The following is a 140252-nucleotide window of genomic DNA, read 5'->3' as shown; positions in this document are numbered from 1 at the left end:
ACCACATAGTTACATATTTACTACTTAAATAACACTACAGTCTTTTTCTTCTTCTTTGACACATCAAATTCAAAAAGAGCATTTAGTATATGAAAATAACCCAAATATTTTCTGAAAACCTGTCAAACTAAGAGGAATCCCGTACTGCGTATATTTGCTGATAGAAGTAATAACTTCTCACATAACCAAACAACGAGTAATGATACTGTTTCATCCTAATTATTCAAATCTTAATCTACTACTTAGCCTGTTGAAAAATATCAGAATTCAGTCGTTTTGAATTATTCTTTGAATTTAGCATACCGACCTGAACGTTGCGGGAAAATTCAACAAAAACAAGTGAAGCATAAGGCTCTTCTTGCAAAGAAAACAGCCTCAGCCGAAATGTTAGCATTCGTCGTATGATAACAACCTACACATGGCTTAGAAAAGCCGGGTTATACATGAGCCAGTTAGGCTCCCCTAGAACCAATAACCCCATGTAACCAGCCAAGAGGTGTACCTTGATTTCTAGAAAGTATGCTTAACCTATTTCGCTGTAAATCCTTCCTCAACCGTACCCTGGGCACTCCCACTTGCGTGTGTGTGGGAGACAAAATCGTATGATCAATTGCAAACCATCACAGCAAATGTTCGCCGGATCGCAATGTCTGAAAAATAACTTTCACCGTCACAGAATGCTGCATGAGAAATGACTGAATCCATTTCGGGCTTGTTTCATCCTCCAACTTTGTTTCGAATCCTCCGAAAAGCTCTCCCGAACCGTGTCTCAAACTTGTCCTCCAGCTCATTGGGGATTTAATGTTAAATTGGACTTTGTCCCCGGGTTTGTTTGACGCGTCTCGAAGGAGTAGCAGCAGCAGCAGCAGCAGCCCGGTGTCGGCCGGTTCAACGTTTTGTTTGCCCACAGTTTGTGCGCACCGCCGGCAAATGGCAGCCAGGCGACACTTGGCGTGGAGATACGACGCAAGGAGTGGTAGAGAAAAAACAATTCAAAGGAAGCTCTAAAAATAAAACGAAACCCCTCGATCTCATCCTTGTTACTGCCTCCACTGCTCCGGAATGTACGGCGCTGTTCGGTCGTGGTACACGGCCCGGTCATTCTGGTCCGGTTGCGGGAATGTAAATAAACTTGAAAAGAACACTTTTTAGAGGATTTACCGATGGGATGGGATGGGCGTGCTATTCGAGCGCGGGTGTGCAGCCCAACAGCCTGCGCTCGGTACAAAAACGAATTCCACTTACATTAAAGCTTTGCTTCAAGTGCGATAAGGTATTTTCTCCCACACGGCGCCTTTGCCGGCCGGGGGTGCATTCTCGTGAAATTAAGAAATAGTTCTTTGTAAAGCGCTGCTTCAACCGATTACCTTGGAAAACATGCAACGGCGTGATTAAATTTTTCAAGATGGTATAATTCTTCAAATTTTTCTGATTTGGTGCACAGTTCTTTTTGTTTTTTTTTTACACTATGAAATGATTCCAATTGGTTTTGAAAAACAATAGTCCTAGCGAGAGAAGTATATGCTGTTTAAAGTTTTTAATTGATTTATACATAACTTAATTTTGTACACTTTTTTAAGGCGTCGTTTTATGATCATCGTTCCAAGGCATTAACATTTATTTGGCTATAATGTGTCGGTTTATCGTTAATGATACATGTTCAAGAGAATTCATAATTGAGCCCTTTCCGTTTTAAGTTCGTAGGCTGAAATTTCAGCCTGTCAGCTGTTTGTATTGTAAAACAGTTTTAGAGCAGCTATCTAAGTCGGTATAATATACAGGTCGACTTATTCGAAGGTGTATGAATTTAGAAGGCTGATTTTTATCGCTTCTGTTTCTGAACAAAGATTTTAAGAGTGTTTTGTGTATTTGTCAAGCCTCCAGAAAGCTTGTTTGAACAAAAGTTTTCACCCATCCTACCAAAAAGTGATATTCAAATTTGGTTATGCTATGCGACCACCTGGACTACATACACTTTGATTCTGGATTCCATCACCAGATCTCTTTAATGCACCTTGGGATGATTGTAAACATCACCTTGTTTTGCTATTTTTCGAGCAGTTACTCGAAACTAATTGTAGCTTTGAGGCTAGAATAATCTGAACTGAAAATTGCAGGCTAGTTTTTTGTGTGGTTTTGTCTGCATAATTTCAGCCTACAACTGTCAAACTCTATACAAAAAACTGACTAGAATCGTGAAGGGCCCCAATATCAGCACCTGCAACCTTCATACTGTTACCCATTTTTACAAGAAAAATATGAACATTGTTTCAAGTTAGTAGTTGCTTTCGCAGAAATGTTACAAAACGTGAAACCTAAGCCATTTTCTTACTTAAAACCAAAAAGAAAAGCATAGGAATATCAATACCACAGTGCCAAATTTAACGTCAGTCCGTAATACAGTGGTAGATTCGTAAGACCTAGCAATACGCCCGTCATGAGTTTAAGCCTGCTATGAACCAAGCTCACGATACACACAACTGACTAGCCTGCTATGGGCAATCCAATAAGTCATAGATATCCTAGTTCATTAGTGGTTTTTGGCAGACCGAGATCAACCACACTTGTTGTGCTAAATTTTAAGAATTGAGGCTGTTAATTCCAGAAAAGGGAATCCTCAAACATTTTAATTTCACAGCCATTTTGATGATGAGCCACGGCAAGAGAGTGGCGATTTTTTTTTCTTCCTTCTTTTCGACTAGTCAAATGTAGTAAAGCGTAATAAAGTTACCGACATTTTTACTAAGCAATCCCGAGGAGTGTTTGATAAAATCAATGCATATTCATTTCGAAGGATTTTAAAGCGTTTACCTAAATCCTTCCCACCAACAGTGGGCGCTTGAACGTGCTTTCAGAATACAAATCCTTCCATATTACGGCATGTCTCGCGCTACCACCATCACAATCTTTACCCCAACCTCCAAGTAATCTCCTAATCTTCCAATAACCACCAGCTACTTTCATTTCACTTTACAGCCCCCAGGCACGCCCCCAACGATACGCGTCGACTAAAACTAGCTCTCATCATCTTTTTTTATCTTCCTTTCCATTGCAGCCTCCGCTCCATTGCAGAGATACCGTGGTACCTGCGCCCTTCCAACCGGGCTGCAGCATGCGTACCTGAGGCAGTTTTGCAAACGGTTCCCGCCACTGTCCGATGCAAACCGAACCTGTTCTGAGACAGCATCACCCGCGGCAGAAGTTCCGAATGTGTTGGTAGTTTGGTGGCGAGCTTTGCAAACCAACCAGTTTGCACCGGTAATCTTCCGCACATGACATAACTTGTACATGCTTCCCCGCAATCCAGCAAAAACAGCAAACCGGACAAGACGCACACAATGAAGCGACGGAGTGAAGTTTAACTGGAAACTTAAAACAGAGAGAGAGAGAGAAAAAGAAACGCCCTCGTGGTTTGGGTAGAAAATCACCGTGACGACCCCTCATTTGCACGCACCCAAAGTGCCCTCGGGGAAGGCAGGCGGGCAGGGTTAAGCATCGTCCAACGGACCGGCCGGCTCGCGGGCACTCGGGAACAAACACACCGAACACCTCACCTCTACTGCACGACCCCCTAAATGTGCGGACAAACGTGACGTATGGCTATGTACTACTATGCTAGCAAGCTATCAGCAGTCGCATGCGGTACCCGCTGCCGGCAGGGATTAGCACGCCGCCAGCGGACCAATCGCACCAACCGGCAGGGCGGCAAGAAGGACGACGATGAAGACTCCGACGATAATAGCAAAGATAAAAAGGTAATTGCGATCTCGCGCACACGATACCGCCTGTACACCTGCAACGCTTCGGGAGGGGGGGGATAAAGGGGCGCGAAAGATGAGCGTCCTCTGCATACACCGGCATAACGCAGCACGGACACGTTGGGTGATCGTGTCGATGTGTCGAGGAGGTCATGTGAATATGTAACAAATCTAACACACACACACACACACACACACACACACACACCGCCCGATGAGCACGCTCCGTACCGGTGGAAATTCGAAAGGTGTATGGAAAAACCTGAAGATAGTACACCCGCGAAGAGCCGTTTGAAGTATGCAAAAAGGGCTCTTGTGCCTTCTTCGTTGGGGGACATGCACTGAAACATATTACCCCCGGAACTCGCTACGCTATGGCAGCGCGGAGGCTTACTGGTGCCAGTGTCCCTTGGGCGAGTGCTCACCTTTCACTCTCTCACACACACACATGCACACAAACACACACTCACACAACCGTGTCAAGCGGGATGAAAGGTTTATCTTTTCGCAAGCAAACGTCGGCCCAGCACAACGCTAGCGCCCCGCGTGTCTCGTTTGCATTCAGCGCGGATGCCTGTACGTATAATAACGGCACGATAAGAAACGAGTCGCACCGCGCCGGTTGATTTTTGCTGCAGCATCCCGTGTGGCGTAAGCGGATACACCTGGCGAGTGGGGGGGGGAGGTCTAGGCCCGGTGAAAATGTCACCACGCTAACGGGGGGCCCACTAATCAGTACGGCTCAGTGGCGTTTTGTTAACTTTGAAGGCTCGTGAAGAAGTGTTGCCCCGTTGCCAGTGTGGGTGTGTTTTTGTGCAGCAGCAGCAGCAGCAACAGCAGCAGGCGGACGGATGCACGCAATGTGTGTAGTTTTTGATTGGAAAAGGGTTTGGTAGAGCCTACGGGAAGTAGTTTTCACTGTTCCCGTTGAAGGGCACGACATGTGTGGGCTGAGTGAAAGATAAAAGACCAAAATCAAATTAAATACGAGCGAGCGAGAGAGAGAGAGAGAGAGAGAGAGAGAGAGAGAGAGAGAGAGAGAGAGAGAGAGAGAGAGAGAGGAGAACAGCTAGCACAACTAGAACGCGTGTAGAGATGGAAGGCAGGATATATAAATCACAATGTGCTTAATTTCAAACGTACGATAAAAACCTTTTCTTCATTTTAAATTGGAAAGCTGGGCTCGATTATTTAAATTTTCAGAACGCATGGTTTCCACCTTTTGGTGCCTACAAATAGCACTGCATCGTGATGGTTTGGAAATCTATCGACAATGGCGGCCAGGCTAGAGTAAGTGAGAGTTTGGTACCCACTGTTAGCCATCCAATTTTGATACAGTGTGCTGAAACTGAATAGACAATTTATATACAACAGTAACAGCACTATTTGTTGAAATATCGGGCAAATATTAGCATGCAAACATATTCAACAAATCTTTTTTTATTAACATCTTTTTGAATACACATGCATTAATGCTAACATGAACAAAGAGCAATTTAAAAAAGTTATCATATTAGGCGTGCATCTTCGCCTTTTTTCCATTGGCTTGGTACTCAGTAGTGACTTAGCAAAAATTGGTTTAGCAAAAACATCGCTAGAGTCGTAAACCTAACCGCTATTTACGTAGTCACTAGCCCATCAATACCAATTTTATATATGATTACAATATTTAAACATATCGTTCAACCACAACCAAACCAAATTATATAGCTTTTTATGGAATTTTTTGGTACTTCGGTACCGATTTTTATGACAATCAATAGGCAGTAATGCCCTCTCGATCTATTTTTAACAGTGTTTTACAATGGATGAACTAACATACATTTAACATAAAAATATGCTCTATGGGATTGAAACTGTGGGGGAGAAATATTCCCTTTAATGCATTTTTTTTTTCAATTGTAAGATCGATTGGCCGGTCTCATGGTACAACTTAACAGCATGCCCGTCATGGGTTCAAGTCCCGAATGGGCCGTACCCTACATACGTAGGAGAGACCATCCTGCTATGGATTATCAATTAGCCACTAAAATCCAAGCCCATTAGACAGCAAAGGCAGACCTTGAACGACAATGATTATTGTGCCAAGGAAAAAGAAGCATCCATTAGTGAAACATAATAATTCGAGACCGTGTCATAGGCCCAGCATACTACTCTTAGACGTCAAGAATTCCATTTCTCATTCTGGATATTCTAAGCATGTGGAGGGATACTGTAGATAATGGATTGAGTCAAAGAAAAATCTAATTAAACTCTGTTATATCGCTACTCTATTCTCTAGTTCTCTAATCTAATTAATTTTATTTCAATCCTGATATTCCTGGACGACATCAAAGTCCAGTATACAAGAAAAGATCGTTTAAAAATGTAACAGTCCCCTCTACTCAAAACCTATAACATTTTCAAACTGAATTAACCTACTTACGAAAATAATTGCTTTGAACAATTAGCCTGCTTACATTTACAAAACGCAGCTCTACTTCTGTCTTGTTTATACCATAAGAGAGAAATTATACTAATTTCCCTTTTATGCAAATTGCATGCATGCAAATTTATGCAAATGCAATCCCTTTAATGCAAATCTAAATGAAAATTTTGGAGATAAAATAGTTTTATTTTCAACGTATACTTTTGGTCCAACATTTCAATTTCGGGTTTAAAAATGCGAACAATAATTAATTGATCATACCTTGATGCTTTTCGTAGTTGCTTTATGCCCAAAGAAGCTTTTGTATGGACTATGTGCCCAACGTTGTAAAATAAAAGCAGGACTATACTAGATATTGAAAAAAAACAACTAGTACCACTCAATGTATAACCATGCATTATTTAACATTATTTGCATTAAATAAAAGGAAAACGACCTTTCAAATATTGCTATGTCACGCATATGGATAATAACCCTCATAAACATGTATAACGGCACAGTCTTTCGCATATTTAGCAGCGTGTGTCAAATTATACGACCTTTTCCCTTACTTCCATCATTATCTCACGCAAACATTCCAAAAAATATGTCACTTTCTTCACCCGAGCCACGCAATGGCAACATTGTGATCGGGCCACATCTCAAACTCGCGATGCTTTTACATTCCGTAGGAGAAAACACACAAACACGTATTGCCATTCGCCTCATCGAAACACATCGCACTGCCGAGACTGGTAGCATATGTAATTAAATTCCCACATCAGCAGCACCCTCGGTATACATGACGCCATCCGTGCGCATCGTCCGCTACCCAACCGTCGCAGGCTGAAGGTTTCGAAATTAGTCGTGATTGGGTTGCACAATCGTACGCGGCAACACTGCCGCAACACTCTGCCGAAGAGCGGCTCGCTCTTGTGGGTTCACAGAGAGCAACAAAAAAAAATAGAAGCACCGAATGCAAACAGCCATAGCCTTAGAATTCCTGGCACCGAGTGCTGCCGTGAATACGTAAATAACTTTTCAATGATGAATCATGAATGTTCAGCCTTATTTTTGTGACGGGATATTTTTCCCCCCCGGCCGGTACCTCGTTATTCGTTACTGGTTTTACTAGCACTAGCAGGTTCCTTCTGGCTGGCCGATCCGATATCACAACCTCTGCATGCCAATGTAAGCAAACACAGGCCCGATCTTGTAACGAACTTTTTTCCTCCTAGTGCCGGTTCCTTTTTCTCCCTTCAAGATTCGATTTATTGCCAAACCAAATTACACGCTACCCTTGCAACACGCTCTATCGGGCAGGCTAATGCGGCCGTTTGTTAGCAAAAACTGTAAAAAGCTAACAGCAAACAAATGCAAAACTATCCTGAAATGTGACCAGCCTCACCCCCCTGCATCATTTACATATCTTTATGTCACTCAAGTCAACATTTCATATTTTGTCCCCTATTCGTCCAGTACGTTGCATACATTAACTCTGGTGACGCACTATCTCCGGCTGTTAAATATTGTGTGCCCCCACTTTAATCCCACTCCAAACCGTTGGCATTGCTACCGTAGCACCGCAGCAAATGTTTCGGCAGCCAACAACGGCCCAAGTGCAATCGAGCAGTGCACCGTACAGTAGCAAATGGGCCCGAGGCACGGACTAATTTATTCAAATGATACTACCGATGCTGTATGGGTTTTTGGCTTAAAATTTTCCAATGAATATTGTATAGGATGATTCCGTTATTAGCATGGATTATGCATAGGTGTGGTTTGTGCAACGTTGGTAGGTTAGCGATTTGTGCGTTTTTGATGAAGCGTATGAATAAGACATCGCCGCACATGAGGGCCATTGAGGTTGTGCGGCTGGATTACAGTGTAGATACGGCTGGCAACATTCAAACGATAGGTAAAAAGGATTCTGTTCGTATGACATAATTAATAACCGGATGGGGGTTGCAAGTTTTTCCCAATTCATTCCGGTGTATGGCATAAATTGAGCTTAGAAAAGGGATTACATTTTATGTGAGCGAGTGTGTTTACCCTTTTTCTTGGAAAAGCTTCAAAGAGTTGGCCAAACGTCATCCCAAATGAGGAAATATTCAACAGAAAATCAATGCTAGAATGTTTCATGAAAAAAATAATCAACATATTAGTTTTGACTGAGTAGTGACTTTTGAAAATGTACTAAATGAAATACTCAGAAAAAGTTACATTTTATTTCAGCATGCAGTTTTTTGTGTTTTTTTATTTGTTTCTATGGACATTCATTCGGGAAATGCCTACTGCCAACTGGGAAATGCCTACTGGACCCTAATGAATTTGGAAAAGGACTTATTGGTAGAATTGGTAGATTCAATGTAGCTTAAATTGATATCGGATGCCTCAAACAAATTGCCGATTTTGTCAAAATCCTCGTTCCAGCCTGAGCTAAAAACACAAAAAATGTACCATTGCAAATTGCTTTGTTAATAACTAAAACCACCAGTATACAAAAAATGTATTTTAATTACCAACGCATACATCTAGAACGGACGGTATCGACTACCCAACTGCTAGGTCGTATATCTTGGTTTGTGTCGAAATAAATGCAATATAGTAAAATGTTTGTTCGTATATTTAAGATATATTTTAAACAATTCAGAGCAGCTGTAAGAATCCCACAAAAAGACGAGAAAAAAGGACACAATTTGAAGTAAAACAACAATGTTGATGATGCTAACACTTAAACATACAAGAAACATTTAGGTTGGAAATTTAATTCATGGCTACAATTTGACTTCATCTCCATCCAATTAGCATTAGGATCTTCAATTGGCCTGTCCAAAAAATATATTTCCATAGGAAAAAGTCAAGAATTTGTCAAAAAAATATGAAAACTCCTGAAAAATCCCGTAATAAAATAATTAACTTATTTACTGCAACTTCTTATACTTTACCAAATCCTTTGACGCAATAGCACTGCAGTCGCTACGCGTCAGCGCTGTGCACGCGAAATTAACGTTCTTTTCAGTCTTAAACCAAACTTCACGAGGGAAATTAAAATCTACATTTAACAATTGATTAAAGTAAATAATAATAAACATAAAACTCAAACTCCTTTTCATGCCTCAAGCCTTTTAAACACTCCACCTAAAGCCATCTGTAACAACTGTCAATCGTGCGCCCGAATCTAGCAATCTATATTTCAAAGCATTTATAAACTTCGTATAAAATCTTCGCTCCTCCTTCCCAGAAACCCCAATTAGCCGCATTTGAACCATGCTTTGTTTTCGTGTACACTACCTCTTTGCATACCCTTTCATTTCGCTTCTCTTCTCCATCCTCCAGGCGCTGTCGAGCTTCTTCTGCGAAAGCACCAACGATACTATTGTGATATCGGTGAAGTCGTCCGAGCAACCGGAAGTGTGCTGCGAAAGTACACCAACGCTTGCGGTAAGTTTAGCTGAAAACCCTCTCCCTCCCACACCCACCGATCCTATCCACTCAGTCGCAAAACATTTAAAGCTGTCAAAAAGGGAAAAATATCACACCCAACCAAATGTGCGCACCCATACACACCAACGATTAATGCTTTCGAGCAGGGTATTACCCCCAAAGGGACGTGAAATGCTTTTGAGCAGAATCCGAATTTTAATCATGATCAGGATTCGCTGGAAATACAACAATCAACAGTCACCTGGGGCGTTTTTTTTTCTTACTTTTTTGTGTGTTATTTATGCTGTTGTTGATGCTTGGAGCTCTGAATCCATCCATTCAGAAGCCATAAATAAGCTTTCGAATGAACATCGGTTGCGTTGCTCCGACCGACCGGAAATGTACGAGAGCCGTTGAACAACTCTGCTCTGAACTCGAGATCGAAGTGATGCGTAGCGATTAAATGTGAGACCGAGGCTGCCAAAGGGCGTACTTTTCAGGTGTAGGTATAAAGTGAAGTGGTTTCTGCCGGCAGTGCCTCACCGCAAGCGTTCTAATATTCCAGGAATTGGATCCGACGAGCCTGCCAGATGAGAGCTGTTTGATATTCGACGATGTTTTTAGAGCGTGTCTACGTTAATGACTTGCATATATTTTGTTTGGAAAATTTGTTTGAATTTGTAAGGAAAACAATGTAACGCTTGCAGTTAAAACCCTTTACAGTGCAAGGATTACGATATTAAGCGCTTGCTAAGCTGTTGAAGAACTATAAGAGGGAGAGAGAGAGAGAGAGAGCAGCTCTTAAAACTTTAAATCGCTACGCTTCGTACCTGCTTCTTAAGCGTAAAACCATTGTTCTCCCAGAACAACCACAATATACCAGATTCGCAGTAATTTTAAGCTTTAATCCACGCACAGCCCAGCCACGAACCCTAAATTACTCAAAAGCATTCCCAACATCTTTGAGATCAATCAAAGTAACGCCTCTTCCACGTAACGGTACGCCAAACGCCATTCCACCACCTACCCCCACACCACGAGCAACTCCACCGGACACGCCCAGCTCGGGCGGCCTGCTTCTCTTCTGTCCAGCTCATGCCGAATTGATTAAATATTCTACTAATTCTCAACTTTCGCGCTACTGAATCTTTAACTTTCCGCTTCGGCCTTTAATACCTTGCCCAAACAGAAATCCACTCATCCTTCATTCCCCCTGCTGGGGGAAACCCGACTTTGGGTTGTGGTCCTACCCCTGAACGATGCCACCCCACCCCAGTTCCAATTTGGGCCATATTTTCCATCCGAATTTCGGAAGAAACTAAGCCATATCAAAAGCAAATCCGAGTATGAAACTTTTCCCATTAAGGCTCATTCGGCATAATACTGTTCCGTCAGCCGCAGGTCGGTAGACGCACGGCCCCAAATGCACCTTACCTTACACCGGGGGGAGAGGCTTTCCCGGGGCTTACCCGTGTCCAACGGGACCAAACTACGATAAAATATCAGCATTATCACTCATCTGAAGTTAATGCCACCGAGAAAGGAAGGGAAAAAACACGCCCGCACACACACACACACACACAAAGCGCCCCTAACACACACCACGAAGCCCGGCGGCGTCTACGGTGGTGACCGTCAGCGCCGTTCAGTTCACACTTTCCCAGCAGGAAATGGAAAGCCCACAGACGGTGGGAGCGAAAATAGGATTTTCCCAATTAATATCTGCTATTTCGGTATTCTATTTTGCTACGCACGGAAGGAAACCAATATCGATGTTCCGATATTGTAAGCATTCCCGGTGCTTCCCATTGTGTGTACGTCCGGTGGGTATGCGCGGCTGTGTGTGGCTGAATCCGGCTTTCGACTTCTCTTCGACGGAAATCCAATTTCACCAAGTTGTCAGCAGTTTCTTTTCGCCCTCCCAGACAGGGTCTTTCTCACTTTCTGCTGTATGGATACACAGTCCGTTCAATACAGTTGCTGGTTGCCGGCTCACCACCACACACCATATTGGAACCGAACGGTTAAGCCTGCCCGGGGGTCAAACTCAACTTCCCGTAGGTTTCGGGCGAAGAAAAAAAAAGCGTGTGCCGCTGGAATGTTGCCCCGAAGGCAGATTCTTAAGATTTATTTGACAGAGAAGAAAACACGGTTTGCTTTCTGTGGTTTGTTTTTTCGCTTCAGCAAGGTCGGTCCCTCGCCGGTCTTTTGCTCCCGACCGTCCCGTGCGATCATGAATAAGGTATGTACAACGTTTGCTTACATGCCCCTGTAAGCACGGTACATTCCCGCATGTCTTTAGCTTTTTGACGGCCGACAACCTCATGACACATTCATTACATACACCTCTCTTTAACACACACACGCAGACACATAAACAGCACGTACCGGAAGATGAGGTAGACTTTTTGTTTTCTAGTTAAATCTCTCTTGCTCGTAACTTTCCGAGCTGGCCCATCCCTCCCAGTGAAACAATGGAAAGTAAGCGAAGGTGTGCGCTGCACGGCGGGGAGCTTACGAATGCGATTACATTGCGGTTTCGGAATGAAGCAGCATTACATTCATATTTCATACCGATATCCATCCCGTGCCAGACACTCAAGCCCAACCCACCAAATGGGAAGCAATTGGAATCGTGGGGAAGAAAACGCTACAAGCCCCAGGACAGCTCCGGCTGCCGAACGTAAGGACGTCGATGACAGACGGGCCCCGTTCTTTGCAAGTCATAGATTTTCGATCTCTAAATACATATTTATTATGGTGTCGGAAGGAGGATATGGGGAGCGAGAATACAACACAGAATGATCCATCCTGGGGAGGCAGAATGGGGAAGCAGTGATCCATCCAGTGAGCAGTACCAGCTACCAAACAGCAACACACTCCACTACGCTCTTGAACTTCAAATCAAATCCATGATTGATGACACGTGAGTGAACCGTTCTGCTACAACAGCTCTCAAAGAGCTGAGGAGTCTTTTTTTGCCGCACGGCATTCCCGTCAGCCATTAGCTTCGCGCGTTCACAGCATGTCCCATCTCGGCGGGACCGATGATGACTCTGTCATTTACTAGACATTTCAAACACAATCGCACCGAAATGGGGCATAGTGGTAAAGAGAGTGGTCATAAACGGTGATGAATTGATGGGCGAAGAGAATGGCCATAAGCGACGCTATATAATTGTTGCAAGCAATGTTTTAGTCACAGTTGAAATTATAGCAAAGAAATTATCGTACAATTTTTATATTCAAAATTTACTATTTTGTATGATGACACATTTGTATGATGTGTTGTACATGATTTCAGCTGCCAAGTATCACACTCCATGTAAAAAAGCTGTCTGATATCGTAAAAGCCCCCATTAGCAGTAGCCTTTCACGGTCCTAAGTCTACGTAAGCCATGAGAGCTCAGGCTACACGGTGCTGGAAGCCGAGGCGGGCATGTCGTTCTAAGTTCTTGGAATTCTTCTTAGGAAAAGTTCTTAGGAATTTTAATAATTAGGAGATTGATTTAAATACATGTTAGTAAGTATACCATTAACGCAAAGTCTGGTCCTTCCAAAATATGAGGCACAACTGAATATAAACAACAAATTCAGATTTCATAACATTTTGCGCGTGTGATCATCCTGTAACTTTTTTCTTTTGTGATCCTGTTATATCTTGTGATTTATTTTTTAACACTTACAAATGGACAAATTTATGCCAAAAATATTTGTATGATCATTTAAAAATATAAATTAATATAGATATTTTAATATATAAAATGCTCTCTGCAAAGTATTTTTGCTTTGTTTTTATCGAAGCGAAATCGAAAAAAGATTTTTAAATACTCCATGCACATCTACCATGCATACAAATATATTACATTTAATAAATACGCCTAGCCAGCCGTAACACTCCATTCTTGCTGATTAAATATCAAGACCACCCACTGCTACACGAGTTTTCCCCATGGTTCACGCAGCTCATTCGCGCTACCCCCCCCCCCCTCTCCCCTCTGGAATGTTTACCGGATGGACACCATTTCCGAACACCTACCCCCAGCAAAGCGCATTACTCAGTTCGCTCTCGTTCGCAGTGTCCGAAGGTCCGGAGCGTAAAGAGTATCGATACAGTTACAGTACGAGCCCAGTCCGTACGTTTGCCGACATTCTTGCGCCGGCAACGAGCTTATAGCTGTCAGGAAATCAATTTCATCGACGTAATTCCCAGCATCCCCGTGATCCCAGCAGGAGCAGCTAGCGAAGCCATTGTTGTTGGCAGCGATATTTTCTTCCCTTTCTCCAATCGCCCCGGCGGTGGCGTCAATAGACGATCTGATTAAAATTGAAATGGATTCCACGTCGAGACCGGTTTACGTTTTTTTTTCACTTTTCTGGTTCGAAAAGGGACAGAACCGATTGTCTCTGAGCGTTTCATCGCTGATGGATTTTATTTCCATCTCCATTAGCGGGTCCCTTCGGTGCTGTGAACCCGCCGAGACACCCGGCATTTGGGTAGATGTAATTAAATTTTCCACTCTCCGAACCCGACGGCACACATCCGGTCGGTGAATGTTTCACGCACAAATGCGCCACAAACATTGAATCTTGATTCCATTTCGAGCACTTCAATTAGAAAGCAACCGAACGAAGGAGCTGGCTCGAACGCAACACAGCAACCCCAAGAATACACACGCCAGACACACGAGCCAACTGACGGACGACTGGATGTTTCCCATCGTTTCTCATCGCTCTGCTTTGGGTAACGGTTATGATTCATCTAAAAACCCATCAAAAATGGCCAGCCAAACCGCTCGACCGCTCGAGCGTTCCGGCGAACGATGTGGGCGCCTTGATGGTTATTTGTTCGCAGTTAATGTAGTAGAAACGGGCAAAGGAAGCTCACCGTTTGCGCAAGGGTTGTTCCTTTCTGCTGGCTTACGCTCTCGTTCGCCAACCTTCGCCTTGGTGACCCAAAAAATGTGCACACAGTTTGCTGCGCTTACTCTAGCGTAAACTGGACACGAGCGGCGCAAAACTTTCGCCAAACGCGCTCAACCATCAGCCATCGACCTGCGTGCGGAGCAGTGGACGAGTTTTAATATCTGTTTAATTCGAACCACATCGTCATGCGGGAAATAAATAACGTAGTTTTATGCTTCAAAACTGAGCAAGTCCTAGGGTAATCTACCGGAGGATGGATATTTACGTATCCCGCATGGTTTTTGGTGAGGAAATGTTTCGCAGCAAGGATTAATTTATTGCTCTATGCGTTGTTCAAATTCATGAGATGTTGGTAATAATTAAAATTATTACACGGGATAAAAGGTTCGGTGACGATACGGCCGTCCTTCTATGGTACAACTAAGGGACGAGACGGTTACCTATTAAATGGTATGGATTTGGTGATACACGCTGCAGTGGTTTATAATTTATTTGACATTTTGAAGAGCAATGCGTGCGTGATAGGAATGTAATTTGTATTCGTTGATCTACAGAAAGGTAGAACTTTTTTTTACCTTGCAGTGCATTTGAAGTTTTGTGAAGCAATTCAATAATGTCTTAGATGAATGGATGTCATAATGATAAATGGTGTCCACCATCTTGTACTGCTCAAAAACTCGAAAGTTTGGGCTTTGGCAATGTACTAGTTCAAAGTTTCATGTGATACTTAACAGAGCGAACCTACATAATTTAAATTGACAATGATCTGATGTTTTCTCTAGCTATCAATCACGTGGTTGACGATACGAAAATATTATTCCATGCCGATGATATAAAGCTGTTCAAAAATATAGAAAATTGTGCTCGTGCTCAGTCAAAATTTAATTGTGTTTATGAATGATGGTGTTCTTAACGATATGACACTGTCCATAGACACATGTAAAGTTATAAATTTTTCTCGTAAACTACGTCCTATTACACATGACTACAACATACATAATAAAAAAAATAGAAAGATAACAAGTTGTTCGAGTTCTCGGTATTCTCTTCGGCGAGAAACTCACATCTGATGACCACTATCTGAACAGTGTAAATAAAACGCTAGAAATGCAAATAAAATGCTAAAATGCTTTTCTGATTAGACAAGCAAGCTAATTCAGCGAACCTGTGTGTATAAAGAACATATTCATCGCTTCAGTGAGACCGATGCTCGAACTCAATTGCGTCATATGGCGTCCCAATTTTCGAGGCAGGATAGATAACATTGAATCACTGCAAAGACGTTTCATTCGATTAGTCCTTCGACATCTTCGTTGGCTCGGTGAGATGCCAAGTTATCATACTAGTTGCTTTTCGTTAAGAACATCCTCATTGACATTTGTGGCAATAATGTTTACAGATGACATTGATGCTGGAAATCTGCTGGCAAATATTAACATTAATAAGAATGAAAGGATTATTCGTTCTGGTTCTGGTTACGCCGACCATGGACCGATTGCTAGTATGAGTAGAAAATTTAATAAACAATCTTCTTCTTCTTCTTCTTCTTCTTCTTTGGCACAACAACTGTTGTCGGTCTAGGCCTACCTGTATCACTAATGGGCTCGGCTTTCAGTGACTTATTTATTACCATAGCAGGATAGTCAGTCCTACGTATGGAGGCACAGCAATGTGGGGCTTGAACCTATAACAGACATGTTGTTCAGTCGTACGAGTTGACGATTGTACCACTAGACCGGCCCATGAAATAAGTAAACATTACCAGTCAATTTTCATTAAAGTGTTCCAAAGCTCCAATTTCCATCATATAAAGTTCACTTTACGTCAAGAGAAACAATCAAGAAAGTGTCCCAAAATTATGAGAACACCTGGAAAACTCTGTAATACGTTGCATTATTTTATTGCTTATGATTACTTACTGGAAAATATACCAAGCCAAATTACAACGCTTTTAAAGAAAGCTATTATTATCGACGTTTTCATAACATTCAGTTCCGCATATCATGCGTACACATCATGAGCAGAGCAAGCCACAATACAAAGACTGCCATTTCTTCGGAAAGGCAAAAATACACCACAACTTCCCTTTCCAAAGCCCATTCAACCAGTACACTCTCACAGGTTCAAACCATCAACTTCATAATCGTTTGCTTTCTTTTCCACCCTCTTGTGCACGAACCCTCCGGACCGATAAACAACTTCACTGGCCACGTGAATCAACCCCACGAACCGATCGAAACGAGCAGCAGCAGCACAGCCAGGGCAGTCTCGGCACGGGCGGGGTGATGTACGGTAATGGAACCATTGTTTCCGGTCCGCTGGAATCGCTAATAGATTTACTGATGCCCGGCAACGTGGAAGAATTCGATCAGGTAAGAGAAGCAAGCAGCAACAGCATCCTGTCCCTTTTCATCCACGGCCCCACGGTAGCGTGCATCCAGTGCAGCAGACAAACTTGCGTCATTGTTCGCGCGTGGAAATCTAATTGTGCGTCATTTGCATTTTCCTCTTTTATTAATTCGCTTCTCTTACCCTCTCTCTCTCTCTCTCTATCTGTGTATTTCTCTCCACACGTCAAACACAGGAGTACGTCTTTTCGTTCCTGCTGTCGGCCAGATTTTTCATCCGCTCGTTCGAGCTGCTCGGAAAGCTGCTGGAATCGATACCGGAGCCGGAACCGCTCGAGCGCATTGTGCCGCTGCTCGGCGTCTGGACGCGCATGTTCCCGTACGACTTTCGCGACGAGCGCATGATGAATCACGTCAAACATATCGTAGCTAGGTACGTGCCCCGGTACGTCCCGGTCTAAAGAAAGGGGGGCCAGCCCCTCGGGTGGGTTCAGCTGATTTGATGATTGATAATACCCATCGCTCACCGAATTAACTAGCCCGCTTTTTGCCTGTTCGGACCTTCCCTTGCCGGTCTGCGTCGCTTGTTTTTATATCTGTCGCTGTGTACTTTTTCCTAATTAACGATACTTTCCTACCCCAATCTCTCTCTTTCTCTTTCTGTCTCTACTCATTCGCATTGCTTGACCGTGCAGATGTGCGGACACCAAGCTTGCCAACGTGGTGCCCCAACTACTGTGTGCCTTGCTGGCTCGACTTACCGAGCTGGAAAACCACGAGGAAGAGCTCAGAAGCTATCAATCAACTGCAGACAATAAGGTAGGTAGGACGCCGTATGCCGCGCATTTGGCGCATCGCGTGACGTTCTTTGACGCTTCTCGCCGCGGTCGTTCCGCAGACTGAATCGATCAGCTGGCCGACAGCAACGCAGCTCGCCCAGCTGCTGTGCCGCATCGAGCGTAAGCTCGCGAAACACGTCGGCCCGGAGGAATTTGTGCAGTGCAGCCCCAACCTGCTGAAGGACCCGAACCGGGAGGACTTTACACCGAAACCGATGTCGGCGGGTCCATCCGGCGGTGGTGGTGGTGGTGGTGGTGGAGTCGGTTCCGGTGCGGGCGGACACGCAACCTCGCTCGATGGCAAGAAGACCTGCAATCTGGAAAGCTACCTGGAATGGTCGGCCCGGTTGCGGTTGCTGGTGGCGAACGAGATACTGAAGGTATGGATTGATTGATATTTTCATAGTCATGCTTATTGATTAGAATTTGTGTTTTCTAACATTACTCTCTCATTCACACACACACTCTGTCTTCATCTCCTCATTAGTGTCGAAATATTCAAGATCGCAACAAACAGTTCGAGCTGTGGAGTGGCGCTGCCCAGTACTGTCTGCTCGTCGGGAACTACAATAGCGCAACTGCGATTCTGGAATCGTTTGATCTGCCTCCGGTCGCTCGGCTGCAAGTTACGGTAGGCGAATGAATAATGTTATCGACAGAATAGTGACCATTTCGAGCATATGTTATGAAATTTCTGGTGTGTAGCTTTTGATGGTGGCAAATATTGGTGTTTCTAATCCGATGCTGTTCTCTTAGTCTAGTCTTTTTTTATATTATTTTATTTTACTTTCATTTATTTCTTTTCTTTCGTCAATCTTTGAGTTCGACCATTTTTGCTATTAAGTTAAACTATATTTCAGTTAAAAAGAGTAGTTTTTTTTTGGAATAAAGTAAAAATTTCTTATGCAAAAATTGAAAAAAGGTCTTTAATATGACACAAAGTGATTGTACATGTTTATAAATTAGTTTTGTAACCTGAAATTTTCAGAAAATTTCAGTACAGATATTCGTCAACTGGGTTGTATTTTACGTACCTAGTTGATAGTCGCTTTCGAAAAAATATTAATATGAAACCGTCAAACTGATCATACTTATTGGCTGAAATAGTGCGACAAAAACATCTTAAATACCTAACGTTACAAAACTGTTTTGGATAATTTCTAACCTTCAAGAATTGCGAGTTATAAATCAATATATGTTAGTTCATTCACTCGCTCCCCCTAAACACAATAATGCTCCATCTCCCTTCCCAGTTCAATCGCTAGAATCGCGTACAATCTATCTGCAAAGCGATAAGCATTATTGTCGCATTAAACTTCTTGTACCAACCGGAGCCCATAATCCCTGCCAAGCGCATTAATGAATCCCACACCCAACGGCGAGAAGGGGGGAAATGTAATCCAATCAAACCGGCGGAAACCACGCAATTGTTCCTAGTGCCAACCCAGTGCCACTCGAAAGGAGGAAATCACTCAAACAGATTATGCTTTCCGCAAACCGCGTACGATGAATGGTGCCATAAAAATTAATTAAACGCAAAACGCATCAGCCTAGAAATTGCGATCGTACTGCAATAGAGGAAGCAGGAAAGGAAGAGTGGGTACTAGGGCTCGGTTGAAAAATCACTTCCCTTTACGAATGGTGCCCGGGGAGGTCACGCTGGTGCTATAATTTACAATCAATTGCAAAGAACACTCGACTGTGCAATGGCGAAGACTGGTGAAGGCTTGTGAACTGGGATGAAGTTAGGGAACGCAATCCAGCGCAGCAATCCATTTGCTCTTCGGTGGGGTTGGTTATCTGTTTTTTTTTTTAAGGCGACCACTTCTCAGAAAACGACCACCGTGTGGTAAGAATGAAAGTTAGAAAAGTGCACTTGAGCCGAAAGTATAGTGATCCGGTTCGCTGGCTTCCCGTTCACGTCCATTGCATTTGGAACGGTTGGGCATACATTGTGTTTGCACTTTTTCTCTCCACTGCGCTGGATGGATAGTGGCGAGAGGATGCATGTATCCTCGTACACGCAATGTATGTGCGGTGCTGCTGCAACCGGATATTGGAAAGCTTTGGACTTTTTTTTTTATTCACGCCAGCAACAAAGCAAAAACAAACACTCGCACATAACTGCATTTGAAACAAAAGGTAAACTATAGACAGAAAAAAAATAAATCAACAAGATTACATCCCAGTGAACCGTTGCAATGGAATGGAGAGCTATACGATCGGTAACAAGCTTTCCAGAATCCGGCGAAACCAATCAGCAAATAAACAGAACAACAACAAAAAAAAGCTAACGCCCAATATTCCGTTGCAACGTGCAGCGTATGCTGATCTATTGGTTTGCTCGGCAGCTCGGCAACGCAAACGCTCTTTTCTTTCATGCAAACATCAAAGCATAAAAGCGATCTGGACAAAACAGGAGAAGGGCGGTAGAAGCCATGAAAATCCAATAATGCTAAAACAACTCTATTTTGTTAGCGTTGAACTTTTTTACCGGAACGAGGACTCGCTCGTTTATTGGGCAATTGTCGATAGGCGTTTAAAGGTATAATTTTTGTGTTGCTGTGAAGGAATGTTGTAACAAAGCTAGAGCATTTTTTTATGATACAACTTCGCCCCATTGTTTTTATTTCTTGTTTTTAGTATTGGTTTAATTTTCAAAATTAGATTAGATCAAAAGTAAATATCTAAAATTTTAACTTCGAGTAGCTCGCTGGTTTTTTAGATTAATTAAATGTTTTGTTCATTTCAATTGAACTGAAGCAATCGGCACACCAATCTATTTTTAAGTGGATTCCTGTTGTTCAACACACGGTGTTTACAACCTCAGAGATTGCGATATTCTAGTTACAAATTGTTCTTCCATCTACGTATCATTCATCCATTGTATTTCGACACATTTAAAATCCATTTTTCAACATTCCTTAACAAATGCTTCTCTTTGACCGAATGCTCTCTATTTTTTATCACGAATTTTAATTATCATTTCTACAACCATCATTGCAAGATTACGAGAATCTTGACGGGTTTAACTAACTCTTTAAAAAAGCTGTCAATCGTGATTATCTAGAATGATTATAGGTTTCAAGGAGCACCTTACCATTCTGCTACAATGTGTATTCAAATTCATCCCGTTCAATGGTATACATCACTCTTTCATTAATAATGAATTAAATTTCAATCCCTTTCAGACTAAAAATAATTATTTCACTGAAAATCATTACTGAACCCTTTCATGATGTCCTCCTTTCTGCGAAAAACAAGCTCCTTATGACTACGTCATTATAAATTCAATATCGAACTCATAAAATTGCTTTTCAAACATTGTAATCATTGGTGCAGCAATGTCTGTGATGTGTTTTAACATAACGTTCTGATTGATTTTTTTAAAAATACAAAATGATTGAATACACTGTTAATTAAACCTACTTTGTACCATAATTGCTTCTGTTTTCACACGAAAAATGTAGTAAAACAATTTGCTACATTTAACGCTATGCCGGTCGTGCAACTTTTTCTGTAGCATTTTTTATTTTACAAATTGGAACATTTTTGTAATAACTTTTCCCCCCGTCCGAGTTGATTACTTCCAAACAAAAAAGAGCATCACACCCATTTTCGTGATCCATTTAAAATCACTATCAATAAAACCAAAATATAAGGAACAAAAAGCGGTTCTTAACATCCTATGCCCGGTAGAATATAAAAGAAAAACCATCACACCCAGCACCGTGTTAAACGTCAAGGGTGACACTTAAACTGTCCACCGCCAGCCACCAGTGTGCGTTGGAAGTGGCGCTGAAAAGCTCTCACACTTCAAACCACTATCAACCGCCGGGCAGAATCACGACCGTTCACGAGCAGCTGGAGCTAAAAACAGTTCGAACGAAAAAAGAAAAGCTCCAAAAGCACTCGATAACCCCACAAAAGCCCCATCCGTTGGCAGGATCGACTGACAAGTTTCAATTAACCGGGACAAATTAGTTTCATTTTCTTCCATCAACGCCACGCCCTAAGGTCAGCCCCAGCGCGGGTAACAACCGGGCAACTGACGTCAGCCTCCCTTGGTTCAGTCTTAATGCAGCGTTTTAACGTACTTTTTGCCTCTCTCTCTCTCGCTCTCTCTCGCTCTCTCTCTCTCTCTCTCTTTCTCTCTCTCTTTCTCTCTTCGATTTTTCTTCTTTTCCCGTTATTTTCTTTTCATTGTTGGGCGCTTGTTTTATGCCGCTGCTATTTATGCGCCGGACAGTGGAGCAAGCTGTCATCGACAACGAGCCAACAGCTGGACTGTATGCAGCGGCACGCCGAGGGTTGCGGTAGCCTCTGGAGCAAACAAACGGAACAGCACGGCAATGGTAGCAGTTGCGGCGATGGACGCCGATCCATTCTGCAGCCATCGTTAGCAGCAGGATCCTCCAAACCATCCACAGCGGGCAGCTCGGCAGCGGCCGCAACCGGAAGCGGTGGCGTAACCAGATCAAGCTCGAACGAATGGGTCGTGATTCCGGTTTTTGTCGACATCATCAAGCTCGCACTGAAGGCACGGGAAGATTGCTGTGTAAGGTGAGCACAGTGCTACCGTCCACACGCAGGCATACCTGTAAACATTGAACCCCCGCTATCCACACATACGACTCGAAATGTCACAGGTCGTTGCAAATCGATGGCCAGGCAACATACAGAATAGCTCTTCGACAGTCGAAATTACTCACATTCATGTTCCATCATCAGGGGATTGCCAGAAGCTGTTTACCATTGTGTGCTATTTATCTTAAGCTTCCCTTCTCCCTCATCTCTACCATTATTCTCTTACTTTTTTTTTTTGTTCAACAACAACATTACACACACACACAACTCTTCCCACAGGCTTCCGAATGGACACATAAACATGACAGCGTTCGATCGATTGGCGGCCATCGTCGGAGCATTTACCAAGCACATGATCCAGGTCAATCAAACGCTACCGGACGTCGGACAGTACGCGACACTCTGTCAGTTCATGCAGAGCTGTAAGCTCCTCAACGAAACAGGTGAGCAGCTGTGTTTGTTTGTTTGTCATTCTCTCTTTTATTTGTTTTTACCGCCCACCGCACCCAATGTGTGTATGTGTGTGTCTGCCTCGTGCGATAGTAAAGCTATGATGCTCTGAATCGAACCAAATGACAAATTGTGTGGGAATTCTCGGGAAGTGTATGTACATGTGATCTTGCTGCTATTTTTGTAAATTAATACCATGGACAGTCCCTAATGTCAAAGAACATCAACCATCACTTTATCAGCGAGAGAGGTCCTGTTTCTCATTTTTTTGTTTTTCCTCTCTTGCTCACACTCATCTCAATTTCCATGTAATTGAACGCCGATGGCTTCCGGTTGCGCCCGGTGTGTCGTATGTGGTTGTGTGTGGGCGGATGGTAGAAAAACTCGTTTTATGTCATTATAATATTAAATGGCAGCTTCATCGAACAACGATTGTGTTAACGTTCAATGAAGCGTAATTGAATGATGTTATTTTCGCTTTCATATATGCTTAAATGAATTTCACGATGCTTTTTCCATGAGTGAACAACCAGGCGTCTCCATCAGTTTGCCTTTCTTGCGTCATTTCATCAAATATGGTCAATGAATGAGCTCAAACAGACATACAGTTTTGGTTTTGAAAACAACACATTGTCATGTACTTAAAATAAAATCAATAAACGATAGAAAGTATGGTACAAAAGATTTCAATTGAATGTTACAATGAACCACCAGGCTTCTCCATCATATGTTTTACATATTTTCATCGTAACCGTCGTTTAAACACTACATAATTGGTTGAAAGTAAGTGCTTGAATATGGATTTTTATTTAGATTTTTTAATTTTATTTTATTTAGATATCAAAAGCATAGAATTTTTGGTATAATAATTCATAAATAATTATAATAATAATTAGGATTTATTTTTGTGTAATGGGCAAAGTTTAGAATTAGGGACAATACTGCAATTTTTTGAGAGTTTTCTAGCATTTCATTCTTTATCAACGGTCAGTCCAAATTCGGAGACAAACCTATCCAACATTGAATAGCATGCAAATAACATTAACATTTAATAATATTTTTATTAGAATATTCAATGCACCTGGCGCACAAAGTACCAGGCTTCCAGGATGTAGTTGAATACTCTTTTTAAATCCCATTGATTTTAATGCACATTTTTTTTACCAATACCTTTTAAAGAGCCACTTTGCTGAGCACAAATTGTACCACCATAACCCCTAATCTAAATAGCATCCAATTTGATAAACTCTCCCACCACAAAGTCCCTAAATCAACTCTTTCATCTATCGCACAAGCAGCTATTTAATCGACCGTTTGATCTTCAACCACTTTTCCAACGCACTTCTAAAGCACACTAAAACATCCTCGAACAAACAAGCGCTTCGTTGGCTGTCAGTACTTATTGTGTGTTGTACCTACTCTCCCTAAAAACCCCCCGCATTAAAAGCTACCCGTGCGCATAGCAGTGTGGTTGGAGCCACTATTTTATGACGCTCCAGAAGAAGGAGGAAAAAGCACAGCAAAAGCCAGCAAATCGAACAAAAAATCCCCATATCTGGTTTTTTGCTACCGGTAACCGCAAAATGGCTACAACAAAGCAAAAACATAAATCACTGGCCAAACCTCGGCCCGACATCGACACGACAAGCCACCCGTAAAAGCGACCGTTTAGTGTGCGCATACAAATTGAATGTGTCCTACCACGTGTCCACCTCTTGCTTGCTGGCGTTCTTAATCTGCTGGCGAAGCGCTTAAAAATCCACGCTCGATACTAGCATGTTCTGTGAGCGTGTGTATCAGAGGTATGCGCCACCGCAAAGAAAGAAAAAAACATGCCTCAAAATATGAACCTCATTCAGACAACAACGCCCAAACTGAACAATCGCGAGAAGCGAAAAAAATACCTCACATCGACAAATAATCGCATCCGAGAGCGTTCGATTCCGTCTGTCTTTGGCATCCGGATTGCGTCCAAGCACACACACACACACATATTTTATCAATTCATATGCATTTACCGATGATGTTTGCGCCATCCACTAGATGGCAACGGCCAGTGAAGATCCAGTACTTCGAATAGCATGTGCCTGTTTGTATAGCCTCGCGACCGTGGGTTCGGACAAAAATTGCCATGTTCTGCAGACCGCAAAGTAAACCCCCTGGCCCGCGACGGTCGTGTGCATGTTATTTATTTTTTTATTTTCTTGTCCAAAACAGCTGCCATGGTTTTTCTTTTACCTTCCCCGGAATAGTTTTCGACTCAGTCTCTTGCTCTCTATCTCCCGCACGTTTATTTGTGCTGTAAACAGGTCCAAAAAAAACTAGCGGTGGTAGGAAAATTCGTTTAGATTCAACATCATGCCGGCCAAAAACTGTAGAACAGTGTGCTTTTTTGCAAGAAAGGGAAAATCGGATAAAAAAGGCCGACCAAAATGTGAAAGCAGAAGCGAACACACGAGCTGGGTGCGATAAAAGATACTGCCATTTGTTTGACAGAAGGAATAAAAAACAACAACAGCCAGCTACTTCCCACCGACTGGGCCACATCCGGCACATATTTACCTAAGCTCATGAATAAGTCCAACCGTTACCCACGGGGACAGTTGAACGTTTCCAAGAGTATCGCAGTGCCGAGCGCGGGACGGCGAGTTTACGGGATTTTCACGTTCAACGCGCGCGCAAAAATCATGAAAATGTGCAAGAAAATATCACAAGCCTGTTCTCCCATCCCCAATCGGCAGCGCCTCTCTATTGCTTTGGGATTTGTCACGAACGCGGGCGCTTCCTGCGCGGAGGTGTTCAATGTTTGGGAATTTAACACCATGCTCCCCATTCACACCTCAATTCGGCTGCCCGGCGGGGTGGGGAGAGCGAGGAGAAAGCGGCACCGCGAGCAGAATTGCTGATCCTTCGAGGATGAAACAGCCACCTGCATCGTGTGCATATGCATTTTTCAGCAGCAACGGCAACCAGCGCCCGAGCAGCTTACCAGCTATCCCACCCCAGGGAATGCCAACAGAGAGCAGCAATGGTGTCACTACACGGACAGTGACCATGGCTCGCCAAAACCCAGCGATACCATCTCGCTTAGAAACCGATACACCGTCCATTGGGCGAAACCGGCGCACTCTGACCGTATGAGTCCCCAACGTTTCGAATTTCGAAGATGTGCAACCACGTATCGACAGAAAACAAAACCCGTGCCCGACCGTGCCTACCGGACCTGGTGCTGAACTTGTGCGAAACACTTTTGCGGAAAAGCACGTCGACCTGCTGGTGCTGGTGCTGGGAGGGGGGGGGGGGGAATGAAATTTGATCCCCGTTTGCAACCGAATTGGATTTTAATTCCCCTTTCTATGGTTAAATATTTGCAGAACCCACTGGCTAACGGGCAGCAGCGTTGCACACCGTTCGTTCCGGTGCGACTGTTCTTGTAATGGAATCATTCGAACCGCAAGGGGACGCGTTTCCAATCGAACGTGTAACAAGTTTCACTAACAGTGGTATAGGAAACTACCGGAGCCTTTAGACTAATTTGTTTATACTCTTTGCTACTTCGAATGTTACATATTGATTACATTGAATTGAATTTAATTCATTTGGTTGGGCCACACAAGGTGACACATAATCTCGTATGCGAATACAAGCATATGCGATGTGAGACATTTGCCATGTTTAATACAATATTAAAATGTTTTAATTTTTGATATTCAACAATCTGACATACATTTATTAAATATAAGTTTTATGGCTCTTAACTAACAATGAAACAATTAGTGTTAAATTACGCTTCCATAATTTCTTTAAAGTAGTAATTTTTAGATTTTTTTTTGCAATAAAAGAGCAAATATCAATTGAAATATCAATTGAAAATGTAAAGGTCAAACCAAAAAATATTGATTTAATACTCTTATATTCTTCTTCTTTGGCACAACAACCGCTGACGGTCAAGGCCTGCCAAGTACCCACTAGTGAAGAGAGCTTGGTTTTCAGTGACTTATTGTTACCATAGTAGGATAGTCAGTCCTACGTATGGGGGCACGGTCTATTCGGGACTTGAACCCATGACGGGCATGTTGTTACGTCGTACGAGTTGACGACTGTACCACCAGACTCTTATATAGCATTTGAAATAACTCACAAACGCCCAGAGGATACTCATTCATATAATTATCCCTTTGACAATCTCACGATTTTTTTTTAAATACACAAACCCATAATGAAATGGCGAAAAGTTAATAGAAAATAACGTTGGCCCTTTCCGCAAACAGTTGCTTTACACAAAAGATAAAGAGACAAATGTGTCATTATTATCGTTTTATCTCACTCCCCCTCGAAACGGACGTTTGAATGACGATATAATTGTTTATTGACAGAAGATCTTCAAACCCGTCTTTCTTCAAATCTTGCACTTTTCCTCAGGATTTTCGGTTTATCCTGACTGAGTGAGTCGAATGCAAAAGCACCCTTCAATATTCAGATTTAGCATTTACAATACGCTTAACAGTTTGGTTTCATAAAAATAGCTTTCCAAAAGCGGAGTATTTTGCGTATGAAATTTCAAATGCTGTGGACTAATGAGTTAAAAAGAAAAATGTATAATGGCTCTTCTTATAACTAATTGAATTTATTCTAATAATTCAATTCTTACAAAACGCTCGTTTTGAGGCAAGACACTTTCGATCAAAAACTGCAATAATATTTTTCAAAAATGTTAACTAACTTGTTATACTTTGAATCATTCATTTATGTTCTGTATTGCTTATAAAAGCTATAGCTTTTCATCATTGTTTCTTAGGCGATGTTTTTCTTCAAGTTTCTATTCTTGTTTGCAGTATCATCGCGATCATGCCGGCCTTTACAGGCTTTCGAGACTTATGGCTGGATAGTCACTCCTTGATATTTCCATTATCAAAATACATTTCCAACGAAGAAACAATTGACTATTATTAATACTTTGAGCGCTGGCATTCTGTACTGGCTTTCTGCGGAGTACACAGAACAAGATATTTTTTCTTTCTTTATTTTTATAGAGACCTTGAGCTGGTTGGCATCATTCGCCACTTAGTGCAAGATAAGAGAGTGGTGAGAGCGTTTCGTTGGCTTACGATCGTTCATTTTCTTTCTGATCCTCAGAGACGATGTAGTTTCTACAATCTGCACACTCTCTGTCTTCCCACTGCATAACGTTCTGCTGAGAGTGGCTGTTGGATCAAGGAGTGAGAATCATTTACAAACTACCGGGCGGCTCCATTAGTATCGGATTTAAAAAGAAAAAAAAATATCCTAAGCACGATGAATACTTTTACCGCTAGTCTAATATCAAAGTATTTAGCTGAACTTCAAGCACCTCAAAAAGAGTATGATGAAAGTTGTAAATTTACTTGAAGCAGTTACCTCGCAAATCTCCGTTATCCTCTGCCTCTAAAAACATGCTTTAAAACATAAAGCAACATAAAAGCTCCATCTTTAATCATATTGCAAATGATTAACATTCTCGCTTAACCTGTCCAATCTCCCACACTGACACCACACCAAACATCATCGACACTTTAAGGACAAATAACCAAAAAAAAAACTAAACCAGCATGGATTATGGCCACATAAAGCAAAACTATCACATACCAAAGTGCTTGAGCAGCTGCTCACCCAGTGTCACCGACTTTCAACCGAATGCTTCGATATGAATGTTCTCCTTCTCACTGTCCCCATCATCGCACACCAAGTTTCCCATCGCTCGCTGTGGAATTCCAATAAAAACTTCAAACTAAAAGCGGCACAACAATACCGGAGTAAGGTTCGCTCGTTCCCTCGTTCGCTCGGTACAGTCGCACCGAAGTGAGCAAGCGTCTTAGCTGAATGGGCACACATTCTTTTCACTTCCCTCCCCGTCGGTTCTCGCAAGCAGCCGGCATTTCCGGCGTTTAAGCAAAGCTTCCAGGACGAGCAGCATTCCGCGCCAAATAGTTAATAAGATCTATCAGTGGCAGCGCCACAGCTGGAAGTATTTCTTTGAACTGCATTGATCCGGAGGTGGCAGTGGCTTTGGGAAATCCTTTCTCTAGCGCCCTCGGCAAATTCTGCACAGCTTAACTCGCTGTACCGTAATGTTGCTGTCTGTGCTAGCCATGCTAATAACCCTAACAGATGCGGGGAGGTAAAAATATCAATATTAAATAAATTATAATTCATACGTTTCAATTGTTCCCAAATTTCGACGCGCTTGCATCCACGTGCTGACGTACTGGCTGGAGTTTGCAAGTAAAAACGAAACACGGTCAAAGAAGAAATAAAATAATGCTAGTATTTTACTACCTTTTTTTGTGCACCGCTCGAACACACCTCGTGCATTTAAAAAATGCAAATACAATCCCTTTTGCAACTACAACCAACACACATACACACGATGGACGCGGACGGGTAGAAGAAGTTTGCATAATAAAACGCGAACAAATTTCACCCAGACAATATGCATCATCCATGATGAACCTTGCTGTTGTTTCTTTTTGGTTCGGTCCCGTCCGTTCATCACATTGCTAGCCAAATCGAGTTAAATGAATAGAATGGGAAGTGAGAAAACGAGGGAGAAAATAACAGCATTCCTCACACCCGACCGAAAACCAAAATAAAAAGGGAACGTTGTATCAAAATTAGAATAATCAACGGAGTACGAGAAACATGCGATCCGAGGGGAAACATAAACACAAAACAAAGCAAAAACCGCGACAGAGGTGAAACAGACAGAGAGGGAGAAAAAAAAGGAGCACCTCAATATGGAAAGTGCAATAAAAGTGAAATAAAATTAACTAGCATCTTTCGGCCACGGGTACCGCATTAAATTAACATCCAAGCGTAAGCATGCACTTTCAACACCAACCAGCATTTGGTCGTATTTTTTTCACCCTCTCTCACCAAAATGGATGATGCTCGGGGTCTGCAAATGGTTTCTACACTATGCATTTGTGAGTGAGTGCTATAACCCCTTCCTTCCTTTCTATGTGTGTTTCTGTTTTTCCACTGTTTAATTTAGTTTTGGTTTTATAGACATCTTGCTGTGTGTGTATTTTTTTACATTTAATGCGTTAGACGGAGTGTAAAACCCCCGTAAGATACCTTTCAATTATGGGGGGCAAAATTCTTGTAAGTGCGCCCTCGTTTCAAAGCAAAACTTTACATCTCTTTCATTATGCTTTGAACCATTGCAGCTTAGCCATAACGTTGGAAATGGAAATGATGGCTACGGCGATGGTTTTAGTGTAATACCCCTTTTTTCATTCAAAGAAAATGAACATCACTGACCATTACATCTCTTCTGCCTTTTGACACAATTGTGCTTGTAAAACAGAGCACATAAACTATAATTAATGTGCGCTTTACCAGATTCATCAAAGAGCAGACCAAAGACTCACGATTCCCATTGTGTTAATCCTACAAGTGTCTAAAATAGTCCTAGCCCGGCCTTGGTTGCTGCACCTAATAACAAAGCTTAATGTTTTAAGTACAATTGATATCCTATATTGGTTCGTTAAAGAGGCCGATTTCAAACTCGAAAATAAAATACAAAAAAAACCTATTGCAGAGGCATTCTGGAATTGTTAAACACTTGAATAAATTGGTCTGAAGTTGTTATCTCCCTTTTGATACTTTTTCGATACTTTATTGGATCGCAGGGGATCGCATTTCATTATCGTTCATAACCGACCTTGGGGTATCTTTTGATGGTAAGATCTCTTTTAACTCGCACACTGGGTAGCTTGATAGAAAGGCAATGAAGAACTTGGGTTTTCTCCGTAACATCACAGCTGACTGTTTTAATCCCTTATGCCTCAAGACGCACTACAGAAGTATAGTGCGCTCTACGCTCGAATATGCCAGTGTGGTTCAGCATCCCACTAGTAATATTATGATAAATAGAATTCAAATGTGTTCAGACAACATTCAAATGTTCTTCAAATATTTTTTTTTCCGTGGACCGGCTACTTCCATACCACCATACAAAGTACGGTGTCTATTACTGGGCCTTGACCCATTCGAATGCCGACGAAATAAAGCATAAGCTATTTTCGCTTCTTCTCGAAATCAATTGTCCCAACTTATCAGCTAAGATATCTGTCCATGCGCCTTTGCAATCGCTCCGTGCCAGAGATCCATTATTGGAGCCTTTCACGATTCTAGTCAGCATTTTTATATGCAATTTTAGATGGAGTTGGTGGCTGAAATCATGTAAACACTCCAAACAAATCTTCACACAAAACTAGCCTGTGATTTTCAGTCTAGATTATTTTAGCCTCAAAGTAATCCACTTAGACAGCTGCTCGAATGCAAACAGAGGACAGGCTGTAATTTCAGCCGACGAACTTAACACGGAAAGGGCCCCAGTGATTCGACGCTGGTACTCGACGTACTTGTTAAGGCCAAAACAATCCTTTTCTTGTCAGTGTGCATCACTTTAATTCGTATTTTCCTCACTTCGATTTTAATATGTCTCTTCCTTTCGTTCACGTCTTGCTGCGATGGCTGTCACGCATCCGTCTTTACTATAACAGTTTTACAGCTTTTATTCTCTCTCACTCTGTGATATGATCTGTTCCATTAGTTTATTAGATTAATCTTAGCTTTTTCATGTTGTTAAACCAAAAGGCAGACTTAAATAACGAAATAAATAAATAAATAAATAAATAAATAAATAAATAAATAAGTTCTATTGCAATTAACTAAGCTACCAAACAAAATCGATACTATACTAAATAAGTCAACACCTTTTTAGTATCAATTGCATGTCATATTTCTGCGCAAATACCGGTTTCAAGTGGTATTTTTGAAACACTATTCTCCTTTTAAATGTAAATATCTCACAGCAAAAGCCTTCGAACGCAATTTCAAAGAAGCTGAGCCACCAATTTCTTCTGCAACATTGATACAATCGATAATGAAAGTAGCAAACAATAATGTAATGCAAAATGAAGTCAACAAGAACTTAAAAAAAAAAACAAAAACCTTCCTTTTTCGTTCAATTGCACACTGCGGTTGGTGGTGCACCAACGCACAAATTCCAACCAGAAGCTTTTACACTGCTAGCGACGAAGGAGAACGGGCGCTTTCAGAAACAGCTAACGAAACTAATCAAAGTTGGTATAATCGCAACTTTGATCCGATGCCATCGGATCGGTTTCTCTTCAATCAAACCCACACACACGCACACACAAAAAACCGCCAAAGCAGAATGATGAAGGAACCAAGGATCATCGCCGGCCACAAGCCTGACCAATGCTGCAGATTGCTTGAAGTTGTGATTATCTGATAAATGGACTTTGCTCCACTTCTTTTGTCGCTCCCCTCATTTCTCCTCCCTCACTGAGTGACATGACCGTGCCTGGCGGTCCGTGCCGTTGCCGTGTCGCTTTTTGTCTTTTATCCAACTCCAAGTCGGATGCTGCCTCCTGTCCGTGCTCCCCAGTCCAAGATATTGTCACTTTTATCTATGCTTTAATCTTCGGGACAGTGGATGAAAAGCGGGTCGAAAAGCACCGGGCGAGGGATGCTGCAGTTAGAAAACTATCAATCTTTTCCCATCCATCTTCCACCTGCTCGGAATGCAACTAGCCCGATGGCAGGGCTTTTTTTTGTTACACTCTTCGAGATGAACTATCATGCTTTTGTTTTTCATCGCATTATTTTTGGTCTCTTTCGCTCTCTCTTTCTCGCTCCCCGGCCATACTGCAATCGAACATACAACCGCAAGCTCTGTGCTTTTCCCAACCGCAAGCTTAATTTAATTTTACGTAAACCGAGATAAAAACACAACCACACAAGGGACAATAATGCTAGTAGGCGAGCTGCGTCCTGTAGCTTTGACTATTCATTTTTAAGTTTGCACACACACGAAAACTGAAGAAGAAATTGCAATCCCTTTCCTTTTGTGATCCATTTTACGTCCACAGACGTTCTTACTGGGTGCGTTTTTTTTTGGACAAGAAGAATGTTACCGTCCGGGCAATGTGCTAGAACAGTTAATAAAAATGCCATTCCAAGACACTCCCAGCCATAGCGTGAGCGTTGCCCTCGCAACGATGTGGATAATAATGACGTGGTCCATCCGAGCCCGAGTCCTGTGCACACGGTGCTGCTCTTTCAGCGAATGATTTCCGGGAAGAATAATGTGCTCCGGCTGGCCGAGCTGCCCGAGCTACCATTGAAGTGCATTGCAAGGCTGCAGTGACGCTCAAGCAGCGGCGGCAGTGCAATGTTTGGCATTCGCAACCCCATTCAAGTGTGCCGAGGTCCGGCTTCTTTTCCGAGGGGTGTGGGGGGTTATCTCTCGCTCACTTCGATTTGAATTACTTCCTCTGCAGCGTACTCCGCTTCCTTCGTAATAGGCGAACGGTTGAATGGTCATCGCCTCGAGGGACGGTACAAAACTGGTACTTTTCTTCACTTATTAATAATATTTTCTGCCCTCTTCTGTGTCTTTTTTTTTGTGTGCCCTTTTGCAGAGCTTATGCTGGCATCGTTCGAATGTGAAGCACCGACGCCGGCCGAGAAGGAATTGTACGACGTTGCATAGCATTTGCTTGTGGTGGTGCTGCTCCCGCTGCTGCTCTTCTGCCAGCCCTCGATGGAAGCCCGCACGTTCCAGCTATTTCCCAAGGACAAGGAACTCCTACTGCTCCTGGTGTTTCTATTGCTGCCGCCACCGCCGCCGTCTGTCCTTCATCACTGCAGCGAGTATGATTGTTGCACCGGAAAAAGCCATTCTCTGCAAGTGGATTGCAATTCGATTGGCAATCGGGACGGATATCGGGTGCATCAACGCGGCTGCACAATTGCATCGAATGCTCACTTCCGCCGACTGCTGGTGTCCTAGCTGGACCGTCGTCATCATCATCGCCCGTGCGCTCCAAACGGGCCGAGGAGGAGGGCATGTATCCATACATCATTGAGGTTTATTAGGGTTTCGGTGTTTTTCTTTATTTTTCGCCGTCTTCTTTTTGCTTTCGCACACATACACACACACACACACACACACACACCGGACACTGCGAGCTGTGCGAAACAAAGGGAAATAAAATTTTATTTCCAATTACCCATAAAACAAAATCTTTCTTCATCGATGCAGAGGAACAAAAACCTGGATAGAAACAAGCGTACACACACAGCATAGTAGAGTTTGTGTCTGTGCCTGGCAGTAAGTCTGTAGGGTATAAAAATTGTAAAAAAAAATAGCTAACGATAAGAAGGTGTGTGGAGCAGGTGGGGGGGGGGGGGGGGTGGAGAGTAGAAAAGAGCAAAACGGGAAGTGATAAACGGATGAGCGGTTGTTTCCAAGTCAGTGAAACGGATGATTGTCTTCGGCGTGAGTAAAAGTATGTTATCCGACAGCGATCCCAATCGAAAAGCTTGCAAACACCAAAGCGAAAAAAGCGTTACAACGCGCATCCCAACACACACAATCCCTAGCCGATCGTTGATTTTACTCCCGGTGTCGTTTTTTTTTATCTGTATCATTACACAGTTTATTGTAGCTGCAGCTGGACATAGCGCCGGCACTGTTTTATCATTTTCTCCCGTTCGTTCGATTTATAGCGCGAAAAGAAAAACAAAAGCGAAAACAAAGCTCACACTCTGGTGTAGTTCCAAAGTGCAACAAGCACACGTTCGCACACACAGGCGTAAGGGTGGAAACAGTTTCACGGATAGATTCACTAACGATGTCACACGAATGCAAACAACAACAACAAAAAAAGATAGCAATGATTAAAGAAAATTTATCGTTTTATCGAAAACACTCACACACGCAAAGTGTATAAATCGTTTAATTGGTTTCCTCCCCCTTGGGGCGCTCCAACCAACGGGTCGCAATATCCGTAAGCCTTGTGGCCTATCGGTTGGTGTGCCAGTTAATGGTGCTGGTGGCAGGTTGGTAAGCGTTACGTTTGCAGAAATTGTGGGTAAGTATGATGAAAATTAAATTCATGCTTTAAAGGATTTGCTTACAGGATATTCCCGTACATCCGATCACATCCGAATGGATTCATCAAAATCAGTAATTACGGCAGTTGTTTCTTCTTCTTCTTCTTCTTTGGCTCAACAACCGATGCCGGTCAAGGCCTGCCAACCCACTTGTGGGGTTGGCTTTCAGTGACTTATGTTGCAGTTGTTTACAGTTAATCAAAAAATACGAAAAAATGAGCATTATTCAGCACTCCAAAACTTCAATCAACAATTGAAATTTTCATGTTTTATAGTTTTACAAACGGATATACATGCACAGCGGATCTAGATGGTCATAATTTGAACATCGATCTTTCCATTTGGTTCCATCCAAAAACCCAAAGACATTTCGCTGAGGTATATATTGCTCTTCAATGTTTGCTAATCAAAATGATACTCCAAATAACATTCTTCCGGGAACCCTTCAGCTGTGAGAAAGTCTCGGGTTTTACGATTGAACTAGAACAAGAGAGGAAAATCACGATCCAATGCATCAAATTCCATCATAATCAAATTGAAAAATACATATCCTTCCTATGGTGCAACGACTATTTTGCCATTTCAGAATAATAAGTTCTGTGTATGGGATGCAATCCAGCAGTATTGTAGTCTTTATATTGGATATTTAGGACGTTCATCTGCTCCATTACAATCGTGATTTACAATTCAATATATCTTTTATAGTAATGACAATGGCTGAAGCAAATTTTGTCTTCCATGAAGAGTGTACGAGCCAACATTCCTAATCCTAAAGCTCATGTGTTTCATCTTCAAACAGTAAATGACTCTCCTGGTACAAAAGGATGCAACATTCAAGCTAGCAAATAAAGCTTATGTGAAGTGGAAACCATCGTGCTACTTTAACAAAACTTCTCCGTGACTCCACATGATCTTTGTGGAATCTGATTGATGTTAATATGTCATACGTTTATGCTGATTGAACGTTACTATTTCACTGCTTGTCTTTCAACATCTAAACTCATCAAGCTCATATCACCGACACGAGCTGCCATCCTGCTATCCTTGATTGACAGCTGTTTTTCCATTCAAATGTACAACCAAAATACACACAAAGCACTTAAACAATTCGCCTCTCAGTTCGCTCCAACCTTCACCCAATTCTGGGCAATAAAAAGATCACTGTCCTTCCAATGAACACATTTGAACACAATGAATCAATAGAACATGCTTGCAATCTGTTTATATTTACCCTTTTTTGAAAGCAGTTTGCAGCAACTACCGGCTACACTTTAAACCAGTTCGATACGGCACGCCGCACTCTGTTGTGCCGATGAAAGCCCACTTGAACAAACGGCCGGTGGATTATCGGTACCACCGATAAAGCCATACATACACACGCCAAGCAGTTGAAAGTGAAATAAACGAGCAATCCACAGGGAGAAAAAAAATCGTAGCAAAACATTGAAACAAACCGTACTCACTTCATGGTGCCGATTATTGCATTGAGCCTGCCACGAAACGGCATTTAATGCTTCGCTCATAAATCCTGACCACTGTTTTGAGCGACAGAGAGAGATAGAGAGAAAGGCACACGCTATTGATGGTAACAAAATTGTTGCAGTGAAAACAAAACAAAACAGTAAAAAAAAAAACACACACACACACACGTTTCAAACAAAAGCCCATCAAGTCACGAATATTTTCGATAAATAAATCGCATCAGCATCAGCGTATTACAAGCGATAAATAAATCGCATAAATTTAGCTCACAGCTACCAGCGCGGAGCCCAAATTGCTTGCGACCACAATGAGCGAAATAGCTCGTAAATAAAACCAACAAAAAAAACCACAAACAAATGGCATTCACTGGAGGGGAGAAGGACTGTAGAGTAGGAGGAGGAAGGGAACCCCGGAAGCGTCATTGCACCACCAGGACCAGAGCCGGGGAATTATTTATGCACAATGCTAATGCTCCCTTTTGCCAGCTGTTTGTGCGCAATGTTCCTCCGCAATAATATGATCGTTTTTTTTTATATTGCACTCTGTCCGGGACGTTCGACAGTGGGTGGGTGAGCCGCGGGAAGAAGAAATCATTCAACTTTTTTTTTTCTCGTCCGCCCTCAGTTCATCTCATTGCAGGGTAACATCCAGTGGCATGCGTAAGTCATCATTTCCCTCACCGAAGGCCAATGTTACTTGCAGTGAAATTAAAATTCCTACCAGCACACCCACATGGAGGGGGGGGGGGGGGGGTTCTATAGGGGTTTTGCAGTAGGGTTGGTTATTGAAAAAGTTACCCGCGACCCACACGTACCACCGTAAAACTTTCCACGTGAAATCCCTCAAGGGAGTGCGATGGAAGTAAAAAATTAAAATAAAAAAAAACCCTGTCTCTCTCTCTCTCTTTCTCTCTCTGTCCTCAACATCTTTGCTGATGCTTTAAGGGGTTAAAATATTTATGATGATTGCCAAACAAGCACATCATTGCGATGCGTTTCACCCCTCCCAGCGAGCGTTTTCGATCGATCACTGTACGTTATTCCGAACCTCCGATACTTGTTGTAAGCCTCGTGCCGAACCGCTCGAACCGAGTATGTTTTATGGTGCTTGCATTGCACAATAAAACATGGCATTAAATGTCGAGCGGCGGGACGGGCCGGGGACTGAGCCGCCGTGGGTGTGTAGAACAGCATTGCCAACAATTTCTTTGCGCTGGATTTCGCTTTCGTTTGGCCGTTTCTTCTAACCGCGGTTCTAACCGTGGCTGGGCACACAGTGCAGTTCATGGCGATCCATTAGCTGGCGGATCAAGCTGGGGCAGGAGGAAGGAAATAAGGACAAGAACAATAAGGAAATAAAAACAAAAACAAGCCTGGGATCGAGGGGCATAGTGGGCATGCGAAGGATGTTGTGCTTATTTTTTGGAAAATAATGTATGGCAACATTTTTTTTAATGGCGTGCGACTTAAATATTTATTTCGTCAATTAATGCAAAGAACTCAAGAAAAAAATCTATGAAATGTGATGCTCGAAATTATTTTAATGAGTATATAGCAAAACGTGTTAAAATAACGAAACAGTTTGTGCTACAACATCACAGTGCAATGTCTGTGATCTCTTGCTGTCGATGATCTCTCTTATGGAGCCTGTTAGCCTTAACAGATACTCAACTGCTCATTTTGCATTTATTGGAACTCAAATATTTAAGATTCAATTGAATATTGGAAAAATCGGACAATTTTAACGACCGAAGGTACCTTGTCCGTACTCGCTAGTGTAATTTAGATGGTCAATATCGCATCTGGCGGCGGCTAACCGAAGCCTTTTGCCAAACTATTTGGAGCCGCTTCAGAAAATATGTTATTTTTCCACTTAAACTGGTCTGAAAAAGCTTTGTGATTGATAGATAAATATGTTGCGCAAGTATTTCAGCCATTTTCGCATCAAAAAACGATGAAAAAACTACTTAAATTTGAGATCCGGCACGACGACCAAAAAAAAGTTCGGTCAGCCGCCGCCAGATGCGCTAGTGAAAATGGAAATTAAACTAGCGAGTACGGACAATGTTACCCGTCCTTAAAATATTGAAAAATAGCTCAAATGTTGCGAACAGAAACTCGAATAAATTCCTGAAATATGGGAATTATTTAACAAGAGTACACGTTTGCAAACACTATCTAAATATTTGCTTAATATGATGGAAAACTCATTTGCATCGTGCGACTAATTACATCATATTGAATTTCAGCTAACATTCAATAAAGCTCATTTTCAACTTTCATGAATTAGATTTGGCTATACAACACATCTCTAGTGTTTGATTTAATTTTAAATATAAAGTAAGGTCGCTATAACGGACACTATAGGTCCACTTGACCCCGTCGTTCCATTTATAAGTTAACCGACCGCGATGCTTCCACTGCAAAGTAAACCGAAAGTAGTAGGCTTTCTCTCTCTCTCTCCCGCTCTCGTTTGAGATGCTTAATGAAGATGAGCCGGAACCGAGCCGGTGGAGTCTACCTCTACCCTGCCCCAAGCACGGAAACGGGACGGCAGCGGAAGGCTCAAACAAAACAATCCGTTCGTTCCGACCGTGTCGTTAAGTTCAGACGATAGTTACCATAATGTGCCATCGGAGGTATAAATCTGGTGCAAAGTGCAAAAGCTTTCGGTCGGTCGGAGGGAGCGCCTCATCACCGATTAGCCCGGCTGGTAAAAAGGGGGCCACCCATTTGTGGCGCAGTGAAGCAGCGGAGTGCTAGGTTGGTTAGCTGGTTGGATGGTGGTAAAAATTTACGAAATGTTATCCTCTGTTACCAACGCTCGGGCCTGAACCCGACCGGTCGCCTGTCCGGCCGAAAGTTGGACTTGTGTGACTTGTTTACACCCGCAGCACCCGCTGGTACGTGTATGATGTGAGAGCATAAGTTCAGCATAAAGAACATAACGGCTCCCCCTCGACTTCTTGCGCCGCTAGATTGACCCGGAGTCCCATTAAGAGCACTCGTTTGTTGGAAGGTTTTTTTTTTGTGTGTGTGTGTGTGTGTGTGTGTGTGTGTGTGTGTGTGTGTGTGTGTGTGTGTGTGTGTGTGTGTGTGTGTGTGTGTGTGTGTGTTGTGTGTGTGTGTGTGTGTGTGTGTGTGTGTGTGTGTGTGTGTGTGTGGTGTGTGTGTGTGTGTGTGTGTGTGTGTGTGTGTGTGTGGTTGTAGAAGGAGATGGAGTTTGCTTTCACAGACGCAACTGTTTTCATTCCTGCCTTCTAGCCGACAGGCTTGGGGGTAAACCCCAGACCCCAGCAGAGCAAAAAAGCGACTAGCCGTAGATGCCGTCCCGTTCTCGTACCTTCAACCGTACCGAAGGAAGATGTTTATGTTCTGTGCTGTTCCGAGCGAAAATGAAGATGAAAACTACCGGCTTTTCCCACGACGATCCCCATGGGAGAACGCTCCGATGGTAACGCGTCTGCGGGCTTGGAATTGTCGTTTGGAATTTAGGAAGTTATCATTCTCCACCAACCGTCCGGCGTCCGTGATAGAACCCACAGAAACTTCTTCCCAGCGCCACATTTAGTCCCACTGTCCTAGGCTGAAAGTTTTTGCCCCTCGTCGGTTCCCGGTATTCCAACTAAACAAACATACCATCTGGTACCATTTACTGTGACCGATCAACGCATAGTTGCAGCAGAACGGCAACCTACCAACGGAAATGGAATACACAGTATCTGCTGGCGTTCTAGACAGCGCAGCCTGGAATACAACCTGGTAAGAGAAATGGGAAGCCAAAGCGCTCTCGCTCCTCGAGATTCGAGCCAAGCCACAGCACCACGGCATAGATTTATGAAATAGAATTGTGCAATAAAAATTAATCACAACAAATTTCTACAACCAGAAGACGGTGCAGCACATCGTCTGCATGTACGCTGGTGTACGACCGAGGAAGCGTTGCAGCTGGCACGGTACCAATGATTTAGGGGCCGAATTGGCTAAAACATACCGAAAACATGCCTCGAATAAATAAGCGCTACAAATCACAAGCACTCCAGCATGAGGGGGGGTAAGTGGAATGCATTTGCGATTTGTCGGTGGTTTTTTATCCGTTTCGTTTCTTCCTCTGTTCGATCTATTTAGATGTAACGAATCTGAATTAGTTAGATGTAACCATTGCCGTGTAAATAACATGCAATCAACTGCTTGCTGCAATGTTGAAGTTTATTTCGGGCTGATTGGGTTTGTGTGAAACTTCATCTGAGCTGCTGTATCCGATGTATGCATTAGAGTTCCATAGCTAAAATTTGAAATTAATGTTAATATTAAAAAAAGAAGCTAAGCTAAACTTTGTTTTTAAACACAACAAAGAATAATCCATTGATTTAAACCCCTTAAAATAATTCTACTTTTTCTGTTTCAATTTATAAGAGCATTCTTCCCACTTTACGAATAAGCTACAACAGCGTACTCATTTTTCCATGGCATGTGTTGGGTAGTGAAAGCAAATCTGACGACCTTGTATGAGGTATGATTTTGATTTTTTTTGTCCTTTTTCGTTCATACATCAGGGAAATATTGTATTACTTTTTCTGCTGATATCACATTCTAGCTTTGTTCCAAATTTTCACCATTAATTTATACAGTTTGTAAGCTGTTTGAACATCCTGTGTAGCGATCTCGGCCGTTACGATTCGTATTCGCAATACGTATAATTGCGACCAAAGGCGGCAAGAGGAAACAAGGGAAGAATCGTGACAGAAGCGATGGCGGAGAGAAGCGGAAGCCTCGGTGACGGCTTGCGTGTAGAGTGGCGATTAATTTGTAGCGGGAATCTGAATATAATAATTAAAAATTGTCATAATCCTAAAGCAATAATGTGCAGCCGTTTCACATGTTTAGCCTGTTACAGTAAATAATGGATGCCATTTCGATCACATCCTGATGAATTTGGTACACTTGAGCCTCACAACTATTTGCTTTACGATACTAATATCTTTGTGAAATTATTTCGAACGTAAACCTACATGAACTTCGTCGTCAATATGAATCATTTAAATTTGTTCCACTCTTGCTAGGTAAGTTCGAGAAGAAGACCATTCGAATACGTGGTAGTTAAGCATGACACAACTGACTCAATCGCCCTTAGCGAGTGGGTTTACGGTTTTTCAAATAAGAAGAACCATCTATCTTTTAGCTTGAGAATAATAACTGATTTAAAGCATATATAGGATAATATGATCATACTGCTAGGATTTTGTCTACAAATAACACCTCTTTGTTCTGGCACAGCAGCGACATATGGCAGAAGACATCCTAAGACAGTCAGTCGAACACTCTTTTTTATGAATTTGCAAAATATGGAGCTCTGTGGGAAGATAACATTTATTGTTTTACTTATAACTCTAATAATTTAATTAAATATTTATTATAATTTCCTATAATGCAAAGTCAGATGCAATCAATCAACTTCGTTTGGGAGGAGTTTCACATGACTAAAACGCGTACGTAGACTGTCAAGCTCTATAAAAAGGGTTTAAAATATTGAACACTTTGATGATTGTCTTTATTTGAATGTTCCAGATTTAATATTCTATGGTAACAAATAGCTGCAAAGCATTAAATTGTAATCAGACATGTTTTTACAATGCCTCAACGTCACATCGACAGCAAACTCCACGATCTCATCCCAAATCTCACCTAAATCTATTTGATTTTTGTAATATGCATTCTCATCAATTGCTGATCGATCGACCCTCGCTCAACAATACCCATTCCCCATTCGTCCAAACAAAAACAGGATATCCGATTTAAATGCCACATCCTTTCAGCATCCACTTAACCATCAAAAGCGACTGAACAATGTGTATAAAGTGAAGAAAAAACCAGTTACACCGAATCGTACACACAAATAACACACAAAAAACACACAGCAATCGAACAATAATAAAAGTTCCTAATCTTATCATGACAGCAAAAATTAATATTAACTTCAACCGTTGTCAAATAAAGCCCGAAATGTCTTGGAAATATGAAAACGGTACGCCTGCTCGTGTTGAGCCGAGTGCGAGCAGCGGCAGGATAAAGCAATAACCCTCATCCATGACCATGACCAAGGACACTTACAATCTTGTTCGAAAAACGGATCCCCTTTCCCCCCAAAGTGAGAGGGAAAGAGAGCAAGAGAAAGAGAGAGAGAGAGAGAGAGAGAGAGAAAGAGAAAGAGAGAGAGATAAGGGGGCCACATCAATTCGACTTTGGGCGCAGCAGGAACTGTTCGATATCATTTCGGAGGGCGAGCTGAAATAAATTCAATTTACGATAACTTTCAACAAGCTCAAGCATCACACGTTTGATTTGTAGCGCTTATTTTTTTTCTCTCTCTCTATCTCTCTTTGAGCAATAAAAAATAGAACGTCACTCAACAGTAGCAACAACAACAACAACAACAAAAATGGGCACGAAAAACCCGACCCGGTAGCAACCGATAGAAGAAACCCTGGCAATACTACTACAGCAATCCCACAATCGTCCTTCCCAGACATTCGGTACCGATCGCATTCGTCCGTTTCTGCTGCTGTGCCATTTTTACTGAGTAATGCATTTTTTCCAATAAATAGATAGAAAAAAACGAAGAGGAAATAACGGAGGAAAAACAGCATTTTCATCCGCGCGCGCGCTCGCGCCCACCACAGGAGCAATCAACTTTTGCAATTCGGAACAAAAAACTTTTTCCGTGCTCAATGTTTGGTGCTCATTTCAAAGTTCCGGCTTCGTAGACGAAGCCAAATCAAGAAGAAGAAGAAGAATGAAAAGACCCAGCAACATTCCAAAATCAAGCCCCCTGCACAACCGCTCGGCCACCCAAAAGCTAGACTATTTGGCCAAGCCTTCGATACCGTCGCTTCCGGATGAACAAACTGGACACCCGTTTGATAAATTCTTCACCGTTCGGGGTGTTTTGTTGCCTGTTTTTTTTTTTTTTTTTTGCTCCTACCGCTGTTCCAACTTACAATTACGAATGGTAAAACTTTGTTTTCCGTTCTTGCAAGTTGTTTAGTTTAGCGCGCACTGAATCGTTTTTGGAAGGACTGTTCCTGTGTTAGATTAGGTTTTAAAGAGAAATTCATGGAGGGTTATTCCTAGAAAGATACGGGGTTCACAGTTGTCCTTAACGGAGACAAGGAAGATCGATCTTTAACGGAAGGCTAATTTTTAACTGATGTTTTCCTTATTTGATTGGAGTTCGATTGCCAGATAATTTTTCATTTGAAATTCACAGAAGTAACTCGCCTCCGAGGCAATACGGACACAAACACAGTGTTTGGAAAATAAGATCGATTTTTGTTTGTAGTTTCGCTGCGCTGTGTTTCGATGAAGCGTTTTTCTCATTATACAGTGGCCAAAATTGATTAAAATTTTTAGAACATCGAGTTTTAATTGCTGATCATTTGGAATCGCTTGGAACAGCTTGTTCAATTAGGTTTGAATTGAATTTTGTTTGCATGAGATGTTTATGATGAATTGTTTCTTTTTACATGAATTCATCAAACGCAACCTTCTCACTAAAGGGCTACTACTGAAGGAGACGATTAAGGTAAAAGATGCATTTTGATCACAATTTGATGCTTCTTTGCATCTCTTCAAATGACATATAGACAAGTTGCCGGGTGAAGTCTTGATGATGATGATGATAATGTTGATGGTCCCTACCTTTCCCCTTTATAGGTTAGAGAAGGACGAAATTATCTAAAGATGTGTTGTATTTATTATTACTTTACTTTAAATATACGTATTAGATTGTAAAATTTAATTACGCGTGGATGATATGATACATAAGGCCTTGACCAAGGAATCCGATCAGGTCTATGAACTATCCGATCTATGAACTAACGCATGTTCATGGTTCACTTTACTTGACTTTACTTTTACTAATAAAAAACTTTTTTAAAGAATTGTTTAATTAAATACGACAAACAAATTTAAATTCCATCTTTCTATTTCCTATGGCATTTACTATTTCCGAATGCAACAAGTTGTACATACGAATACCTTTGAAAAATAATGAGTTTTAAGCATTCATTGACAGGTGGTGTGGCGTTCTTGGCTCATTTGTTCTTTGAGTAGGATAGCGATGAACATCGGTTCCCCAACCTATCTGCTCTACAAGATATGTTGGTAGCATACCATGTAGGGTTTTGTAAATAAAAATTCATACTCTGATACACCACACTTTGCTAGACTGACATCGATTGTAATATGTCATGCAGAATAGGAGATTAAGTGTATCTACCAAGACCCAAAACTAATGTCATAACCCTTGATTATTGGCTTAATTGCGTATTTAAGTTAATAGACGCTTAAAACCCATATCTTGTCTTGGTCCTATACGAAATAGTGTACTTTATTTTCCCCCGTAGCCTCGATCGTTCGTATAGTGTTGTGAACGTTAGTCACACTAAACTCATCCAGTGTCGCCCTCTGTTAGGAATTACAGGAAATAACACCGTGTGAACGAACCAGTCGTTAATAATTATTAACAATTGTTAGGGTTGAAGCTACCAAACTATAAATAAAATACCGAACTTATATACTGAGTGACCCCCTAAAAGTTATTTTGCTAGCTCCTTTCAAAAAAACTGTTCCTTTCGCTTCCATACGACCATGAAAAAAATAAAAAAAATATGTTAAAATGGGACCAGTCTTACTACAGGTGTTCTGATAGATGATTAACAACTAGGAAGTACAGTTTTACATATTTCACAGATGTCCCTCTCTAATGTACAAAAATTCGTCAAAATAAATATGACAACGCACTATATTACTATTATGATTTACAAAGCAGAACAAAACAAATTAACGAAGGAACATTTAAAATTTGGGATATCTCCCTAGATTTAACAAAAAATGTAGTTAAATTAGTGTTAAAAAAAAGAAAATAATACAAAATCCAACTGGATATAAATAAAACGAGATTAATCATAAAATAGAAAAAAAAACTGAACAGGTCTTCTCACACTATTTCAAATTCTTTTTTTTTCTAAATAGCTCTCTAAAACTAAAATTTACACATTCCACACGTTTAACAGCACATAAATAACTGCCCAACAAGCGCACCGAATAAAACACACACACCAACTAACCGTACAGCACACGGAAGGATTTACATTAACTTAAACTGGGCTACAAGAAGCAAACCCCCTCCCCGGCCCCTGACATGCGAGAAGGAAAACTTCATCCACCATCCGGGAAAGCCAACCAAAAAAAATGCCATAGAAAAAGTCGATACGATAAGCGAGACGAAAGCGAGCAAAAATGCCAAAATACAACAGTCAACACGACGGGTGAGAAAGTTTTAATATAATCTTCCCATGTCCGTGTGTAGTGTTGTACCCCTCATGCCCCGGCGTTTTTCGAAAGCTTCCGAGTGTACCGAGCCCCTTTGTATGCTTTTTGTCCCTTCATCACCCCCTCTCCCTCTGCACTCTTACACTTCCACTGTACATGCGGAGGATTATTGCACTACTGCTTATGGGTAGTTTTCCACGAATGCGGACCACCAAGTGCACATCGAACGGAAACGGAACGAGAGGGAGAGGGAGAGAATGAGAGAAAAAGCAGGATCGAAATGCAACAACAGCTAAAAATAAATGGAGGAGCAAAAAAAGACCTTTTAAACTTTTCTCCACACCACAGAACAAACGGCAAACATTGTAGAAGTGTGCAAAAGGGGAAAAAAGGGAAAAAGCCTCCCCTCAACTCCCCCCCCCCCTCGGGAACCGACTTAAAAGCAAATACGTCCCAAAGTCGTCTTACGATGTTTAACACTTTGCAGTACAACAATTTTTGTCCCTGCAAATGCACCAGCGATGCGTGCCGGTTTTGGTTGCAAGCAGCTAATGGCTACCGGAAGATGGTAAAAGCCCTACCGCCAAGCATACAAAGTACGAGCGGAAGTAAGGGATGTGCTCCTGTGTGTGTGTGTCACACTTGTGTGCAAAACCCAACGATCAAAGCCATTATTGTTTTCATTATTCTACCAACGATCAGCATCTCGGTACCATCATCATCTACCGACACACCGCACTCGGTGCACAGGAACTTTGCACCAGCGACTTAAGTTTTAACACGTCCCCAGGACATACCACTGACCGTCAACACGGTAGGTACTCACGTAATCCGTTGCCACAAACACACACACACACACACACACACACACACACACACGCCGAGAGGGTTGCTATCCTCTCCCTTTCCTTTGTGGTGTAGCTTCGGACAAACGGCAAAACCTAAAAACAAACAAACAAAGATGTAAAACCACGGCTGCTCTAACTTTGCACTTCGCGTCTTAATTAAACTTTTGCAAAGAAGATTACGCTTTATGCTGGTTAAATCTTTAACAGCAGCTAAAACTACGAGCAGCGGGAGGACTGCTGGTTCTTTGCATACTTACTAAAACTACGCGCTTTGATGTCTCTTGGTCCTGCTCTCGATGGAAGGAAGACTAAAAACTATTTGCTTTTACTTTCAGTATGTAAAATCGGGCCAGGAGGGGGCCTTGGACTTGATTAGCTGTATGCCGAGCACTACTGTGAACTAGTTATTATGGTCTGGGAACTAAGGACTCTACGACTAAGCAATGCCTTTGGGCCGCGTTCTGTCCCTGACCGTGGTACCTTCCGAGATACCTGATGCGAATAGGAACGTTTAACTCCGTTCCATTTCAATCCATGTATCATTTCTAGTTCCGATCAGTAGTTTCAACTCACTCCAACTACTACGAGAATCGTCAGATGAGACAATTTGTGTTCGATTCCAGTTTAGATTAGATATGTCTTTATATAAAATGGATATTTATCGGTTCCACTATCTGTGCCTATCCTGGTACTCCGGCTAGCTCCGAAGTATTCTGGAATCGATTCCAGATAGTAGGTCGGAAATCCGTTTCCGGAAACGATTCCAGAATTGGCTCCGGAATAGGAATCGGTTCCGGCATTGGTTCCAGAATCGGCTCCGAAATCAGAATCGGCATCGAAATCGGAGTCGGTATTGGCATCTCCATAAGAATAGGCGTTTGGGTCCAATGATGCTACGTAATGATGAAGCCGCAAAGAAACAAAATTCACTTGTAAACGATTCATTCTGATAGAGATTTCCGGCCAGATTTCGCTTCTGAAACTTCTTATTTCAAGAACTGATTCTCTTTCCGGAGCTAATTTAATTTCTGGAGTCAATCCTGATTCCATTACCGAAGCACATTGCGATTCCTAGATCAACGGAATCGGCTCCCGAGTCAACTTCGGAATGGACGCAGGAGTCAACTCCGGCAATCGGAATCGTTTTCAGCATCGGGACCGGCGTCGGAATTGATTCCGAACCCGGAATCTGGTAGGTCCGATTCCGAGTTTCTACCACTATTTCGTATGTCGTATGTCATTCTGTCTCTCGCTATGGTGATCCTGCACCATTGTTGAATAGACTGTTCCTGTTTATGACATAATCGTCTATTAATTTCGGTTCACACTTTTCATAAATGATGCTAACCATGTACCGCACCTAGTCGGTTCGGTCGATTTGAGAAACAGATCTAGGTAAATGTAAAAAATCTAAATCCCCTGCTCGGTGCTTTTCATGCCCCATATTGCCCATCTGCGGTACCATATTAAGCTCGATCAGAATTAATAGATTCGGGACTGTGTCAGTTAAATCCATAATGGTGGCATACTTACTCGATGTGTCAAAATCGTTATCGCGCAATCTTTTGGTGTGCAATAAAATATGCAATAATCAACGGATCAAGTTCCGCAGTACCTTTTTCGTAGTCCGTAAACTACATGTACACTTGTAATACAGCAAAAGTTGACGATTTGAGGCTTCTTGCATATCAAAAGATGAATTGTTCTACCACAGATTACTAACTTTGGAGAGATTTTACAATGTTTAACAAATTAGATATGAATATTCATAAAAGTATGAGTTTTTATGAGAATTATGCATAAATCTTTGAAGATTCATGAGCCTTTAAGGATCCATAAGACTGTATGGATCCTTTAAGGATATTTTTAGAGATTCGAATCATACATCACTGAAGATTCCTATGGATGAATCATTACGAAATATTCATTAAGCGCATTACTAGTTCTAACAGGGTGGAATAACATTTCACAGTTTTGAACGTGAACGACAGTTCCTTCGTTGATCTATCTTTGGACGAACAAAATGAACTGAGCAGTTCTCGTTCATTCGTCGTTCAAAGAGGAAGCTTTCGTCTCTGCGTTCATCATTAATCGACTGATCTTTGTGCACTGATCTCGACTGATCGTCATGGTCCAAATTATTTGATGTTTTCGGTTTTACCATATTCGTCTTATGTATCTCATGACTTTATAACCCTCCAATATTCATATATTTTCTACCTGTTTAACTAAAAAGAAGAAACAGTAAGATGGATATGCCAATAATCCGTCAAGAGAGTTAATTTTTTTTTTTTTTCAAAACAAATTGAAATAGGATCATAATTGAGAAAAAACTAGTCAAAGTAAGAATATATTCACTATTATACTGATAAAGAAATTAATTGCTAAAATATATTGAATTTATAATGTATTATGTATGGTTAAATGGTTACAAACAATCTCATCATATTTCCGTTCTCAATACTTTCTGCCATTCGACCTCGAATAAGTAACAGCAGGAATTTATCATTACGACGAAATGCTGCCGAGTTTTTAATCAACTTAACAAATATGCTGCATTGCCACTGGCACGCTACTATACTTTAATTGATACACGCCATCCATCCATCCATCCATGCACACACACAAACACCAAGCTAGATTACCCCAACCCGCCTCTACCACCAGGCCGATTTGTGCGTCTGCTTAAACTTTGCCATGTTGATCAGGATGGAGTTCTTTATCGATTCCTTGTCACGGTTCTGGCCATAGTAATCCACGAACTCACCGTTCGGATCGATCAAGTACATGATGATCGTGTGATCGACGATATAATCGTTATCCTCATCCTTCGGTCCGGCACTAAAGTACACACGGAATGCACGACATACCTGCGCCACCTGCTCCACCGTGCCAGTGAGGCCGAGCAGCTTGGGCGAAAACTCCTTCACGTACTTGCCCACTATCTCTTTGCTGTCGCGCTGCGGATCAACGGTAATGAAGATCGGCTGCACCGGGTCGGCGTCCTTCTCCTTCGCCAGATTGTCCACCACCGCCGCCATCTTCTCCAGCTCGTCCGGGCAGATGTCGGGACAGTGCGTGAAGCCGAAGTAGATGAGCAACCACTTGCCGAGGAAATCGGCCGATTTGCGCGGATTGCCGTCCGAGTCGACCAGATCCCACTTGCCACCGATGGCCGCCTTGCCGAGCTGTCGTTTCCGCTCCCGCAGCAGCGCCTGCTCCTTCTCGTCCTTCACGTACCACATGAACCCAAGCACACCGATACCGGCGGTGGCAATAAATGCAAAGCTTTTCCACGTAATTGGACCCTTGCCCTTCATCGGATCGGACTGGCGGTTTGTATGCTGTAGTCGGGTCAGTATGGAACCGTGTTTGCTCCATCGGCCAGCCGGATTGCAAACACTATTTGCTCGGGCGCTGAACAGTCCGGCACTCCCACAGAGCTCACCGAAACTTCGGCTGGAGAGTTTTAGCAACAGTTTCGACATGTCGGGGTATTCTGAGGGCGGGTAAATTGTAAGACTGAATTAATCACAGTATAGTGGTGAAGATTAGTAAGAATTTACCTTTTTTCACACGACACTATATATTTACACACATTTAAACAATTTGTGTAATTATTTTGCACTGCTTTTTTCTGCCGGCAATGTTGTTACGTGCGTTTTTGACATTTTTATCTCAGCACAAAAGAATGCCTAGTGAGAGGATTGCAAAAATATTCGAAGATGTTTGGTAGACCCAAACGACTTTGACATTTGGATTTCATTCTCTCATTATGCGTGGATTTTTTTCAATGTCTGAACATGATTTACTGCAACAAAAAAATGTTTTTTATTTTACTTTACTCTGTAAAAATGCGTAAATTGTCTGGAAATGGAGCAGCTTACAAAATAACCATTTTTCTTTTTCTAACACATCACAATACTGTCATAGGAGCAAATCAAATATTGGTCTAACCTTGTAAGACACATGTCTTGCTTTGACAGCACCGAATGTCAATAATTACAACATTCTGCCGTAAATCAACTGCACCTCGCAGGAAAACATACATACAATCGGTGATTAACTTATCGTTTCATGATGATTTGCGGTGTGCGAAGCAGTTTACGATCAGCTCGTGGTAAGTGCAACTAAATCAGCCATGAAAAGATGCAAACGAAAAATGTATAATGTGTGTTTCCACAGCCATTTTAGGTTATGTAAACAAAGGAGCACTGGTTGCTCCCACAGCGACCCGGTCGGCGGCACCCTACAAGCACTACACGACGAGCGCCGATAATAACGATTCGCCCGTGGTGCTGAAGGATAATCCTTTCGCCAAGGAGCGTGTACAGTGCGTGCTGTGCAAACACGGCATCGATCCGGATTACAAGAACGTGCAGCTACTGTCCCAGTTTCAGAGCCCATACACCGGCCGGGTGTACGGTCGCAACATTACGGGCCTGTGCAAAAACCGTCACGAGCAGGTGGAACGGGAAATCATCAAAGCGCAGAATGCTGGATTTATGCCCACCTACCATAAGGCGGTCGAGTTCCTGAACGACCCGAAACTGTTCGACCCCGAGAAGGCGATTCGCCCGCACAAATATTAAGTCTCGCACTGTAGTAGGGAATGCAATAAATCATTTATTTTTACCGTTAAAAGTGTCTTTATGTTACAAACAGCAAATCTATTTCTCTGCTGGCAAGACTTTGTTTTCGTTATCGACTCGTAAAACTCTGTAAAATACGATTTTATACTCCAGTTACATTCTGTTGGTAGAGAAATGGATTCTTCATCGTACAATTGTCAAACAAAATGAAAATAAGTCGTTGAGCCGGTGTCTCACTTTGTAAAAAAATTCCCATGCCAAAATGTATTTTTTCATTAAAAATAGGTAAAATTTTCAACCACTCAACTTAAAAACATTATGCTGTACAATCTCCACTGCATGCCAACCACTAGGCACTGTCAACGACCCGACCCGTTTGACGTTTGACAACCGCCCAGCTCAAACAGTTTACTTCAGCGCTTGCTTTCCCTCGTTTTTCTGCGAGGAAAACAAACTCACGGTTCCGCCGGGAAATCTAAACTTCCCGTCCTTGTGTGTGCACCGTTTTCCGACCTCCGCCTGACCGCCGCTCGCCAAAATGTCCGGGTTTTCATTCGGTACCCCAACAACATCGGCTCCCGCCTTTTCCTTCGGTACGCCAGCGGCAGCAACGACAAGCATCGCGGCAGCCGCCCCACTAGCAACAGCAACAGCGGCAGCGGCACCAGCGACGGGATTTTCCTTCGGAGCCCCGGCCACCGCAACAACGACGACAGCACCCACGGCCACCGGGTTTAGCTTCGGCAAACCGGCCGCAACCACAGCAACGGCAGCCGCCCCACTATCGTTCGGCCTCGGAGCTACCTCCACCGCGGCAACTCCGTTCGGGGCCGGGCTGAGCGTATCGGCCGGAACCACAGCCACCGCCACCACGACATCAACGTTTGCCGTACCTACGCTAAACTTCGGAACTGCTGCAACCGCAACAGCCGGTGGTGCAACCGGGACGCTCGGGCTTGGAAATGTCGGTGGCGGTCTTTTCGGTGCTGCCAAAGCGACAACCACCGTGGCCACACTGACGGCAGCTCCTGCCACCACCACCATCGCCGCCGCCCCCGCCACGGTTGGGCTGGGCGGCGTTGACATAAACGCCAACCAGCCCAAATCGGTCGAGGGCAAGAGCGACAACACGAAGGCGAAGGAATCGCAAGTGCCGCAAGAAATCATCAGCACCGTGGAGCACCTGAAGGAGTACATCAAGAAGCAGAAAACGATCGGCTCGGACATTGCCCGCTCGTCCGCCCGCAAGATGTCGAACGTGTCGAGCGAAATCAAGAGCCTGAACAGCACGCTCGCCGAGCTGTCGAACAGCGTGAGCAACAACCAGAACGCGATCAAGATGCTGCGCCACGAAACGTCCGGCATTACGCGCCAGGCCGATATGGCGCAGCGCACGCAGGAAACGCCGGCCGGGCTGCAGTTCGAGAACACGCTGCCGCTGCAGTACTTCATCGAGCTGATCCAGAAGTACGAATCGGACCTGATCAACCTGAAGCAGCAGGTCGAGCTGACGGAGAAGCACATGAACTCGCTCACCACGCCGCAGTACTTTACGCCCCAGGACCTGAAGCTCTGCCTGCAGCAGATCTACGAAAGCTTCGTGGCCCTGGCCGGCCGGCTGCACGAGCTGCACCAGAAGGTGGAAACGCAGAAGGAGCAGTATCTCAACCTGCGACGCTACCTGCTGCGCGACAATACGGACGTGTTCGAGGGTGGCGAGGGCGCGAAGGAGGGAAGCAGTGCGGTGGACAAATTTGCCCTCAACATCTCATCCGGCCCGACCCCGTTCTCGACGGTGATGGGCGGTAACGTGAGTTTCGGCGTTTCGTTGAGACAAACCGGTGCCGGAACGTCGCTGTGGTCGGGCGCAGGGACGGGTTTGGCGGGTGCCGACCAGGGCAAGGGTGCTCCGTTCGGGCAGACGAACTTTTTCGGCATGAATGCGGGCGCCAGTGGTGTGGCAGGTGGTAGCGATGCGTTCGGAAATCGGTTAGGGTTTGGTTTTGGGTCGACGGCAACGACCGGAGCGGATGCGTTCAATCTGCAGAAGCCACCGATAGGGAGCAAAAGGAATAAGTTGTAATAATAAAGATAGTAATTTGAAGTAACCTTTGAGAACGTGTATGACGAACAGATAAAAGTACGAGTTAGGGTCGTTTTTTAATTGGTTTGCTTCCGAAATTCGTGAAAAAAGTGTTCAGTTGGTTTGTAATTCTAGCCCCAGTTTTGTATTATTTAGACTTCTTTTTACAAAAGTAGTTACTCTATCAATCTATTGTAACATATTCTGTACACTACTCCTCAATAAAACGCATACCATCCATCCCTTTCAATTGCCCTTTATTTCATCCAAAAACATTCGGCACTTTTTCTTCAGCACCTTGGCCGCCTCCACAAAGATAACCTCCGGCTTGAGCGCACCGAGCGATTCGACCGTAAAGATAAAATGATTGCGCACCCGCGCGATCGTGACCGCGTCCGCCAGCTGCGGATATCGGTACACATTCCGGCTGCAGCTGTCGTACCGCGCGTCCTTCACGTACGCCTCGTCATCCTTCGCAATCTCGATCACGCCGGGTGAGAAGCACTTCTGCAGCAACCGTGCATCGTTCCCAGCGACCGGCCGGTTCAGCTTAATGTCCGGCAGCAACCGGTACGATACGGTCGCCACCGGCGAAAACTTGGCATGATCCTTCCCGACGCCCTTCACCGCAAACAGCTTTATGTCGAACTCGTGCCCGTGGCGCATCTTGCTGATCAGTATATCATCGTCGATCGGACCGACGGCCGCCTCCGTGTAGATCGTGGCCTGATTCCCGATCGGTACCCACTTGATCTGGCCCGAGTAGATGCTGTGATTCTTGTACATGTTCTCGTTGTTGGTCACCTCGGTCGAGTCTTTGTTTTTGCGCGTACACTTCACCTTCAGCTCGAACTCGAGCGTGTCCAGCGCGGACGGTGGGTCCGTCTCGTTCGCCTTGTACTCGAACATGCGCGGATCGGCCCGCAGCGGAATGAGCCCGAGCCGGTGCGCCAACACCTCGTCCTGTATGATGGAGGTGTTGTTGTAGATGTGCACCTTCTCGATCGCCATGCTCGGCACCTCGCTCAGCATCAGGCGCCGGAAAACGTTCGCGATCGCGCAGCTCACCCCGATCATGTCGAACTCGAGCTCGTTCTCGTCGTACCGCACCACGACGATCTGCAGCTTGCGTTTGAACGACTCAAAGTCCCAGAGTTCGTCCGCCAGCCCGTAATCGTTCGCATCCTGCTTCAGCTTGTACTCCTCCAGGTAGAGCAGCGGCTTTGTGGTCATCTTTACGTTTCTTTTAGTTGCCCTTAAACTTCCTGAGCGAGCTGCACGTGCTCTTTGTTGGTAATTGTGCGTGTCTGTTGTGTGCCGGGCGGATGGAATTGTTGTGACAGCTCCGCTGCACAGCACTACATTCAGTGTGGCCAGATTATGTTGACGATTTTCGTTATGAGCACCAAAATTGTATCGGTAGTTTTCGGTATGAGGTTCAGATTTTTTCGGTAGTTTTCGGCAACCTTATCATAGTGGTCACACGAATGTAGGCCTTTCTGAAGTGTCGATCTGAAAATTTAACTAGGGATTCTAAGCCAACAAAGGATTGAGCTTCACATTCTGTTCTGAGCGGTGGCGAGTTCCTCGAAAGTATTCTCGGGGCTCCACGCTACCGCTTAGGGTCTTAGCACTACTTCATCGGATGTGATTTTATCGGACGTGCTGCCAATCGATTTTCAATTCTATTGAAATTGTGCTATTTAGCTATTTCAATAGAAATTGCGATTATTTGGATGAGTTTCATTGTTTATTGATAAAAAAAAATATAAAAAAAATCCCGCGTAACTCGGGAATAGACTGTACAGATAAGTCGATATCTGGTCACTCTGGTGATATTTTACTCTGCGGGCACTTTGACAGCCGAGCGACCTGTCAAACGCATTGTTCGCGCACGCTTTCAACAGAAAACATGGCCTCGATACTGCGGTCGAGCAAATTCGTGCGATATTTCGCCGGTTTTGCACGAAATCTAGTGTTCAGCACTGCCCGCGAAACGGAAAGCAGCTTCGTCCAGCAATCGCAATGTTTGTGTGGTAATTTCACCAGGTAAGGGGTGCGGAATTTGACACCAGAGAACCTCTCTCTAGCCTCCGGGGGAGCCCGGTACCCCACACAGCAGCAAAACCCACCCGGCACAATTACGCAACATGTCCGAGGCACCGAGTACCACAGGGGCGGTTCCTTGTAATTTAGGAAATTAATTATTTTAAATGTTTATTTTCCTTTTTCCAGTGGTTTTGCAACTGCTGCCACCAAGGGCAAGAATGGACTGGACCGGTCGCTGAAGCGGCTGGACGAAGACGTGCGCCGTTCGGGCCGCATCTCCCGGCGGGACCTGGAGGAGGTGCTGGAGGAGATCCGCATCAATCGTTCGGCCACAAGCGCACAATCCCTGCTGGTGATTCGGTGCTGCGGTAAGACGCGATTACATCACCATTAAAATCAACAAAACAAGAAACAGCAATTTCACAATCATGTATCATCCCACCCCCGTCCCACAATAGGCAATCTGGTGCCGGAAGAGTTGCCCGAAGTGCGTACCGCGCTGGTGCAGGAAATATGGAAAACGCTCAAGAACCTGAACGTGGCCATGGATGTGTCGCACTACAATGCGCTGCTGCGCGTGTACCTCGACAACGAGCATCCGTTCTCGCCGACCGAGTTCCTGGCCGACCTGCAGTCGAAGGGCATCGAGCCGAACCGGGTCACGTACCAGCGGCTGATCTCGCGCTACTGCCAACAGGGTGACATTGAGGGTGCAACCCGGATCTTGGAGTTTATGCGCGAGAAGCAGCTGCCGGTGAATGAGTACGTCTTTAACGCGCTCATCATGGGTCACTCGCAGGCAGAGTAAGTAGGGGCTGTTTTTTGGAACACATTTAACGGACATTTAAAACGAAATATTAACCTTTTTTCTATTTTTGCTCTTGTAGTGATCTGGAATCGGCAACCGGAATCTTGGCGGTGATGGCACAGGCAGGCCTGCAACCTTCCGCCGACACGTACACAACGCTACTGTGCGGTTACGCCCGCAAGGGCGATATTGATTACATCTGCAAAACGATCGACAGCTGCGAGCAGAAGGAAATCTTCCTGCTCGACAAGGACATCCTGGAAATCATCTACTCGCTCGCCACCAACGGCCACCCGGAGAAGGTGGACCGGTTGGTGGAGAAAATTCGTCGCCAGGCCGGCTACAACCAGGACGCGGTGAACGTAATCCTGCGGCTAATCAACCGTGGCTACGAGGAGGTAAGCCTGAAGGTGCTCCGTACGATGCCCCGTGCATCGAAGAACGACGGTGAGCTGGCCAACACCGGAAGCTTCCTCGTGCGGCAGCTGGTGCGCGCCAAGCGGCCGGCAGAGAAGGTGGTCGAGATTTGCAAGGAGCTACAGGACGGCGGCATGAACGATCGAGCCTACCTGATCGCCCTCGAGACGGCACTGAAGGGCGGCGAGGTTGAGTTAAGCTTTGCCCTGCTGGAGGAGCTGGTGAAGCAGAATCAACCGATCCGGCAGCACTTTTTCTGGCCGTTGATGTGCGCAAACGACCCCAAGTGGACGAAGGAGGAGCGCACCGAGCGTGTGCTGAACGTGCTGCGCTCAATGGCGGAAAAGTTCAAGATCTATCCGAGCGGCGAGACGGTGCGCGAGTATGCCGTGCCGAATCTGCCGGTCAGCAACAGCGAGATCGTGATACAGCTGCTGCGCAGCGCTGGCATATCGCTGGCCGTCGCCAGCTCGAGCTGTGCGTACGTCGCGCTCGAGCGGAACAATCTCAAAGAGGCGGCCAACATTGCCGCACGCTACCGGGCGTTCTATTCGCCCGGCATTTACCGCAAACAGCTGGCGCAAGCACTGCTGCAGTCGCGCGACTTCGACTCGTACGTGCGGTTCGCGCGTGCCATGCACGATGGGCTGGTGCGTAACCGATCCGGGGAGGAGGAAAGCGAGCCGGTTGCGGAGGGGGAAAGCAACGGAAACAGCACGGAAACGGTGCAGGCCGAAACGATGGGCAACTTGATCTACGACGCGGTGGGTGCGTTCAAAACCGACCGGGTCGAGATGGTGCGCAAGATACTGACCGGGTTCGTCAATCAGGGGCTTTCGATTAGCAACGGATTGGCGGAAAAGATCCAGGAGCGGATGGGCAGCGAAATGACGGCCGACATCTCGAGCATGCTGTCGAAGCTGGCGGCGGGCGATTTGGAACCGATCGAGCTGGAGCGGAAGCCGGCCCAGGGTCAGCAGCGGCAAAAGACACCGATCGCCAGTCTGTCCGTGCCGCAGCTCGAGCGGCTGGTGGCGGATCTGGAAGCGCGCAAGGAAAACGCCAATGCGGTCAAATCGCAACTGATCCGGTCGGTGATCCGGTCGAACGATATCGACAAGACGAGGGAGGTGCTGCAGAAGCTGGAGGGCGAAAACTACATCGTCAGTCCGGGCGTTTACGGCATGATGATCGACATGCTGGCCACGAACGGCAAGCTGGAGGAAGCGTTCGAGCAGCTGAAAACCGTCAAAGCCAAGCAGCCCGACTTCCAGCTGGATCGTGTCAAGGTGGTGCGGTTGGCACACAGTCTGCTGGAGGCGGAGCGGTTCGACGAGGCCCTTGCGTTCCTGCAGACGAACGCACCGACCGCCGCGACCGCGGTGGAGGCGGGCAAGGAGCAGGAGGAGCCGCAGCGTGAGGTCGACTTTGTGTACAACAGTGCGTGTTGGCGGCTGCTCAACACGCTCGCGGATCGCGGCAACGTGCAGCAGGTGAACCAAATGTTTGACCATCTGATGGACAAGGGCTACATTACGCCGCAGAACATTTTCCTCGGCTCGCTCATCAAGGTGCATCTGGTGCGGGATGATCTGCCGGCGGCAATGAACACGTTTGCCGATATCTGCCAGAAGCACCGCACGACGCCGTGGAAGACGGAGCTGACCTGCCGGTTGATACAGGCAGAAGATGCCACCAACCTGCAGCGGCTGACCGATCTCAGCACGGAGGTGCACGGCGAGGTGAACAGTCTGTACGATCTCGTGTTTGCGTTCGTCGACTGTGGGCGCATCCGGCAGGCGCGCAAGATACTGGAAACGCCCGGTCTGCGCACGCGCTACCAGCGCATCCAGACGGCGTGCGAGCGCTACCAGCAGGAGGGCAAAACGGCCAGCCTGGAGGGGCTGATGGAGGCGACCAAGGATTTGAGCCACATCGACCGGAGCGAGATCTACCACAAGCTGCTGCAGAGCTACATCGCCGAGAAGGATGCGGAAAAGTCGCTCGGGCTGTGGACGCGCATGCAGGAGGAAAGCGTCTCCCCGTCCGACGCGTTCCTGACGGAGTTGGGCGAGTTTTTGAAGAGCAATGGGTACGAGGTTCCGTTCGCAATGCCTGCGCAGGCAACAAAACCGGCGAAGGAAAGCCAGCCCAAGCAGGCTAAGGGCGCTAAACAGGGAGCGGCTGCTGCCGCAGCGGCACCGAAACCATCGGCCAAACAGGAACCGAAACGTCCCCAGTCCAGCGGTCCCATGCGTGAGCTGAAGCTGGCAATTAAAGCGAACAACCCGGACCGCATCCTTGCCGCTTACGAAGCGCTGGGCGGAACGAGCACCCAGAAACCCAACCTCACCGAACAGTCGGCCGTTATTGAGGCGCTCGTCAACCGGGACCGTCTTACCGAAGCGTCCAAGCTGGTGCTGGACCTGCTGGAGCAGAAGCTGTTCCCGATTCCGCGCACCTTCAAGTACTTCCTCAACAAGCTCGCCATCAGCGGCGATGTGGCGACGTTCGACCGCATCGGTGCGCTCATCTCGGACGACCTGAAGCGGCAGATCTCGTTCGACAATCGGCTCTGCCACGCGAACGTCTCGAACGGCAATGCCGACCAGTACCTGCGCCAGCTGGAGGAAGCGGTCGGCAGGGTAAAGGACAAGGAGGAAGCGATCGCGGCGGCCAAGCACTTCCCGATCGGTGGCGCTTCGGGCATCCTCGCCAAGCACCCGGAGCTGCACGAGCGCTACGAGCAGCTGGCGGAATCGTACGCCAAATGGGGCCTGCTGGCACCGGTGAACGCTCTCTGGATCCATTACTTCATCGACGGTGCGACGGAGAAGGAGAACGGCATCTGGACGCGCCACCTGAGCGACAGCTCGCGCATCATGTTCCAGAAGATCATCCAGCAGGCGCGGGAAGCGAAGGACGAGGTGCTGTGCCGCCGGCTGATCGAGAGGCTGCGCGACTCGAAGGTGTCGGAAAAGGGTAAGGGGCTGATCTACAGCTGCATGGTAGACATTCTGGTGGCGAAGGAGCGACCGGAAGAGGCGCTCGCGACGCTGGACGAAGGGCTGAAGGTGACGTGTCTGGAGAACCTGAACCGAACGGCACTGAAGCGGCTGCAGGAAAGCTTGGCCGCGAGGGGCAAACCCTTCCCGCACACCATTCCGGCGAAGAGCGGCAAGACGGCGGCCCGGGACCCGTCCTCCACCAGCAGCAGCGACAGTGACAGCGAGAGCAGCAGTGACGAGGAAGCGACCAAAGCGGCGGCCAAGTCTGCCAGCAAACCAACCACCAGTAGCAGCAGCAGCAGCAGCAGCAGTAAGAATCTGTCTTAAGGCATTTGCAAGCGTTCTGTGACGCGTTGCGTTTTCTAGCTATAAGTGTAGATTCACTAGCGGTGTGAAACCGAGAAGCTTTAGAGAAATATCAGGACGACGTCACGAAATCATCTTCAAGGGCCACGCGCACCCTCGGGCGGTCTTTGTATTTAAATCAACCAGCATTAGTCACAAACCATAGATTATGTACGTGTTTAGGTATAGTTGGTTTTTGTTTTGCTTTGCTCACTTATTGGGAATTGAGCGTGAGCACAATAAAATTCCCAACCACAACTTAACGCTTTTTTTGTACATTTCTTTTGGGTTATTTGCTGGATCAAATGAACGATTTTCGCCCAAGATAACGGATAACGCCCAAGAATGATAACGAAAGAGATTAGACTAAAGCCTCTCTAATCATCGACTGTTTTTTTGAGGATGGGATATGCAGTTTGAAAAATAGAGAAAGCGCGCAATGCAACACGTGCTCGTAGGTGCTCCCGCTGCAGCAGCTGTTTTCCACGTGCAATAGTAACGCTTAATAACGCTAACGCAATCGTAACGCTTACTATTGACAGCTCAACAAGGCTATTAAGAGGGTTGTACACGAGCAATCAAACGCTGTGGAAATCAAGACGTCCCAAAACTGAGCAGCTATTCTTGATAATTTGGTTCAATTGTTTAAGAAAATCGCTGAGATGCTATTAAAACTGCTAAATATACTAGTTATAATTGAATTTACACAGTTATATCTGTAAATTGCCCACTTCGCCTCATCATACTGCTTTGCAACACCTTGTAATAGCCCGCATATAACCACCCTCGGGTGTCATTAGTGTCATCCGCTGTCGGGAGAGCGCAGTTAACGTAAACACGTCGCAGCAAAAAGGGACGACATCGCAGCCAGTCCACACAGAATTTCCCGTTCATTCGTCGCCATCGCACGCTGTGGCAATCGCTCTTTGTTCTCGTCCGTCCCGTCGGCTCTATTGTGTGTGTGTGTTCATTGTGTGGTGCAATAAAAAAGAAATTGTTTTAACTACAACATCGCTGCAGCAAAATGATGCGCATTGGGCAGCTGGTTGTGCGTAACTCGCAGAAGGTTAAGGGCATCGAAATTCGAAGGTAAGCGGGGGAGGACCGAAAAAAACAAACTATTTTTAGTGAACTCGGGCAGAGCGCTGTTGTATGCCTCCGAAAGGAGATTGCGTAGTGTTGAGTAACACACAACCCCTTTCCCGTTCGCATTCGCGTAGCAATGACCTTGAAGACCTCGGACGGGAACGTGTGTGCAGTTACTTCCTGTTTCTGTTCTATTAAAAACGGGAAAAAACGAAGCAAAAGTAATGAGTGTGATTATGGCTGAATATATAGGTCAGAAGCTTTCGGTAATAGCAGCGCTCCTGAAAATTCCCCACCCGTTAATGACGGAAAGAGAGGGAAAGTAAGAGAGCGCAACTGCGAGAGCGAGAAAACGTACGGCGAAAAGAGCGAAACGTGTGAGCAGAAGAGCGAGCTCGCATGAGCCAGGCTGATGGACTTTGTACTTTCGTCTCGCCGTCATTTACGTAAACAACCGACCAGCAGCACGGGCACGATGATGCTGATGATGGTGACGATGATGTTGACATGCCAATTGCGTTCACGTGTAGCGGCTTTCCTTTGGCTGGTGGCGTAAAATAAATGGCAAGCAATGGTTGGCAGTTGGTTTTGTTTTTCCCAAATGCATTTTCACACCCTGCACGAACAGCCATGGGAACGTAATTCGTACGAACAAGAAGGCGTTTATTTCATTCCTTCGCTTAAATCTATTGCCTATTGAAAACTGCTTGTCTACTGATAAGATATCGCTCAACGGCGCGGAATAATCAAGAACTTAGGAAAGAAATCACTGTGTAGCTTCATGAATAGGAAGGGAGATAGGGTTGAACTGCAAGCATTAGATGGGCCGGTACAAAGGTGTTTAATTCCGTTAAATAGAGATAAATGGAGAACATTAGTTAATAATAATGACCTGAGTCATACACCAAGCGAAGACGGATTTCAAGCCGTTAGGGTCATGTTCAAGAATCAAAAGTGCTTCAATGGACCGTACGTGACTCTCTGTACCTGTCACACAAGTACTGGTGGGAGCTTGGAATCGGGCCTACCCAATTCCGTGTTGGGGATCAATTAATTGGAATAAGAGGTTTCAGAAGCGAAATCAGTATTGGAATCTTCATGAGAATGGATCGTTTACAAGTAAACATCATTGAACCCAAACGCCTATTCTTATGGAAATGCCAAAACCGACTCCGATTACGAAGCCGATTCTGATTTCGGAGCCAATTGTAATTCCGGAGCCAATTCCGCTTCCGGAACAATTTCCAGAGCTGATTCCGGAACAATTTCCAGAGCTGATTCCGAAATTGATTCCGGAATCGATTCTGGAAACTGATTCCGGACCTACTATCTGGAATCGATTCCAGAATCAGTGTTGCGAACGGTGATAGTCGTCGACATCAAATTTTACAAAATGATACTTTTTGAAGCATCGCATTCTAGATCCACGCATTCATTCGACAATCACGGAAAAAAATATCATTTGACACGATGATATTTTTCTGCTACAATCATTTGACTTTTTGATTTTGCCGTACCTCAAGTGAACTAGATCTTCATCGAAAATGGGTCCTTTTTCGTGTTTTCGCGTGAATTTCTATACTCCTGTAAGAGAACACCATTTTCCGGGTTGATTGAGTGAAAATATCAAGTGGTCTAATGGCTAAGTATCGATAAATGCACGATAGAGCAGTTCTGGCGTCTCATGAAAAATGTCAAATGACATTCATTCTACAGTTTTTGCAATCATGTCATCGAAAAACCATTGATTGTTATTGCACAAATGATTGTCGCTTTTGGAAAGTCGTGTCATGGTAACCATGAATATCATGATCAAAAAATGATTTTGACACCCGCTTACTGCGAATATCATAAAAAAATGTCGACAATTAACAACACTGTCCAGAATACTTCATTTTTCCCATCACTACACACAATCAAAACCCGCAATTACCCAACATTAATTACCGACCCCAATTTTCCCTCTTCCAGATGCCTTTCAGCGGCCCCACAGGCCAAACAGGCCGAAGCACAGCAGGCCACCCCATCGGAGGCGGAAAAGCGCCCCAACATGTCCTTTCTGACCAACATCTTCCGCGGCCAGGTACAGCCGGCCCAGGTGTTCCCCTACCCGGAAGCGCTGGACGCCGAGCAGAAGGAATACATCGCGTCCTTTGTCGATCCGGTGACCAAGTTCTTCGAGGAGGTAAACGATCCGGTCAAGAACGACGTGAACGCCTCAATCGATGAGAAGACTTGTGAGGCGCTGTGGGATCTCGGTGCTTTCTCGCTGATGGTGCCGCCCGATTACGGCGGTCTCGGACTGAACAACACGCAGTACTCCCGCATGTGCGACATCATCGGTGGACAGGATCTGGGACTGGGAATCTTTATCGGCGCTCATCAGAGTATTGGCTTCAAGGTACGTTTCGTGTGTGTTTCTCGCACACGTGCTTGATGATCTCGCGATAAGGGCGCGGATGAGATTGTTGAGATGCACCGGTTTCCGCGCTCGCGTAACCCTCGTTCCAGGGGAGGGGGGACGCCTGCAGCGCGAGATTCGTAGATGTTATTGAAATACCCTTCAATCACAACCACCCGCTATAATCGTCGATTTGTTTGTTTTTCTTCCCCCTGCAGGGCATCTTGCTGTACGGTGATCAGCGCCAGAAGGAAAAGTATCTGCCGATGGTGTCCACCGGCAAGGTTTACGCCGCCTTTGCGCTAACCGAACCAAGCTCCGGCTCTGATGCCGGTTCGATCCGTTGCCGGGCGGTGAAATCAGCCGACGGCAAGCACTACGTCCTGAACGGATCGAAAATTTGGATCTCGAACGGTGGCATCGCCGACATTATGACGGTTTTTGCTCAGACCGAAGTGGAGGACCCGAAGACGGGCCAGAAGAAGGACAAGGTGACGGCGTTCATCGTGGAGCGTGGCTTCGGGGGTGTTAGCAGCGGCCCGCCCGAGAACAAAATGGGCATCAAGTGCTCGAACACGGCCGAGGTGTACTTCGAGGATGTGAAGATCCCGGCCGAGAACGTGCTCGGTGGAGAAGGAAACGGGTTTAAGGTGGCGATGAACATCCTGAACAATGGTCGATTCGGTATGGCGGCCACCCTGTCCGGTACGATGCGTGCCTGCATCCAGAAGGCGGCCGAGCACGCCACAAACCGCGTGCAGTTCGGGCGCAAGATTGAAACGTTCGGCGGCGTGCAGGAGAAGCTGGCCCGCATGGCGATGCACCATTACGTGACGCAGTCGATGGCGTACATGATCTCGGGCAACATGGACACGGGCTCGCTGGACTACCATCTGGAGGCGGCCATTTCGAAGGTGTTCGCGTCCGAGTCGGCCTGGTACGTGTGCGACGAGGCGATCCAGATCCTGGGCGGCATGGGCTTCATGAAGGACTGCGGGCTGGAGCGCGTGATGCGCGATTTGCGCATTTTCCGCATCTTCGAGGGTACGAACGATATCTTGCGGCTGTTTGTTGCGCTTACGGGCATCCAGTACGCCGGGTCGCATCTGAAGGAGCTGCAGCGGGCGTTCAAGAATCCGGCCACAAACATGGGACTGATCTTTAAGGAAGGTTCGCGCCGTGCGATTCGCAGCATCGGGTACGGCGGTACGGATCTGAGCGCGTTCGTGGCCGATCCGCTGAAGGTGCCGGCCAAGCAGTGCTCGGAGTGTATCGATCTGTTCGGGCAGACGGTGGAATCGTTGCTGATCAAGTACGGCAAGAAGATAGTGGACGAGCAGTTCCTGCTGAACCGGTTGGCCGATGCGGCGATCGATACGTACGCGATGGCGGTGGTGCTTTCCCGTGCCACGCGATCGGTGCGCAAGGATCTGCCCTCGGCGGAGCATGAAGTTTTGATGACCAAGGCGTGGTGCCATGAGGTAGGATGATCGTAGGGTGGACTTTTGAGCGCTATTAGTAATATTTCTCTAACACATTCTCATTCCTATTTGCAGGCCAGCGATCGCGTGCGGGTCAACATTCGCAAGATTAACACCGACTCGTTTGTGAAAAATTACGGCGTCATGTCGCAGATCTCGAAGAACATCTGTGCAAACAATGGTATCGCGCACAACAACCCGCTGGACATTGAGTAAGCGTGCCTCTAAGTGCACGTGTGTGTATGTACAGCGATCGAACTCCGAAAGCAAACCCGCCCGCCCGAAGATTCCTAACATTTCGCCCAGGGAAAGTTTCTGCAAGTGAATCGTGATAGTGAAGCGGTACCAACGAAACGAACCACACTTCGGATCCAGCTAGCCTGGCCGTCCACGGCAGCCAGAGACAGTACGAACTCGCGGGACACAAGTCGAGGGGAGGGGAGAAGAAGCCACACTACGGCTACTACGGAACACAATTGGGTAGAAGTGTAGTGTGTGCGCGTGTGTAGATGTAATAGTTTAATTATTTCATTTCCCGCCTCTTCAATTAAGTCGCTCTCATCTTGGTAGAACAATCTATTTTTACTATTCTATGGTTTTTGTACAACATTTCATCACCCCGAAGATGTAAAGTTTGAGTTCTTTTCTAAGGCCATCACTCTGATAGCAAGCATATTTTACGGACACTTATTCCACTGCTAGTAGCAAATGGGTTTTATTTTTTGTGTGTGTAAGCTACAACATCAACCCCAACTCCAACTACTAATGTTAATGTACACTTCTCCTTAGGTTTAATGATATACAATGTAAATACAACAAAGAGAGCCTCAGCTAAATCAGCCAACTCTGAAGGGAATTGCACGAGTGATCTGCACTAAAGATTTACAATGGTGGTTAAGCAATAGACAAATCATTTCATACGTACCTTTAAACGATTTTGCGTTGTGTAATTGCCCTTTTCTGTGTGATCCGAAACATAATTCATTCTAAGATAGGTTGTAAAACTGCAATGTGCCGGGATGCGGAAGGAAATCTCTTGACGGACGAGCGGGAGGTGATCGAAAGGTGGTAGTGCTACTTCGAATTCGTGCTGCTGAATAGAGCAGAGGCAGGAGAGTCTGGCGCAGGTGGTAGAACAAGGCAACCACCACAGCAGCAACAACAGCGACAGCATTGGTGCAGACTACGAGGTGCCCCCGCTATCTGTACATGAGGTTGCCAGCGCCATCAAGCAGCTTAAGAGCAATAAGTCTGCTGGCAGTGATGGACTGGCGGCTGAGCACTTCAAGATGGAACCCGAGAGGCTTACCGTCGAAATGCATAAACTGATTGTGAAAATCTTGGAGCAGGAGGAACTACCGGAGGAGTGGAAGGTGGGTGTTTTTTTCACCCAATCTACAAAAAGAGCGACATGTTGGACTGCTCGAATTTTCGAGCCATCACAGTCCTTAATGTTGCCTACAAGATCCTGTCCCAGATCCTGTTCTGCAGACTTGCGCCCCTTGCTACAAATTTTGTCGGCAGCTACCAAGCTGCGTTTGTTGGAGGCAAATCCACCACCAACCAAATTTTCACTCTATGGCAGATCCTCCAGAGGTGCCGAGAGCGCGGCCTACGACACCATAGACCGGTAGGAGCTATGGAGCATCATGCAGCGGTACCACTTCCCAGGGAAGTTGATACGGTTGTAAGAGGCCACCATGAACGGGGTGCAGTGCAAAGTGAGAGCATCGAACATAACGTCGGAATCGTTCGAATCTCACAGGGGTCTGAGGCAAGGTGACCGACTCTCCTGTCTGCTCTTCAACATCGCCCTGGAAGGTGTCATTCGAGGCGCGGGTCTGAACAACGACATCTGTGGCACGATCCTCTACCGGTCTCTCCAATTTCTTGGCTTCGCGGATGACATCGACATCATCGGCAGGACAACAGCGAAGGTGTGTGAGGCGTACACCCGACTCAAACGCGAAGCAGCAAGAATTGGATTGAGAATCAATGCGACGAAGACGAAGTACCTCTCTGCCGATGACTCAGACCATCTGGGAAGCAGTGTATTAGTTGACGGCGACAGTCTCGAGGTAGTAAAGGAGTTCTGCTATCTTGGGACGGTCGTTACTTCGGACAACGACATAAGCAGCGAAATCCGGAGACGCATTGTACTGGGGAATCGTGCATACTACCGGGCTTCACCGACTGCTGAGATCCAGAAGATTTCAAGCCCGCACGAAATGTGAGATATATCGCACAGTGAATCGCCCGGTGGCCCTCTACACACACGAGTCCTGGACCATCCGAGCGGAGGATGTAAACGCTTTGGGCGTGTTTGAGCGACGCATCCTCCGGACCATCTTGGGTGGTGTGTTCGAGCATGGAGCGTGCAGGAGAAGGATGAACCACGAGCTTGCTGAGCTGTACGGTGAACCGAACATCCTGACGGTGACGAAGGCTGGCAGGATACGATGGTTGGGGCATGTCATGAGGATGCCGGACTCATGTCCCACCAAAAAGGTGTTCGACAGCGATCCCCAGTTCGGCATACAGCGCAGGAGAGCACAGCGAACTCGATGGCTGGACCAGGTGAAGCGAGATCTGTCGGAAATCGGGTGTCTACATAGATGGGAGGCTGCAGCCACGGACTGAGAGAGACGTTAAAATACTAAGCTTAATTTTCGGAAGAATATCTTAGAACACGTGGTTCCTCTTCCAATATTTGAATTCTCGAGCAATAAAAGAAAGAACTCATTCAAAATACAGTCAGAAAGGCAACAGATAGCCCGTGAAAAGTGCAAAGTTCGCCCACTTATCGATAAACGTGACCACAGTTTGTGCACGGCCGACCTGCACATTATCAGCCTAACCGGATGCGTCCAACAAGAAATGACGTGCATTTTTCGCGATGCGATTTATCCTGCGCTTTACCTTTTCCAGCGACTTGATAAATGCTCGATTGGATAAGACGAGTTACGCACGAGCACCGGCTCGGCCTGTGCATCATCGTGCAGTATTTTATCGCAAGACAGTCACAGAGCAGTACAACTCAGTGTTGTTCCGGCATAACGACATCAACGTTGCACTCTCGCGCTTTCCCAAAATGTTTCGTTTTAATGCTATCCCGCAAAGGTTTGTTCGATGGAACAAGGTGAATAATCAAGCTGTTAGAAGTGTTACAGTGAGAGCTGCTTCATCGCTGTCGAACCCACAGCGCCCTAACCGATCGTTTCTGGTGAACATGTTTGGCGGGAAACTCGAAACAGCAGAGCTGTTCCCCTATCCGGAACCACTTAACGCGGAGCAGAAAGAGTTTGCGGCAGCTCTAGTCGATCCTGTGCACAAGTTTTTCACTGTAAGTATGATCCCGATGAGACACTTTTCTCTTACTGCTTTAATATTATGGCTTGTTGTTCCCCTTTTTGTGTTGCAGGAAGTGAACGATGCCGTCCGAAACGATGATACGAGCAACGTTGATCGTCGAACGATCGACGCGCTGTGGGATCTTGGACTTTTGGCCGTGTACGTACCGCCGGAGCTCGGCGGTTTGGGCCTGTGCAATGTGCAGTCCGTGCTGATGGCCGAAATAAGTGGTAGCTACGATCTGGCGCTCAGCTTACTCATCGGCGCCCACAAGAGCATCGGAACGAAGGGCATCCTGCTGTACGGCAGTGAGCGGCAGAAGCAAAAGTATCTGCCCATGCTAAGCAGCGGGCGTGTGTTTGGTGCATTCGCGCTCACCGAACCGGGGACCGGGTCGGATGCGGCATCGATAAAAATGAAAGCAGTGTTAAGCCCGTGCGGCACCTACTACACCCTGAACGGTTCGAAGCTGTGGATATCGGGTGGTGGGTTGGCCGACATCTTTACCACCTTCGCGCAGGTGGAGTCGGTCGATGCAGCGACCGGTGAGAAGCGTTACAAAATGACAGCGTTTATTGTGGAGCGAAGTTTCGGTGGCGTAAGCACCGGGCCACCCGAGGACAAGATGGGCTTGAAGTGTTCCGTCACGAATGAACTGTTTCTGGACGATGTTAAAGTGCCGGTGGAGAATGTTTTGGGTGAGGTTGGAAGTGGGTTTAAAATTGCGGTGAACATTCTGAACTCTGGCCGGTACGGACTGGGAGCGATGCTGTCCGGGACGATGAAGACGTGCGTTGAGAAGGCAGCGGCTCATGTGAGTGATCGGGTGCAGTTCGGGCGGAAGTTGATTGAGTTTGAAAATGTGCAGGAAAAGCTGGCGATGATGACGACTCAGCAGTATGTGGCGCAGAGCCTAACGTACATGGTGTCTGGGAATATGGATAAGGGCTCGGTGGACTTTCATCTGGAGGCGGCCGTGAGCAAAGTGTTCTGTACGGAGGCGGCTTGGAACGTGTGTGACGAAGCGATACAGCTACTCGGGGGGAATGGGTTCATGAAGTCCAGTGGATTGGAGCGGTTTTTGAGAGATATAAGGGTGTTTCGAATTTTCGAAGGGGCGAACGATGTATTGAGGATGTTTATTGCCTTGACGGGTATGCAAAAGGCGGGGAAAGATCTTCGTGGGCTGCAGGATGCGCTAAAGAATCCATTTTCGAACATGGGAGTGATCTTCACTGAAGGTACAAAGCGAGCTAGACGCAGTTCTGGAGTTGGTGGAACGGATTTGCGTCCTTTTGTTGCAAGCGAGCTTCAAAATGCGGCCAAGCAGTGTGCTGAGGTAGGCTGTAACTGCTAGAAATAAGAAATTCCTATCATTTGATTATTTTTGTCTTCTTCATCGCAGAGTATTGACGCCTTTAGTGCCACAGTTGAATCTCTCCTTCGAACACATGGCAAAGGAATAGCGGAACGACAGTTCCAGCTCGCCCGTGTTGCAGATTGTGCAATCTTTATCTACTCGATGGCCACCGTACTGTCCAGGGCTAGCCGTGCGGTAAAGTTGAATCTTCCCTCCGCGGAGCAGGAACTGCTGATGGCACAGATCTGGTGCAAGGAGGCAAGTGATCGTGTCCAGCAAAACATTCACCGTATCCAATCGAAGTCTTTCAAGGAGAACTATCAACGGATGGCAACGGTAGCCAGCTATATTTCCAACCAACGAGGACCGACCTACACGAACCCATTGGAAATAGACTAATAATATGTGAAAGATGTTTAAATTTGGAAGAAAAGCAATAAATATATAAAATATAAAATAGTAATAATATAAACAAATTTTGACCACTGCTTCTCTAAACCGTTGTGCTGTTTGGTCCAAAACGGCGCAATACGAGATAAGTTATGGACTCCCCCTCCCGTCCTCGGTCAATGGTCGAATGGAATTCCCCTAACCTAGACAAAAATGTCTGCAAGCTCCCGGTGGGGTGGCTTGAGTTCATAAGCCCCTTCTGCCCCATACTAGACACGGTAGTACATCCACTTCCGTTGCAGACTCACACGCAGATACCTGCCGCCGGTGGAAAGATAGTGAAGTTTTCGCTTCGATATCACCGTTATCCGATAAACCTCTGCATACGTCCCGAACGACGCCACCGTGTGAACTCTGATTTAAAGTAAAGTTTAGGAATTCGGTTGCGGGTCAGTTTTGAAACAGCCGCAAACCGGTTCACACGTGTCGTCGCGCCGTATATCCACCATGTTGCAAGTGGGCAAGAACATTGTACTGACTGCCTCAGTTCGTCGCGCGGTGCAGTTGCAGTGCAGTGGAGCAGTGGTTAGAAATGTGTCCTCTAGCGGTGTAGTGCACGCGAGTGCCGCTGCACAGTCCAGCAGCGATCAACCGAAACCGAACCGATCGTTCGTGATGAATCTGTTCAGTGGGAAGTTACAGACAGCGGAACTGTTCCCCTATCCGGAGCCGTTGAACGAGGAGCAGCGTGAATATGTGCAGGCTTTCATTGATCCGACGATTAAGTTTTATACGGTACGTTGAGAGAGATTTGAAGCTATTGGAGTTGTTGGGACTCAATTTTGGATTTTTGGTTGTTGTTTGTTTTGCAATCCAGGAAGTTAACGATGCAGCTAGAAACGATGCGACGGCCTCGGTGGAGAAAGCGGTTGTGGATGCGCTGTGGGAGCAGGGCTTTCTTGGTCCATTCATTCCAACCGAGTACGGTGGACTGGGACTCTCCAATGCCCAATCCGTCCGGTTGTCGGAGATCTCCGGCAGTTACGATCTCGGTATGTCGATCTACGCCGGAGCGCATCAGACGATCGGTACCAAGGGCATCCTGATGTACGGCAACAAGGAGCAGAAGGAGAAATATCTTCCCCAGCTAAGCACGGGCCGTGTATTTGGTGCGTTCGCACTCACCGAACCGGGAACTGGCTCGGATGCAGCCTCGGTCAAAACGAAAGCCGTCCTAAGCCCTTGCGGAAAGTATTACATCCTGAACGGTTCAAAGCTGTGGTGTTCTGGTGGTGGCATTGCGAACATCTTTACCACGTTCGCCCAGACCGAGGTGGTTGACCCGAAGACGGGCGAGAAGAAAAACAAAATGAGTGCGTTTATTGTGGAGCGTGGCTTTGAGGGTGTCAGTACGGGTCCGCCCGAGGACAAGATGGGCATCAAGTGTTCCGTCACGACGGAAGTGTTTTTCGACGATGCGAAAGTGCCAGTGGAGAATCTGTTGGGTGAGATTGGGAATGGGTTTAAGATTGCGGTGAACATTCTCAATTCGGGCCGGTTTGGGTTGGGCGCGATGTTGTCCGGGACGATGAAGACGTGCGTTGAGAAGGCGGCTGAGCATGTGAGTGATCGGGTACAGTTCAAGCGGAAGTTGGTTGAGTTTGAAAATGTGCAGGAGAAGTTGGCGATGATGGCGACGTATCACTATGTGGCGCAGAGCCTAACGTACATGGTGGCGGGTAATATGGATAAGGGCTCGGTGGACTTTCATCTCGAGGCGGCCGTGAGCAAAGTGTTCTGTACGGAGGCGGCGTGGTATGTGTGTGATGAGGCGATACAGCTGCTCGGAGGGAATGGGTTCATGAAGTCCAGTGGATTGGAGCGGTTTCTGCGGGATATGAGAATATTCCGAATTTTTGAAGGCGCGAACGATGTGCTGCGGATGTTTATTGCTCTGACGGGCATACAGAAGGCAGGAAATGATCTGCGAGGGCTGCAGAAGGCATTGAAAAATCCACTCGGAAATATGGGAGTGATCCTGGCGGAAGGTACGAAACGAGCAGGACGCAGTGTTGGAGTTGGTGGAACGGATTTGCGTCCTTTTGTTGCAAGCGAACTTCAAAATGCGGCGAAGCAGTGCGCTGAGGTAAGGCGAAGGAGACATCCCGACATTTCTCATCCTCATTGACCATTCCCACTCTCCGTTCCATTTCCAGTCAATGGACATGTTCAGCAAGACCATCGAATCTCTGCTCGTGAAGCATGGCAAAGGCATCGTTGAGCGACAGTTCCAGCTCGCCCGGGTAGCGGACAGTGCCATCGACATCTACACCATGGCGGCCGTGCTTTCCCGGGCGACCCGTGCCTCCCAGCGGGGACTTCCCTCCGCCAGCCACGAACTCCTGATGGCTCAGATCTGGTGCCAGGAGGCGAACAGCCGCGTTCTGCGCAACATTAGCCGCATCCACTCGGGCAGCTTCAAGGAGCACTATCAGCGGCTGGCGCAGGTCGCACGGAACGTGTCGGAACGGCGCGGCCTACCGCACACTAATCCGCTGGAGATAGATTAAGTGTGTGTACTTTACAATACCTTCCCCCTGTTTTGTAGATAAACGATAATTATCTTAGCACAGTAAATCATAGACGGATAATAATAAAAATAAGGAAGAATACACCACGTGCAATGTGTCTTATCTTTGTTCTTTTTCCCGCCGTCCCGGTGGTGCGTTTTATGACAAATCGAATGAAACCGGTCAGCGGGCGTTATCTATTTCCTTGAAGTCCAATCGGTTGCGGCTGCAGATTGTAATCCGGTTGCCGAGTATTAAGGGTTTTTTGGTTGTTTTATTTTAGTCTTTTTTTTTTGGAGTGCATGAAAATTCATACTACAACTGGTGCGATGCAACTCGCGAACCTGTCAGTCTCGTGCTTACCGTCGTAATTGGTTGGTGAATCGGAATCGGTCAGTGTACGTCAGAATGTTGCGTTTGGGAAGTCGTTTGATTGTCGCAAGGAATGAGCAGTCGTCCAAGGCCATTCTCGAGCAATGCTGCAGGCAAGTACTTTATGGAAAGGAAAGAATGAACTTGTTGCATGATGGAAGTGAAAATTACTCACCTGGAAGGCTAAAAGAGAGGCTGGAATGACTCTCGGTCAAGTGGCGTCGTCTTTCAAGGGCTTTTTGAAGGATAAAGTCATGTAACGTAGATATGGTAGACTTTGATTCATTGATCAACTACGTTTCTTGCCCTTGAAGGTTGTAGATGAGTCACAACAATTCCTTTGAACATCTTGGAGGAGTTTTCTGATTTTGAAGGGATTTGTGGTGTAAAGGTTCTGGATGTAGATCCTTCCGCCATGTTGTTGTCTGTGCTTTTCCATAGTGTGTAGAAGTACCTTTAACCTGAAAAAATATGCGATGTCTACTGTATGTTCAGGCTATCGATAAAGGTTCTAAAAGAGTTTGAATTTCTTACCGTTTCTAGAAGTGCTTATCGCAATTAAGAAGGTGCCGCTTTATTTCACAACATTACCCAATGACGTCACTAGAAGAATAGGGTGCTTTAATTCTAAACCTTCACCGTATTTCTACAAATTGGTCAGTATCCACAAGGACAGCGCTTACTGTGATCAACCCTTCCAGAGGAATATTTCGAGAAAACAACTCCTTTTGAAGTGTCAATGAACGAGCGCGCCCGTTCGATTGTTGATAAACAATGTGCGTGTGGGGAGCCGCGCAGCAGCCGCCTGCTCGTATATTGCTTGTTCGTTGTTCGCAGTTCCGCAACAAAGCAACACGCGCGCGAGAGAGAGCGTACACGCAAGCGAGAGCACGCGAGAGATTTGCGCAAACTGTCATCAATGAGCAATTCCTCCACTCCCTTCGGTTTGGTTATTCGCGTATCGGCTGTTGGCGTATACGCACACGTATTGTGAGTTGTTGCGGAAATTTAATATCAAAATACGCTTTAGATCGAAAAAATGCATCGCTTCCATCGGCTGGTCGGAGTGTCCAATCGAGGCGTAGTGGTGGCGTGCGATACTAATGGTGCCGCCTGCTGGCTGGCTGGCAAAAGCCAGCAAAGGTAAGTTGTGTAGTAGGCGGCGAAAGTCGGTCAGTGTTTCCGTATTTGCGCTACGCGGTTGGACTTTGCACCCTCCCGCTGGTAGATAGAAGCGGCCAGGGCTACACTTGCGCGTCTAAATCCGTGATGAAATCGTAAAAGCGCGGTGAGTTGGCAACATTCGCCACAATGCGGTGTCGACTGTGAACTTTGTAACGGGGAAGCCGGGTCGCTTAACCGGGTGGCTCAACTGATAGGCGAGCCTGTGTGCGTGTGTGTGGCTGTGCGTATGGAGATAATGCGCACTCAAACCTTGGGTCAATGACGCACAGGGCGGTGTGTCCGGGAGAATGGGAATTTGTGTGCAATTGATTCCATCCGTGCCAATTGAAGCAAGTGACCTAATGCTGCTGCTTCTACCTTTTATTGCAGATGGCTTTCCGCATCGCCGCAAACGAAACCGAAGGAGCGCACCGCGGCCGCCCCCACGGTCAACACCTCGTTCATGGCGAATCTGTTCCGTGGCGAAATCGAACCGCTGCAGGTGTTCCCCTTTCCCGATTCACTCAATCCGGACCAGAAGGAGATGATCGGTTCGTTGATTGATCCGGTCACCAAGTTTTTCGTACGTTGAAACCTTTTTTTCAACCTGTTGCTTACATGGACTTTCTTAAGATATATAAATAACCTCCTTTTTCCAATCTTTAGGACGGCTACGATCCAGTCAAGGCGGAAAAGAATGGCGGCCCGGACGAGGCCACGTTCCAGAGCATGTGGGAGATGGGCTTGATGGGCATGCAGGCACCGGAGGAGTACGGTGGCCTTGCCCTGCCCAACACCGGGTACGCCCGCATGGGCGAGCTGGTCGGTGCGGCCGATTTGGGGCTGGCGGTGGTGTTCGGCGCCCACCAGAGCATCGGCTGGAAGGGTGTGCTGCTGTACGGTACGGAGGAGCAGAAGCGCAAATACCTGCCCCAGGTCGTCACGGGCGGCACAATCGCTTGCTTCTGCCTGACCGAACCAAGTTCGGGCTCGGACGCTGGTTCAATCCGCAGCCGGGCGGTAAAATCGGCCGACGGTTCGCATTACGTGCTGAATGGGTCGAAAATCTGGATCAGTGGCGGTGGACTGGCGGACATCTTTACCGTGTTTGCGCAGACGGAGGTGACCGATCCGAAGACGGGCCAGAAGAAGGACAAGGTGACGGCGTTCATCGTGGAGCGTGGCTTTGGCGGTGTGACCAATGGGCCGCCGGAGGATAAAATGGGCATCAAGTGCTCGAACACGGCCGAGGTGTACTTTGACGATGTGAAAATCCCGGCCGAAAATGTGCTCGGTGGCGAGGGCAATGGGTTTAAGGTGGCTATGAACATCCTGAACAACGGTCGGTTCGGCATGTCGGGCACGCTGGCGGGTACGATGGCCCACTGCATCCGGAAGGCGGCCGAGCACGCGACGACACGCGTGCAGTTCGGGCAGAAGATTGAAAACTTTGGCAACGTGCAGGAGAAGCTCGCCCGCATGGCAATGCACCAGTACGTGAGCCAGTCGATGGGGTACATGATTTCGGGCAACATGGATGCGGGCCACACGGACTACCATCTGGAGGCGGCCATCTCGAAGATCTTCTCGTCTGAGGCGGCCTGGTACGTTTGCGACGAGGCGATTCAGATACTGGGCGGCAACGGGTTCATGAAATCGAGCGGGCTGGAGAAGTTCCTGCGCGACATCCGCATCTACCGGATCTTCGAGGGTGCGAACGACATCTTGCGGCTGTTTGTGACGCTTACCGGCATTCAGTACGCCGGGTCGCATCTGAAGGAGCTGCAGCGGGCGTTCAAGAACCCGACGGCGAATTTGGGGCTGATCTTTAAGGAGGGTTCGCGCCGCGCGGTACGAAGCATCGGGTACGGCGGCACGGATCTGAGCACGTTCGTCGTTGACCCGCTGAAGGAATCGGCCGCCCTGTGCGCGGACAGCATTGATCGGTTCTCGAAAACGATCGAAGCGCTGCTGATCAAGCACGGAAAGGGCATTGTCGATCAGCAGTTCTTGCTGATCCGGTTGGCCGACTCGGCGATCGACATTTACGGCATGTCGTGCGTGCTTTCGCGCGCTAGCAAGGCGGTGCGCGAGAATAATCCTTCCGCCGAGCATGAGCTGCTCATGGCGAAGGCGTGGTGTGTGGAGGTAAGTTCAAATGGCGTGAAAAGGGAGGTTAGAATCGGGAACTATATCCATCTTTTGCGTTGCAGGCAAACGATCGAGTGCGCATCAACATCCGACGGGTGAACAATGGTGTGTTTGTGAAGAACTACGACACGATGAGTGCGATCGCGAAGAACATCTGCGCCCGGCAGGGAATTGTGCAATCGAATCCGGTCGGAATTGCGTAAAACAGGGTGCCAGGGTGACCTGCTGCCATCATCACTACACACCACACCATATGCACCATCTATTGTGATAAAAATCGTACCGAAATGAAAGCGCGTGTTAATTGCCGTTGTTACGTTTTCTACATATCAAAAAAGGGAAGTTTAAAAGAGACGGACCTTTTTGCTTTTTTTGACACGACGTTTGATTTAGATTACTTTATTTAAAATAAATAATAACACAACATTCGCAGACACAATGCTATGTAAGGAACACATGAGACCAATTCCGAACCCTGCTACGTTTCGATCCTGATTTTTGTATTTTTAGGTTTTCTTGTATTTTGTATGTTTTTTTTTTTTGGCTACAAACTTCCAATGCCTTTTTTCTGCCATCTTTGTACTGCCACATTGCAGCGGGTACAGAAGGTATTGGTGGGGGACCGATGCTTGGCTCATAATATTAAATGGGGGGTTTTGGGGCTGTTGGAAGGGATGGGCTTTAAACACGGGATCACCACTCCGTTAGATTTCTATTAAATTTAACGAGTTGTTTCGAGAAATTCGATGTATTTGACTGTGTGCGCAGATGATGTCCAATTTGTTATACCAACCTATCTACAAAAAAAAATCCCACGAACCAGCCAGTGCAGTCTCTTTTCCGGTGCTGGGGAGGGGAGGGCAATTAATGGGATGAAAAAGGAGGTGAATGGTATTTTTTGGCTGCTTTTCGTTGTTGAAAACTATGCTACATCAGAGATACAACGGTATGAATGACATCAGGGGCAAGAGTGGTGGAGTGTGTCACCCACCAACACACGTACACACACTTTAATGAACGTGTAGAGACTGTCCTATCGGTCCGGCCGTGTTCCATTGGCCCTAAGAAGGGTAAGGTAGGGCAAGGGGGGCCGATACGAATAATACGAACCGTGTGCAACAAACGCTTAAAATACGATTCAAAGGTGCTAAAGATCGTTACGGTTGTGTTTTCATTCTTACAAAGAGTTGATTGTAGAAGTTGACGCTACCGCCACGTGCTGAGGTAAAGGGGGATAAAGAGGATGGAAGGGTGGTTGTAGGGGGTTCGGCGTTTTGTTTTTAGTTCCGATCGTTAATATGTGTGGTGGGGCTTTTTAAAATGTTCATCCTGTTGTTGTTGTTGCTGCAGCGCGTGCGTTTAGTCTATGTTCAGCGAAGAAAGCTGCTTTTCCACCCTGAAAATGTACGGCAAGAGAGCGAATGTTACAGTAGGCGATCGTTGCTATGGCTTTAATAGTAACCGAAAGATGCTTACGTAATCTCCACGTCCTGAAACAGGTCCCCTATCCAGGCGATCGAGATGCAGTAGTGTTGAAACAGCTGCACCAGCAGCTCCGCCTCGTCCAGCATCTCGATCCGTTCGGTTCGTGCGCGCTCCGACGCGGGAATGCTGTGGTAGATCTGCACCATATCCCACGCCCTGGCACCGTGCCAGTTGCATTGCAGAAATCTGTAACGGGGGCAATCAAATCGTGACGCTGATCCGTCTCATTGCGGTGTTTCGATTTTACCTGGAAATCTGTGCGTCGAGCGATACGCATGAATCGACGCCGGCTAAGCTGCAGCCCCGCTGCCGCAGGTTGTTCAGCATCACCTCGCCGAACCGATCGTTCATGTTGACCTGCTCGTAGTTGACGAACGCGGCCGTCTTGAAGTTGGCCGCGAACCATTTCAGCAGATTGTGGCAGTTCTGCGGCTCAATGTACACCAGCACACACTCGGCGAGGAAGATGGTCGGCACGCTGTAGTCGATCTCGGACTGCTGCAGCTTCAGTGCCACCTCCTCGATGTTGCGCAGGTCCACGCCCACTATGTGGTAGTTGGTAGAGTGGAGATCGGTCGGGCTGAGGCGCACTTCCCCATCTGGGGGAGGGAAGGGAGCGAACATCGGTTTGTCAAAAGAGGTGAGCTATTAAACATTTATCTCCGTCCTACCTTCGACGTGGATTTTCTCAAGCAACACTTTGTTTCGCTTGATTTGGTAACATTTGCGGGAGGTAACGTTGGGGAAGTCGAGCTCGACGAAGTTGGTCACCATGTGGCCGGCCTCCCGCAACCTCCAGTACAGCGTGTCGAAGCCGCAGCCCAGATTCACGATTTGGCATTTGTCTCCGGTTTTCTAGGAAAAAAAAAAAGTAAATAAATCATCACCGTCAACGACACAGGCATTTTACATACGCACACACACACACACACACAAACACACCAACTAACCTTGAAAAACTTTTCAATGCACATCTCTATACCCTTGACGCGGGCATAGTAGCCCCGGTTTATTTCGGGCGCCTTGCGATCCGGGTTGCGCACAAAGTGCGCGATGTAGTCGTCCTTCCAGTAGCCCAGCTTCACCGCGGACCGTTTGCAGTTGCTCGCGTCATCGTTGGTGGAGATGACGGCTTCGTCGCACGGGTGGAAACTCGGTGGTTCCATTTTCTCGGCGTTCACCTTTTGCTCGGTCGGTCCTGATCGGGGTCTGCTGTATCCTGCGGAAGGATCTCCGCCTGCAAGGGAAGAGAGCGTTTGCTTTTAGGCTTATTTAACGCGACGTGGAAAAACACACACACACAACGCTGGGATAGAGCGAGGGCTAGCTAAGCAGCTAAAGTGCAGCATTTGCCCTTTCCTTATGTATAAACAAACCTTTTTGAGTATTTTTCACGAGACACAAATAGAAAACTTTGGTTCTGCGAAGGAGGATGATTTTTTGTTGACAGTCTCGAATTGACAGGTGTGAATTTGTCCATTTGGTCGATTGTTTTCAACGTACATTTGCCCATAGTCCAGCGTATGCAAGGCCCTACACAGACGCTCAGTTTCAACGGAAAAAATCATTTAAATAATATTCGAAAAATAGCTATAACATGTTAGAATTTTTAATAAAAGAGAGAAGCGTTTTGTAAACAAACAACGAACAATGATTTAATCTCGCACTACTGACCATTTTGTCAACAATCGGTGGTACTGGGTGCTCGTGTTTCAAGAACGCCTAAAAGTATGCAATGAGTACAACGTATGAGTATTTTCATAAACTGGGCAACAGATTGAGCAAATCCTATTTCAGCTTAAAGTTGCCCAAAGGATAATATCGTACTTTGGCGAGTATAACGACCTCCTTTTAAATTAAGGTCAAATTCAGGGGATCGTTATGCATGCTAAAAAACATCACTTTCTTAAATTATTAAATTATTAATGTGTAGCAAATTTCAATTCAATTTTAGCTGCTTGATTTGTTTTAATTTTCTGTAATACAGTGGAGCGCCGTTTATCCGTGGTTATCGGGACTCGAGCTCGTCTGCATACTCGTAAAACACGGCTAAAGGGTTCAAGTATGGTTTTTATCACACATTCGTGCAATTTTTATTTAACCTTGTATTACGTCTGTTTTACCAGTCAGTGTTTGAGAACTTTATGTATGTTCAATGAAAATGTTTGAAATTTTCCATGAATTTAAGTGTTTTTAGCAGTGGCAGATTAACACAAGTCACATGAATATAGGCCTGATTTCTAAAATGTCGATTAAGACGTTCTATAAAGAATTCTTAATTATAAAACAATTGAGAAGAAAATATACTAGTGAACGGGGGTTGTTCCCTTTCTTCATAGGCCTACGCGGCCGTATACGGCTACAGATATACGGACAGCCGGATAAAAGGTGCCCTAATAAACGGCGTCACATTGTATGTTATTTGTGACACTTGTTTACTTATTGGCGTCACGGGTTCAATCCTCGAATAAACCGCGAGAACCCCAATCTACAGGACAGACCTTGTGAAAACGCCACAAATCTATATTACCTTATGCAACAGAATGGCAAATCTATCCCATAACTGGACAACGAAAGCTTTTACTCACTTGATATATTTTATGTTATCTTTTGTTAATGTAATCCGATGATGTAATACTAGGGTCAAACTGAAAAACATACATAATAAACTTTTTTATTTTAAATTTATATTTTAAAAATTTACTAGCTTCTGCGTTTTAAACGAATTCTTCAGTTTAATACAAGAACACTGTAGAAATTCAGTCACATGGTGCTCTGGACCCCCCTCCAAACACAAACCTGCTATAGGCTCCAATCATACCTCTCCGTGCTTATCTCTTTGAACTAAACCCACGCTCGAGTCTTCTGCAGAGCAAACTTTCGAGAAATCGCTTAGAGCAGAGATTTTTAACCTTTTGGCAGCTATGTAGGAGAGAACGTGGAAACAAATGGTATTTAGCCAAATTTTGATCAAATATTCCCTCCCAAAAAATTACAATTTCCCTATCGGTTGAAAACCGCTGGCTTGGAGCCTTCAATTATATTAACCCGTTACTGAACGTTCACTCATTAATCAAAATTTGCCGTGCAATGGTTCGTATAAATGTTCTTTTGAACCAATGTGACCCGATTTTAAAGTAAACTATGGAGTTTAATAGTGTATTGTGCAATATATACATACAATACATACTCGAAATATTTGTTTAACGCGAATTTATTTATTTAATAATTTGCTCAAATATTAAAAAAATGCAATTGCGAAAAATTTGTATGTGCTATAATTTTAGTTAACAACGAGTATACGTTAACAAAAGAAGGTGTGTGAGTTTAATATAATTTCATAAAAAATCTTATTCGTGAAGTATATTTAATGTTTAAATTTAATTTAATTTGCTTAGTTCTAATCATGAACATTCGAAACTTCGAAACTGATCAGCTCTTTATAGTCATATATTACAAGAAGTGAACTAGACACAAACCTGCAACCGTCAACACATTGGACAACGGAGAGAAGAGGTACGATAAGCAGCACCGGTAAAAGAGTAACACTCACCAAAACATCTTCGCACGGTACGATATTTTAAAAGGCCTATGAAATCAGAGCAACGCTTTGTTTTAAAACATATCAATTATTGTTTTAAAAAAGCTCTTCTGTAGTTTACAAACATATCGCATTTTGTTGCTGTAGGCTCTTGATATTTTTGCTGAAGGTAAATCGTCTGAAGGCTAGATCAAACCGGGACAAGAAACTTTATCCTCTAGTTTGCTAGACTTTGTTTTTCGGTCAATTTTAAACCTTCTACTAGAAGCGTCAGCGCTAACCACGTATCAGTTTCTCGACAAAAGACTGCATCCTCATCTTTAAGATATCATTGGCTCTCGCCCATCAACAGCTTAACGACAACGGCCACACCACGAACGGGGGAAAGGAGTGACGAAAGCCGGGGGAAATGTTTACACAGCACAAGAAGGCGCATCAGATACGCAATTTTCTTCCGTACCACGGTAGGCCCCACCATAAATCATCTATTGCATGCCGAATTTCCCGAATCTCGTACACGTCCAGCGCCAGCGGCCGCTTTGGAGGGAATTCCAGCTGGGAGTACAAGCATAAAGGTGACCTATTCTATCATGAAGCAATTAAAATATTGACGCCATAAATAAAACTCTCACGTATCGCGCGCCACGCACCGGAGGGACAGCCGAAAAAAGGGAGCGCATCCTGGGGTGTTGTACCTTGGCTGTAGGTCAGGAAATCCCCTGGCTACCCGCGTGGAATCCCCTCCGTACTTTCCCTTCGCCGCATCGCGGGCGTAGATGTACCAACGCCAGGAAAGCATAAGCCCTATATGCTCGGAGGAGTTGCTGCACGAAGCAGCGCACACTTCGGGCCATGTTCGGGCCGCTCCGAACCTTTTTGTGTTTGCTCGCGCGACTCTGCGGAGCATCAGCCGCATCAGCAGCAACAGCAGCAACGGCAGCATGTTTGATGTTGGCTCCGGCCAACCGGCATCTCTCGAGCGCACCACACCATTTCGGATGATCATAACACGCAACGCAGCGACCGTGAACGCACGTGTTTTTCGTACAGTTTGGTTCGCTCCTTGTTCGCTCCGTGGACGTTGTGTGTTGATCAGTACCTAGAGTGACTTCAGTACATCGGTATCAAGCAATGGTAGTGTTTGTGAGATTTTAAGTGGCTGGTTTGCTGTGTTTAATTATTGGAAGAAACAAATGAGTATCCTCAGCAGTGATTAAACATTATTTATGTGATTGAAGTAAAAGTGTAAACTAATCTCTTAGTGTTTTCTACAAATTACTAACGTACTAAGGCAGTGACATTAGTGGCGTTTTTCTGAAAGTGCTTCACCGTACCAAGTGCTCAGTTTGCAATGAATCAATCGACGACTTCGGAGGAGTCGCACTGTCACATAATGGATAAGAACATCGACTTCCATATCGTTCAGCTGTTCGAGCGGCTGGAAACGCTCCGGAAGGATCCGGGCCCGAAGCTATCCCTCTCCGTGCAGGGACGTGCCAACATGCACAAGGAGCTGCGTACGCTGGAGCTTTGGAGGTGCGTATTACACAGACCATTCGTTGAAAGCTCGACAACAAACAATTCCCGTACCAACCCGGCTTTCCATCATCCGTTCAAATTCTAACTACATCCTACTCCCGATTCCCGTAAAGCACATTCAAAGAATCAATTATATTCCTCCCGACTGTGCGGGGCGGAGGCCGTATTAAAACGGAAAACGTCGCTAATTAATCACTTGTATAGGCAATTATCATTTCCGCCCATCCGGAACGGTGATCTCCCCCACTGCAGGGCTAAGGTGCAGTCAAGTGTTATTGTCTACTGGTTGGCTTGTGTTTTTGGTGTGTTTTTTTTCCTCCTCCACTCGGCGCCTCTCTGGCTTAATTCTGGCATTTCTTTAATGCCAGCGAGACGCTTCACTGAATCGGCGACTCGCCCTGGGGCTAGCGATAGCTTAAGTGTGAGCTACCAAAATGGTGGATAGTTGGTGCTGGCTGCCCGTCTTTGATAGTGCTGGAACATGCTCACTTTTAAACTATTTCCCCCGCTACACCCTCAAGACGGACGGCATACCATAGCGGCATCGTTCGGCTTGTGGTTGTTGTTATGATAGGTCTATTAAAATTTAATTTCACTCTCTATGATCGATGGCACGGGGCGGTCGATGGCCCAAGATAAAGCTCGACGGTAGGGATTAATTGAAAGGAATAAAATGGAACAGTTATTTCTTTCCACTTCAGCGATGATAATTTGAGATGTCTCAAAACAGAGCGCGTTTTGTCGAAGCCGGGAGTAATGTAACCAAAATAGCCCATTTAAAATTGTAAATGAACTTAAGTTCCAGTAATGATCGTTCTTCAGCTCCTCTCAGGTAGTTTATAAAAAAGGAGTAGAGATACAAACGGTTTTTTATAGTTCAGTTACTAGAAAATTTGCTTCAGTTAAATTATTTAGTTTAGTTTATTAATTTTTGCTTTTGAATGTTTAGGATGTGCTAAGCTTTGACAGCAAAGCGCATCAATGGTTTTATTCAACCAGTTGAAGTTCAAATGTATAACGTCAATGTATCTTTATAGGGTTTATGACATTTGACGTTAATAAGTCATTTGAATATTCCAGTGATCGATTAGTCTCAACAAATCATTCCTAAATTATGCTACAATGAAAATGAAGTTGTGTTTGATTTAAATGATGTATGAAAATTTATTAAGAGATTAGTAAGAGCTTGCACAGAATATTGTTGAAAGCTAGAATTTGCCTTAAACAGTCCCTAGTTGTTCTTAATTAAACCAAAACTATACATCTGAATAAAAAAAAAACCCATACAACACACACATTTACCAGATAAATACCACCTATAAGTACCACGATTTCTTACAAAACCAAAACCCACGAATACAAATACGAAAATCAATCAACAAAACAAAAAACCTTCATTTCCGTTTTCAATAAATCTTTAATTACAAAAAAAATTCTTACATACATCTTCAATTCTACCACAAAAAAACTGTCCTCAAAAAACGATCTTCTTTCGTTAACAACCAAACTCCCAGCGTCCCATATCGTCGCTGCCTTTACGGTCTGCAAACGGACGCGCAATCGCGTGTACACGTCGCGCGCATGTTTCGCGCCCGTCCACAGAGCTCAACCACGGCAAGCGAAAACATCTGCATCGTAAAACGTGCATCGCGTCGTTTGAATGCTTCATCTTTCTTGTTTTCAAACTGTTTTTTTGTTTTTGGTTTTTTGGTTCGAAACACTGTGTCATGAAAAACTCTCAACAAGAGCATCCCAAAAAAATGGCCCTCCGAAATCGGTTTCGGTTTTGTTTTTGAGCGATGGCGTTTGGTGAACGGAAAGCGTCAAAAGCAAAGAATACGTAAACGTGCTGAAGAAAATTCATAACACACACCCCAAACCAACACAAAATGCATGACGGATGTGTAACAAATGTGTATGACGCGCTGGTGTACGTGGCGCACGAGGAGGGGGATTGAGCGAGGAGACAGGGTTGTTGGCGAAAATGGTTAAAGGATATCTTAAAATAGCTCCAAACGGCTCCAGGCCGGGATGGGTGACCACTGGCGGGAAGAAAGGAAGGTAGTTGAGACCGTTAAGATGACAAAAATGTAAACCTTAGAAAAACGTACACATACACAGCGAAACAGAGGGGCAAGCACACTCTCTGCCCGATCCTCATACTGCACGATCGCCAAATTCCACTCGAAAGCAAATGATCTGTCGTTTCGATGAACGGCTGCTGCCATACGTGCTGACCTTGGGATGTCGATTATTTTTTTTTTTGGGTTTGAAATTCACTCAAAAGACCATCTCCCCCACCGGATGACGGCTGCATGAAAATTGGCTAAATGCTATCGAATAAACTGCGCGAAAAGCAGCCTACACCTACCCTGTCATCGCCGGTCCCGATCGGTTGCATCCAGGCAGGCCTGGTTGGGATTCGACAATTTATTGCACCATAAAACAGTGTGTATGTGTCCGTGTTTTCTCGCCCCGTAAATTCCCGACTGCAACAAGGATCGCATTTTCGCTGCTCGGGCGAAAGAAAATATTGCATGTTTGGCTATCATCGTCAGAATTAATGATCGTCCACAATAATAAGGGACATCATCATCACCATCGGACACGTCGTCGTTGGTTGGTTTGTTTAAACAGTGTGACAGCGGTTGATCGATGCTATTGCTACTACTACCGATGCACGTACCCTATGCCGGATTGTCGTTTGCGTTTGCTCCTTTTGGTTGTTCTTGCAAGGGAAATAAAATTTATCATCATCCTTCCAACCGCCGACGAGCGATGGGATGAACATCTGGGCGACAATCTCGGATGATAATGGATCCTGCGCCCAAGGACGACCAATTCCGTCTTCCAGGTATTTGTCTTTGGGCCGTTGGTTAAAAGCCTGGTAGCAAGCGCATCTTGCCCCGTGTGTGTGTGTGCGTGTGTTTTCCCTCGAAGAAGCAACAGGCAAACAACGGGGACGGTTGGGAAAAGAATAGGGACGGCCAACACAGGCACCCACAGACACAGAGCTTCTTGTAGAACAAGCTTGTTTTTGCTACTCCGACCATAACGCCGATAGTCACCATAAGCTTTCCGACCCACCAGCCACGTGTGTGAACACGCCAAACGACATTAGATGCCGCGGCAAGGCAAGACCTCCCCGAGTCGTTTGCCGGGTGCCAGATAAGAAGAATGCAAATGTTGCCGCCCGTATGCGTGTGTGTGTGTGCTAAACTGCCGTTCTACCAAATTTTCTCTCCTCTCTCCCTTCCAGATCGGTCACGTCCGAGTGTTTGGCTTCGTTCTTCTACGTGTTTGTCGTGTGCGGTGCAGCTGCCGGTGCGGGCGTTGGAGCGAGCGTCTCCTCCCTGCTGCTGGCCACCTCGCTCGCTTCCGGCCTGATCGTCATCGTGCTGACGCAGTGCTTTCTGCACGTCTCAGGTATGTTTGGTAGATACTGTTTTAAACCGTTTTATTGATGTAGCGCTAAGGATTGTCGTAAGGCGTGAGACTTTTCAACCAGGTACAGAGGATGTGGGGCTTAAGTCAATAAAATAATTCCAAGCATTTTTAAACAAGGGAATTGGAACCTTAAAATTACGCGCCAATGGTAAGCTTGTTCTGTAGCGTGATAATCAGCAACATGTAAGGGAATGGTCCATAAAGCTGCCAAAACTAATATTAAGCTCGTTTTTACACACAACGACCCATTATAAAAGAATGCTACGATTACTTTACATTTCCATTTTTTCCCCCTTAAATAAATACTATCCATACTCGCATCGAAAAATGCAAGGTTCGAATGTTTATCTAGGCGGAAATTTTCCCATTTTTTAATTGTGCTCGTCCGCTCGTCCTGCTCGGTTGTAATTTATTAATTTACTCTCACCCACATCTCGCTCGTGGTGGTTCGCACCGCGAAGGCTCGTGACCATTTCCCACAGCTGTGTCACTGGCAGAAGGATCACGATAGAAATGGGAAATTTATGAGCCTCCCTAGTGAGGTGGTTGCAGTAATTACAAGAGCGCCAGCGAGCGAAAGCCAAAGACAAATTGGACCAAATTGAACCAAAAAAAAAAAAAAAAAGAAAAGATGTAAAGGAACAATATTTATCGTACAATATTTTATCGATTTTACGTATTTTCGTTGTTGCTTCAATTGCACTCCGTACCACACCGAACCGTGCAGTGTATAATTATCGTTTTCCTGTCCTGGCGGTATCTCCGTTTCGGCTTGTTTATCGGTAAATAATATCTTCATCTGATCCTGTGTACCAGTGGCCACAAAACCCTCCATTCCCTGATATCGATCGATATTGCATGAACCAGAGAGTTACCTACAGTGTATCTAAGCATCGCAAGAATGAGGCCAGCAAGAGAACGCGCGCGCGTGCGTTTGTTGCCAGCGACAGACCGGGGCATCGTAATGGCATCGGCTGCATTCATTACGGGCCAGCCGTTGGAGCCGCTGCCGATTATGCCACGGGGCCGGCCGGGCAGCTGCACGGGTTGGCACGCGTGGCGAAGACGGCACCGTGCATTCATAAATGCATGCTCTCAAATCAACAAGTGCAGGGCGGCATCCTTTCGGAGCTGCACTGGACCGGCACCGGCACCGGATGTAATGGTGTACTTAAATGCGATCTCACTGCCGTTCTGCGCTGTCTCCAACCCCAAAACTTACATATGTGTGTGTGTTTTTTTCTTCTTCTCGTTTTCTTCTCCTTCCCCTCTGCAGGCGCTCATATAAATCCAGCTGTCACCATGGCCCTGGCGGTGACACGGAAGATATCGGCTCTGCGGGCCATCCTCTACATTACGGCCCAGTGCGGTGGATCGATCGCCGGTGCAGCCATGCTTTATGGGTAAGTGGACGGTTTTCTGTAGCAGTTGCAACCGAACCGCATCGCAGTTCTTGATTTTAAGTTGATTTTAGTTAAACATTTTAAATGTGTTACAAACAACAGTGTAAGCTCAATTACTTCACGAGAAATTTAATAGTTAAACGATTTAATGAGGTTGCACGAGCAGGTGGGGGAGAATAGCATACTAAAAAGGATTAAAAACCTCATAAAAACAAAACAGCACATATCTCAACAAGTGATCAAGGTCAAGGCCTCCCGAAAGTGAGACCTCAAACTGACCTAATGCATCGCAGCCGAACGCTTTCCCCCTCGTCACATAAATGCTACATAAATGCTGTTGCCCACCGCCGCAGGTTTGGGCTTCAGTTTTGTCCCTCGATTCCACACCGGAAGAGTTCTTTTTAGCTCTTTGCCAAAGTGAAAAAAAACCTCATCACTTACGAAACAAACGCCCCTTACTCTGTCTAGCCCCAGGTGTTGCGGGAAGTGGTTTGCTAACAACAGAAGAAGAAAAAAAAAATCCCAACCTCTTTTTTTTTGCCTACCGAGCGGCGGGAAGTCACCCTATCCCCCTGTTTTCCCGGGTGGGCTGCACCAGATGCTCCTTATTTACGCTGCAACAACCGAGCGTCGCCAGCCAGCCACTGGAAATAGAACGGACAGCGGGATATAGAACCAAGAAGCATCAAATGATGAGGAACCCCTTTCGCTCCGTTTGCGCTACAGCACGTGGCTCCCCAAAACGCGAGAAGCGAGTTGGGCGCCGCCGTGTGCACGGAACCGGAGCGAAAGCGATACCCGCGCCCGGGCCCGGTGTTTTTGTGACCGTGTGTGTGTGTGTGTGTGTGTGTGTGTGCGAGCGTACGGCGGGCATATATAACCTCAATTTTGTGCCGACCAGAGCCTGTTGCTGATGATAATTTATGGATGATAAACGCCGTGCTCTCGGGGCAGGTGCTCCGGCTGCCAAGACCAGCGTCGCGTTGCGTCCGCCACAGTCCGACTGCGGCTCGTGCCAATCGTCTGCCTTTTGGGTGGGGTGGGCGCACCTTTCAATGGCAAGCTTCCCGACCAGCTCGCTATCCCTCAAGAGCCGTGGTGGTCGAGTTTGAGCGAGCAATAGCGAAAACAGCCATACGGGACGGATAAGGGTAGGGATTCTCGCGTGAATTGAATGAGTAAAAAAGCACAACAAACTGCGGAAGAGGGGGGGGGGGGGGTAAAAGAGGGAGCCGAGCGAGTTGTGTCATTCCAGAGCGCGCTTGGGGGCATCTCGCTGACGCCATGGGTTGGGTTTGCCTTTGGTGTGTACGTCAAGGCGGGCTGCTCGATAATGATGATGATAACAGTGCGGTGCACGGGGAAGCATATGGGTTGAGTTGAAGTTTTGTAGCGATCTTCTGACGCTGGAAGCGAACGTTTGTTTGCAGGGGGTCTCCGCCCGAGTTGTCTTTGAGTTGAGTTGAGTGGCGGGAGCTCTGTGATGTGATCTAAATTCGATGCGTTTTGTGCCGCTTACTCCCGGGGAGTTTAAAAGTTGATGAACCGGAAGGATTTGTCCTTAAATCTCACAGCACATATGCCTCCGGTGGCAGGGTAAATGCACGTGATTCGATGGCCTACATCTTTGGGCCTGATGTCCAACAGTGCAGCCGGGGCGACCGGCTGCTCAGCGCCACGGTTGTTGCAGGAAACAGGATGTGTTGCACAGAGTGACGGCTCGATTTGATTTGTTCCAACCAAGGTGCACCGAGCGAACAACGAACGGAAGTCCTGCAGCAGTCCTTACAGCCGCATATACATTGTAGCTATTCTTCGGCCGGACGTCTTAGGACCCAAGAGCCGTGAGATGTTTTCTGCCCTGTGCCATCTGCGCACATCCTGCAAGCCTCTCAAGGCGTTATTAGTTTTTTGTCTTTTCATCAAGATTCTTTCCCAGGGCTACGGCTACGGCCTTAAGCGTGTTTGTGTGAGCCTCGCAGCATTTTGTAGGAGTCGCTCAAACATGTAGAGGATTCAGTGGTGCTTGTTGTGATGCAAGCAGCAAAAAGTGGCCGGTGGGAAACTCAATCATTGAGAGTTAGTTTTTTTTTCTTTTTTTCTAATACATCTTTCTTCATGAGAAAATAATTCTTAAAAAGAAAATGATTCTTCGGGTTCTCTTTATACCGTGAACATTTGGTAGACTTCAGCGTTTCCTAGTAAAGACGAATTTGAGAGATTACTGCATCACCTAAATCACATCGGCAAAACAGAACGCCTCGGATACCCAATTTTTAGAACCAACTTTTCCATTCTTCGATGCAAAACACCCAAAAGTGCAGGCCTTGTAACGCCAAGGCGCTGTAAAACTGGCAGCTGTTGCTGTTGTTGTGCCACTTTTGCTCACTTCGCAGTCATTTGCGGTTGCTGTTTTGTCGTGTTGTTTTGTTGTGCAGCCCGGACCATGCGGCGCGCTTGGAATGGGTCTCCCCGGGTGGCACAATGTGCGTGCTTCGATTATGATGCCGATGTGTTCTTGCTGTTTGTGTGTGTGCGCTCTTCATTCCTGTGTCCATCCCGTGTTTCGGTGTGCGTCCTTGGCAGGACCACGTCGGGGCTGCTGGCGAAAACGTCTTCAAGATACACCCGGGACAGTGATGAATTGCTTTCATGCGTGTGCCCGAAGCTGCGCGCAGACGGCATACAATGTCTCCTGCTTCGCTGTGGGATGCCAGCGAGAAGACGTTCTGTACATGATGATGCGTGCGCTGCACAGTGCCCGGAAGGGAGAATCAATCCCTCAATCCCTGGACTTGCTCAATGTGGCTTCGATTGATGTCGGAAAACAAATATGTCAAATTAAGAGGAGCGTAGACAAAACCGTTCGCAGATTGATGGTAACACAGTGGCAATGATTGACCACCGGTTTTGGTTGGTAGCTACAACCGGTTGTTGGGACATCGTCTTCAATAAGCCAGTCACAATGAGTGTTTGATGTTGAAGTTGATTAAACATTTCATAATGATTGATTAAGTTCATTTGCTAAGTTTTCTCAATAAATTGTGTCGTATCACAAATGTAAATTTTCTAAAATTCTAACAGCAGATATCTGCAGAAAACACAATAGTATCATCATTTGAATATCTCTATAGCAACCTTCAGAGACTCGTGGGTCATAAAATGACATTTCCATAAGCAATTCAAGCAGATATACGGGCGCAACATTGAACCAGTGTGGCGTTGTTGATCCTTTCGTTCCAATTCTATGCGCGTTGATCTCTTTGATCAATAAACCCGAACCAACCCGAATGCATATGTCATTTGTACAGCTGATTATTCAATCTGCATCCAGTAATCCCATAACTACAATAGATGCAAATGCAACCCTGCGGCACACGGTGAATTTACTTTTATTGCGTTCCCAGATGGACCCAGGAATTGGCCTGCCAGTCGTAATTTGGCGCTAGGCAGCTTTGTCGAGGGAAGGGTTTTAGGGATCTGCTCCGATTGCAATTGGCTCGATCGCGATGGGACAGCTTTACCCGATCGGTCTCAGTTTGCTCGAACCTTTTAACCAATGTACGATCGAGTGTTCTATTCTGCTCGGAATTCTTTCACGGCTTTTGTCAATAGTGACGAGGACGACAAACGTACTGGGTACTGCGGCACACGCCAGTTGCAATCTGAGGGCTATGCAATTAAGCGCAATCCGTTTCTAGCTCTAGCTCTCTGAAGAGAGAAAGGACATAGACCCGGACAATTAAACAATAGCGTGGTGGTTGCCAATCAACCGATTCCCGGTGCGTACATTCTATTCGTACCACACCAGCTGGTTTTCTAGGTTCTGCCATGTTTCCCCCTTTCATACCCTTATGCAGAATTGCATCCACTGTCCGACGGGCGCTGGTATGGTAGAACAAAAGCGAAACGGCAAAGAAAGGACAGTGGAAAGGATTAAGCGCTACGCATGGCAAAAGGGTTTGTACGGGAACGGAACCGCAAGGATCTGTCAGAAAGGATGGGAAATCCCTGGGAAAGCTGTGTTTTTTTGACAAGGATATGCGCGCATGTGGAAAGCGAACAAAAGGCGAAGATGATTACGAAATACGGTTTTGTATATGTGTGTGTGTATGTGTTTGTGGCAACGTAATCTCTTCCCACCCTCAAGGAACGGGATCTTCGCAAGACGACGGCGCAAGACGAACGAAGCCCCTTACAGATCGGAAGAACGTTTGCTCGATCTTCGTGGCATTGTCCAGATGGTGTCAGATTTCGCTCGATCTCACCGTTCGCGTGGTTTCTTGACAGGAACAGGAATCAGAACCCGAGTTCCCAGATTCCGGCACTGCTGTGCGAATGAAGTGCAACAGTTTGCCGATGGTTGATTGGTGTTGCCTTAGACCTTAGGCTTGCCGCTCGCGAACGCCCCGCTCCGTTCCGTTTGTAATTCTCATGCGCAGGAGGACGGCTCTGGGACGCCATGCGTGGCCAAATGTGCCGTTCGTTGCAGTGTGTTTCAATCTGTTGCATCTTCTGGGATTGGTTTCTCGTTGTCTTCTGGACCACAAATGCTCTTTTGTTCCCGTCCAGCGCGCTTGGTGCCGTTTGCTTCTTGAACCGTGAACAGATCAAACCCGATCCTTGCCTGTTGCATTTGCCAGGCACACGAACGAACATCTTCGGAGGAAACAGCTGCCCCTGTCCCAGTGATTCTGTTGCTTGGTTTCGCCCTTCGTTCCCTATGCCTCTCAAACGCCACACGCCACTCTGATTCTACTGCTGCTTCTTTTCTTTCGCCCGGCGTTCTGGTTGGTTTTTGTTTTTGAATAGAAATGATAGAAATCTTTTTTTTTTTCATGGAAAAATGCATCGCAATGCCAACAGAGGTTTCGGCAGGACAGTCAATAGAAAGCGCCAAAACCTTAAGAATGGCACGAAAGATCACGCGTGACGTCTCAGGGATCGCTGTATCATCGCTGCTGGATGCGTCCTTCTTAAAGCCCACGACACAATAGGAACAACACCCCGGGGGAACGGGGATTGTTTACGGTTGTTCTCTTTAATGCTAAAGGAACTGTTCGGCGGACCCGGCAGGAACTGCTGAAGGGGAATATCAAACGACGTTGACGACGTAATACGTTCTATCTTCCCGTTCCTGGGCATTTAAATCGCTTAGCGTAAGACGTAAGGAAGAAAGGGGCCGAGCAAAGGTGACCTTGTGCTCAATTCGGTGTGAAAAGTAAACAGTAGGACCCTACGTACGACTTCTAGAAAATGAATACGGCAGCAGGACAGCACAATGTACACACGCAGCCTTTCTTCCCGAAATGCTTTGGCGCCGAGACCATTCAATATCCTCTCTCGCTCGGCGATCTTCGACGATGGATGATGTGGCACGAATGCAATTCTGCGCGCATGCTTAGTGTCCCTACGGCACAGACAAACGGGAGCCTGTCCGAAGGATGAACCGGGACGCTTTTGTTTGTCTTGTGGCTTTGTTGGCAACACGGGGTGTTTGCTGGGAGTTGGTGGAATTGGCGCCAAATCGAACGCACATCGAAACCACATTAATAACACATTAATTCGCCCAAAGCACACATAGGAGATGGAAGGAGGATGCAGCTGAAGAATGTAGAGCAAAGCATCTGATGCTAAAGATTAATGAATGAATGAGAGGCTCTGTTTGTTATAGGGAGCTAAAATCTATTTGTTTATCGTTACAATAATTCAAAATGGATCTGGCGTTGATGTTTAAATTCCTGCCTTCAGCATAATCCGATCAAAAGGTGTCAGTTTAGAGCTAATCCTGGACCTTAACGCTTCCGGTTCGGTGTTAATCTTTTAAATCTGACATTGAAACCTCATGACTTACTGTTGCTGTAGAAATGTTGATGATTTCTTGGCTTATTGCTTGAGTTTGCTCCAAGAGCAACTTTTGGAGCTGCATGGAAAATTTGAACCTCATTTTCATTTCTCATTTCTCAACAAATCTCCCCATCACTTTCGCTGTTCATCATGCCAGTGATATCACCTTTTAACAGCGCTAATAAAACGCCCTGCTAACGATGCATTAGCGACACAACAACGCTCTTTGTTCTTGCACGATATGGCAATGTGTATTCCCAGTTCAAGGGAATGCTGTGCAACAAAAAAGACAGCAAACACATAAAAAAAACTGTGCCGTGCACCGTTTCTCATTCGTGGAAACACAAATAAAATCTCACTACATGGCATCAGGTTTTCCCAGCAGTGTCGTAGCCGTAGCATCAAGTCACGCATGAATATCCTGCCAAAATTAACTCGGCATGTTTTCGGCACGGTCCCCCGGTTGCTCGACCAGACACAAAGAGTTTTCGGCGAAAAATCACATCTCCGACGACGAGATGTGTTCGTTTTGTCTGTTTTGGGTAGTGAGAATGGGGAAGAGGAGCAAAAAATCGGGACAGGAAAATTGTCTGCTTTTGGAGTGCCATTTGTAATGGCGGCGCGTGCAGTCCCTTAGCGTTTAGTGGTTTTTCGTCGAGCTCAAGGTTATTAACCGTTTACGAAGTTAATTGTGTTTTCTAAAAATAAGTTTACTATTGAAGTATGCGTATCAATTTGTAGAAAGCAATGCACTTGAGGTTTTTTTTTTATCTTTAGTATCAAAGTATTGTGAGAAGATAAGGTTTTGTGAAGTCAAAATTATATGTTATAGTGACTGAACGGAAACGAGTCCTTATAACTTATAGACCCAAAATCTGTTGAAATAATTTCAAGTTTATCTTTCATTTTAATTAATAATTTCTTGACAAATTTCTTGAAATTTCTTGCCATATATCTAACGACGTATTGTCCAAAAGCGTGTAACGCAAATTATTCAACACATCTTTGAAAGATGCCATATGCCAATTACCATATGCTATCATAAATATAAAGCCTGCAAAGTCTAGCAAGATGCTTAATTTCATCAAATGTACAAGACTCTTTAGCAATAGACTGCTGCTAGGATGCATCAATCTCCTGCTGAAGAAAAGGAAGCTTCTTAAGCAGCTCTTTATGCGTTTTTTCTTTTTTATAATTTGTCTACCTCCGCTCATCGAACCAGCTGATGCCAAGTAATGTTGAAAAAGATCGAACAAAACATGCACACACACATAAACTCAGACATCCCATACCATCGGAATGCACTGCACCAGAAGCGAAGATGATCTAGATTGATATGTGCGCGTGGCTCTGGGTGTCTTCTTGGATATCATTAGCAGCTACGGCAGATCATCCGGTCGGATGTCGCTACGGCGAGGCTGGCTGTTGGGTGTGGAGTGTAGTAAGCATCTTAAAGATGAAATACAACGGCTCCATGGCAACGGGCGATGGCTCGGGAGTGAAAGATCCTGAACTATTAATAAATATTTCCTGGCACGGGGAATGACAGTGCTGAGGGGTTGGAGAACGGTGATGAAGAAGAGTACCTTCGTACGAAAGGGTTCGGAAGAAGCGGGACTAAGAGCCGGAAAACCTCCGACCCTTTTTTATCGTTTACAGTTCAGTTTTTTTCGGGATAAGATTTTCGCTTCCCCTATCCGAAGGAGCATAAGGCTTCGCCATTCATTGCTTTTACTTGGCACCGGGGAGGACCAAGATAAAGAGCCGAAGAAAGTTGCAGCGTGTGTGTGTGTGTGTGTGGTGTGGGTATGTGAAAGGTTAAGCTGCATCGTTTATGAGTTTCCTTTCATGCAGCAGGATGAAGGTGATCATCTGCTGTCAGTGCAAGCCGTGGGTTAGGATATACAAAACGAGCATTCAAGCAAAAAGAGTTCACCGGAGAAAGACAAATCGTCTACTGGTTGTATGAAAGGGTATGTTTTTTTTTTTTCGTTTTAATTCCCTTAGTTTTCTTTTGCCTGGGGGGCGGGGGTTAATACCAAATGCATTGCTGAGGTATGCAATCCATCGCTTTCATCGTTTGCGGTCATGAAATTGAAGAGACTAATTTTGAGCTAACCCTTAGCTTAGGGGATCTAGCATACACTCATACGAAAAAGCTGCTGACGTCAAGCCCGACGCTGGCAGCGGATTTCGTGTAAGTTGGACAGTTTTTTTTTAAAGCCAGTTGAAAAGGCATAAATAATGCGATACAACACGCCCTGGTAGCAGCATCTGTCGGGGTATGTGTAGTGTGTTTGCCGGGTCGCTGTTGGAATGCTGTGACGCTCGCTGCCAACTGTGTCGCTGGTCTCTGGCGGGAAGGAAAGAACATTGCGCTACATTTGGTAGGTTTCAATTTAATTTTCCAAAAAACTCTCAAATTCCATCATCGCATTGGAGTGTGTCACGGAACCATGAAGTGTATGTGTTGTATGATTTATGCCTTACTTGGCTTAGGCCATCTTTGCTCCGGATGCTTGGGAAGACATAGTTTTTGTCCGTTTTTTTTGGTGTACATTTAATTAATGTATATTTTAATGGAATCATCATTCATCATTGTTAAAACAAATGTCATCGAAGCCAAATTTATGCTCTTACTGACATACTTGTATAAAATCCACAAAAATAATAGTTTTTGGCAAATTGGTATGAAAAGTAAGAATTTTATAATTTTGAATAGTTGATTCTATAATTTCATCTTGAAATAGTGATTTTCAATGGTTGTTTTTCCTTTCTGAAAGGAAAATTCATATCAACATATCTCCAACTCACTATCTAACTTCTTACCAAGTTATTTCCTCTGTTCCGGATATCCTAACAGAATTGTACAAATATTTCAATTTCTAATTCTTGGATCTTAAATCTCAGCATCTTGTATGATAAAAAGAAAACTGAACTCTGTTCTGAAAATCCTAAGAATCACATTTTCAACTTGTTCCATTGCTGGTGTTGCTTGAAATTTAGAAACGAAAGGATGAAGGATAATCCATTATAAACCATCATCAGTATTATAGAATAACAAAAAATTGAATCATTTTTTTCATTATAAACTCAAAGCATTAAAAACATCTTAGACATTTACCAAATGTCAGGTTGTTCCTCTAACAGCAACATCCTTTTCCTGTGCTGTACCACACGCAAAACACCGGGTTCGAACGGGCGGCAAACAGCTTCCACCTGGCATTCAAACCAGGATGCCACCATCGGAATGAGATCTTGGTTTCTATGTGTGTATGTGTGTCTGTTTTTTCCGTTTGTATAGAATTTTCTACTTGAAAAGAAATGCAAAATATTCATAAAAAAAAACATGGTGTACGGTGCTAGAGGACCACACCAGGTGCTGCGTGCAACAGGAGGACCATCATACCGATGGTGGGCCAAAAAAGGTTATCAACGAAGCGAAGCGGAGAGTGTTTTTGTCTGATGTATGGAAGTATGTCAAAAACTGGAAGGAAGAGAGCAAAAAAAAAGGGACGCACACACACAGAGTTTGTTTAATAGGAGAAAGCGGAAATAGGCGCCGAACAAGTTGCTCCATTGCCCAAGCGGCCCAAGCGTGCCGTACCGAAAACACCCGGAAGCGGCTCATCCGGTAGCCGGTCGTGCGACAGAGCACAGAGAGTAATCCAACACCATTCATCTTCCTGCTTCGGAACGACGAACAGATATCCGGACGTGCAGTGTGCAGTGCAATGTGTGTATCGGGATGCAAGGCAAGGCGGAACCGCTTTCGCGAAACACGTGAAGATCCTCGCCCGCAAAGACGCGAGACGAGGCGCAAAGTAGGGCCCTCTCTTAGCCACTCGTGAGGATCGCCCGTATCAGAACGATGAGGATGATGATGATGATGAGGCTGATGATGAACGAAATTTTGAAAAGTAAATAACATGAGAAGGGAGTTGGAAGTACCCGGTGGGAGGTGGCAGCAAACAAACCACCGTAAGCAACAACGTAAGAACCTCACTTAATCCTTGACGAGGAGAAGCAGTTCGTTGGCAGGTCCAGGAAAGCACGTGTGTATGTGCTGCTGCTGTGGCTGCTTTTCTGCACGATGGTCAACGTGAATGACACGAGGACAGTCCGCGCTGCAGAAGGGTGGAGCAGGTTCAATCCGCTAAAGTGAAATGTGTCCGGCCACGTTTTGACACGGGTCCATCGTCCGTGGCCGGATGTTGATAGCAAGCGAAAATGGTTCCGGTTTGGTTTGTTTTTTTTCTTCTTTCTTCTCTTCATTCCTTCTGATGACACCTGCACGACCTCTGTCCACACGCTTTATTCCACCTTTTTTTGTGTCTCCCACTTTCCGGACCGGCCTTCCTTGGCCACAATTTTATTCGCCCGCGTTAAAAGATGGAAAAACAAACGCAATGGAATGAAGGAATCGCTTGCGTGTGAGTGCGCGCGTGTGTGTGTGCTTTATTTTTTTGTCCTTCCATACTGGACCGACTGGAAGACGAGCGTAAAAATGCAAACCCGAAAATGTAATGTAATTATCTCGTGGTACGTTTTCGGGCATCGTTTTCGGACGGGATCGGGTTGAGTGTCTCCACCCGGCAGGGGACCGGAAATAATCATCATAACTGAATGTTAATGCGGTACCGCTGCTTCCTGCGCTCGATCGAGATGCACCTTACGCGAGGGAAGCGAGTACATGATCATGGCGCATTAAGGGTGCGTGCCGGCAGTCCGATCTAATGGAGGAAAAGCACTTTCTTTCGTTCATAATCATTAGCACAGCCGGTGGCACAAGGTGGCACCGCATGTTCGAATGCACTTGCCGAGGGACGATGGGCCAGGGGATGACCGTTCTAAGAGCGGAGGGTTGCTACGGAGGGAGGGAGTGCGACGTTGTGGTTGAGAAGACTGTCTATCATGTTTAATTTTGTAAAAGTGTAACCACGCGACCGCGCATGCACGTTGTTGCGGCTGATGATATCTTCGTTTTAGCACTAAAAAGCACCTTATCATGTATCTTGATTAATAAGGGAATTTTCGGGCGAATGAATTTGAATTGGGTTTATGCATTATTTCTTTGAAGCTTTTGCAGGGCATTTGATGTAAAAGTTGCTTTGCAGTTTACGTAATTTATGGTGACACGCTGAAGGTGTAAGATACAGCTGCATGCTTGGGTGATCAAATTTTATGCATTTTACTCCAATTACTTGAATGCATTGGCACATTTACCTTGACACGAAAGTTTGATCAAAAATATTTAATTTTGATTCGAGTCTATGTTATCATTCATAGAGTGATAAGGCCATCTGCTCAAATGGAAAACAGATAAACCTATTCCGGAAGGAGTCTTCATACATGTTTAACTCATCTCGCATATTGGACATGTTGTATTCTGCTTATAAACTTTTTTTATATTAGTGTATAGCTGAAAAATTATAAAATTCAAATGTGATTTTTAATCGTACATGTGATCCATTATTTTAAAATTTTAATAATAGAGTCTGTTGTTTTCTGTCTGCACAAGTCCTCTAAAATTGTCTCAGCAGTAGGAGAAACTTGGTTTTGGAGTTGCATACCTTTAGGCGCTTCACTTCCTTCCCACCGTACAATCTTGAGATGATGTTTGTGGTCTTTCAGCTAACTTCAATCCTATTCAACAGTACTAAATTGATGAATCTCTATTCATTTACTACAATCTGCCAGTTTTTTTTTGTAAAAAAAAAGAACGCAAAAAAAAGTCGGTCACACAGTTTTTAACAAACAGTACAAATACAGCCACCCATTATTCCGCCCATTTCTTGGTGATACATATTCCACCTGCGCTCCGGTTCAGTGCAGCGATAAGTGTGAAGCCCACCAGAAGACGCAAGAAAAAAGGCAACGCCAGCACTCACATGGCAACGACCTCAATTTGCAGCGCGCGTTTTTTCGAGCGGAACCGGCTTCCGCAAACCAGCGCTGTGACGAAAGCTGCCGTCGATGCCGGTACTCCAGAATTTCGGAAGAATTATGTAGCTTGATGAAAATATTTATATGCACAGCGTACTCTTCTTGCCGTTCGTTGTCGTTTGTTTATTTTTTTCACCTTTGCGGGGCGGAAAATGGCATCCCGAAAAACAATGGGCATCTCCGGATGTTGCTGTGAAACGGGGTCGCCCTTGGGCTCGCAGCATGGCAGGAAAGACGGGTGGGGGAGGGTAAAGCAAAACCGCCACACCCCAATGCACCCTAACGAGGCTTGCGGCCAGGCCGAAGAAAGTGCAGCGTGCTGGAAAGTGCACGTGCATGTGTGCTGCGAAAGCATACAATGCCGACTTCCTTCGGGGCGGTGCATTCTGGTGAGAGATGACAGCAAAATAACAAGAAGAAGTAGAAGAAACCCAACCACACCCCCTGCTACCGACACACGTTACACACGTTGCTGTTGTTCCTTTTTTTTGTGAGTGTGTGTGTGTACATGTTTTGCTTTGGAAAGCAACTCACTTTTATCGGGCCGGAGTGGATTCGAACACGAAAAAACGAATCACAACGAGTGCCACTTGAGCCTCCTGCCTGCAGCATTTGAAGCAGGGCGGCGAAAAACATGCATGAGCAATCCGGAAGTATAGAATATCACTTCCACCGGTTAGCAACCTCGAGCCCAGGGCACGATCGTTTGTCATGCCGGGGGCTCTGCTGATGGCTCTTTATGAATACGATGGGACATTGGCAGTGCAAGAGGCAAAACGCATAATTATGCACGCAGCGATGCCTCCTGAACCGCGCTCGAGTGTCAACTGACAGACGCAACTGGAGAAGGATGCTCTGCCGTGCCCTGATTTGTCACCCGAGAGGGGCTCGCGGGAGACACTGACGTCTCCATGCCTCCTCGAACGTGGACGAGTGGATGAAGGGAGAACATATTTTTAATAATAAAGAACCACTCGAGAAAAATGCTTCTTTCTATCGCTCCCCCTTCTTGGATGCGGAACGCTGCAGCATCGCTCGTTCCGCTCGTTTTTGTTGCGGCACGTCTTCGAAGTCTTCCACGTGCTGACGGAGCGGCACGATGCACCCGTATGAATGCATTTCACGTGCGAACTGATGAACTGAAGATGCCGATTCCGGGTGAACACTGGGAGAATCCATCAATATGTTTCAATATCGGATCGGCTCGATCACGATGCACCGTTGTTTGTGGTTGTGTGGAAACCGTGTGGGGAGCGCTGTATGGTGTTTGTTTTCGACGGATAAGATCATTTAAAAGATCTCAAAATAAACAAGCTCACTAAGGTGTCCTTGATGCCGGTTGGCAGACAGACGATGGGGGTTCTTCGTTGCTTGACGATGGAGTAGGTCATGCTTATTTATCTTTGCGTGATGATCGAGTGACGACGACGAGTGAGGCCGTGAAAGTGCCTCAGAGGTGTTTAAAGTACACATCGCTGGTATTGTAAACTATGCACAGTTTGTATGATATTGAACAATGGATAACGAGATGTTGTTTATAAGTTGTTTATTTTGTTCCAATTCGATCTTGTATCATATTCGACGATGTGGCGACGAGCTACCGGTCCTGTCAGCTTTCAAATCTTAATGCAGTTCATGTTTGGATATTCCATTTATGCACTTCATTTACATAAAGTAATCCAAATTAATCTTCTCCATACGCTGATATGATCAAATTTTCTATTCTTATCGTATTTTTTCACTTGAATAATATTATGTTACGTTTTAAAGTGAAAGTTACTGTTCAATCTTCAACTGTTCAGTGTCAAAAATATAAGCAATACATATGGTAAACATCATCCCTCATCAACTCATTACATTATTCCCCCGAAACATTGAGTTATGATTTATCTTGCTCTTCTTTTGAACACATTTTTCAAGCAATTATTTTCTTATTAAAATATGTATGGGAAAAAGAATATGAACCTCGCAAAAGAGCACCGTTAGCCTTCTCTGTCAAGGACACGAAGGTCGGTTTTATGATCCATCACCATAACCGAAACGACACCACGCCAACAAGGCAGTCCAAAATTTGCCCTTGCACGCATATTTTATGTTTAATATATCCCATTAAACCCCGAATAAGTTCACTGAACTTTGCTTCGTTGCATCGTTCGCATTGCGTTTGCCTCTTGTGCCTTTATTCACTGTTTCACGTTCACATCGATTGTTTGCACCGCAAAGCATAATTAGACGAAAAGATGCAAATGAATGGGCACCGAACGATGGAATCAAGTAAAAGTTTAATGAAATTCTTATCAATTTGTTACCAATGGGCTGTGGTGGGGACGGAAGGAGCGGAGACTTTCGTGTGCCGTTTGGGCAGTAATTGGTGGTGTCCAGTTGCCAGTTTGGTGCTGCTCGTTCGCCTCGCCGCTTAATTGTTACTGCCAAAAGGGAAGGATGCTTTATCGCCCATCCGTACGCTCTTCTCTTCCTATTGTTTTGTTACGTTCTCATCCTTTTTTTGTTATTGCCTTTGCCTTGCTGTAAGGAAAGTGGGAAAACCCCGCACCCTGGAACTTGGAAGCTATTTTTCCCACGGGCACCAACACAAACACGAAAGCGGTCCATCATCCGTCAGCTGCAATTTTGCATGAAAATTTGTAGCAGCATCAGAGCCAACAATCAATTTGCATATTTTGCCGTCACAAAACTTGGCGACCACCACCACCACCACCGCTGACGGGATCAATTTTCCCTGGGATCCGCGCACTTGGGTACGCCGTACAACAGTGAGGACATGTGTATTTTGTATGCACTATGCGGGATGAATTTCCCGTTCCCGTAGGGTGTGGGTTTGCAATTGTTAAATTTTATTGCTAATTTATGCGTCCCGGTGACCGTTTTTGCCTAGTGCGGGAGCGATGCAGATTTGGCTGTCGGGTTTTTTTTCAACGATGCAGTCGTTGATTGCACGAATTTGGCACGACCGAAACCAACACCGTACGAAAACGGCGTTCCCGGGCGGTGGCTTTGTTGCAATTAAGTCATTTTGCAGCGGGTGCAAACAAATTGTTAGAAAGGAAGAACGCTTGCCATGCTTCTGCCGATAATAGCATTAGAGGTAGCGGATGCTTTCCTCACGTTCGAGCGTTCTCTATTTGAAAGCAAGGAAAGAAAGGAAATGGTTGCTGTTGGTTGATTTATTCCGGATCGTGCCTAAGCGTGCATTCAGACACTGCGCCGACGACGGGTTGACGTTTTTGATGTGATCGGGCCGGAGGGTTGGTTTGAGTTTTCTTCCCGGCGCCGGAAGATCGACACTCGGGACGTGATTCGAAACGCAAACGTTGGCATTGTTGGCTTGTTGTCGGTGATGCCGTCTTTCTTCTCACAAGAACGTCACAAATATCGACATTTGGCTGGAAATGCTGGTCGTGCTGCAAGTGAGCGTCTCTTCTGCATCGCACCCTATGCTTCTTTGCCACTTGTTTAATCGACCTGTGTGTAGTTTGTGTCATCAAAAAAACAGTCCAACAGTTCCATCCAGCCAGAACAAAAGAGTGCCAGATTAACACCCATCCCTCACATCCTTCTATGCTTTCGCTGGCGCCGGATGGCACTGCATTCACAAAAGTACACCCAAAATGCACCCAAAAAATGTTCCTCGATCCTAACGATGGCCATAAATCTCGCGCGAAAACAAGTGCCAAAGTGGAGGATGATTATTTTTTATGCCCTCCGAAGGTCGTCCTTGCTGATTAACGGAAGCCAAACAATAGACACCATAACACGCACTTCGAGTGTATTTTCCGGCTCAGGGGTTGCACCGTTGGTACATTTTTCCAATGGAAATGATACACTTTTTCCACCCAAAATAAAATACACAAAGCAAATAGTTCCTCCCCCTATAGGGTTTTTGGGTTTATCCTTTCCCAACCCCACGAAACATGGCGCGAGAGAGCGCGGGTTAGGCGTTTGTGTGCCATATGCAAATAAATAATAACCACAATCACCCGTGGGCGCAACTCGTGTCCTCATCGGAAGGTTGTTATTGTTGCTGCGAGGCTCGCACTTCGCAGAGGGACGGTATTTGTTCGATTGGCTTAGCCACACTGGATTGGACTCGAACGAGGAAGTGATTGTCGAAGAGTGAATAACATCTGCATATGCCAACAATTATGCACTTCCGAAGGAGGCAGTCGCATGGGAAAGGATTGCAAGGAACGCTTCGTGGCAGATGTGAAGATGTCGGTTGCGGTTTGGGCGGTGATGATGGTGTGAAGAAAGTGCCTCCGTAACAAAGGCAGCGGAAGCAAGCTAACGAATCAATTATCTTCCGACCACTTCAAGTCATCGACAGACGTTGACATTGAGGAGGAGTGAAATTGGACCGAGTCGGAGGAAAGCATGATGCCTTGCGGAAAGACATTTCGAGACCAAGGGAAGCGAAAATAATTCGCCCGACAAAACGTTCCACTTTGGGCAATTACAATCAATTCGAGCTCGACCATTGAGTTGATTGTGATCGTAAAAGTTTCAGCGGTTTTAAAATTTATTGCACCGTTGCAAAATTGTCGACCGACTGCACTTCCTGCTAGATGGTCCATTCCGTGGGCAAAAACATGAGAAACGAATGCACACCGTCCTTGTGTGGTGGTAATGCACACTTGTCCCTAGACCCTAGATTGGTCGCAAGTATGAAAAAAAACTGTAACAAACTGCTTTGACCTGCAAACCCACTGCGCCCTGTGTTTTTTGTATGAAGGGGGAAATAAAGGATCAGGCTGGCGCGGTGTAGCGCCCCTTATGCTCTCTCGCGCCCTTGCTTGTTCCGAACAGCGGAGGTCACAGAAAAACAAACAACTGTTCGCACAGCCCCGCGTCTCCCTTGGCCAATTTCACCTCGTCAATGCGCATTGGAAAGCCAACCCTCCTGTGTTGCGCTTAGCTCTATACACTCTCCCTTGCTGGATGCTGCAAGTGGAAGGACGTGGAAGGTCTTGGTATGATCACAGATTACGAGAGTGTCGAGCTAGTGCAGTGTGGTGTTTAAACTGTCTCTCTCCTTACTTCTCCCGCCACATGTATCAATTACACAGTGATGAACTTTAAAATCCACTTCCTATCCCTGGAGAATATCCTTCTCTCCAACACCAAAAAAAACCTCAGCTCGCCAATTGCATAACCGGCGGAAGTGCCTTCTTCACCTTCTGCCAACCCGGAACTGGTTTTCAAACCCCTCGGGTTAGTGGTTTTTTTAGAACACACTTTTTGCACCACTCGACCCTTTCGCGTTGTCCAAACAAGAGAGAAAAAGGGATGGTCACGCACAATAGAGTCTAAAATTGCGATAAAAAATACCCTCCAATGGTGGATGGACCCCTGTCGCCGTCGATTGGCTTAATGTGCAATGAATTTTAAGGTTGCTCGGTGTTGTAATTGAATTAAATTCCACTTGTTGTCGCTCCCACAACTGTCCAAAGGAGGGAGAGCCACGCAAAAAAAAACACGCCAAACCGGATATCGGGAACGATTTATCAAACTTTTCATCGGAACATCAGTGGCAAGTGAAGCGCACAGTGAACCACGTGTACAGTGATGGATGAATGGGCAGTATGTGTGTTTGTGTGTGGTTTCTTTGCCGCCGCTGATGACAGTTGTTTGAGAATGGTTTGAATAGAACGGCTAATTGTGCCGTATGGTGAATAAAAAAAAGTGAAAGCGAACAGGTTGATACAGTAGCTAAAAAATGAAAATCATTGCTTCATTTGATTCTTGTCGAACCGAATCACTCCCTATTTTGTCACAAGCTACAATGACTCCTGTGCTTCCGGTTTGTCGTATTGATCCTTCTTAGCCATTGTTCATCGAAAATCGGGCGCGATGAATAAGTGATCGCTTGATTATCGTTTGATCTTGCAATATGCAAATCATCCCAGGATGAGACGGCAATTCCCGGCTTAGCCCGTAGCATTTACCTTCTCAATCTCTTCAATGAACCATGCAACCCTCCAAAGAACATTTCTTCACCGAGCGTTTCCTCTAATCCTTAAATATCCTTATTGGATTCGTAAGCAAAAACTGGAATAATTTCCCCATAGGCCACTTTGATGCTAATATCATTTTATCTTGTTGTATCTCTCCCTTGCAACAGAGTAACAGTTCCGGGTTACCAAGGTAATCTACAGGCAGCTGTTTCGCACAGTGCTCAGCTAGCACCCTGGGAGCGGTTCGGGGTCGAGTTCATCCTAACCTTCATCGTTGTGCTGGCGTACCTCATTTCGACCTGTTCCTTCAAGAAGTATTTCGGATCGTCCGCGATCGTCATCGGTGCGGCGTACAGTGCGTGTAGCTTCGTATCGGTAAGAGTCTTATCTTTTACACTATAATATTGGTCTGAACAAACTTGATATACTAATAGGAGATGCTTCTTTGCAGATGCCCTACCTGAATCCAGCCCGTTCCCTGGGTCCCTCGTTTGTGCTGAACAAATGGGACAACCACTGGGTGTACTGGATTGGGCCGTTCTTCGGCGGCATCATTGCCGGTCTGATCCATCAGTTTGTGTTTACGCCGAAACCGAAATCCAAGAGCAAATCGAAGAGTGGCAACAGCTCAAGCATCTCCGCCGTTGCCGCCGAGGAGCCGAACAACTACACGGTGGATGTGAGCAAGATGGCCGCGGCGCAGGGTGTCGTCGGGAAGTTCCAAAACGCCCGGCACCACAGTGGAACGCTGCCGTCGCGCTTCTGCCACAGCATGTACGCGAGCAGCGATCAGCCGACGATCAAGATTGAACCGCTAGATCCGATCTACGGCGCTGCCGGCAAGTCCATGTTTGGGAAGAGTCCGCAAATGTCCCGCTCGAACTTGAATCGCTCGCAGTCGGTGTACGCTAAGAGCAATACGGCACTGCATCAGGAGATTCCGGCTACCGTAGCGGCCACGGCAACCCTGCGCCCGGGCATGCTGGTCCCAGCACAGAGTCTATACCCGCTGCGAGTGTCTCAGCAGCAGCAGCAGCAGCAACAGCAACCACACGTACACACGCAAAACCAGAACGTACAGAATCAGCTGCATCAGCGCTCGGAAAGCATCTACGGTATGCGTAGTGCCGTGCGACAGCAGCAACAGTTGGCCGACCATCTTTCTCAGCAGCTTGCCCCACGGCCAAGCCACTCGGAAGCGGGCCAGACCGGCTTTCAGCCCATCTACTCCGTGCGGAACAATCCCGCCTGCTCGACCGATGGTTTGCGCGATGTCCACGAACAGGCTGGGTAAGTGTGTAGAGGCGCACGAACCGTCCACAACACCACGCAACACCTCACTCACGTACTGTTCTTTCTCTAACGCTTAGTTCCCTTTTCTGAACCTCTTCTTCCCTCCTCTCACGAAAACACGTGCAGCTGCGATAAGGTAATCAACACGCTGGCCCGGACCGACCGGCCCGAATCGGTGTACGCCGCAACGCGCCGCATCCACTCGACACACTCGGACGACAGCTCGTACGGGTCGTACCACGGCAATGGGCAGGGTAATACGCCACCCACTCGCAACGATCCGCATCAGCAGCACGGTGGTCCGTACGGTGGAGCTTCCCTGCTGCATCCCGCGTCCAGCTCACGCACGCTGCCCCATCCGCACGGACATCGAGGCGTGATCCTGCACGATCCTAACATGCCACCGCCACCGCCACCGCTCATGAGCTGTAGCTAAGCGGGGAGCGCACGCTCCACACCACCACCACCAAATGAACCCGTAGCCGTTAAGAGTGTAGAGTTTTTTGCGTGTTTGCGTGTGTACTGCGTTTATACGAAATAGTGATCCTATTAGACTGTAAGCATGTTATTTATAAATCAGAACTAAGCCACAAGACAGGCTCCCGCTCCTCCCTACCCTGTAGATTGTAGTAATTTATGGCCAGCTTGAAAGGATGTCACATTGCTGTTGTGATGAGCTGTGGGAAGGTGAAGACTGAGCAAATATAAGCGAACATAGCGAACGCAAAACGAATCGAGCAAAACCGTTGTAATTGAGAAGAATTTCTATGTTTTGTGTACTTATGGTGAATAAAATATAATCCTGGTTAAAGAAAAAATGACGACTTTTCTTGATTTATCAGTTGTGAAGACATTTGGTCAATGGTGTTGTTACACATCCGGGAGGTCTGGGCTGATTATATGGCATGCATAATAATTCATTACTATCAGTATCAAAGCGATAATTAATAAAAACAAGGTCTATTATTAAAACACTGGTTTTGGGCTGAATTGAGTCAGAATTGAGTCAGAATTTTAAAATACTGCAATATCGCTGGCAGTGATGCTTCAAGATTGCATACTTGTAGGCGTTTAAGACATTTTTGATCGTACTGTACAACAGTTCGACAGATGGTTAAAAAGAACAGTGAAACGCGTTAATTTAAACTCGTATTAGAAACAATTTATGATTTATATAAAATGATGTCGAACTAGTGAGACATAAATAAGCGAAAAAACTATATAAATATGTTGTGAATTATACAACCATGTCTCTCATATGACTTAATTATACTCCTTCATGTGATCCCCAAATGTTCGAAATTTATACTTTATACGATAGATGATTATAACTTTTCGTTTATTAATTTGTTTTCATAAAAAAAACTATCAAAAACGATAATAAATTAGAATATCAAAGGCCAAACACAACTTCAAATATTTTACGTTATTTGGTCGATAGTGTTGTTGCACATTCGGGAGGTCTAATGGGTGATAGTTTTGGGTGATTTTTATTATCGTTTGATAGACAATTATGACGTCATTACAGTGTGTAATCAGTCGTTTCTATCGCATTTTAGTAAACATCGCAAGCAAACTAGATTCCGTTTATCATTCATATCCGTATTTTACTATCTAGGTAAGCAAACATACTTCACAGTTACCGACATTTACTTTTTTCCCCAATGAAATGTGTAGGCATACCGGTCAGTAATGCCGTTCATACATTATTAGCATATACATTAGTAATGCCTTAAGAACTTTATTTTCAATTCATATGCGAAATAATCATCTTTACTTCGAGAGCACGGTTAAGATGGGAATCGCCTAAAGTCCCAAATTATAGGAGAAGTGGTGAAAATTTCTTTCGTATAAAAACACAATCAAGAAACGTTATATTGAAAAGTTTGTTATATATTTTAGCTTCAATTCGATGTGTTGCTACAATTTGTTAAAGTCGTTACATTCTGGTCTAGGTTAATCACAAATAAATATGTACAGTGCACGAAACCGTTCGAAAGACGCACAAGCATCAAGCTCCTATCTCACGCAGTATAATACTATTTTTTCTTCAATAAATCTATGAACAATTCAACTTTGCGTCAATACAACACAGCGTCAGTGTACCGATACAGTCGAAGCTACTAACATGGTCGATACATTTATCGTGTGCATTGCTTTAGTTCTTCTAAACTTTTACTCGTTCTTCCTACAACAATTCCTTCCTTCAATTTTACGCATCAAACTGACCTCGATACATGAATGTCTACTCGCAAAAATAAAATAAAATTAAAAGCGTAAAAACATAAAACATAAAACAACCTCCACATGTCTATCTATTTACATTTGTACTAGAAGGGGGAAGTGTAAAACTTATAAACGAGTTCATCAAAACTGAACCCAGATGGAACTGATAAGAAAATAACCTTACTATACAAATTTGTTAAGTCAGTCTGAGCTTTGGAATTCGCATAAAGTGTGCGTCTAAAGAAATCATCCAAACGTCTCTGCTTTGTCTGTCTTCTTTCGCGTTCTCTTGAGTACAAGATTTTAATGTATAACTGACACACGATATGGCATTTCTGGAAACAATCCGCACTAGCTATTCGAAACCGATAACGAGTGATCGTAGTTTGGAGATGAATTCAGTCTTATTATCAACCGGATTGTGAGGGTTTGGGGAAGAACGCTCAGCTATCGAATGTCGGCACCATTTACAAGCGTGTGTAGACTGACCTTTAGCGAGGTCCCAGGTGGGAGTTGAGAGAGGCGAGGTCCCAGTTGAGCGGGAGTTGAGAGAGGCGAGACCTTTAGCGAGGTCCCAGGGGGGGGGGGGGGGGGGGGGGATATTAGGATTTATATATAAATTGATTGCCGTTAACCGCAATTGACCGAGATCGCTGCTGGATCAATTGATCACGATCAATCGAAACAGTCAATCCATCCGGTTTAGGGTCAATCGCAATCGACTCTACGCTTAGCTCACTGGGGAAATTTCCGAAGAAAAAGGTTTGTCGCCACCCGAAACCGAACGGTTTGAGGGTGAAACTTAAACATTAAGAGGAACACTCACACACACGCACACAAGCACACAGCACAATAAACAAAAATCACTCAAACACAAACAAAACGCACACATTCAATGCACTTACATTCTAGCTCCGCGACCGATCGTGCTCGATCAGTTTGGAGTAACTAGCTTAGTGTTTTCTGGAAAGGGGAGTATTTGGAGGATCTAGTTCTGTCTCACGGAATGCATCGCGTATGGCATCGTGTGGTGCAGTGGTGGTGGTGGTGGCGGCAAGCTAGTGTTCTGTATGCTGGCCGTACCATTCTGGCCGTTGCGCGATTGCTGCTGTTGCTGCTGTTGCTGTTGCTGTTGCTGCTGGTTCGAGGAGGACGATGAGGACGTCTTCCGTTCGTAGTTGGGCAGCACGGTACCGACGACCGGGTTGTAGGTGCTGCTGCTGTTGCTAGCGTTACGCGTCGGGGGCGTCAGTGCTGGCCCGGGGCCATGGTACGAGCCGTACGAGCTGTCGTCCGATTGGGCCGAGTGGATGCGCCGCTGGCCGGCGGCCCCACCATACATCGATTCCGGCCGGTTGGTGGCGTTGCCGCGCGAGAACTTGCAGTTGGGCGGTTCGTCACGGCTACACGTGCGGGAAGGAACGGGGCGAAAACGAAGTTCAAAGGAGAGAACTGTGTCAGTTAGCGGGGAGAGCGAATTAGATGGGTGGGTTCGAAAAGCAAGAAGAAAAGTCTCTCATTGCGCTGAGCTTCCGCTTACCTGTTGGGATCCTGACGGTCGAACTTGAGCGCATCGGTCGAGCAGTTGGGATTGTTGCGCGAGCCGTATATTGGCTGGAAGCCCTGCCCCGGTGGCCCATCACCGAGCGGTGCCATCTGCGGTGGCATCTGGGAGCCCATGCGCCCGTCGCTGGGTGGGCCCGGTTGCCGCATCGAGCTGCGAATGCCGTAGATACTGTCGGAGCGCTGCTGCAGCTGGTTCTGTACGTTCTGGTTCTGGAGGTGTGTCTGCGGTGCGGCCGACACGCGCAGCGGGTACAGGCTTTGGGCGGGCACTAGCGGACCGGAACGTACCGGCAGGTCACGGTTCAGTGCGGTGTTGCTCTTGGCGTACACGGACTGCGACCGGTTCAGGTTGGCACGCGTCAGCGGCGGTGACTTGCAGTACATGGACTTGGTACCGCCGTAGATCGGTTCAACGCGCTCCACCTTGGACGTCGGTTCGGCCGTGTAGATGCTTTGACAGTAGCGTTGCTGACTACCGGTCAGAGTGCCGCTCGGTGGCCGGTACTGATGGTACTTGCCCTGGTGCGGTGGCTGCTGCTGAGGTTTCTCCAGGTCCATGTCGTAGTTGATGTCGTCCTCGGAGTTTAGGCTCGAGTCGACGTCGTCCTTGGTGCGCTTGGAGGAGCGCTTCGCGCTAAAGATGAACTCGTGCAGCACACCGGACACGGCACCGCCAACCATCGGTCCGACCCAGTACACCCAGTGGTTGTCCCATTTGTTCAGCACAAACGAGGGACCGAGCGAGCGGGCCGGGTTCAGATAGGGCATCTGCAAATGGGAATGAATGGGGAAAAGAAGGAAGCAGAAAACACATTAGACACTTTTGTCCCGCCAGCAAACATCTTCAGAAATGTCATGTAAGGATGTCCCAACGGGGGGAGAAGACATCTTTTCGTCGTCCTTTTCTTTTAAGCGATTGGTCACACGTACGCAGGCTACTAAGCGCTGCACAAAACCGGGATCCTCTAAGCGTTCTAAGGATCCAAAGAACAAAGAGCGTCATCTACCTGGCATCCTCGGTCCCGGTGGTTATTGTTTGAGGCCGGTTTGAGAAGGATATCCTTCTTAGTTGTTGCGCCGAGCGGATTTTATATCTCAAGGAAGTGCCCGTTCCTCGCTACCAACATCCCGTCCCGTCCTTTATTCGAGCGTAGCATTCGTGTTTCGCATCATCAGAAAACAAGGATCGTAAGATCGGTGATCCTCGGCTCAGTCTACCTGCCAGTCCATTATTTCCCATTTTTTTAATGCTCAAACTGACACCTCTTCAGGGGTTCTACGACTCCGCGCAAGCGTTGCGTATCGGAATGGACACAAAGCAGGGGAAATGGAAGCGCGCAAAAGCAGATAACTAATGGATGGAAGAAGGAATCAACCCAAGCACGGTTCCGCCGAAGCAGAAAGCGCTATTCAAGGCAGGTGTTTTATCCAGATTCAAATTTCATACTTTTACAGCGCTACGGGGAAGATTTTCAACCAAAAGAGAAAGACAGAGAGGAGAACTGAAATCGTTTTGTCTATTACCGCACGGGTTCGCTGCTGCTCAATTCCACCTTCATCAAAGCTTCAAAACGGAAATCGTTTGAAGGAAGTAACAAAAAAGGTATGATATGGATGAAAAAACGCAAGAATTTACAGCAAAAGAACCTTCAAACACACTGCCAACAGGAACTAGGAGGAACTGTACGTTGTAGGGGTGTCGTGATGTAGAACACATAATTTTATGCTGGCAGGCAACATGTATGTGGACACATTGATCGCTTATCGCTTAATGCTTGGTCCCTTCCCAAATGTGTCTCTCCCTCTCCCTCTCTGGCTGTGAGTGTGTGTGTGTGTTCCCAATAATCATTCGCTTTGTTTGTGTTGCGAGTTTGCCTGTAGCCATAGCGATCTATCGCTGATGGGTTTTACAAGTGAGGGAGTGTAAAATTTGACCGTTATCGGTACCGAAGCGAAAAAAAAACGAGACGCTATCGGACGAGTTTTGTGGCCCATCATCCCAAGGAGCGACGCTTACGATGATATCTTCATTAAATAGTGGATTTTGAGTTGCTCGATAACAATCAACCCAGGCTAGGAGCATTGTAGCATGGATGCAGTGTTTTGTTACTGCTTTTTTGGGTTCTCCTTTTCTCCTTTCCGTTTTTTTGGTTTTTTGGTAATGCTAAGGCTTATCGTTTTATCCTTGCTTTTACGATCGGTCGTAAAATGGGAAGTAAACAGTGGACCGATCGCGCCGATTCGAAGCCGGATTGCAACAATGATGTTGTCCCCGAGGCCCTCCGAGTAATGTCTGTGTGTGTGTGAAATTGAAGTCATCCCGAAGGCACAATTAGACCCCACGCCGGGGTTGGCATTGCTCGTTTGATCTTACCGATACGAAGCTGCACGCACTGTACGCCGCACCGATGGCGATCGCGGACGAGCCGAAGTACTTCTTGAACGAGCTGGTCGAGATGAGGTACGCCAGCACGACGATGAACGTCAGTATGAACTCGACCCCGAACCGCTCCCAGGCGGCGAGGGATGAGCTGTGGGAAACGGCCGCCTGCAGATTGCCCTGATAACCGGGCACGGTGACACTGTGGAAGATGAAAGAGCAGAAAAAAAAACAAAAACGAAAAGATAAGAAACATTATCAAATACACGAGAGCGAAGCAATGTGAAAATTTGACATTCATCCCCGGGAAGTCGTTCCGGGAAGATGAGCAGATTTTCGAATGTCAAGACCCGGTACGGATGTCAGGTAATTTGGATAATGGACCGAAAATTGGTTCGATGCTTTGCAGGGAAAATCCTTTACAGACTCATCACTCCCAGCCCAGAAGATGACAGGTAGTACAGGTTCTGGCTGTCCTGGTTTTGGGATTTTTCGGTCACAAAATTTCCCAAACTTATGGTGAGGTAAGTGCAAAAAATGTGTGTGTGTGTAAGAAAGATGACCAAAAGATAATAGGCTAACTGTGCAGAATGGTGACCTCCTGGGGCTGCGTTTTTCCCTAAGAAGGTAAGTGGTAAGAATTGACACAAAACCTTACCCTTTGCAAGTGGTCTAACTGTTTCGAGGTTAAAATTATTTTAATGCTTTTGTAGTGTACAAAAAAGGCTATTAAATACGGCCACATACGAAAGCAATTCATTGCTCAAGTGTCACATCCTCCCAAACTGTTTCTCGGTCGGGCTCGTTGTGATGGATGAAAATTGCAGATAATTGTCCTTGTGCTAATATGCTTTACAGTCGAAACCCCGTCGAGAAAACCTTACCCTCCTAACTGTTGTTGTGTCTAAAACTCGCGTGAGAACGCTTGCATTTTTTGTGTTTTTTTTTTGTAACAGGTTTGAAAGGCTGAGCACTCGAGACACTTCCTGCACACAACACTTGACCGAATATCTGCGGGCATTGTGGTGCACATGTTTCGAAAAAAAACCACCAAAAAAAACTATCCTCTAATTGATGTCGAGGTTTAAAATGCGCTTCTTCAACTGCATCGTAGAGCAGCAGCAAAAAAAAAGGAAGACTGACACATAATTTATTGTCGTTTTTGCTTCGGAAGGGCAAAACCCAACAAGTGAAATTTAATTCAATTACGATATCATGCACTACTGCACAGTGGCTGAGGACTCTTCAGACTTATGATCGCAGCTGACAAGTGTGTTTGTTGAACCCCTGTCTCTCTCGCTCTCTCTATCTCTCAACTACAACACATTTGTGTGATGTTTTAAACATTTGAAGGGGAAGTTTGGCAGCAACAATAATAAAAAATGGTTCTAGATCCGGTTTTGATTTTCCAGTCCAGAAGGTAAAGGGCATTTTTGCGCATGAAACGAACCGCGAAGGGATAGGAAGTGGATTTTAAAGTTCATCGCTGTGTAATTGATACATGTGCCGGGAGAAGTAAGGAGAGAGAAACAGTTTAAACACCACACTGGACTAGCTCGACACTCTCGTAATCTGTGATCATACCAAGTCCATGTCTTTCCACTTGCAGCATCCAGGAAGGGAGAGTGTATAGAGCTAACCGCAACACAGGAGGGTTGGCTTTCCAATGCGCATCGACGAGGTGAAATTGGCCAAGGGAGACGCGGGGCTGTGCGAACAGTTGTTTGTTTTTCTGTGACCTCCGCTGTTCGGAACAAGCAAGGGCGCGAGAGAGCATAAGGGGCGCTACACCGCGCCGGCATGAACCTTTATTTCCCCCTTCATGCAAGAACACAGGGCGCAGTGGGTTTGCAGGTCAAAGCAGTTTGTTACAGTTTTTTTTAATACTTGCGACCAATCTAGGGTCTAGGGACAAGTGCGCATTACCACCACACAAGGACGGTGTGCATTCGTTTCTCATGTTTTTGCCCACGGAATGGACCATCTAGCAGGAAGTGCAGCATTGCAAACATTGGCCAATCGGTCGACAATTTTGCAACGGTGCAATAAATTTTAAAACCGCTGAAACTTTTACGATCACAATCAACTCAATGTTCGAGCTCGAATTGATTGTAATTGCCCAAAGTGGAACGTTTTGTCGGGCGAATTATTTTCGCTTCACTTTGTCTCGAAATGTCTTTCCGCAAGGCATCATGCTTTCCTCCGACTCGGTCCAATTTCACTCCTCCTCAACGTCAACGTCTGTCGATGACTTGAAGTGGTCGGAAGATAATTGATTCGTTAGCTTGCTTCCACTGGCTTGGGTAAGGAGGCACTTTCTTCACATCATCATCACCGCCCAAACCGCAACCGACATCTTCACATCTGCCACGAAGCGTTCCTTGCAATCCTTTCCCATGCGACTGCCTCCTTCGGAAGTGCATAATTGTTGGCATATGCAGATGTTATTCACTCGACGACAATCACTTCCTCGTTCGAGTCCAATCCAGTGTGGCTAAGCCAATCGAACAAATACCGTCCCTCTGCGAAGTGCGAGCCTCGCAGCAACAATAACAACCTTCCGATGAGGACACGAGTTGCGCCCACGGGTGATTGTGGTTATTATTTATTTGCATATGGCACACAAACGCCTAACCCGCGCTCTCTCGCGCCATGTTTCGTGGGGTTGGGAAAGGATAAACCCAAAAACCCAACAGGGGGAGGAACTATTTGCTTTGTGTATTTTATTTTGGGTGGAAAAAGTGTATCATTTCCATTGGAAAAATGTACCAACGGTGCAACCCCTGAGCCGGAAAATACACTCGAAGTGCGTGTTATGGTGTCTATTGTTTGGCTTCCGTTAATCAGCAAGGACGACCTTCGGAGGGCATAAAAAATAATCATCCTCCACTTTGGCACTTGTTTTCGCGCCAGATTTATGGCCATCGTTAGGATCGAGGAACATTTTTGGTGCATTTTGGGTGTACTTTTGTGAATGCAGTGCCATCCGGCGCCAGCGAAAGCATAGAAGGATGTGAGGGATGGGTGTTAATCTGGCACTCTTTTGTTCTGGCTGGATGGAACTGTTGGACTGTTTTTTTGATGACACAAACTACACACAGGTCGATTAAACAAGTGGCAAAGAAGCATAGGGTGCGATGCAGAAGAGACGCTCACTTGCAGCACGACCAGCATTTCCAGCCAAATGTCGATATTTGTGACGTTCTTGTGAGAAGAAAGACGAAATCAGCGACAACAAGCGTAACAATGCCAACGTTTGCGTTTCGAATCACGTCCCGAGTGTAGGGGTTTGTGTCGATCTTCCGGCGCCGTCACTGCGTTCGGTCACGATCCCGAATAAATCATTTGCCCCTTTTACTACATTCTCAGAACGTTTAAAACGCTTCCCTCCGGGGTTTGCGTTCAGTTCGGCGGCACTGATGGTTAGTTCGCTTCCTGTCACGCCAAATCGTCCACTTCCCGTTCCCGTTCTGTGGTTACGTATGCATCGAAAATAACTTAATTGCTGTCGAACGGGACCGCATCCAATCGGTAGCTACCCTTTTTCGGCTTTTAAAATTGGCAAATCATTTTCGATCCGGCGTCGTAGCCTCGGTTGCCTTTTCGTTGCATCCCAAAATACACACAAACACCGGCCGCTAGGGTATGCATAAATTAGCAATAAAATTTCACAGTTCTCAAACCCACTGCTGCCCCTGTCGTGCGCGCAGTTACTGTGGCGGATTGATATCGATTTCGGCAGCGGTGCAAAACTGTCATCAGCAAATTAAGGTCGTGGTATGCAAATTAAATCGTTTGTGACCGTGAAATATGCTTCCAATCGGTGGTAGCGTGAGAATCACAGCCCCCGGTTCCGTGTAGCTATCTCGAAAGCACATCTCGTTTCGATTAAAATGGTAGCTCGCTTCGGGGGAAACGGTTAAAATAGAAAAGCGTTCTGTTTGCACAACTGTTGCTCTTAAAAATCGCATCAGGTAGAGGGTCAACTATGTAGCTTCGAGCAAACAAACCCCGCAGGTCGTATTGTCAATTCAATACCAATGAAAGGTCCTACGGATGGTTTATATAGGACAAAAGTCTCAAACACACACACACACACACATGCGCTTATTTAGGCGATATTACTGCGTAGGACAGGTCACAGCAGCTTTCAATTCAAATTCCATCGCACTGCAGGTCGGTCGGCTCATTGTCGAGGAGGTTGAAAAAAAGACACCGGCACCGGCAGGATCAACCCACGAGGGGTCCTGTTTTGTTCTTTTAGCCGTGCTTCGAGCTCTCGCTCCGAGACCTACTAAACAAAAAACCTTCAGATATGCACACAAAACGGACGGAGTTTCACCATCGTCGTAGGAGTTCTCCGCTTTTCTCCGCTGCGCCAAGCAAGCGCCCTTGCAAACATGGAAAGGAACGTTGATGTTTTGTGAACGCTGCTTACTTCCCTCCGCTTTGAATGCGGTAGTGCACCTGGTTCCGAAAAGGGATTTCTCGTCCCTTATTTTTTCTCTCTCTGCTCACAATTCTCATACCACAATTCCTGTGCGGCGTGTTCGTTTCATATGCGTATTTGTATTCAAAACTCGGTACGGTAAAGAGCAAATGGGGGGAGAGTTGGAACAAAACCGAAAGGTTCATATGCTTAAAGCTCACACACATAGAGCGCGGACCTGAGCATGGAAACCTGTAACCCTGGCAACTGTGCACCGGGACGAACGAAAGCACCGATTCGCAGGATAATTTTCCCAGGAGGTCGAAGTACAGGTCGCAGTGGGTTTTTTTGTGCTTTTGCCATTTCCCTGCATAACCTACTGGGGTGTGGTGAATGACTGTGTTTGCGTCCTTTGGAGTCAGCACATGAAAACAGGTAGAATATGCTGGTTTTTAGGTGCGCTAATATTTATTCCCTAAAGGGAAAAAAAGCAAAGCAACGTTGGTACATTCCGAATTTATACAAAATTATATTAACATTTGCAGAGTTTTTTTTTGCGTTCACATCCATATTTCACGAGATGAGATGCTTTATAAGCCTAATTGGATCAATTACTCTCCTTAAACCGAATGGCAAAGGACAAAGGAACAAGTTCAATAAAAGAGCAAACATAACTCTGGCAATATTCTTTCCCACATTCTTCACGTTCCAGGAATTTTGGATCTTCCGAAAATGCCTTTTCCAAAGCGAGACGAAAGCGAAAAAAATACTCCACAAATCTCCGGCCGACAATCGACGTCTGCACATGACTACTACCGGGTTGGGGATGATACACTTAGCTCGTCCAAGTAAAAGTACAATGACACCAACCTTCCAGCAATGCCGCTCTTGCCCTCTCACTCTCTCTCTCTCTCTGTCCCTCTAAAACATACATCTCCCAGTGTCGCCGAGCTGGCGAGCTGCACAGGAAAGCTGCAAACTCATCTGCAGCAAGATCCCGCGGGAAACCACTTGTCTGTTGGCTTTAAAACGTATGTAACCATGGTGTGTCTCTCTCCTTCCCCCACGAACTGGAAGCAACAAATTTAAGACACATGTTCACATGCCCGTTAAAGACAGCACAGGGACACACCCGGACTTCCCAACGGCGGTGCTGATGGTAGCTAATGACTATCGCATAGGCTCTCTGCTCCCTTACACAACGATCGCTCTGTAACCCTTTTTCCCGGCGTTTCTGCCCGAAAAAGTCACTGAAACGATGAGTGACACTTCAAACGCGCGTTCGTCATGTGCGCGTAGACGGTTGCAGTTCCCATGAAAGCGGCAACAGCATCATGATGCAACGCAGGCAAGGCAAAACTGAACTCTTGTCAGCATCAGGGGTTGCTTCCCCTATGCCGTTTAAAATCTCGCTCGTTGTGGGGCCACAAACAAGCACGCTTTATCAGAGCGCTGCGTTTGAAATGGAGAGTGTTTAATTTACATCGAAACCAATTATTATGCCAAGATGCATTCAGGGACAAGCTGTGAAAGCCACAGAAAACTGGGGCACATCAAGTGGGAAGTCAGCCGTCGTGGAGTTGGCTATGGGAGTTGGTTCCTGCCAAGCGTTCTTTACGACGACGATGCGGAACCACGATGTGACTCGGTAGCCTCGGTTGTTTCGATTGTCGGTGAGGTCGCAGAGTGCATTTGATGACAGATTGAAATGTGTTCCAGCCCGATGGACCAGTTGTACGACATCTCCCAGATAATTGACGCTCATTCTCACCCTCTCGAGCAGGCGTTCTTGTTCTAGTGGGGATCGCAACGACACATCTTTCGAGAAGTGGAATAAAAGGCATATGGAAATCATATGCTTCTGGAACCAAACTTCATCCGGATGACAAAGAAGCCTCATTTTGGATGAAAAGAACACATAACGATCGTGTTTAAATTTTGGACCTCTTTTTTTGCGCGTTATAGATGTCCACATCTTGCTCGCTTTGTAACACAATCACCAAAGAAATCGAACAAAGCGACACTGGAGAAACACATAGAGGACAATCTGTCCGATTGCTTCGGGACATTCGGGAGTACTCCACACCCAACAAGAAAAAAGGTCTGAAAAAAGAGAGCAACCTAACCCCAGACACGAAATCAGAGAAGGACAGGACGGGAATCGTTAAGCAGGCCCACACCAAACGAAAACAGAAAAAAACGGCCCGCAATCCAAAGCGCTGCAGCTGTCATGAGCTGTTCGAACGTGCGCGTGTGTGTCTTCAAGACAGCGGCGAACGATCGCGCGTTTCAGGTTGAAAAAGGCTGGTCAAATTATTCTGGCCAAAAGAAGGGGGATTTAAATTCTGTTGGGGTTTTTTGGTGGACGAGTTCGGTTTTTGTTTTCCTGCTCTTTTAGTTTTTGATACGCACGACGGGATATTATGATGACCCTGGTGGTGGTGGTGGTGGTGGCCGGTAAGTTACGAGCCCCGTGAGCATGATGAATGGATCGCTGTGTGCTGTTGTTGTCGTTGACTTTTCAGCTGCACTGGTCGGCTCTCCTGTATTTTTCTGTTGTTGGTTCGTCAGAATTGATGGTTTAATTCGACGCACGACGGTGAAAGCATGCGCGACTGCACTTTTCCTGTTTCGTGCCCATGCATAATCGTGACCGTGTGTATGCGTTTGTGATTGAAGATGCGGGCCCCCGAGTGAGGGAAGAACTGACGCCAAAGTCCAAGGGACGTAATCGATATGACGTGATAAAAATCGAACCTACGACTGCATAGCCGGTGAACAGCTGTTCGTTAAGGAAACGCTCCTCCCCCGGGCGTCGAAGAATCGAAAGCATTGTCCGGCTGGACGTTTGGGGCTGTGATGTGGGTTGCTTGACTGTACACAAAAAAAAAATAAACGGGGCAGTAAACACCTGGCACCTGGGATTTGGAGCAGAGTGTGTTCGGGCAGTTTGTTTTGGGTGAATCAGCGCTGGAAGGTTGATTTGTGTGTTGCAGAAGTTTCTTATTAAATTAACTGATTCTTGCTAAGCAAATGAAACACATCTTGAGCCTGATTTTGAACCACTTTTCAGAGGATCTTCCAAAAGCTCTTCCAAGAAGTAGCAAGCGTTAATTTGGAACACAATCCTCGAAAGATCGGCCAACCAAACCTGAGCGCGATGCGCAGATGGCGTCAGATTTCGAATCGCATCCTCAGCTAAGACGAATGGCGGGCACATTCAACAGATTGCTGCCAGGGTCGCCGTTCAGGATCCAAAACGCGGACAGAAGGCAACCGTACCCAAACAACATGACCAACGAATGACGATATAGGGAGAGAGAAAGAGTGTGTGTCCTTTGCAAGAGATTTCGTTTTTTTTGTTAATGTTAGTGGTGGCTTAAAATCTAGCGTTTAAACAACTCGACTACAGAGCAAAAAAGAAGCGGGAACCTTCAGCACCGAAGCGAACAGATAGAAGAGGATCAGATTTTGACCTGAACCTGAAGCTATCACCGCACCAGGAGTCCTTTTTTCACTAGGAGACCTTTTTTTGGCCTTTCCATCTCTCCCATTCGCCAGTGATTCTTAAGGCGAAAGGCAAAAGACGGCACCAGACCCGAAGCAACAGCTGCATCGGTGCTAGTGGTTTGCGCCGCAGAGATACGCATCGGCGGACATTCCCATGCAGGCGGTGGTGTTAAGCGCAGCATCCCGCCAAAGGATCTTAACTGTACGTTCCTTCTAGAGTTTCTTCGCTTTCATGTTATTCTTCCTTCAAAATGGCCGCCTACGAGTGAAATGTGAAGGACTTGGCTGCCACTGGTTGCGCACTGAAATCGCGCCAAATATTGAGTTGTTTAGAAAATAAACTCTCCAGCTTCGGTAGCCTCATCCTAATGGCTTTTCCCGAGCCTGAGTTATTACGATGGTGACTCGAGCTGTGTGGTTGGAGCTGCACTTGGTGAGAGATTTATCAACCGAGGGTTGTCATAATTTTCCAGCCAAAATATTCCCAAGGATTGCCTGCAGTCTTCACCCGAACATGGCTTGTTGACAGGCCACGAGCAAATTGCTGCCACCTCGTCATGAACCCGCTAAAACGGTACCTAAATCGTTGTGTTTTGTAAACATTCGTTGCAGGTCGATGATCGCAACGCTTTCAAAAGTCGATGATTGCAGCGCGGTGCATCTAATAAATAAGGATTTTGTTTTGATTTGGTAATGGCCGTTGTTTACGGATGAAATGAATGGCCACACGCTTGTAGAGTCATTTTCTCTCGCTCTGCTACCAACTGATGAACATTAAGGGGCAATTTGAATGTGGGCAGCATGCGTGAGTTTGTGTGTTGTTGCATAACCCCACCACCAGCTGACATGTTAATGAAGATAGATCGGTCGTGTTACACACACTGTTGAAGGTGACGATTTAGAGAGATTATGCTTAGCCTAAGCCATGTAGCACACTGCAAGCGCCAATTATTGGACTAGAAGGGAAACTTGAGCACGCGTTAGAATGAAATGTATCTTATCCATTTGAATGCCATTTCAAATAAATAACGCAAAACGTGTGCATACAACCATCAAGAGTGGTTCGATCGAAAGAGTTCGTTCACATTACTAACCGTGCTCCCTGCTTCATCCGCTTCGTTCCTCTTAATTGTGCCTAAATTGACGAAATCTTCACAAAAAATCTATCGACTCTCGGTTGTTTGCGGCGCGCCAAATTGCTTCCAGGCTGCACGCCTCGGCCTTCGGCCATACATGAAAGGTGCACTTTACAGGAAAAAAGCTGCTGCATATTTTGCGGCGATTGGCATATTTTCACAACCTCACCGAAGCACACATGCCAAACGTAAATCGGCCGGAGAAACAACAGCGCAAAGCGTAGAAGCGAAGAATGTATCACCTGCCGGTGATTACAGGGTCCATAAATTATCATTGGCTGAAGGAGACCCACCACCACCACCAGCAGCATCAAGAGTAGCCCCAGCTGGCTGAGTTGAGCGGATTTTCGACCGAGGTTATCGTTGAACTCATGTCTCTTGTAGATAGCTTATTTTTTTTTTAAATTTTACTCCAAATTTTGAATAAAGTCACAATTAATCTGGCTTGTTTATCGGTAGCTCTACTTTTTCGTTCGCTTTTGCACGATCGTGTGTGTTTTGTTTTGTGTTAAACGTTAAAACTTACCCATACAGCAGGGCCGCACCAGCAATAGAACCGCCACTTTGCGCCACAATGTACAGCAGGGCACGCAGTGGTGAAATTTGGCGCGAGACAAGCATCCCGATCGACACGGCCGGGTTAACTTGGGCACCTGAGGGAAAGAACACGAAAGGAAATAAGTATAAGTATGCGATTAAATCCATCATCAATCTTCGGTCACATATTCTGGTTTATTGTTTGTGTCGCGAGGAAAGAGAAATTGCTTGAAAACAACTGTCTCATGCTCAACTTTAAAGTTCTGGCTCCAGAGTAACCAACCTCCAAGCGGTGGAAATTCAATCGTTGGTGGTGCTTTTCCCTTCTCTGCCAAAAAGCGAGATAAACAGAGATCGGGAAGGAAAGGCGAAATTGAAGATTTATCTGCACACACTGGCTCTTACTGTGGCTTGCGTTCGCTTATAGATGACCCCTGAAGCGCAAGGATCTTGCCTTATTGTGCCCAAGGGATTTTTGGAAACGGATCGTCCTACCGTGGTCGTCCCTGCGGCACTGCTGGAAAGTAAAATTGGCACAAGCTGCCTGCATTTTTCTTTTGCCGAGTTTTTTTTGTTGGCCTGTTTGCTTCATCTTGGGCCTACTTCTTCTTCGAGGGCCTCGGAAAGGGCAGATGTGTTATGCTTTTTTTTGTTTCTTGTTGGACTAAATATCTTCTTAGGCTGTTTTCCTGTGCACGTTTCGGCGTATCTCACATGAACGATGGTATGATGGTAGTGGTTTTGTGCTGATGGTGCAGCCATACGCATTTCTTTTATGCTTACGAGCGCGCCCCGTTCTCGGTCGTTCTTTATGACCCGCTGCAAATACATATTCAGCGTGGAGAAATTACCACCATCCACTGGTCGGGCCACGGTGGCACCCATGTCCGCGCTGGCGAAAGGATCCTTGTGTGTGCCCATTTGCTCATATCAGCGTATTATTTTCTGTGTGTCTCTTCTTCCGCGGTGTGGGCATGTTTGACGTTCAGCCTCTGATCTTGCAGCGGGACAGGCTATCAGCAAAAATTACCAAAACTACCGCAGAAAAAAACGCGTGTGGAATTTAAGAAAAACACGAACCAATGACACACGCTCCGCCGAAAAAAATGCTTTTCCCCCCGGGGAAGTGGGGGACCCGTCGAAGGTTGGTGAAATTATAGGGGAGAGTTGTTTCATGTTTACGTCCATTGCTTTAATGATGATTGTACGCACGGCGGGACACGGGTAGCCCTCAGGAAGATGTGCACGTCTCCACTCGAGAGTGCATCCGACAGGAGCCGGCACACGACCCACAAACCACCAAGCCACGGGTCCATTTAATCGATGTAATTGTTTCTTCTGCTTTGGCTCTGTTGTAGCATGCAATTAGTGGGGTACTTTCTCTCAAGCGATCGTTTGTTGTTGTTTTTTTATGTTGCTTCCACCGATCATCATCGATCACGGTTGCAGAAATGCTTGTTCTTAACTCGTGCTTCGGTTCGGTTCCAAACACACACAAAAAACGACCATCAACAGTAGCGACCGGTTGTCGCAGAACCTCCATTAGCAGCGACAGCGTGTAGGGTGAAAGTTTTATGTAGATTAGCAGTTGCCGGCAAACTTACCCGAAATGTGCAGGAAACACTGCGTTAGCGCAATCATGGAAAAGCCGGACGACAGGGCGGTGGCCAGCAGGACGGAGGATACGCTCGCGCCGACCCCGGCACCCGCCGCCGCACCGCACACAATAAACACGTAGAAGAAGGAGGCCAAACTTTCGCACGTAATCGATCTGGATGATATTGGAGAGGAAAGAGAGTGCAGAAAAAACCATTAAACGAGATGAGCTTAATATTGAATGACACACGCTGGTGGATGAAATTTTAAAATTCAATCATCGACTAGGGAACTTGAGCAGTTTTTAATCGGAGAAAGAAAAAAAAAACCGGACCAGCCAAAGTGAACATAAAACTTCACTACCCAATTCTTATGCATATTTGATCGGAGTGTGACCGTTGGAATGAGATTGGGTTCTAGCGAGCAGGGTAGAATCTCCCCCCTAACATGCAAACGTTCCCTATATTGAGTTTTATTGGCTTAAGTGTGTGACGCGTGGTTTGGCCGAACGCATTCACCCGGTGTGAGTGTTGTTGCCTTCCGACCCGTCAGCGTATGCTTATCGCGTAACTTTGTGCGCACCACAAATACACATATCGCACTCCGATAAGGTGTCTGTGGTTTATTTGAATATCCATTTAGTTTGATTTTGTAATTCTCTTCCTGTTACGTTACCTCCATAGCTCCAGACTGCGCAGCTCGGTGTGCATGTTGATGCGTCCCTGCAACGACCGGGACAGCTTCTGGCCCGGTTCCTTGCGCATCGCCTCGAGCCGCTCGAACAGCTGGACGATGTGGAAGTCGATGCTGGTGTCCGGTACGTGCAGGCTTTCGTCCGCCATCGTTCGTACGCAGGTTAGTACACACAATTACACAAACCCACACAAACACACACACGCGCAGACACGAATAAAATCACTCAATCAAATCAATTCCCGACCCTTCTGCTCGGTTAGTGGAGGGGACGCGGCTCTTCTTCGAACGTCGAGGTCAATTGGGCAAAAACTGCTGGAATGTTGTTCAAGTTCGACCACTATACAGACCACTGGCATTAAAAAAAAAAAAACTGCACACTTTTGATCTGCCACACGACTTAAAACACACACTCACACACTGCGCACTTGGAATATGCTAAACTGTCCGCATGGTTGGTGGAAGCAGGGAAGTAGAAAAAATCGTTTATTAACCACCACTTGTTGAATAAAACTGCAGCAAATGTAGAAAGAAACGCACACTGCCCCACTGTCACAGTACGATGCACACGGAACAAATTCGGCCGGAGGTTCGATCCCTCGGTGCCGGGGCGCAAACTACAAAAAAACACGTCCTTCCGTTACGAGCGTACGGCTACGAGTGTGCTTCGCGTAGCATAAAATCATGCTCACCGGCTCGCGCGGCATCGAAGCAACCGAGCAACCCTCGGTTCTCTTTTTCCCCCGGCGAGAGTGTGAAGGAGAAAAAGAGAGAGAGAGAGGCAGCGAGAAAGAAAGAAAGCAAAAAATGAATAAGACAGAGAGGGAGAGGAAATTCTCTTTTTTGCTCTTCCTTTCTTGCTCCCTTCGCAGCCGGGAAGGGATTTTGTCCCTCGCTGTTTTATGCGTTTTATGTTTTTTGTCGCCTCTTGCTCGCTTAGCCCGGCGTGCAAATGCATCGTGCACGTTATACGCGCACAAAACCATACAGTATACACACACACAGTCAAACTAAAAATCGTTTACGTCCTTTCGAGATGCAGAAGAAAATGCTTAAAATTCAAAACTCACCGCCGAAAAAACAACATCAGCGAGAATGGTTTTGAATATAAAAAAAAACCCACAACAATCAACCCATACGCCATCGCACTGTGCACGATATTGCACCGACTGCACAGTGACGCATTCGTTGCGGTTTGCGGCATGCACATGCAGCAACAATAACGCAGATCAGGAAGAACAAAAAAAAATCCACGCTACAGCCGGCATTTAACTAGCGCACAAGTTTTATGCCGCTTGTCTTTCGGCCGTTTAAGTGTTGCTTTTTGTGTGCTTCCGTAGTTTGTATTCGGTGCCGTTTTCGTTGGTCGGATCTAGGCGAGCATGCACGGGTCGAGTGGTCGGGCATTTGGCGGCTGTCAAACTTTGCCATGCAGAAAAGGATGCAGCTTATTTCTTTGCAAAATCGGAGCTCGCCGTTTTTGTTAATGGTTTATTTCCTTTTCATGCGTTTTAAAACACCGTGAGAATGTGGTTTTACATCTTACGTCTTACAGCATCCTTCAATTGCATCCCTGGTGTATTCTGTTATCAGGTGCTGGTCGTTGTATGGTTCGCTGGAAGTTTCTTTTAATGAACAAAACATTGTAGTTTCATCGTTCGGGCTATTTAGGCTGATGTTTACGCATTTATTTGTAAGATTAAACATAAAGATAGCTATCCAAATAGATAATTTTGAGCTTTTACAATCCTTTCTATTCGATTTTTACACATTGCGATTTGAAAAAACTACTATAAAATATATTTTTGTACTAACTTTTATTTCCTTTATGGGCCGCTCAAAACCTCGATAGAGTACACATAAGCAAAAATACTGTATTGTGATAAGATTATATTGTTAGTATAACTTCAAAATTATTTAAAATTCGAAAATTTGAGATTATTTTTTATTCTAATTCATATTATGAAAAAAGTCCATTTTCATACGGAATCTTAATAATGATCAATACTAATGTTGCATACGATTTTAATATAAGGTTAATTACCTTTGCTAAATTTACAGAAATTAAGAGATCATCGAAGCAGAACATTTGTTAAAAAATTAAATATTTTACATGTTTTGCCAACATTGAGATCACCAATATTAACAACAGCATTCTATATTTTACCTAACCAATCCATCTAGTCGAACAAAATATAGCAAACTCTTGATTTTAAATTTCAATACTTTAACTCACAACTATTTTTTACAAATTACAACAAATATACAATTACAAGAAGCAAAAAACTTGTTGTTTCTTATTTGAATTCTTGTATTCATATAATTAATAATTTAAAATGTGCGAGAAGTTGACAGTTTTCATGTTTAAGCCCACAACAATCGGTACTTTTGAAGCTACGAAGCTCTGAGCATTCAAACTAGTTTAACTGATCAACTCATCGTACAAATAGTGTATGCCAAATATTCACCAGTTGTCGTTCGCTTGTCTCAATTGGCCTCAGTTTTCGCCATTCAAAACGGTCGGGACAATAAAGCATTCCTGCTAAATGCATTCTCAACCGGTGGGCAGACAGCCCGCCGAACAACTTCGCTTCCACGACAATTACGACGGATTGAGCTGATTGCCTTTCATGTGTTTTGTTTGATTCTTAACAGGTTCACCGTGCGCCCATCCTACGAATCCTTTCATACAGCGCTCGATGCTACTTTCGGCATGCGGCCCAAAAAGTGAAACCAATTACGCAGCTAATATTCAAATGATGCGCCAGCCAGTATGCATAATTACATGTAATTTATTAAGGAAGCCGACCGTCGGGGATGCATGGAGGTCGCAGGTCGTACTGCTTTGCATAATAATGCCACTCCCGTCGCTGATCGTGCATGCTCGGTGGCCGTCGTCTCGCGGCCCCGAGGATGACTTTCTCCCGGCTCCAGTTCGCTCCGAAGATGTCCCCTGGCTTGTTTTAAGCGATCTTCTCCCGAAGATCCTTGCGCACATCGGTCCATCGATCAACTCCAAAATCAATGCACGCCTAAACATTCCAGAACGATGGTTTATGATTATTTGGAACGAAAATAATTGCCCTCGCTTGAATCGTAACGAATTGCGCGGTCGTTGTAAAAAAACAATTTCAAACCAAAGTCGCTGGGAGCAAAGCAAAGCAAAGGACTGGCTGATAAAAACGGTGCCGCCTAACCGTTGCGACGATCGGCGATAAATGTTGAAACTGCAGTGCGCCCGAAAAGTTCGTTGCACCAGCTAAACGATGCACGCTGCTGTAGGTTGCATTGGAATATGCAGCCGAACGGGGGAACAGAAGACGCTGCCAGCGATTAAACTGTTCCGTCCTCCGGGCTCCGGTGGGATCTCCACCTTCGGGTTCGAGCTTTCCAACGGCACACACCTGCCATGTGATCGTGATTCGGGGCTGCCGGTCGAATGGTAGCTGGTGCTGAACGATGCTTCTGCTTCTTCGTTGAGTGAAGCGCACAAGGATCGATTGACGAGTCTGTGTAGCGATGCCCCTGGGGGCGGTAGGATTTCTTGGGCATGGCAGGAAACTCAAAAACAAAGAGCACCAAACCGGCACAGTTCTTACGGAGATTTTTTTTCTACTGCTTCGTCTTCTCTCTGGTGATATCCTTTTTTTTTTGCTTAACAGGAGCGCCCCTCGTTTACTTTAGGATCATCAGGGTTTCGAGTTTAAGGAGAAAAAGGCTAGAAGGTTGCGCCCTGAAACTGCATCCGAAATACGCCCTTTTTGTGCGTATGAAGAATGCTGCAGTACAGGCGGCCACGTACAGGCGGGAAGATACTGGTCCAAAGCGAGTATCAGGTTAATGCTGGGTGCCTGTACATTGACAACCTAAATTAGGGGGTATTCGTTTTCGCCACATCAAACGCCAGTGTGAAGCAGGTTGTGTTAAAAGCGTTTGAGCGTCGTGATCGTCACTTTTTTTGCTCTTTTTTATTTGCAGAATTGTTTGTACTGCGGTGATGTTGTGCATTTTACTGCACAAGGATTTGGTATTGCGTATTACAGAGAAAAGTGTGCGAAATATTTGCCATTTTTGGTGTAAGGCGGAAGAAATGTGTTGCTGTGCCTGTCACTGTAAGCATTTTAGTACATAAAAGAACAGAATTTGAAAAGGTGAACGATTACAACACAATTAAGCTCCTTTGAAGGGCATTAAAAATACGTTGCATTGGCATCATTTTTCATTACATCCAACTGTCTCAATAACAACCGTTCCAGCTCGTACAAACTCGTCCCTGCGCCCACCATGTGGTATCAGCGGATGACGCAGATCGAGTTAAATTAAGCCGAAAATCGCTCCGACGGGTGTAATCGTTCGACTAAAACGTAGGTCCACACACTTATCTCAGGGGTGCAACCTCCTGGGCTCAACTGGAACAGTTTATATCCTAACCTAAAAAGTAAAAGGTGGCGAGACAGTGGGAAGACATAATGATAAAAAATATTATTCCAAACACAGACAGCTCCGGCACCACCATCGCCTGTCAGCGTCCTCGTGCAACCCTTCCACCGTTTCAGCGTTTGATTATTATTTCAAAGTTCAACGAAGGCTTTAATTGATGGTACACTTTTTGGATCGCTCCCGACCGATCTCCCGGCACTGAAAATTACGTCAGCTTTTGGGTGCAGTTTTCTGCCTTCGGCATCGTGCGTTTGGATTACACCCGCTGGCGGTAGGGGCACGCGTGGCCATGGACTTCCTGGAGCTTGGGTCTAGCGACTTGGAAGATGATTATTTGATCAGCGAGACAGCTGCCCAAATGGACAACTGTTGGGCGAACGGTGATCCGGGATGACCATGTTGGAGAAGCCCTGCCACGCGTGCCTGGTTGTAATTTGATCAACCAGTGAAGTATGCCGGAACTACACGATGCTCGTACTTTGACAGGCGCTTTATGCAGGAAGGATCGATACAAAGTGGACGAATTGTTCTGAACAGCGTCATTGACTGTCAATAATATTCAAACAATTTTTTTTCATGTATTTTTTGTAAGATTGTATTTTATTGAAAATTGTTTACTAATTCTTTTTGAACCGTTAATTAAATGGTTTTTGGGAACAATGATTAAAGAGAAAATTGCTCAATTTGGCTATAAATGTATGATTGTCCAATTGATGAACTGGTTGATTCGTTTCATAACACATAAAAGAATAGCGTGGGTATTGTATCAAACCATTAGATCGGCTGTTAGTAAGACGATCATTTTATGGCCGTTTGATTGTCATCAAGTCTCATATCACTCTTGACCTTTTAGGAGAGATTATGACGTTTAAATTTAGACAATTATAACAACTACACATATTAATTGAGGTATACTTTAGTAGTGTCAGACATTTGGTTGTATTAACTTGAGCAAACAAACAACAAATTGCTAAGTGTTTAATGTGTAGTAGTTTTTGATTAATATTGTAAAAAATCATTACCACCGGCCAAACCTGTTAGCAATGTTTTAATAAATTGTAAAACACCCATCATTCTTTTTTATTTCTTAGTATATTGACTAACCCAAACCTTAACCTTCGCATTGGGTATTGTGCTGATAAAGAACAATATGGAAAAAGCTTCCAGAAACTCTGGCTGTATCACAATATGCCCTCTGGTTGTAACATAGCAATGATTAATTAATAATAGGATGAATAATCTCGTCATGCTCATCGGCAAATATATGTCATCGAATTTCTATGAAACGCGAGAGAGTAAACGCAGCAAAGGAGAGGAAAAAGGAATATTAAATCAATTCCGACTGCTTTATTAGCATGAAGGAAGAACGAATTTAATATTTAAAAAATCATTACTCCTTATTCACTAGTCCAATGAAATGTATGAAACGATGGACTTAAATAAAATAAATTATTAACAGGAACATGAAATAATTCAAGCTCAATTCATGTAATGTAGATTATTCAAATTAAAAAAGAAATTATTAATAAATTGTGATAATAATTGGAATAAGTGACAGGCAAACAAAGATAATTAAATTAAATCAATGCATGAGCTGCAAGGAGTTTAAAGAACGTTTAAAATATGCAAATTTCATTTAAACTTGCTGGATTTAAAATTGCATAATATATTACAAAAAAATAAATAGTTTTTCATCTTAATCACTGTATTCAGTAACTGTAATTCACTAAGTAACTCATCACATGATGTTTTACTTCAATCTCGTGCCCTATCCTTTTAAATAAATGTCAATGAATCGTACTGCAAGCACGGTGCAGATAGCATTTCGAACATATATTCGAAAAACTTTTTGATGCAGTAACCTTTCCTCTTCATTCACCAACACAAAAACACACATAAAGTTGTACAAAATCGATAAACCACCACTCGATTACACCGTCAGCTTCTGGCGAATGTTTGTCTAATGCAAGCGTTTGATACACTTTCCCAATCTGTGAAAACCACTCTCAACCGAAACCTTCCTGTTCCTAGCGGGTCAGAAGGAAAGGCTACAAACCATTCCCAGGGCGACTATTTGCTCATCAAGCTGACAGAGAGCGGAGGGGTCGTACTTTCATAACTTAGGATTACCCTGCTAATGCTGCACACACCTGCTGTGGTACGGGCTGCTTGCTGCAGGAGCTTAGACGGGCCCGGTTGGTTCGAGTAAGGTGTAGCTTTAGCTTCGGAAAGATGAAGTAAGTGTACTCTCAGTACACTGGTGCTGTTATTTGCTCGGGGGCTTTAGCGACAAATTTGGAGACCGATTTCGATGGTAAGGTAAAGCTGGACGTTAAACCATCGCTCATTCGTGTGAACCTAGAGCATTGCACTGTGTAAAAATATTTGTAACTTTAAAGTATTTCTTTTAAAGAAGCTTCACACGCTCTCAGCTTGACTTTGTTCTAGTTTGCTTCAATCTTTTGCAAATTTAATTATGGACTGCTTGGTCCAACTTTATCACACAAAAACATCACACTGGCAGAAGTTTCACGTTCTACACAAATTGAATTGGGAAGAGCAATCGCTTGTCATTGGAAACCGGAAACCACGAGAAACTTACACCACCACCAGGATCATGATCATTTATCATCCTCATTGCAGGGCACGGTGAATGAAGCACTTTTGACAATCGATCAAGTGTTCTGTGGGTGAACTTGACATCTGGCAAAAGGACATTGGATGGTGCAACGCTTTCAATACGACGTTCGATGTCTGTTTTCTACAACGGTTCATCTGTTAATTGAATTTTACAGTGTCTGTGTGCTAGGAGGAAATATTGTTGTACCAATTTACCGTTTTATTTAAATGCAGCAATTATTGCTGAACCCCAAAACTAGTTCGTACAACATTGGAAGATATGAATGTTGGCGAATTACTGTGCGAACGCAACAAGTTAATTTACAATGCTAGAAACTCAACCTCGTTTGACGGGTTCGCTCATTCTTGGCAGCCTGCGATACATAAAAAGTGTGAAGGAAAAGCGTACAACCGGTACAGACTTTTGGGAAAAATTCAACCCCATCATGTTCTGCGGGTGCAGCTACAGAGTGAAACTTGTGTAATTAAAACGATTGGCCTCGTTTTGGGGTTTCTGTTCATTCTCTCAACTGAATAATGGTTTTCCACGCAACTGGTTGAGTGATTTGATGGTAAACCGATTGTACTTGTACTTCATCAGCTTCGGGCACCAGACACTCATTAGCTGACTTTCATCATTGACATTACCATCACGATGTTGTTCGGGTTTGCTTTACCGCTTTTTTTACCGATCATAAAATTAATCGTTCAACGATGTGGTGGATGGTTTTATACAGCACATTGTACAAGATTCAACTTTTTTGGGAAATCCTTTGCACATTTGCACCACGGTCTTATCGGTCGCGTCGGAACCCGTTTGCAACATTGTTGTGCGACGAAATTTAACTGCAATCAAGAGCGACAATTATCAACAGTTTGCCTCGCTTCACCACCAACAACCCGGGCCAACACCCCGTTCAACCATGGAATGGAATGTGCAACCGTACAGTGTGCCTCAAAATAAACGCAACACTACACGAACCACATCCTTGCGGTGATAATTGAAAGGAAGACGGACACGCGCATGTACACGCGGGGATCGAGAGTTATCGGTACCGGTTTGGTTGGCAGCAACACCATACTACCCTTCCGCATTAACGGAATGTGATAAACGAGATCAGCACGATCGGAGGAGCCGGGCTGGGCTGGCCGAAAAATTGGAAGCGGCAAAGGACCCATGGGCAGGTATAATCAACCGTCATAAAAGTAATGACAGATGGGGCGTAGAGCTGCAGGAATTTGGCCTCGGCTCGGCGAAACAACTGGCGGAATGCGTTTTGCACGGTGCGCACCAAGATTGATGGATATTGTTGAGGCGGCTGTGTGGTGATGGGAGAGAAAATAGGAAATAATCCGGTTGCAACGGTTGATCGTATCCGGGAGAGTCGCCTGCTGGAAGGCGTGTGGGTTGGTGATTTTTTGTCATCGATTGTTCCTTTTACAAATCATATGAGTTTTTTTAGGATTTGTTTGCAAAGAATGAGGAAACGTTTAGAAGGAAATGTGTTAGCTGAAAAAGAAACAAGAAAGGTAACTGTGCAGGAGTTTGGAAAGCGTTTTGGTGCAACATTATTGATTGAAATTTCAAATGTTTTCCTGCACTGCTGTACAGGCAATGTTTATGTTTGACGTGACATGTATAAGAATTAAGTTAATGTGGCATAAGAATCCAGGTTTAACGTGTTTTTCATAATACAAATAATTAAAATAAAAATAATAAAAATAAGTTTCTAAATATTTTTTTAATAGGTCGCACTGTTTACTGACTGTTTCTTGTTCCTGTTGTTCCTGAAAATATGTGTGTTTTTTTAAACAAATTAACTTTTCAAACCCGTCTTAAACCCATGGCCCACATGTTTCAAAGCCCACATGAATCAGAACATTGCTGTTGATTTTATTTGAATAGTTTTTGCTCAACGTCATATCAATTGATTTTAAATCTTGAATAAAAATAAAAAGAATATGCAAACTTCATATTAAAAAAAATGACTGTTTAAAATGAACATTTTGCAATTGGCTTTGAATGCCTGTGAAAACAAAAAAACATAAATTTTTATTATGTTTAATGCACTAGAAATCATTCGAATTGATTTAATATGTGTAGAAACCTCTAAAACATCTAAAGCTCATACATTCCTGAAGCCTCGCCAAAAGATTGAACGTCTGTGCCATTAATTATGCTTTAACGTTTTTACCGTTTGTTTGCAGAAGTGCAGCTGTCTCATCAAGAAACTGGATTAAAAAATCCACTTTTGCGTTCGCGCATCATCAAGACAAGAAACCGCCCCAAAAAAAACAAGTTTTACTGCTAAGTGGATCAACGGTTGCGTTCGTTGCATGCTCATCCAGCGCACGAGGATGATCGATAATGAACGTCAGTGAAATCGCTGCCGTTATCGTTCCTGACTGCCTTTATTGGTGGGCAACATTTTACAAGGAGCAACGCTGATGACACTCTCCTCACTATGATGATGGACCTCCGCGGCTCTTTCTCTCTCTCTCTCTCTGTCTCTCTCTCTCTCTCTTTCTCTCTCTCTCTCCAGAGCATCATATTTTGGCAAGTCTCCTTTCTTGTGGCCCTGGGGTTGATAACCACGCACGATCAGGTTTGCCCCGGTGCGCTGATAGCAGTCATGTAGCAACATTTATCCTTCCTTGATCACCTTCGTCACCCTCCCAACTGGAAACCGCCAAAATGCCCTGCCCGGCTACACGCGGTACCACGCGCCATCACGCCGAAACGATCGAAAAAAAAACATTAAAAGCAATTTTCGTCACAGGCAGGTGTTTCCTGGACTGGTTTTCGGGATTGTGTTTTTACACGATCTCTCCCGAACGTTCTGCTTTCGATCGGATGGATTTTTGGGTTAGATTTTGTTTTTTTGCCTTTGCATCTTTGGTCGCTTGCTTTCTTCTTTGTCACTCATTCGCCTCGAAAAGTAGGAAGCAAACATTCCTTCACTGACGCATCATCGCAGCAATCTCCACCAACCACCGATCACCACCTGCTGCGGAACTGCACGGAGCAGCATGCACACTTTGATGCTTTCAGGGGCAGGGTGCAGGCAGATTTCGATCAGCATCGTATTTGAAAGGAACAATCTATGTTTCAGACGCTGCAAACAAAAGGACGAGCAGGCGGTAGCGAAATACGGGAATAACAAAAAACTGTATCAAGCATAGTTATTTTATCTTCCTAAAGGTACCGTGAAACGAGCGATACGCATTCCTACGCAGCTTCAGATGTCTGATCTCGGCACACCTTCGCACGTTCGGTAGTGTTGGAATGCGGAAACAAGGGATGTACCGAGCTGTTGAACGATTTGAATCAAATATTGATCCAGAATCCTGCACGCCGGGCGATCGCCGGTCGGATGCATCTGCTCGGATTGAATCGGATGACGAAGAAAGGGAAGGATTCATCTTTTTTTGTGTGCTTCCGTGACATTGTTGTCAAGCTGTTTGCATTTTAGATGGAATAAGAAATGGAAAAAAATGATCGGCTAACAGAAACATAGAACAGTTTTTTGTGGTATAATAACACGTATTATTTAATGTTTTACATTCCCAATAATGTTTTGAAATTTGTTTCTATAGTTTCAAGTATGAGATGATAATTGTTAGCATGATTCTGTCAAAAAAAATCCTTTTCTATCTAACATTATTATTATTAAACATAAATCAACCACGTTCGCAAATTCGTTCGAAGATGAACGATAGTAGCAATTGTCTAGATACAACGGTTGCTTTAAGTTATTTCATGTATGTCCAGCTAAGTTATGCGTAAAATAGGACAAAATGTTCAAACACATCCAAGGAAACTACCCTTTTAGGTCATTTTAGACAACCGCTTCGATCGTTCCCGCCTCGATCAAGTTTGAGAAAGAGGCTGAAAATGTTCACACAAACTGAGAGTTTATCTTATTTCTATTGAGTTAACATTAAATTGTCGTTTGGCTAGTAGTAGTGTCATTTTTGTGAATTCGTAGCCCTGAATATAGGAGGAAGAGCTTAGTAAATATTCCGAGAACTCGCATGAACCATGAAATGAATTGACTCGAATTATAAAGTGAGCGTTGAATGCGAGCCATGAGTAACGCATTTGCAAATTCTTAAACATTCTTAAACATTATGTTACTTACGAATGTTTGAATATTCATGACTGGTACACATTCAATGAAAGTCTCATGTTGATTGATTGATTATTAAACACTTTTATTACTGTGCTGGATTTGCTGAGATTGGAGTCTCTTGCTAAGGTATGCATTTTATTTGCTATTAAAATCAATTAAAATCAAAATAGAACATACAAATACAAATAAGAAAATAGAAATTGATAGAACTCAGTTTGGTATTTACTATTTACTGAGTTTGCATTGAATCCAAATTTGCAGACACAAACATTGTGACATGCTGCCAAAAAATTATGCCTTAGAGACAACAATAGATGAGTTAGAACCAAAATTTAGTGGCTTTGTATCATTCTAGTTATTTTCTATTTTCAATTAGATAGAAGTTCACATTGATTTGCATTTTTGTGTTTACTTTGTTGTATAAATTAACCATTTCGTTTGTTTTTTAAACATTTAAAAAAGATACAAAAATCATAAATATCCTGCGGTGAGACTTTCCTTCAGGGAATATACCTTCAAATGTTCTGTGGCGCAAAGCAACACGTGCTACAACGAACCACCGATTGCCAAGACAATGTGCATGTTTTTAGTACTTGTTATCTTTGATTGCTTTGAGATGAGTAAAGAAACAAAAAAAAAACCCTGAAGGAAAAACCTCACCTTATTGTTGTCACTTAAAAGCAGCTCCTAATGCAGATGGTGTGTTGATCGTTAGGTGTGCACGCGCAACAGGAGGCTGCACTGTAGAGCTAGCAAACGAAAGAGACAAAGCGGAGATGCAACGAACAAGGAAACGGGACTAAATCAAATTACGTTCAGCTCACAGCACGCAGCTTATGCAGTGTGTTTCTCTTAAGAAATGGAAAAGAAGCATGGCATCTTAAGCCACTGAAAAGAAGTCAGGACGAACATCACCACCAACCGAAGCATCTTTAGAGTCCTTAGCCTGCTGCTCTCCTTCCAGCAGTGGGTGATCGCTAAAGATGGGCGATAGAGTGAAATATGCTTGGCACGAAGATGCTTTCGAAGCGGAATCCGGCATCCTTTCCAAACATAGCTTCACAGAATGCACTTGGGCTGATGGGTTCACTTTTTCATGGTTTTGTTTGTGCCTCTTTTTTTTCTCTGCCCTGTTTTATCTCCCTCTCGGGCTGTAAAGAAAGGCTGCTTACTTTCGATACATGCAAAGGACACCGTTCGGTGGCTTTTCCATTCGCTCAGGCTGCACAATTCACGGCCATTATGTCCGGAACCGTTCACACTGTCCTAACGCACACTAGGGCACCACTGCACAATGGGCATTTGCCGGGATGAAATTCAAAAAATCAACTTTGTAATAGCGCAATTCCAAATAATAGGTTTTAATACTAAGGGTTAAACTAAGAAAAATACCAAATATGAGCTCTTTATCTCTTCTGGTTCTCTAGAAAAGACCTTTCAAAGTCGAGATTTGTTAAAAAACGCAGAAAATTTTTCACTTTTTTGGAAAATTTTGAACCTTTGTAACTTTTTCAAATATAAACCGATTTTGATAAGTTTAGACATTTTAAAAAGGATATTTAGTCAGCTTTAAAAATACATTAAAGATTTTGAGTTAAGTTAATTTTATGCAAAAATAAACGATAATAACTGAAGAAACTTCCTAAAAATTTCATCATTTTAATTTTTGACATGATGCCATTATTGAAGTGGCGTAGAGTGGCGTTGTCTTATATATGTCACATAATAGTGTAATATATATACTATCAATCTGTGAAGAAATATTCTGCGAAAGTTTGCGAACGCGAATTTTATTGAAGTTTTTTCACATCAACTTTTTCTAAAAACAGACACATGCGCAACTAGGCGGCTCCATAGGAGCCTAGTGTAGCGTATTTAGTGTATTCTACAAAACTATATTCTACGTGATTTTAATTTCCATTACGAAGCTGTGTATCTTAGTTTCAGCTCATGTACTTATCTAATATGTAAATTTCTATTCTAACCTAACTTTATTATTAAATATAATGAAGCAAATTAGAATCAAATAACTTTTGGTCCTACTCCAGATTATAGACGGATGTAAGGAAAATAATTCTGAAATTATACGCATAACAGGAAAACGTTATGAATGCACCAGCATCTATTGGCGCTTTGGGAGAAGAAACTCCCAAAAGTCATGACAAACTAAATATAAGGATATAGGGGAGTATGCTACAAAGAATATTTTGCAAGAAAGAAAATGCATACAGAAGGACATTTTGTATAATGAGCTGTATTCCTCTGATTCGTTAACCAGTTCAAAATCAGTAGCTACACACACTAAAAGAAAGACAGAGTTTAACTTTACTAATGAAGTAAATACTTTGTTTGTAGCTATCGTTGAACTCTGATTTTTTCGGATAGTTGTAAAACCAAGAACATACAATGTTTAGTTTTATTACCCCTTCTGAAGGCAGTACAGGACTTAGAAAAGTATAGGATGAATATTCAAAGACTAACAATATGAGCTGCTTTTCATGACGAATTTGGGAACTACTTTATTTCAATGTACCTGCTCTACCGAATTATTTAAATGCCTTTATTCCTGTCTCTAGAAATGTGAACAAGACGTCAGAAGCTTGTAATAGCATCCACCTAAGTTGTGTATGTAAAATTTTAATATTTGTACTACCTGTGAGTAAAAGTGATGAAAATTAGCTACAATTGTCCTATACAAAACAGAAAATATTATCTTATTCAAAATTATTATGTTTTGTTCATATATTATAAAACATTACAGTATATTTTAATATGGTTTATACTATTAGAAACAACAAATACAAGAAAAAAAACACACAAAATTAATAAAATTAAGCAAAGGTCCCTTAAAACACTATTTTATGTAGCGCCACCTGGTGGTATGGATGCGAACTACATATAAAATGTTATTTACTATCATAACTCTTTACTACAAACGATAAAAACAAACAATTTCTGCAAAAATAATTTTATCCCGAAATTTGTTCTAAACTGCCCATTGTGCACTGCCAGGGCGTACAGTGTGGATCGCGTAAACGTTTCTTAGGAAACGATGCCGTACCCGGCATTCAGGATGCCCGGCGATCTTAAAGAAGGTGCTTTATTTCGCTACCATCTGTGCCGGGAGCGCGGAGCTCCGCAGACACCCGTTTCGTTGGTGTTGCGATCGTCCTCCAGGTTCAGGTCAAAACCAGCACCACCATTAGCTTATGAAAGTGCACGAAGAAGCAACAGTTAAAGGAAGCAAGAAAAACCAAACAGCCAAACGAATTGCTCACAGGCGTCTGCCATACCCTGAAGGTGGCCTTTGATTTCTTGTGGCTTCCCAGCTTCGATCGTGAGGCGATTTTTTCCTTCCTTCTTAATACGGTCACTTTTATGAAAAGGATCAACCCGAGGATGCTGCTGCTGCTGCTTGTTTCAGCAGCCTTTCTTTTTTTATAGGTCCGCTTGCTTTACATGTGCGTGGCACTGTTTAAGGCCGTTTTCTTCTTTCTCCGTTGAACGAGCGTGACAAAAAAGGGATACGAAGCAAAACTTCGTTCAGCCTTTTTTTTCGTCTCTCACCTAACCCAACTCCCAGCTGTAGCGGAATCCTTTCGTGCGGTTGTTATTAATTTGATTGGATATTGTTTAACGTTCCTGACGGCGGTCGCATGGCCGTGCTTCCGAGGCATGCCGCCGGGCCTCGGAAGCACGGGAGCTTGGGACCCGCGTTCCGACAGCATGCCAGACGTACGCACCCGCACGCCAGGTGCTTTTGAGGTTTGGGAAGGCCTTCATGCTTTGGTTTTTTTTTGTCTTCCTTTGCATACTTAAGAAGAGTAACCGAAAAAAAACACAATCCAGCAGCCAGCAAGCTGGTGAGTGCAGTACAGTAAAATACGGCCAGCTTCACGCACCAGCCCGTGTCTAGACTATCGGGGTGCCATCGGCTGACGGATTGAGCCTATTGGAATTCGCCCAGCTGTACGACTCATTATCAGCCCACTCTGATCCGTTCCGATCGGCTTGAACAGCTTACAGTGGTTGCAGATTTACTGCAAAGCTATGCAGTTTGACTACTTCGAGTTACCGTTCGCTGCAGCTCTGGGGCTAAAACGTGGGAATGTTTAGAAGAACGTGTCACTTTTCTCGATGTGTTCTGCTATCGTTACCCTTCGCTATGTTTGTTTAAGATAAATTAAATCTTTCCAAAAAGACTGTTATAAAGATAAACGTTAATTGAAAAGCAAAAGGGTGTGATATTTGTGCGCTCGGCGTCCAAAATTGGTGCAGATAAGGAAGTGAGGATGGAATATGTTGGAAAAGTGAAGGACCAAGTGAACGGAATTCGTTTTTTATAGCTGAAAAATGCATTAATGTTTGTTTTGGATAAGATTGAAGGAAAAAATACGATTTTCTTCAAACAGTATTCTTATATTGTGCATTATTTGAAAAATGAGAGTCTAGATGTGTGTCTTGTGTGAATTTGCTCTAATACATGCGAAATGTATGAAATGTTCTGGCCAAA

General features: G+C 45.1%; 13 protein-coding genes and 1 long non-coding RNA gene across 20 annotated transcripts in view; 9 read left to right on the top strand and 5 right to left on the bottom strand.

The window, feature by feature from the left end:
- Positions 1 to 34528, top strand: part of LOC121596896 (ras-GEF domain-containing family member 1B-like) — a 46116-nt gene extending 11588 nt beyond the window's left edge. Inside the window, exons 2-11 of the mRNA XM_041922262.1 lie at positions 3056 to 3755; positions 9505 to 9609; positions 16764 to 16889; positions 17102 to 17298; positions 17561 to 17684; positions 17764 to 18084; positions 18192 to 18335; positions 21954 to 22267; positions 22571 to 22734; positions 33235 to 34528. Of these exons, the coding sequence (XP_041778196.1) occupies positions 3597 to 3755; positions 9505 to 9609; positions 16764 to 16889; positions 17102 to 17298; positions 17561 to 17684; positions 17764 to 18084; positions 18192 to 18335; positions 21954 to 22267; positions 22571 to 22734; positions 33235 to 33305 (1725 nt within the window). The 5' untranslated portion in view covers positions 3056 to 3596 and the 3' untranslated portion in view covers positions 33306 to 34528. The remainder of the gene's footprint in view (positions 1 to 3055; positions 3756 to 9504; positions 9610 to 16763; positions 16890 to 17101; positions 17299 to 17560; positions 17685 to 17763; positions 18085 to 18191; positions 18336 to 21953; positions 22268 to 22570; positions 22735 to 33234) is intronic.
- Positions 34529 to 48874: 14346 nt separating this feature from the next.
- Positions 48875 to 50072, bottom strand: LOC121597425 (protein SCO1 homolog, mitochondrial). The gene is made up of 2 exons (XM_041923160.1): positions 49940 to 50072; positions 48875 to 49872 (listed from the first exon to the last, which is right to left on the bottom strand). Exon 2 carries the CDS (start codon positions 49859 to 49861, stop codon positions 49031 to 49033), a length of 831 nt encoding a protein of 276 aa, XP_041779094.1. The 5' UTR covers positions 49862 to 49872; positions 49940 to 50072; the 3' UTR covers positions 48875 to 49030.
- A 284-nt stretch (positions 50073 to 50356) lies between these two features.
- On the top strand, positions 50357 to 51017 carry LOC121597426 (28S ribosomal protein S18c, mitochondrial). Its single transcript, XM_041923162.1, has 2 exons — positions 50357 to 50493; positions 50559 to 51017. The coding sequence occupies exons 1-2, from the start codon at positions 50451 to 50453 to the stop codon at positions 50963 to 50965; spliced, it is 450 nt and encodes a 149-aa protein (XP_041779096.1). The 5' UTR covers positions 50357 to 50450; the 3' UTR covers positions 50966 to 51017.
- A 326-nt stretch (positions 51018 to 51343) lies between these two features.
- On the top strand, positions 51344 to 53178 carry LOC121597156 (nuclear pore complex protein Nup58). Its single transcript, XM_041922731.1, has one exon. The coding sequence runs from the start codon at positions 51504 to 51506 to the stop codon at positions 53046 to 53048; it is 1545 nt and encodes a 514-aa protein (XP_041778665.1). The 5' UTR covers positions 51344 to 51503; the 3' UTR covers positions 53049 to 53178.
- A 16-nt stretch (positions 53179 to 53194) lies between these two features.
- LOC121597157 (DNA-directed RNA polymerases I and III subunit RPAC1) lies at positions 53195 to 54401 on the bottom strand. Its single transcript, XM_041922732.1, has one exon. It carries the CDS (start codon positions 54279 to 54281, stop codon positions 53295 to 53297), a length of 987 nt encoding a protein of 328 aa, XP_041778666.1. The 5' UTR covers positions 54282 to 54401; the 3' UTR covers positions 53195 to 53294.
- Positions 54402 to 54917: 516 nt separating this feature from the next.
- Positions 54918 to 59938, top strand: LOC121597150 (leucine-rich PPR motif-containing protein, mitochondrial). The gene is made up of 4 exons (XM_041922724.1): positions 54918 to 55097; positions 55284 to 55465; positions 55556 to 55901; positions 55985 to 59938. The coding sequence occupies exons 1-4, from the start codon at positions 54961 to 54963 to the stop codon at positions 59655 to 59657; spliced, it is 4338 nt and encodes a 1445-aa protein (XP_041778658.1). The 5' UTR covers positions 54918 to 54960; the 3' UTR covers positions 59658 to 59938.
- Positions 59939 to 60489: 551 nt separating this feature from the next.
- Positions 60490 to 65575, top strand: LOC121597155 (very long-chain specific acyl-CoA dehydrogenase, mitochondrial). The gene is made up of 4 exons (XM_041922730.1): positions 60490 to 60764; positions 62733 to 63162; positions 63381 to 64643; positions 64719 to 65575. Exons 1-4 carry the CDS (start codon positions 60700 to 60702, stop codon positions 64857 to 64859), a joined length of 1899 nt encoding a protein of 632 aa, XP_041778664.1. The 5' UTR covers positions 60490 to 60699; the 3' UTR covers positions 64860 to 65575.
- LOC121597159 lies at positions 62278 to 73479 on the bottom strand. Its single transcript, XR_006005384.1, has 3 exons — positions 73221 to 73479; positions 72862 to 73147; positions 62278 to 62345 (listed from the first exon to the last, which is right to left on the bottom strand). It is a non-coding gene; the product is annotated as an uncharacterized LOC121597159 (long non-coding RNA).
- Positions 67221 to 69781, top strand: LOC121597151 (very long-chain specific acyl-CoA dehydrogenase, mitochondrial-like). 2 transcript variants are annotated; one of them, XM_041922726.1, is made up of 3 exons: positions 67221 to 67986; positions 68065 to 69333; positions 69400 to 69781. In XM_041922726.1, exons 1-3 carry the CDS (start codon positions 67540 to 67542, stop codon positions 69751 to 69753), a joined length of 2070 nt encoding a protein of 689 aa, XP_041778660.1. In that variant the 5' UTR covers positions 67221 to 67539; the 3' UTR covers positions 69754 to 69781. The 2 variants fall into 2 exon arrangements, with proteins under 2 accessions (XP_041778660.1, XP_041778659.1); XM_041922725.1 differs by having other exon boundaries at positions 67221 to 69333.
- LOC121597153 (very long-chain specific acyl-CoA dehydrogenase, mitochondrial-like) lies at positions 70206 to 72421 on the top strand. The gene is made up of 3 exons (XM_041922729.1): positions 70206 to 70539; positions 70622 to 71890; positions 71961 to 72421. Exons 1-3 carry the CDS (start codon positions 70252 to 70254, stop codon positions 72312 to 72314), a joined length of 1911 nt encoding a protein of 636 aa, XP_041778663.1. The 5' UTR covers positions 70206 to 70251; the 3' UTR covers positions 72315 to 72421.
- On the top strand, positions 72655 to 76429 carry LOC121597152 (very long-chain specific acyl-CoA dehydrogenase, mitochondrial-like). 2 transcript variants are annotated; one of them, XM_041922728.1, is made up of 4 exons: positions 72655 to 72799; positions 74241 to 74433; positions 74517 to 75998; positions 76064 to 76429. In XM_041922728.1, the coding sequence occupies exons 1-4, from the start codon at positions 72723 to 72725 to the stop codon at positions 76202 to 76204; spliced, it is 1893 nt and encodes a 630-aa protein (XP_041778662.1). In that variant the 5' UTR covers positions 72655 to 72722; the 3' UTR covers positions 76205 to 76429. The 2 variants fall into 2 exon arrangements, with proteins under 2 accessions (XP_041778662.1, XP_041778661.1); XM_041922727.1 differs by lacking the exon at positions 72655 to 72799 and adding an exon at positions 73616 to 73829.
- On the bottom strand, positions 76385 to 78937 carry LOC121597158 (leucine carboxyl methyltransferase 1). 2 transcript variants are annotated; one of them, XM_041922734.1, is made up of 6 exons: positions 78863 to 78937; positions 78437 to 78723; positions 78158 to 78341; positions 77734 to 78085; positions 77478 to 77672; positions 76385 to 77397 (listed from the first exon to the last, which is right to left on the bottom strand). In XM_041922734.1, exons 2-6 carry the CDS (start codon positions 78650 to 78652, stop codon positions 77361 to 77363), a joined length of 984 nt encoding a protein of 327 aa, XP_041778668.1. In that variant the 5' UTR covers positions 78653 to 78723; positions 78863 to 78937; the 3' UTR covers positions 76385 to 77360. The 2 variants fall into 2 exon arrangements, with proteins under 2 accessions (XP_041778668.1, XP_041778669.1); XM_041922735.1 differs by lacking the exon at positions 78863 to 78937 and adding an exon at positions 78785 to 78844.
- Positions 78938 to 81975: 3038 nt separating this feature from the next.
- LOC121597574 (neurogenic protein big brain-like) lies at positions 81976 to 107308 on the top strand. Of its 2 annotated transcripts, XM_041923421.1 has the most exons (7): positions 81976 to 82161; positions 82319 to 82563; positions 85826 to 85992; positions 87290 to 87416; positions 105349 to 105556; positions 105633 to 106471; positions 106601 to 107308. In XM_041923421.1, exons 2-7 carry the CDS (start codon positions 82379 to 82381, stop codon positions 106908 to 106910), a joined length of 1836 nt encoding a protein of 611 aa, XP_041779355.1. In that variant the 5' UTR covers positions 81976 to 82161; positions 82319 to 82378; the 3' UTR covers positions 106911 to 107308. The 2 variants fall into 2 exon arrangements, with proteins under 2 accessions (XP_041779355.1, XP_041779356.1); XM_041923422.1 differs by having other exon boundaries at positions 81976 to 82563; positions 106552 to 106695.
- A 1051-nt stretch (positions 107309 to 108359) lies between these two features.
- LOC121597372 (neurogenic protein big brain-like) lies at positions 108360 to 125195 on the bottom strand. 3 transcript variants are annotated; one of them, XM_041923091.1, is made up of 6 exons: positions 124530 to 125195; positions 123863 to 124029; positions 122248 to 122374; positions 112641 to 112848; positions 110241 to 111034; positions 108360 to 110103 (listed from the first exon to the last, which is right to left on the bottom strand). In XM_041923091.1, the coding sequence occupies exons 1-6, from the start codon at positions 124694 to 124696 to the stop codon at positions 109689 to 109691; spliced, it is 1878 nt and encodes a 625-aa protein (XP_041779025.1). In that variant the 5' UTR covers positions 124697 to 125195; the 3' UTR covers positions 108360 to 109688. The 3 variants fall into 3 exon arrangements, with proteins under 3 accessions (XP_041779025.1, XP_041779026.1, XP_041779027.1); XM_041923093.1 differs by having other exon boundaries at positions 110051 to 110152; XM_041923092.1 differs by lacking the exons at positions 123863 to 124029; positions 124530 to 125195 and adding an exon at positions 122542 to 122622.
- Positions 125196 to 140252: the final 15057 nt, after the last annotated feature.

This window comes from Anopheles merus, chromosome 3R (genome assembly GCF_017562075.2).
Source record: "Anopheles merus strain MAF chromosome 3R, AmerM5.1, whole genome shotgun sequence".
NCBI classification, from domain to species: Eukaryota; Metazoa; Arthropoda; class Insecta; order Diptera; family Culicidae; genus Anopheles; species Anopheles merus.
This window is presented reverse-complemented; position numbering and strand designations above follow the sequence as displayed.

Bases quoted from the DNA above. Each gene is read 5' to 3' on its own strand.
- LOC121597158 (XM_041922734.1), bottom strand. From the start codon at position 78,652: ATGGAACCACCGAGTTTCCACCCGTGCGACGAAGCCGTCATCTCCACC. The intron at 78,086-78,157 runs GTAGGACGGAGA...TCCCTCCCCCAG, and splicing joins TGAGAAAATCCACGTCGAAG to ATGGGGAAGTGCGCCTCAGC. The intron at 77,673-77,733 runs GTAAAATCGAAA...CCCCCGTTACAG, and splicing joins CTCGACGCACAGATTTCCAG to ATTTCTGCAATGCAACTGGC.
- LOC121597157 (XM_041922732.1), bottom strand. From the start codon at position 54,281: ATGACCACAAAGCCGCTGCTCTACCTGGAGGAGTACAAGCTGAAGCAG.
- LOC121597425 (XM_041923160.1), bottom strand. From the start codon at position 49,861: ATGTCGAAACTGTTGCTAAAACTCTCCAGCCGAAGTTTCGGTGAGCTC.
- LOC121597155 (XM_041922730.1), top strand. From the start codon at position 60,700: ATGATGCGCATTGGGCAGCTGGTTGTGCGTAACTCGCAGAAGGTTAAG. The intron at 60,765-62,732 runs GTAAGCGGGGGA...TCCCTCTTCCAG, and splicing joins AAGGGCATCGAAATTCGAAG to ATGCCTTTCAGCGGCCCCAC. The intron at 63,163-63,380 runs GTACGTTTCGTG...TTCCCCCTGCAG, and splicing joins ATCAGAGTATTGGCTTCAAG to GGCATCTTGCTGTACGGTGA.
- LOC121597150 (XM_041922724.1), top strand. From the start codon at position 54,961: ATGGCCTCGATACTGCGGTCGAGCAAATTCGTGCGATATTTCGCCGGT. The intron at 55,466-55,555 runs GTAAGACGCGAT...GTCCCACAATAG, and splicing joins GCTGGTGATTCGGTGCTGCG to GCAATCTGGTGCCGGAAGAG. The intron at 55,902-55,984 runs GTAAGTAGGGGC...TTGCTCTTGTAG, and splicing joins ATGGGTCACTCGCAGGCAGA to TGATCTGGAATCGGCAACCG.
- LOC121597426 (XM_041923162.1), top strand. From the start codon at position 50,451: ATGATGATTTGCGGTGTGCGAAGCAGTTTACGATCAGCTCGTG. The intron at 50,494-50,558 runs GTAAGTGCAACT...GTGTTTCCACAG, and splicing joins CAGTTTACGATCAGCTCGTG to CCATTTTAGGTTATGTAAAC.
- LOC121597574 (XM_041923421.1), top strand. From the start codon at position 82,379: ATGAATCAATCGACGACTTCGGAGGAGTCGCACTGTCACATAATGGAT. The intron at 87,417-105,348 runs GTAAGTGGACGG...CCCTTGCAACAG, and splicing joins GGTGCAGCCATGCTTTATGG to AGTAACAGTTCCGGGTTACC. The intron at 106,472-106,600 runs GTAAGTGTGTAG...AAACACGTGCAG, and splicing joins GATGTCCACGAACAGGCTGG to CTGCGATAAGGTAATCAACA.
- LOC121597153 (XM_041922729.1), top strand. From the start codon at position 70,252: ATGTTGCAAGTGGGCAAGAACATTGTACTGACTGCCTCAGTTCGTCGC. The intron at 70,540-70,621 runs GTACGTTGAGAG...TTTGCAATCCAG, and splicing joins CGACGATTAAGTTTTATACG to GAAGTTAACGATGCAGCTAG. The intron at 71,891-71,960 runs GTAAGGCGAAGG...TTCCATTTCCAG, and splicing joins CGGCGAAGCAGTGCGCTGAG to TCAATGGACATGTTCAGCAA.
- LOC121597372 (XM_041923091.1), bottom strand. From the start codon at position 124,696: ATGGCGGACGAAAGCCTGCACGTACCGGACACCAGCATCGACTTCCAC. The intron at 124,030-124,529 runs GTAACGTAACAG...AATATCATCCAG, and splicing joins CGCAGTCTGGAGCTATGGAG to ATCGATTACGTGCGAAAGTT. The intron at 111,035-112,640 runs GTAAGATCAAAC...TCCCATTTGCAG, and splicing joins GTGCGTGCAGCTTCGTATCG to ATGCCCTATCTGAACCCGGC.
- LOC121597152 (XM_041922727.1), top strand. From the start codon at position 73,726: ATGCATCGCTTCCATCGGCTGGTCGGAGTGTCCAATCGAGGCGTAGTG. The intron at 73,830-74,240 runs GTAAGTTGTGTA...CTTTTATTGCAG, and splicing joins GCTGGCAAAAGCCAGCAAAG to ATGGCTTTCCGCATCGCCGC. The intron at 74,434-74,516 runs GTACGTTGAAAC...TCCAATCTTTAG, and splicing joins ATCCGGTCACCAAGTTTTTC to GACGGCTACGATCCAGTCAA.
- LOC121597151 (XM_041922725.1), top strand. From the start codon at position 67,540: ATGCGATTTATCCTGCGCTTTACCTTTTCCAGCGACTTGATAAATGCT. The intron at 69,334-69,399 runs GTAGGCTGTAAC...TCTTCATCGCAG, and splicing joins CGGCCAAGCAGTGTGCTGAG to AGTATTGACGCCTTTAGTGC.
- LOC121597156 (XM_041922731.1), top strand. From the start codon at position 51,504: ATGTCCGGGTTTTCATTCGGTACCCCAACAACATCGGCTCCCGCCTTT.